The sequence below is a fragment of the Thermobia domestica genome, chromosome 13 (assembly GCF_964235325.1).
Source record: "Thermobia domestica chromosome 13, izTheDome1.hap1.1, whole genome shotgun sequence".
Lineage (NCBI taxonomy): Eukaryota > Metazoa > Arthropoda > Insecta > Zygentoma > Lepismatidae > Thermobia > Thermobia domestica.
In genome coordinates this window covers 94,974,855-95,119,033 of record NC_137466.1, presented here as the reverse complement: position 1 = coordinate 95,119,033, position 144,179 = coordinate 94,974,855, and the positions used below count along the sequence as shown (strand labels likewise).

The 144,179-nt window shown below is 34.3% G+C and overlaps 2 protein-coding genes across 2 annotated transcripts; one reads left to right on the top strand and one right to left on the bottom strand.

Annotated features, from left to right (window-relative positions):
- Positions 1-36,343: 36,343 nt before the first annotated feature.
- Positions 36,344-94,250, bottom strand: LOC145668355 (trypsin-1-like). Its single transcript, XM_081736118.1, has 7 exons — positions 94,109-94,250; positions 76,883-76,959; positions 74,802-74,890; positions 67,428-67,554; positions 65,590-65,703; positions 40,383-40,532; positions 36,344-37,065 (listed from the first exon to the last, which is right to left on the bottom strand). The coding sequence occupies exons 1-7, from the start codon at positions 94,161-94,163 to the stop codon at positions 36,916-36,918; spliced, it is 762 nt and encodes a 253-aa protein (XP_081592244.1). The 5' UTR covers positions 94,164-94,250; the 3' UTR covers positions 36,344-36,915.
- A 6,162-nt stretch (positions 94,251-100,412) lies between these two features.
- Positions 100,413-140,202, top strand: LOC145669238 (trypsin-like). Its single transcript, XM_081737562.1, has 8 exons — positions 100,413-100,499; positions 107,766-107,900; positions 110,433-110,503; positions 113,622-113,710; positions 116,070-116,196; positions 123,695-123,811; positions 127,141-127,290; positions 139,739-140,202. Exons 2-8 carry the CDS (start codon positions 107,810-107,812, stop codon positions 139,886-139,888), a joined length of 795 nt encoding a protein of 264 aa, XP_081593688.1. The 5' UTR covers positions 100,413-100,499; positions 107,766-107,809; the 3' UTR covers positions 139,889-140,202.
- Positions 140,203-144,179: the final 3,977 nt, after the last annotated feature.

The following is a 144,179-nucleotide window of genomic DNA, read 5'->3' as shown; positions in this document are numbered from 1 at the left end:
GAAACATACAAGTATTTCAATATGTGATGTTGATATTTTATATTGCTGCTGTGTACACAATACAAATCAGCCGATAAGGTAATGCCGAAAAAGGAGTTGCGGTGTTGAAGGCTAAGACTTTTACTTAAGGGCTACTTAGCATACTGCAACGGTAATTACTGGAAATCCAAATGAGTTTTTGTAGTGCAATGACTTCATATTAAACCGAAGTACGTTTGTTTCGTGTTCGTTTCATTTGCAATGTTAAACGGCTTTCTTATAGGGATGGCCACATTTTCCGGAAAAACGGAAAACGGAAAATATTTTTTCCGGAAACCGGAAAATTGAAAACGGAAAACGGAAAATTTTCCGGAAAATCGGAAAACGGAAAATTTTCCGGAAAATCGGAAACGGAAAAATTTCCGGAAAATCGGAAGGCGGAAAATTTTCCGGAAAATCGGAAACGGAAAATTTTCCGGAAAATCGTAATGCGGAAAATTTTCCGGAAAAACGTAAACGGAAAATTTTCCGGAAAATCGGAAACGGAAAATTTTCCGGAAAAACGAAAACGGAAAATTTTCCGGAAAATCGGAAACGGAAAATTTTCCGGAAAATCGGAAGGCGGAAAATTTTCCGGAAAAACGGAAACGGAATTTTCGGAAAAACGGAAACGGAAATTTTCCGGAAAATGAAAATGTTCACTTGGAATAGTGACATTGGTCGTCTTACATTAAGAAATATAACGAAAAATGCTACGCGAAAACAACCTGTAAATGAGGCAATGCTCTTCACCATCTAGTGCTAAAGAAACGCAACTCAAACTTAACATTGGACAGGAGAGAAAAGGTCGAGTAAATCAGCGACGAAACATTCCTTCCTCCTACATCTATTTGTACACTTGCTTAATCATGTACTTTTTTTTTGTTGTTGTTTGCGTGAGGGCTTGCAGATCATTCGTTTGCACCGGGAAATTCCCATCATGCGTGTGTTTCGGGGAATCCCCGATTATGCGTGTACCTGAGGGCAGAACTCTGGCAGTAGAGCTGGCAGTGTGTTATTAACCCTTTATCGACGGAATTATTTTCCTGTTGAAGAAACAAATTGTTTTCGGTATCAAGCTGTGATCCACACTGAAGACGCCAGGCTTCGCTACTTGTCAAATAGAATCATCGAAACGTAACGGATATGAAACGTTCGTCGTTTCGAATAAAAAAAATGCTCAGGCTTGCAATACAACAATGCGTTGAAACGTTACAAATTTGTTTTCGTCGTCCATATCGGGTTAATACAACTGGTATGTTTATATTCCAACCATTTCTTCATTGCTTATCGTGATCACGGTGATCTGTCAAGGTCACAGATCCTGGGGGGCCGGGGGCAGCCCCCTCAAAGTTCATGTGGATCCCGCACTCTATTTATAAATATAGTCTACAATATTTTGCACAATTTGAATTCAGTTTGTCTTAAAACCCTCATATATACCTTCTGCATCTGAATGGATCCCCAAAGTTACAGAGAAATTGGCGCCCTAGATTGATTCTATAGAATCCACACGCAGTAGTATTGGCGGGAGTACACTACGTATTCCAACTGAGCTCAGGCGTTAGAACATCGGATTAACATTCAGAAGGCCGATGTTCGATTCGAGCACCCTATCGTCCCGATGTTTTTTTTTTCTGTAAGTTTCTTATACTCAGTTACATCCGACCTGTGCCATAGACTTTTTAACCCTAAGACAAATTCAATTCTACTGATGTAATTCAATTTTACACTTTACCCTAGTGTTACCATCTTGCAACTATAAGCGTCACAAATTCCAAATACCGGTACTATTGAGATAAATACCATAGTATGTAGCACTACTTGAAACTAGCGCCAGCTATTCATATAATGATCTATTCCACATAATTCTCTTCGTAACTTTTTCCGCTACTTTCTCTTAAACTGAAGGACGATACCACCTAGTTATCGATACATCAATTCAGTTCTCAATGCTGACTTATTATCTCTGATTCTGTATGCATTTGAAAGTTTTACTTATTATTAGAGCAACCCAAAAGCATAAAAAGCATAATAGCTATTTACACATATGGTTGGTACCTTGAACATGGTTGTGGCTGTCTAAGGGTCCAGAAGAAACTAATTTTAAAAGCATAATTTTAGAAAATAAAGCATAAAACATAATTTAAAAGATATAGCACAATTCTTTAAAAAATCTCTTTAACTTCAAGTTTAACATATTTTATTAATATGTTTAAGAAACAATATTTACAGTGCAAAATCATTGAGAACATACCAATGCAACAATGAAAAGCTTATTTTTATTTTTGTAAACTTTTTGGTCTAATCTTTTGACGTGGAGAAAAGAATAAAGGACAAAAAGAAGAAAACTTCCACCAACAATGAATATACACAAGAACTCCACACTATAATGTTATGTGTACCTCTTGAAGCTGAGCACTTTCTGTACTTATTGGTGGCATCTTTTACTTTCCCTTTCTGTATATATGCTCCTCTAAGTAGGGCTGTTCCGATAATCGAGTAATCGATAACAATTCGATAAAATTTCAAAACCGTTTCATCGATAAAGAATTTTAATTTTATCGAATTATCGAACTTTCGAGACTCCCGAAATGATCGAGACTCTCGAAATGATCGAGACTCCCGAAATGTTCGGGACTCTCGAAGTGTTTGAGGCACTCGAAATGTAAGAAACATTAGACAACTTCCAGACACTTGAACTGTTCGAAAATCTCGAATTGTTTGAAAGCAGAAAATACAGAAATATATCAATATGATCGCATTTGTCGAGTCGCTTGAATATTTACAAAAGTTTGGGATTCTCGGAGTGTTCGAAAGAAACGATGTATTCGAGGTTATCATAGTTGTATATAATATGTATTACATTATGCAGAGTGTTCATTTTAATCCTTCTCTCCTTAGCAATATAGTGCAGGAAAAGTTTTTTCCCCACAGATCTGTACAAGGTTTAAGCAGTCTGTCAGAAGAGAGAAAGAGGAAGAGAAAACATGCATCACCCGAATGGAATTGGAACCCAAGACAACATTAATCTACTAATAGTCACTTTGCCGATTGCGCCAATAACGGGGCAGGCAGAAAAATAATTTTACATGTGATTTCGACAAATACAACTTTGCAATAACTTATTAGATGAAAAAAGTTGTTTGACTAGTTTGGCTGCAAGAAGAAATCATTGGAGAGGTGAAGGAACCGAACTGTTCATCACTACTTTTGATAATACCCGAAACTTCGATAATACTCGAAATGTCGATAATACCCGAAACTTCGATAATACTCGAAATGTTGATAATACCCGAAACTTCGATAACACTCGAAATGTTGATAATACCCGAAACTTCGATAATACTCGAAATGTCGATAATACCCGAAATGTCGATAATACCCGAAATGTCGATAATACTCGAAATGTCGATAATACCCGAAACTTCGATAATACTCGAAATTTCGATAATACCCGAAACTTCGATAATTTCAAATACTCGAACAGTTTCGAGTAACCGATGACAACTCGATAAATTTTCACTCCCGAAGTTCGATAGGTCTTCAGCCTTATCGAACACCCCTACCTCTAAGGCGCACACAAGTGATTAAAGAAAAACTGACTCGAGTAAAGCCTCTCTTTACAGTGCATTAGGTAGAAAGTTCATTAAATATGAAAGAAACTGGTTGCATAAAATATTAATAAATAGATCAAGATATTTAGAATATTTAATGTATAGTAAATATTATACGTTATACACGATTGATGTAAAACAATGATTGAAATTAATAATAAAGCATAATAAAGCATAATTTGGAAAAAAATAAAGCATAATGTGGGTTGCTCTACTTATTATTCTACATTCATGTTTTGTTACTAAATTGTGAACTCCTAATGCAATCAAAGTGTTTTATTATTATTATTATTATTATTATTATTATTATTATTATTATTATTATTATTATTATTATTATTATTATTATTATTTCATAAACGTAGATGATAATCTAGGTGCTGCTACTTCTATATCTCAGATTATCGCTTCACCTGGCGCACGCTCAAATGCATCTAAAGTAACAGAAAGATCCCAGAAAAAATGTTTTACAAATAAGGGAACATAGTAGTACGTAAGAAACAGAAAAGAATTCTGTCTGATCTCAGAGACCCTAAACCTTGTTCTTCCGCAAGAGCAGAGGTGCTTGATAGTAAAATAAGTAATACGGTACCAAAGGATTCCTCCAAAGGATTCTTCTTCCTTTGTCTTTCGTTGAAGCAATTCGGTTTCTTGAATTTATGAATGAAGTAGAACCAAGTTACCACTCACCATCCAGGCAAACTGTAACTCGCCGTATTGAGGCCTTGTTTTCTAAGAAGTGTGGCTGCGGAATCGATTGATTTGACAACAGATAGCTGGGCTTCGCAGGCTACGGAAAGTTATATTACAATCACAACCCACTATATGCTTCCATCTGAGTACAATAAGTTCAGTCCTTCAAATAATTGAAATAGAAGTGAGGCACACAAGGGTAAACCTAACTCAGCACTTAGCCCATGTTGCAGAGTAGTGGAATATTTTAGATAAAATACATGCAATTGTCTATGACAATACTAGTAATATCACAAGTGCGGTACGAGAACTTCCGTATGCAAGCATATGTTGTTTTGCTCAGACCCTAAACTCTCTATAATTAAGGGACTTGCAATAGAGAAAATCGAGAAAATGTTAAGTGTTGTTAGTCGGATTATTTCCCACTTTAAATATAGTACGTTGGCAACGTTAGAACTGGAAAAACAGTAAAGGTTATTAGGATTGGAAGTACATTTCCTTATACAGCAAGTTAAAACTCGGTGGAACAGCATACATGAAATGCTTGAGAGATTGATAGAACAAAGAAGAGCTCTTAACAATGAATTATCAGATAGAAATGTAACAAAGACGTCAGATTGCAAGAAATTTAACCCTTTAAGGATGTCCAAAATTTTAGACTTTCACTCAAACAGCTACTGCTTCCTTACTATTTATCTTAGGATCATGGTTCATACCTCGTTTTTCTCACGATAGAGCATACTTACCAACGGTACCACGTGTCGGTATCATAAACCTTAATCGGAAAATCGAAAAAAACGGAATTTTTCTGAAAAAATCACCCCTTCGTAACACTTGCGCCCCTCGGGCCCGTCCCCGGTTTCACGTAGGGATCTAAAAAAATTGATAAGTACCCAAAGGTAGGTCTACACATAATCCTTATGCAAGTTTCAATCTGATATCTTGAAAACTAAAGGCGTGAAAAAGTTTTGAAATTTGCCTTAAGAAAAAAGTCACGTCCCTTCGCACCACTTGGCGCCGCCAAGTTGACTATCCGGTTCCAAAACGCATCTGCGGTGTTCTTTGGTCCATCCTTGACTTGAAAAATAAAAAAAATCCCGGCTTAAATACCTGTTATAGAACCTAAATAAGCGGTCAAAGACAATAGTATGCCATGGTATATAAATATACCAGAACTCTTTAAAAGGTTAAACTTCCTACAGACTAGGGATGACTACATCTTCAGGGAAAACGGAAAACGGAATATAATTCTTCCGGAAACTGGAAAATTAGAAAGACGGAAAATTTTCCGGAAAATCGGAAGACGGAAAATTTTCCGGAAAAACGGAAACGGAAAATTTTCCGGAAAAACGGAAACGGAAAATTTTCCGGAAAACGGAAGACGGAAAATTTTCCGGAAAAAACGGAAACGGAAAATTTTCCGGAAAATCGGAAAACGGAAAATTTTCCGGAAAAACGGAAACGGAAAATTTTCCGGAAAATCGGAAAAAGGAAAAGTTTCCGGAAAATCGGAAGACGGAAAATTTTCCGGAAAAACTGAAAACGGAAAATGTAATTTCCGGAAACCGGAAAAGTCTTTTTCCGGAAATGGCCATCCCTACTTTCTTACAACTGAATCAATCAATTTTCCAAAATTACACGCATCTTTACTAAAGTAGATGTGAATAACAGTGCTAATAACAGAACTGTTTCCTAGTCATTTTTCCGAAAACAGGTAGAATAAATCTAAATTTATGATGAAACTTGAAGATACAGTTATTCTTCCTACATAATCTGTTAGAATTACTAAACAGATTATTACGAAAGCAGGACAAAATTCAAGAGGACAAAACCCAAAGAAAATTCTGGCAAAACGGACAAACTTCAAGGAACATAATCTAACTGCAGCCTAATAAAAGGATGATTATTTTTTTCTTCAACTGTTATCCATCTAAAGTGTTATCTGTAATTCATCACTACATTGAAGTAACATTTGTTAAAATGCTAAAAAGCCAATGGAACAATAAAAGACTGTTATTTAAATGTATAATAAATAGGAGTATCCAGAATTTTTCATGTAGGTGTGCGAAAGAAATTAAAGCAAATCTGTCCTTTTATTATAATATTTTTACGTTTTATTGTTCTCTGTATTTTTAAAGAAAAAATATTATTTCAGTAAATTGAAAACTTGCAGATAACTATTTTATAATATATGACAATTGAAGGAAAAAATAAACATATAGGGTGTGCACTGGTACATCCAATATATAATCCTATGGTTCGTATGACTCAGTCCCTTTTATTTTGTGCGTCTCTTCAGAATTTTCCTTGGATTTTGTCCCCGCCTTCGTTATTACAGCCATTATATACATGATCCGATCTGCATTAAAACACGCTAGGAGTCAAGCATTTCGGTGCTGCATTTCCCTAAAAAAAATCCCTCCCTACATGAAATGCCCAGTCTCCAAAGATTAGGCAGAACGGGAATTCCCGTTCTGCCTAAAGATAAGATCACTTAAAATATTTTCTACAAAGTGCTGGCGGGTCTTTAGACAGAACGGGAATTATTCTAGAGGAGAATTCTGCGCATACTGTAGTTTACTCCCTACTGTAAATTTGTTCCTTCTCCAGTCTTGTTGATGTTGTACATTTTTTCGTTTCATTGTACGGACCCTATAATTTCTCAACTTTAGAGCCTCTTATTTGGCAACATTGATAACCCACATTTTGCTTATTTTCTCTCACATTTTATGCCAATTGTTTTTAATTCTGTAAAATGGTATAGGTTATATTTGAAAAACTATAAATTTGTGTTGGGATGGCAAGACTTGTCATGTTCTTGGTCACATGTTCCTGTCCCGTAGGTATGACGTTACCTGCACACATTTTTCAGTTTATGCATTTTTCCGGCGTTTCTGGGGTATAACTTGGCACAACCTCACCCGGTCACTTTTTGGTATATGTATTATACGTAACGGGTAAACAAGTTATTTCCACACCGAGTAACTATCACCACGATGATTAGCGATCCACAATTAGTCAGGGTACCATTTTTCATAAATATCTAGCTGTCACGGTTCGCATACGTCCCTTGTAAGTGGCAGAGGTAATATAAAGATATTAAATAATAATTTAAAAACAAAATGAATTTAGTCACATGGAGTTTGTTACTTCTTATATCAATAATAAAATCACAAAACAAGACAAAAGTTGTAACTCAACCATATTATAGTTAATAACTTCTGATTGTCTTACTTTTATTTTTTGTCGGAGGACCGTTGATTAATGTTGTTTTATCAATTTACAAGTTCTTATTGTAATTGTGTCTTGAGTTTCAAGTAAATGCAGACATCAGTCGTTTCCTAGTGTATACCCCAAGCTGTCCTATTTTAGAGTGGGTCTGTAACTATACCAGAGTTTAGTGTATAACGGTGCTGCAAATACATTACCTAATATTGCATATTTGTAGTAGAAACATCGGTCCACAATATACCTGAAAAATAATATTTTATTATATAATCGTGTATTTTCATTCTGATTGTAAACTGATTAAAATATATATATATATTATAAATTAAAACATGATATAATTAGTATCAGAACGAAGCTAATAAAATTATAAAATAATATGTCAATTTCTAGAGATTCGGTTATTATAATATAAATAAAATCCTTATTTTCATATATACATAAAATATTATTAGCTTATATTATACAATAAACGCTCACAGGAAATACAAATACACTGTTCAATTAATATACTATTTTGTCCTGTATGTAGTTCTTTGAGATTAAAATGTGATTGCTAGAGGTGGTAAGACGTTATTAGATACTCAGACTGATAGTACATTCATATATATTTTCTTTAACTTCTGTGAAGTATTCATTTCACATGTTTACAACTACTTGAAAAAATCATGAATTAATGCACTCACAGAACTCATTATAATGGAAAGAAAAGGTTTAATATAACTGGAATACTTCAAGTTGTTATTTTGTCACTTCTTTTTTAAAAAATCAAATATTAGGCCTACTATTGTATGAAGCAAACATAATTCGTTTGATTAATTTTACACACCTTTCATTGCATAATTGTTCATTTTTGTTCAGATTAACTGTAACTTTGAAGGGAAAATTAAACACGTTAGTCTTCAAGTATTACTTTGAGGCATTCTATTTGAAAACGTGAAGACTACATGAGATTTTGCACAATAAAAATGTTAAAGTTGACTTTAAATAATATTGTTTAACATAGTATTTATCTCTTGCACAGGTATTAATATATCGTAGAATACGAGACAAAATACTTATGAAGAACTCCACGAACAGAACTTATCTTGTGTTCCTATGACGCTTCTTGAAACGTTCATAGAATTTACACTGGTTTCTAAATATTTGTGCCATGAATATTCTATAAATATTCAAGTAGCTAATAATATTTGATGAAATTTGTTAGTTTGAGGGTAAAAATCATAATGTCTATTTCTGTTATTGAACACCAACAAAAAGAACTGTCATGATATTAGTACTTAATAGATCCACAATATGTCGTAATCATTAAGTCACTTAGATGTATGCTTGTGTTAGACTAGGACGTCTGCTGAACGTTAAACAGGACACACATACCTTTGCATCAACTTCATTCACTCAGAACACAAACAACTTAGGCTAATGTCCCAGTGTACACTATCGCTGACGTTCTGCCTGGAGACGGTCCGATTTTCGGAGAAGTTCCTCTTCAACCTGTACATAGCGATGACAACGTACATTAGACATCATAGTGGTCACCCAGGATTATATTGTTACACATCATAGTAGCTCAAAGGCAAGTGCGACATGGGCGCCCGAAGGGGAAGACAGGGTGGGGCCCGAACCCCCCTGGCTCACGAAAATGTATTAAATTGCTCAAGACTTTCTTAATACAAATAAAAAATACCAAACGTAATATAGCAACCAGGGATTTGAGCCCCCCCTAGAAAATTTTCTTCGGCCGCCCATGAAGTGCGATATGTAGTGCAGAAGCGTACATCGTACGGCTGCTGAACATTGAGAATAACATTACCAATGATTAACCATAACGCTACTTCAGGAAGTTCTAGAAGCGGAGATCACATCATTCATTCAAACAGCTACGGTCACCATATTTTAACAATACAATTGAATCGTTGAGTTCGAAAACCGGTTATCTCCATCGACGCTAATTTGAGAGGTGTGACAAACAAAACTAAATTAGTCAATACTCATTTGGCATATATGGCTGTTTTCATTTTCGGATCGTAAAACTGGCATTTTTCTCCTTTCCAAAAACGGCAAATTACGCTATATGTCAGATACATATTGATTAATATAGTTTTGTTTGTCACTCCTCTCAAATTAACTTCGATGGAGATGACCGGTTTTCGAACTCAACGATTCAATTTATGACTACATATATCCCGTAATCTGCAAGTGGAACGACAAGTACACCGATTCCTTGACCTCCACAGAAGAATGATAAGTCGTTCGTCTTCTTCAGGAAATAGTCTTGTGGCTTCGCACATAAGCAATGAGGCAAGTGGTTCCTCAGGGATATATCCAACATCTCTTTGATTCAATGCCACGATGTTTTCTCTGATTCATGTCATCTGGATCCTTCACGTCATCCATATTTACCAAGATTACGATGTTCTGTATTTCTGAAATTGAATTCAATTCTCTATATTCATATAATGAATATGTCCATTCGAATCATACGTGATTTTCTCCGTGTTCCAATTTTCATGAAGTATATATTACCTGTTAATTGCTTCTAGCTAGCCTAGGCATGGGCGGAGTCATTGGGACCATGGGAAACATTGCCCCCCAACTTTTTGACAAAAAATAAGAATGCTACCTATAAGATGGCCACCTACCAAACCTCCGAGACCGACCAAAAGTCTGCCCCTCCACTGCCCCCCCCCCCAGCAGACAATTCCTAGCTCCGCCTACGAGCGTAGGTCAAAATCTTCCTCAAGACACTTGTTTCTATTTCTGATCATTTTGGAATCAGTTTTGAACTTAAACACACAAACACAAAATATATATAGGCCTAATAGTGTTCTCTGTTTTAGTTTTTAGGAATCACTAAATGATTTCGTTTCAAGTTAGAATAGTTTGGTTTCAATACCTACAATCGTTATTGTTGTTCAGGCATTTAAGTTAAATTTATATAATTTTTGGTTAAAGTGATGTGTGAATTTTATGCGAGACCCGTTGAGAGTTTGATAATAAAACTTTGAAGTTTATTATAGAGCCTAGACTTTTCAATATATCTTCAGATCTTTCATAATGGAAAAGAACTTCTTCATTTTTATGAACGTTTCAGAGAATCTACTTTTATAATCTCTTGCACTGCACTTCATGATATCTTGTGCACTTCGCGACATTCAAATATTTTCCATCGTGAACCAACAAAGATCAAGTTTTATTTTTTTAGCTACTCTCGCTGTCTGAAGGTCGATATAGCACTTAGACCATTTGCAGCACCCGTTACGTTTCTACTTATTGTCGTTTATTTGGAGAATATTATAAGTTTCCTGCAATATCCAATCAAATTATCAAGACTGGGATTTTCTTGACAAAATACGTAAATAAAAGATAACTGCATAACACGTGTGCAAATTCAAGTAACTGAAACAATCTGTTGAAGGAAAGAGACCTCATTCTAATGTGATATGCAATAGAGAAAGTAAATAAATATCGCATATACGTGGATACAGAAAATTTTGGAGGATTTTCTCTTATAAATACTTATAGCTGAGAACGTCGAAAGCAATTAGGATTTTAAATATATCAATTCAATCATTGGATTTCATTAAAATATGTTTGTAATTTTATCAGTGTACAAAATTTCATTTTCAAAATTCGATCTGGACGTATAAAACTCAATATACTTTCGTGTTGTGTTATTTGTGTATTATAAATCTATGAGTTACCTATCTATTCGTCTACTTGCACATATGCACATTTATAACAATTTGATTTACCTACCTTGTGCAACACTATTAGGGCCACACGATTTTTATACTAGCGCCATTCCATTTTCAACCTTTATAACTGACACCTTTACACTTCTTCAGTTCATCCAGCAACGACTCGCACTTCACGATACCGCGCTTGTACGGGCGGAAGTACAGCCACTCTAAAAGATTCACACAGTATTTATGGTAAGACTAGGTGTATTCTTTTACAGAACTTCTTCTTTTTGTGATAAAATAAGTACGGTAAATAAATAATACCGTACAGTACGGTAAATAAAAAAGCACATATAAGAGGACATAGTCTAAAGTAGTGATTCACGACCTAATTCCTAACATGACCACCATTTCATCACATCCTCTTGCCAGCAACCCCTTATAAATTCTGGTTTGTAATAAGATTGTATGGGATTTTTAATATACCTATTGATGAGAACCAGAGACGAAGTGGGTCAGTGGGTCAAGTTTTCTGAGTGGGGCAATGGGTCCTGGGTCAATACCATGAGGAGCTAACTTCTGGTAAAATAATTTTTGAATCACTGTAATATATAAATTATTATATAAAAAATTGAATGTGAGTATGTGTGCCTGATCATCACGGCCAAATTGCAAAGTCAAATGAAATGACTTTTGGTCGACAGTTAATCCTTAATCCAAACTTGGATATTATATCGCTTTCATTTTAATATATATCCTAAGGAGGTAGTGAAGATCCGAATTTTTGAGAAATAAAATTGAGTATCTCGAAAGCCGTTACACTTACGGAGCTGAAATTCAGTGTATTAACTCTTTATTGAAAATAAACAGAATGTGTCCTAGCATTTTTTTTAAATTCTCCTTTATGGGGGGTATTTCTATATATTGAAAATTGGTAGGTGTTTGTTTTTAAAAATGATCGAAACGATCGGTATTAGTTAAGAAAAATATTCAGAAACAAAAAAAAAAAAAAAAAAAAAAATACAGTGCTTCGCTTCATACTTCCATTGCTTTCTACTACGTACTGAGGATTATGTTTATTATATGGAGCGCTTAGGGCACAGGGCAATCAAGCTATAAAGTTGTGAGAAAAATAGGCATAAAATTTGTACTGTAAGCTTAATTACAAGGACATTTTAACTTCGGACTCTACACATAATTATATGAAAAATTTTACACCTTGTTCTCCTTTACGTTGGTCTACTTACATTGATATGAGACTTTCAAATTCCATCCTTTTTTCCACTCCTTATTTCCATAATTATACTATGTTAATTAATTTGAAATTCATCGTAATTTGGTCCATGACAAACAGCAGTGTGGTAATTGAAAGGGAAGAAGGGAGAAAATTCCCAGGCATCTTTAAACACTTCCCCGGAACCTCGTTCCCTTTTGCTTTCTAGGGGTGGGGGAACTTGGTAATGACATCAAACCATGTGTAATTACAAAAATTAAATTTATAACCAAATAAGAAACATCAGTTTATCAGGCTTTAATTCATAATGCTCAAGATTCCCTATCGAAGATGTGGTAGGTGAAGTTTCTGTTCTCCATGAGTCAACATTGCCAACTGACATGGTCGACATGGAAAAGATGTTGTATGGTGATAGAGAAGTGATACTTCTTGTTGAGTATTTCAAAACTGACCGAGAATAATCGTTATCAGACATAAGTGTAACAAGCAGATTGTTGATGAGGAGTTGCAGAAATTTCTACGTCGGGTAGAAGTATTATCAATTTCCACGACAGAGTGTGAACGGGGATATCCCCTTATGAATTTACAGATGACTGATATTAAAAATAGACTAAGTGCTCAAACAATGTCTAACCTGTTGTTCATCAATGTTAATGGCCCACCGCTAGACAAGCTCAAAGTAGACGAGCTAGTTATTTCTTGGCTGAAGGATGAACATCATTCCGCTGCGGATGGTTTACCACGAAGAGAAGTAGAAGTAAAATAGTTACTTAAAGTAGAAGTAAAATCTTTAAAAAAAATGGTAGGTATATAAAATGTTAATATGAAATACAGAAGATATTTAAAAAGAGTATAAATAATTATAGATTCTAAATATTGACACATTTTTAAACAATACCTGGCTGTGTATGTAGATGAATCTCTTTCCAAACAGCATTATGACAACGTGATAAAATGCTTGCTATTGTAACATTTATGAAAACACAACTGTTATAAAAATAAAATTATGACACAATGATGAGTACAATGCTACTTTCATTTAAAGAAATTGAAATAACATCCTTCCTTGAATATAAATAAGTTTTAGAAACATTCTCCTGTTACGAATTGTGTTAATCTCATAATAATGGTGAAACTCATATAAAATATTTTGTTAAGACGTTAATTAACTCTTAGATACACTTTCAAATTAAATCTGAAGGACTTTTAACTAAAATTTTATTTGTCCTTGCAAGGAAAAATTATTTTAAAAAAAAGAAAAGGGAAAGGGGGTGCTATAATAATAAAAGATAACCGTACCTCGCTCGGGAGATAGTAATTATGTTAGGCAACCCGCCTTACAAACAATTTCAATTAATTAACTCAAAATCTCAAGAATAACTGCTCCAAATCCCTTGCATATATTTAAAAGGTGTATAATGAAGATATTATACAAATTCTAATATCCTATTAACCCAGAGGATATCAGTTTCTGGCTGTGTCTAGGGGTATAAAATTTGATCCAATGAAAATTACATACGGGAACATATCCTGTTAATAAAAGCCTTATATTCTTTCCTCTATGCTTTATTTATAAAAGAAAAATCTTTGGGCTTAACTTTGAATCAATCTAATTTTCAAAGAGTTATCGAGTCCACAAGTTGGCTCTCGGAAACTATATTCCAAACTATAGCCCGTATTCGAGATATAGTTCCTACTCTGCTATATCCTTAAGAACGTTAAATGAAACCTTAATTCAACTAAAGTTTCTCTAAATCTTTGGGCCTGCGGACTCACCTTCTTTGCATTCACTTACACGCCTTCCGGTGAGCCCTTAATTTTCAAAGGTTCCTTCGGCACTCGTTCAGAAACCTGGCCTAACACCTACTCGTAGTAAAACCTGTCAGAGGCAGTACTACTAAATCAAGGATTCTAATCTAATCAGTTTACAAGGAGTGGGTAAGGTTAAAGGTAAGGCATTATTTCCTCAAGTAGGAAATAATTATGTCCCTCACTTCGGAACAGGGTAAATTGTTGAATGTTTAACAAAAAGATATAGGCCCATAATCTCTATCGCTTAAGAGTAAGACCTATAAACTCTATCCAGCAGGCCGATCACGACACCTGCCTTCATAAGGGGAATCGAACCCAAAACCATAGGATCCGTAAATACCAAATTGCCCTGCTGCTGGCCCTCAAGTAGAAACCAGACTTAACTGAGAGCTTACAAAGCCTCAGAAAAACTCTAAGAAAAATCCAATTTCCAAAATAGGAGTAGGATTAAAATCACATATATTAAATTAATAACTTCTAACTAAATCTTTATAATTCAGTAAAGAAAGAAATTCCTAACCAGGGACTGCCCTACCAAACCTATCTTACCCAGGAGTACAGCCTCTCATTTGAAAAGCTGTGAAACTTCCTGTCTCAGAATCACTCATCTGAGTCTCGAAAAGTGCTAAACTTCTAAGGAACCTATCATAACCTATAATGCCATCACTAAGGCAAAAAAGCCAGCATAAAGCTGAAAAGTGATCTTCGAGGCGTCGAACGTAAAGTCTAGCCAAAAATGAAGATGAGGAGGACAGCTCCTCCTCGTATTTATAGGGAACTACCCAAAAGGGACACTTTGACCTCCCGTACAAACAATCCATTGATACTCCGAGAGAAAGCGGTCTCCCCCCTCTCGAAAAGCTGGCTGGCTAAATCCAGAAATAAACTGGTTTCTAAAACTAGCAATAGGAAAGAAAGAGTTTTGTCAATAATTTTAAGAATCTCTAAGGAAAAAAAAAAAATACATGGAATATACAAACATATATACAATAATAATATTGATAATAATTCTTACAGACTAATCAGAATATATGAATTAAATGCTACCCAGGCCTGGGATTCCCATCTTAATTTATCATAATTAAACATATAATAATACTAATAATATATATGTATACCTACGATATTAAAATTTTTAATATATACAAGCAAGAGGCATAAAGTGGCTCTTGCATCCTTTATCTATATTTTGTAAACTTATTCTCTTGTGACTCTATTAAAGGAATATTTACGCTTGTACGTAATGGTGTGAAATCATGATATTGTGTACAGATACTTCCTTGTGAAGTGATATTTAACGACAGCTCAATTCTTACTATATGGGTCTATTTGATCTTTACAGTTATTGAGGTCATTTTCCTTGCTTCAAAATTCAATAACTTCATTTTTTTTTACGTGAAAATAGTTTATCATGTTTGTAGTGAAGGTTTGGTAAATAAGTTAGTGTTTGCAGAAGAAAAGGATAGACATACTGCTTGTACAATTGTGCTTTCATATTTCTTATGTATACTAATACACGTTCTAGTCAGTAATCTCATTACTAGTTGAAAATATTATAAATGAACATATGAGTCAAACATGGTGAATAAAACGTGAAATACTTTGTTTGATTTATTCACCACAGTTAAAACAGAAAGTGATGAAGGCATTCCTTTTGCCACTTACTTTGTGAACCGTAAGGAGTCTCGATTGGATAAAGGTTATAATTATAGTTCTAAGGACGGTACTACTTGGAGCAAGAATCCATTTGAATGTTCCCAGATTCGTGCCTGTAATAGTGTAAGAAACGCTTCCAGTTCTGTTAGTAATGTTACATTTTTAAACATACTTCTACTTTTGGTATTTAGAAATGAATTATTCTTGTGAAAGAACTATTTTAAGATTCTCGATGAAACCAAGTTTTATAGCAACTATTAATAAATGCCTATTAATTCGATTTGATTAGAAGCGTACAAGCGCCGCAAGACATCAAACTCATAGCCTTGCACCTATTAATTATATTTGGAATATATTCATACAAACCTGCGCAAGGGCTATGGTACCAAATTATTTTCTTACTGTCTATAAATATTAAGTATGGCTTATTCAATGCATCATGTTGTTTCAATAGATCAGGGAAGCAATAATGAAAAACCTGAAATAGTTACCTTTTCAAAAACAAAACAACATTATTTCAACTATGGTGTTGATAATATAAGGAACGATGTTGAATATGGCAGCTGTAAATGCTGACATTTCGTTCGTTACAAAATGCTTTGGTTTCAAACCAAATGATTTGGATAGTCGCAGACTTTTCTTGAAAGAATTTGGAAATGAAATGATCAAGACTTTGATGGAAAACTGTGCCTACATTCCCAATTTAAGAACTATGACACATACTACTACAAAATGTGGAATCAACATGAAACAACGAACTACTGTTATAGGAACGAAGAGAAAGAAATGTTTCGTTTATCCATCTTCTAAGAGTAGGTACACTTCAACTATTGTCGCAAGTACATTTGCTTATCACGTACTGTTTCACTTTGTAAAGATTGTATGCAACGTGTCATCGAAAAGAGAAAATTATAATAGTTATTTCTATTTCAGATTTTACAGCCATTATCCGTTACAATTGTAAATAACATTTTATGGGTAAATCACACCAATAAAATGGTAACTTCTGCTTCAGATTTTATTGTGTTAGTAAACTGTAAGCCTCTTAGGCTGATAATTTAGTCAATGCATTCCATTCTAAGAATAATAAAACGATATCCTAAAATGAAATATAGTAAAATACAAGTAACATTTGTATAGGTATATACAAATGTTATTATGATGATGATATAGCGTTTTGCCCTGAGATGTCTCTTACTTTTCTCAGCAACAGGATATAAACCTAGTTTGTCTTATAATTCCATTTCCATGCGATTGTGATTTGATAATTTACCTTCTGTGGCCTTAAGATCATTTAAAGATAAGAGTTACAGTTTCAGATATGATTTGAACCATTCGTGCTCCGCTTGAAAATCGAACCCTTAACTGTTGATTACGTGACACGCACATTGGCAATAATTTATCACAAGAACACTAGAGAAAACTTGTCGAACATTACTACTTTCAAGTTTATTATCAAGTTAAATATATGTGGGTCGAAATGACGTTGATAGTGCAAAAATAGTGAATTATTCAAAATTGCATCTAAAAGTTTGTCAACTTTATTATTTTATCAAACTGTTCGATGTTTGTAATTTTTATGGAAGTATCAAATCTTATTAATAAAGATAAGTTGTTATATGTAGGTGTCGTGGCTTAATTTTATGAGTAGTTTGCGCCATAAACTAAAGTGGTAGAAAGCTCAATTTGGTATGGCCGTAGAAAGTAATTGTTTAAAGAAGACAAATGAAAATTGTTGATCCGTACTTGTATTATCAATGGCTACGGAGGTCGGTTAATTTATAAGAAGAGTTTTATGTTCTCATAGAGAAATCAGGAGCCTACTGAGACTGATTGAAAAATAGAATCAGAGATGAATTGTTGTAAATGTGATACTGTATCTATTAGAAGAGTAGGAAATATGAAGCTAACCAAGAAAGTTCTGTCTCTCTTTGTGGAGGCCTGTGTTCAATTCCATTGATCCTCACACCGTGAATTGAATGTGAATAGAGACAGTACGAAGGTCAGTTGTTGGTGTGGGTATATCCAACATACTACCTGGTTATGGCAGTTCAGTTACACCGTGAACTCGGATAAGGACAGACTGAACATGGCACTTTCACAAAGCATCATAAAAGCATGTATGTTGTACGAGTTCCAACTAAGGTCAAACGCCGCTCCAGCGGGGCGTAAATATAACAGGCCTTTGGTGAGGGCGTCGTGACTCCGCGGACAGTGCAGCGATGGTTTAACAAGTTTAATGACGGTGACGAAACACTCAAAGACGCATCACGTGCCGGAAGACCAAGACATGTACAAAATAAAAATCTTCAGGCAGCAATTGAGGCGAACAGTGGTCAGACATGTGAGGAATTGGGAGTACAATTCAGTGTGAATGCAGAAACTATTCGGCAGCTCCTCCAACTTGGGAAGCACTACAAGTTCGGTCGATGGGTCCTACATGATTTGACTCTAGTCCTGAAGGCAACACGAGGAAGTACCCATTTCTGGACAGGGTGTTAACATCTAATGAGAAATGGGTCCCGAACGAAGCTCCACGACGCCGTTATCATTGATAAGCACCTCATGAACCGGTTCCAAAACAGCCGAAACCAGAACTGCACCATGAGAAAGTCCTCCTTTGTATTTGATGGACTGCTCGAGGCATCGTGCATCACGAACTGCTACTAGCTGGTCGGAGCATCAATACAACTCTATACTGTCAGCAGGTGAGCCGTGTTCAAGAAAAACTCAAAACTCTGGAGCTAGCACTTCTGAATCTCAAAGGGATCCTCCTGTTACACGACAACATTAAGCCCCACGTGGCTAGGATGACTCGGGACACCATTCTACCCCTTGGATGGGAAACACTATTGCATCCGCCATACTCCCCAGAAATTGCACCGTCCGATTATCACATGTTCCATTTCTTGGACAATCACCTTAGAGAAGGCCAATTCAAATCCCTAGTAAAGGAGCAAAATGCACTTGATACCTTCTTCACTTCACGGTCCACCAAGTTCTACAGCCATGGCATTCCAGAACGTTAGTAAAAGGTCGTCGATGCTGATGGTGACTATTTTTATCTTCCAGGTTGGTGACATATTGATGTTCAAAGATGGTAGGTGAAAAAACGAAAGAATTTTCTTGGTTACCTTTATAAATATGTGACGTATCGATACTATGGTATCAGAAAAGTCGTATTGAATTTTGACGGTAAAGTATAAAGATTTTGAGAATTCTTAAGATAAACTTTGATGTAATCATGAGTTTCGTAGTGGTAGAATGTAAGAAATTGGTGAGGAATCATGAAATCATGACAGAAAATATATTAGTATCCTAGTTTGAACATTGATGATCCTGACGTTGGAAGATGCATAAAATGTTATGGACTTCATTATTCGGAAAATAATGTACCACCTCATAAAAAGTATGTATATTGCTTTCATTCATAGGGGCACCACTGTACAAAATATTAAAAGAATTACCGGCTTGAACAGAGTACCTGATGTAATTTACGAAACCATTAAAGATCTTCAAGTGAAATGCTTCCAACCAACATCTAATTTCATAATGTGAAAAAGGAACGAGGGTAATTGTACTAAAAATATATATTCCAATTAAAAAGAAACAAACGAACTGTTCTAGAAAAATAAACATACTGCTGAACAAGACTGCACTTATTTAATATAAAAAACACATTTACACTTGACGTTTCAATCTTCTAGCCAAGATCCTAATCAGACGTGAGTGTACGTCTGATGAGGATCTTAAATAGAAGATCGAAACGTCACGTGTAAATGTGTTTTTATATTAAATAAGTGCAAGTAGTGAATTATTTACTTGGGATGGATTTGACCTTTGACCTTTAGGCCTGGAGTGGGAAAGTTCCCTGGGGACCTAAACCGGCCTAAACCAGTATGTTGCTATGCTAGAATAACGAAGTATACTCTTAGACGCCTACCAGCTGTAAAAACAAGATGAAACATGCATTTTCCTCTTCTTCTTCGTGTTCTCGTCGTGTATTGGCTAGTTATTTGAACCCCCTGCTCCCCGCCCCTCTTGTGAAGCTAATCACGGAAGCTCCTCATAGCATTGGATAGCTATTTTGGACCCCTCAACTCCTCTGGTGAAGATCGTGATGGAAATGTTCTTAGTTGCTAAGGGGTCAGACCATGTACGAAGTATTCATCGTTCGAAGCTCCTCATTTTCGAATCACTATAATGCTTTTAAGTGTTCAATGGTCGTACCCCATCACTCTCGTGCCTCGAAAGCTTCTCATAGCATTGGGTAGTTATTTTGGACCCCCACCATTGTCCCTCATGCGAAGCTAAGAACGGAAGCAATGATCGAAGCTTCCTACCAGATTGTATGAAATTATTCTTAGTTGCTAAGGTAAATATTGTATTTCATGATTTTTTGAAAACGTGTGATGAGAAATGATATACGTAGATGCTCTCATAGGCTGGGCTCTGAGTGGTTAGTTTCGAAACACATTCCCATAGAAAAATGATGATTAGTAATCAAATCATGAAACATGCTGTTGCTAAGTGTTAGGACCCGCCTGTGGGAAACTTTTCGTCCTGGGAACGTTCCCAGGGTACTGGATTGCTGAGATGAATATCGTAGTTCATGATTGTTTTAAAACGTATTGGATTCCATTATTGTGCATGATCTAATAATGGAAGCTTCTCATAGCATTTCATAATGTTTTGACAACGTAGGAATAAAATTTGTATACTCAAGTTCCCCAGGGGGGCTTGTGTTGCACGTGATGAGATATGGCTTTGAAATACATTCCCATAGCACAAAGAACTGATAGAAATTAGATGTGGTTAACGCGTGTGTGAACTTGTTATGAGATGTTTTGTCGAAGGTAATCACGTGTGTGTGTGTGTGTGTGTGTGTGTGTGTGTGTGTGTGTGTGTGTGTGTGTGTGTGTGTGTGTGTAAGACGGAAAAGAATAATTGTAAGTGAGAGTTAACAGAGAACTGTGTTTAATACATCGTCTTTCTCATCAAACTTGTAATAGTGTGTGTGCTTGTTCCGCTGGATTTCGAGAGCTGTGAATAAGTGTTATCATCGGATGTTTTTATTAAAATAGGTAAGTAAAAAAAATATATTACTAAAATGTAATGGTCCATTATTATCCCTGAAAGAATAAAACAGTATGTTATGTCTTCATTTAACTATAAAGACACTCGAGACAACAAGGAATAAAGTGTATTTACTCATAGCGCTTCCGTATTTGATGAGAAGGACTTTTAACGTTAAGAAAACACATACACATCCATATAAGCAAATCTGAACTGAATGCTTCTTCTCCTCGTTGTATATTGAATTCCGTGAGCAAAAAAATAAGATAAAATGCCAGAGTGTTTTGGTGACTCGTATTGCAACTAGCTCACAGCTGTCATGAGATATGTCTGGAGTCTGGTATAAAGCAGATAGTGAACTTTGAACGATGAAGACGTATTACTTGTAGTTTAATGTTAAAATAATATTATAAAAGAAGAGGTATATTATGTATTTTAATTTTGATAATATCATGCCTACCTTTTGTGTGTCTGTCTATAGCATGTGCTCAGGGACCAGCAAACATTGACGGGTCCGTTATGTTCAGTAATGAAACTCCAAACTCATTAACATATCATCTAAGGGGGTTGAAGTATGGGGTCCCCAGGGGTGAATTATCGAAACAAAAAATAATGAAAATGATTGATATTGGTGTCAAATTCAGTTTTCGGGTCCGTTGTGTTCAGTAATGAAACTCCGAACTCATTAACATATCATCTAAGGGGGTTGAAGTATAGGGTCCCCAGGGGTGATATCGAAACACGTAAAAATAATTCAAAATGCTCGATATTAGTGTCAAATAGTTTTTGGGGCCGTTGTGTTCAATGATGATACTCCGAACTCATTAACACATCATCTAAGGGGGTTAAAGTAGGGGTACCCAGGGGTGATATCAAGACACGTAAAAATAATTTAAAATGATCGATATTAGTGTCAAATTCATACTTTTGGGAGCCGCTTTGTTCAATGATGATGCTCCAAGCTCATTAGCACACCATCTAAGGAGGTTGGAGTTGGGGGTCCCCAGGGGTGATATCAAGACGCGTAAAAATAATTTTAAATGGCCGACATTTGTGTCAAATTCATAGTTTTCGGGGCCACTGTGTTCAATGATGATACTTCAAAGCATTATAGTGATTCGAAAATGAGGAGCTTCGAACGACGAATACTTCGTACATGATCTGACCCCTTAGCAACTAAGAACATTTCCATCACGATCTTCACCAGATGGGTTGGGGGTCCAAAATAGGTATCCAAGACGAGAAGACGAAGATCAATCAATTGGGAAGCTTCGATTACTGATCGCTTACGCTCTTCGCAGGAGGGACGGGGGTCCAAAATAACTACCCAATGCTATGAGAAGCTTCCGTGATTAGCTTCACAAGAGAGACGGGGGGCAGGGGGTTCAAATAGCTAGGCAATACACGACAAGAACACGAAGAAGAGGAAAAGGCATGTTTCATCTTGTTTCTACAGCTGGTAGGCGTCTAAGAGTATACTTTCTTATTCTAGCATAGCAACATATTGGTTTATGGCGGTTTAGGGCCGGTTTAGGTTCCCAGGGAACTTTCCCACACCAGGCCTAAAGGTCAAAGGTCAAATCCATCCCAAGTAAATTATTCACTACTGTGCAGTCTTGTTCAGCAGTGTGTTTATTTTTCTCATTTTATTTGCGAAACGTATGGCTATGATTGTGTGCCAGTTTGAACTGTTCTAATATTGGACGATTTAGAGAAGACTAGTTAACGAGATCAGACTGTGTAGAGTAACAAGCGACATAGAGAGGAAGAAAATGCTATCAGTCGCATATTTAATGATTTTTCCGGCCATAGACATTGCAACTCAGATGGAGTTACTCTAGCGTGAAGTGACGGTTTTGTAAAATGAACGCTTGAGTTGAATGAGTACAAACAGCAACAGATCATCATTGTGAGATTAAGTTCGAATGACGGCAGATCTCTCCGAACCAAATGGCTAGAATACAGAAACATTTCCGCACGAAGACCCGTAAGACAAGATTATGATTGTGTAGCTTGGGAGAAACTACATTTGCAATATCAACATCTCACGAGAGTTGTGAAGTGTAGAAATTATATGCATCACTTCGCGAGGTAGATCTCCATCGAAAAGGTCGAATTAAGTTACGAATAAATGAAGAGTAAATGAAATACATGAGGAGGGACTTCAACAGGACGAGAGTAGGAGTACTTTTACCTTAGAGGATTTCTCGTATGCATTAGATGAATTGACTACCAATCTAGATGGTGAAAAGCACAACTTTAACCCCTTCGGGATCCTATGGTACAATTTGTACCATATGCACTTTTCATGGTACATTGCGTTATTTCTCTTCTATTTGAGCTTTTTCGTCCGTTTTTTTTTTTTTTGTTTTTTTTTCAAGTTCAGAGGCCTTGCAGAAGACATTACGTATGGTTTCAGACCGTCCTGCGTCCAGACATAGGAGGTGATGACGTCATAAGTCAAAAATTTCTTTTCTCATTTTCTAAGCGTATGTTCAATATTTTTTGGCGGGCTTATTTTTCTACGTAGAAGATTGAAATTTTGCACAAACATTCAGTCCACGGAGTAGTATGTACCAGATATTTTGTTCCGATGTCAGTGCTAAAACAGGGGGGAACCAGAGGGGCAAAGGGGTAAAAAAAAAAGATTTTCTTACCCCCAAAATCCCGTTTTTCGTCATTTTCCCGCCTTACATACATGATAGGACCACGTGAGTCATACCATCTGAAAGGCAGTTCCATTCTGAAGAGAACGACGGTCGAATTATTATCCTAGGGTAATTAGGGCCGTCTCGGTGAATTTTTATCCAAATATACTTCTGTATAGGGTAAAAGTGGGGCATGGTAGGGAATTTTTTTCTGGCGGGCCTATTTTTTCACGTAGAAGATTGAAAATTTGCACAAACATTCAGTCCACCGAGTAGTATTTACCAGAAGTTTTTTTCCGATTTCTGCGTAAAAACAGGGGGGTCCAGAGGGGCAAAAGTTGAAAAAAGGGAAATTTGCCCCCCAAAATCCCTTTTTTCAGGAATTTCCCGCCTTAGATACATGATGGAGACATGTGAATGGTACCGCCCGAAAGACAGTTCTATTCTGAAGAGAATGATTGGCGGATTATAGTCCTAGGGTAATTAGGGATGTCTCAGGAATTTTTTTCTCTGAGATCATAGTGTTTTATGGTACTTTGGGGCATTGTGGGAATTCTTGGAAAAAATTATCCCGCCCTTACTATTCAAGATAGAAACTTGAGATTTGGCACACACGTTCAGTATACCAAGTACTATTTATCAGATTTTTTTGATGGCTACGATCACACAGGAGGGGTCCAGGGGGGCCAAAGTTCGAGAAAAAATTTTTCCCTCCGAAATTTTCACTTTGACATTTTTTCCCGCTTCTGGTATATGGTATGAGCATGCAAGTGGTACCATTCGAAAGCCAGCTCTATTGTGAAGAGAATGAGGTATGAACCATCATCCTAGGATAAATAGTGACGATACAGTAGCTGCTTGACTGAAAGTCTAAAAAATAGCCCAAAAAGCCAGGATCCGGAAAGGGTTAATTCAGTTGAAGATTGTAGGATGAATAATTTTCAGGAAATTAAGATTATAACGCCCTCATCCGCCAGTAGTTCAAGGGAACCAAAAACAATCAAACAAAATTAAAATAAGCTCGATTGTCCCAGGTTCTACCCAAAAACTCACTACAGAAGGGACTACAGGAGATAAGATCAACCAAGATCAAAGTCTTGTTACACGCAAGACCTGATAATTCAATAACTCCTAAATTCGATTAAATAATTCTTAATGCATAAATTCGATGAAATAACAACTTTATTACAATGTTGGTGCGGATGTGAATATGTTATTATGCGTTAGATAATCGTATGTTCACATTAATCAAAGATAAATATAAAAAAGTAAGTCAAACTTCAAAAAAATTAATAACTCTTCTCTCAAAACTCCAAACGCTTTCCGAAAGACTCTAAAATTAGTTACTAATTTGCAAAGGTAATGAAAGTATTGAATTATTCCTGACAAAAATCTGAAGAAAGTACCTGAGTCGGCTATAATTTTAACAATTTAAATAAATTCGTAATATGTCAATATTTTTCAGCAAATTGTTCTGAGTTTCTGATGATGAGAATTAATACAAACAAATGGAGTTTAAAGTCACAAATTCTTAATGAAATCAAATTAAATCTAATTACAGACACCGGCGAGACTTTCTTTCAAGCAAGCTAGCTAATCGGTCCAATGTTTCTAAAGATTAGATCCTTGATAATCTCTGTAATCTATGACTTATTAATGAGGAGCAAAAAGTGCTGATATTGTGCAAATGTTCCGCCGCGACGTTGCCAACAACAGGATTCAGGAAATTGTGTGAAATTTTGCACCGAAATAAGATGTATAAACGCCATTCCTTTGTAAAATATACTTGTATTGCATTATAATATTTACAAAGCAAAATATGTATTTACAGAACATTTCACGTTTACAGCTTGAATCCTGGAATTTAAATCCTACAGCTTTTAAAAATTTTATACGTGCCCTCTCATGGTTTATCTGAAAATTCCTAAACCCTGCAAAATGACTTTTGCTGGTCTTTGAACGTTTGAAATTCCCTTCACTATCGACGTCATTTTCATGGCAGTTTCCGTTTGAATCTCTAGCAAAACAGAAATTACCCTATGAACATCAGGAGCAAAGAAGTAAAAGTGACTATTGTAGTGTCTGAATAGCTTCTGGTCCATTTGTTGTTCGACAAAGTGCGGATTGTGAAAGAACAGTTACTAAGATACGTGGTAGACAGTGATGAAAATTTTCCGATTCACAAACACATACTCCACTTATTTCTACATCGTTGTTTAGCAGTGATGTGAGGTGGAAAATTTTCTTCTATATTTTTCCGGAAAATATTCCGTTCTTAACAAATATCAGTAATCAAGTAACAATTCCTCAGTATTCATAAAATTGATTGAAATCATGTATATAAATGTTAAAAAGTGAAAGATCGTTTAAAGAATCTGAAAATTTTCATGGCTCAGGCAATATTCAGTACTATGTAGGAACAAGTGAAACAATTTTTCATGAATCGAAATATTTTCTGTCTTGTATAGAAAAATTGAAGAACTTTTTATGAATCGGAAAATTTTCACCATTTTGAAGCAAAAATTAAAACAACGGTGGTGGTCCTCAGCTGGTCTCTTCGTCTTGACGTAGCAATTTTCTGTTTTAATACCTTCCTTCAACTAGTCTGCTTCGCTCCCTCCCTCTCTTTCCTTCCACAATACTCTCTAGCACGTCTCTCATAATACAGTTCCTCCTCAGCCAATATCCTAACCAGTTCCTCTTCCTCCTCTTAACAATATCTAAAATTCTTCTTTTTTGCTCCTACTGCTAATATTTCTAACACCTTTTCATTTGTCTTTGTTCAACACAGCTAATTATCTCCTTTTTTCCTCCATGCCCATGTTTCGAAAGTCTGCAATTTTTGCATCGCTTTTGCGTAATGTGAATGTTTCTGCCCCATAGTGTACATATTGGAATCAGTAAAACAAAGTTTCAATATTTAATATCAAGTTTGTTTAATATAAGGATTAGCTAATCGTGGTTGAAAAGAAAAACATCTGACACCTTTTAGAGTATAAAAATAATTTTGCAATTCATGGTATTTCAATAATCTGTGCCGTCTGATTTTCTTTCATGCGTCTCAGGGGTAGCCTCCCCAGTTTGGGAACCAGTGGAGTGTTGGATCTGTTAAAAAATATAAACAGATTACGAAACGTTGTGATTTAGGCATATCTTATAAGTAGTGAAGTGTGGGCACCCATTAAAAAAATAAAAGGTCATCAGCTATGTTGTACACCATCATCATACTTACACGTCGATAAATTATATTACATTTAGAAACATTCATTATTTTTCCGTCACTATTGGCGTATTGTAGAGTTTATTATCCCTTATATCCATAGTAAAATTTGCCCATGAAAAACTTGAGATTTCTTAAATACAAAACTTGCAAGACTCTTGCATGCAAGACCAAGACAAAGACCAAGACTGGGTGTACAAGACCAAAACCAAGACCAAGGGTTCCAGTGCATGACCAAGACCAAGACTCGATGTGCTAGACAAGACCAAGACCAAGACCACCCCGCTCTTGGTCTTGGTCTTGCATTTGCTCATCACTAATCACGCCAGGCGAAACCTTGGCGACCTCTCCTGCACACTTATTTTGGAGCAAAAGGCTTAATCGTTTCACAATAAACTTACATGCTCATCTTGCAGGTTTATTGCTGCGGACTGTACATGTTCCTCCGTACCAACAGACGACATGACTTCCTCGGTTAAAATATTTCTCCTTAGCATAGCTCAAATATATTCACATTTCAAAAGCAATAATATATTTGGTCTAGGAATTAATTCGTGCGGGTGGACAAGAGATGGCGCAACGAACGGAGCGTCCCACAGTTCCGTGTATCCACACATGTGTTGCAAACCCCTGTCATCGCGTATCGTTCGTAGTATAGGGCAGTGGATTAAAGCGTCAACAACACCAGTTTGTAGTTAAGTAAACATGGCGCAATTTGTGCCTGATAAAGTGTTTTTGCGGGGTGTCCTGCTGCATTACTTTAACATGCAGAAAAGTGCGACTGAAAGTCATCGTATTTTGGTGGAAGTGTATGGTGACCATGCTCTAGCTGAGCGAACGTGTCAGAAGTGGTTTGCACGGTTTAGAAGTGGTGATTTCGGCTTGGCAGACCAAGAGCGAGCTGGACAGCCAAAAAAATTTCAAGACGAAGAATTGACAGCATTGCTCGAGCAGGATTCGTGTCAAATGCAGGAACAACTTGCAGCAGCATTAGGCGTTGATCAAACAACAGTCTCCAAACGCTTGAAAGCCATGGGAATGATTCAAAAGATATCACATTGGGTTCCACATGAATTGAAAGACAGAGACGTTGAAAGACGAAAAACCATTTGCGAATTGCTGCTTCAACGACAGAGCAGAAAGGGGTTTCTGCATCGAATTATTACGGGTGATGAGAAGTGGATCCATTACGAGAACCCTAAACGAAAAAAGGCCTGGGTGAAACCAGGTGAACCAGGTCCATCACAACCAAAACGAGATATTCACTCTGCAAAGGTTATGCTGTGCATATGGTGGGATATGAAAGGTGTGGTGTACTATGAGCTGCTGCAACCGGGTGAAACTAGGAATGGAGAACGTTATCGACGACAATTAATGCGTTTGAAGCAAGCTCTGGCCAGAACACGACCAGAATGGGAGAACAGACATGATAAACTTATTGTTCAACATGATAACGCTCGCCCACACGTCGCAAAACCGGTCAAAACCTATTTAGAAAATGTCGGATGGGAAGTTTTACCCCACCCGCCGTATTCACCAGACGTTGCTCCTTCGGACTACTACTTGTTCGATTGCATGAACAACGATTTGATTGGACAGCGGTTTACTTCTTCAGAAGATATCGAAACATGGGTCTCTGACTGGATTGCTTCCAAGGATGAGGACTTCTTTCGCCACGGAATCCGTACATTGCCTGACAGATGGGCGAAAGTGGTGGCTAGCGATGGACAATATTTTTCTTAAGGTATTTATGTATTTTGTGTTTGTACTACAGCTTCAATGTGTGCGTACCAACCGCACGAATTAATTCCTAGACAAAATATATATATATATGAAAGTGTTCCGGGGGTACACCACTTCCGTTATTGGAAATTATATATCGTTTACGCGGGAGCAGAATAGCGTCGTGTCTGTGTCTTGCAATATTTATTGTACCCCTCCCAACTTCCGACACCGTGCGCAAAAATTTCTGGGTGTGCGCCTGGTTATAGTTTATACCTTAAGAATCTTACCACAAACTTCAGTTTATAAATAATAATAATAATAATAATAATAATAATAATAATAATAATAATAATAATAATAATAAGGAAAAGCAACAAACGATATTGAATAGTGACTTTTGAATGGGTATTATATGAACGTTAGGTAGAAGGCAGCAATCGCTTGAGTGTAGCAGTTCAAGAATTCGGCTTCTTTCTTTCCTTACTGTTGTTTTTCAGTATACCTTAATAATGTGCTCTCAGAATCTTAACTATTCAAACATTACTATCCTATAAATAAAATAATAACAATAGGACTGGTTTGTCAAACATATTATATAAAAGAGAAAAACATTACTACATCAATAATGTTAATTACTTGAAACAATACAAAAATAATTTACATTAATGAAGCTATCAAATAAAAAAAAAAACGCATATAGCGCAAGTTGAGAGGTCGCTATACTGCCCACTATCAAATTGGTCCAGGAATTTTCCTACACCCTGACACCAGATCATATATATATATATATATATATATATATATATATATATATATATATATATATATATATAATGGATGGGCGGACGAGTATAGACACTATTAAATATGTCGAATGCAAACATCACTAAAATTGTAATGAGTAAATTGAGATAAATTAATAACATTATTTTCGTCCAGTAGAAAAATTCTGGGGAGGGCCATTTTTTTTCTTGGGGAACGGAACCCCTGGCCCCCTCTAGTTCCGCCTGTGACCACAAAAGATAAGCTAGAAGATAAACATAGTAAGAATTGTAGATGATAGAAAAATCCGGAGCAAACAGAGATAATAGAGAAAGTAGGAGAAAGAAACGAAATAGTAGTGGAAAAAGGAGAACACAAGGGAAGAAGAAAATACACAGTAAAGTGGATATGGGTAAACAGATAAAAATTGATGTCAAGAAAGTGATGCTCAGAATGGATAAGGATGAATTGAAGAACATTACGAAAGGTATGAATAAAATGAAGGGAGAGAAATGAAGTAAAAAAGAAAAGAGGGAAATGTTGTGTGTGGCTAAATTATATGATTAGTTGGTGCCATAAAATGAAATGGCAAAAATGGTCTTGTTTGGTGTGTGGTCATAAAAAGTAGTTTGTTTAAAAAAACAAAGTAGATTGTTGATTTGTAACTATGTTGTTAATGGTTACATAGGTAAGTTTTTGTAGAAAAAGTTCCATGGTCTTATAGTAAAAACCAGGAGCCTACCGAAGCTGAATGAACAATAAAATCAAAGTTGAATGGTTTTAGTTAAGATATATATTAGAAGAGTACTAAATGAATGTCTGATATATTGATAATGAGGTATCAGGATAATCATATTAGCCTTTATCGATAAAGTTCAAAAATTTGAGATTTAATAAGATAAAGTTTGATGTAATTACATACAGTTTCGCTATCCAGAGATATGCCGAGGAGCGCCAGGTACACGTGACATTAAAAGTAAATCTGCTATGAGTAGTTCAACGTAGACACTAGGAGAGAGAATGTTACAGTTCAATGAAGCAACAAATGAACTTAAGTTGCGAATTGAGGAAACGTACGAAATATTAGTACAAGAGTACCAGACGGAAGTCATGGGCAAAAGATACGATTTTGATTAGGTTGGGCGGTTTTGTAACGGATAGAAAGAAAATATCTGTATGTTTGACCTATGTTTGAGTCACCATTAACAAGTACAATGAGTGCTATAGATGCTAGTAAGAAATCGGTAATAGAATTTGTGAAGAAACGTTAGTACGTTAGTAAAAGCGTCACACGTAAAGATTTGGACAAACGGAAGATCGGTTTTAAGTTTGTGCCATACAAACTGATAGATAAGCAGAAAGTAAGAAGGATGGAAACTCTGGAGGTTCCATTATTATGTGTAACTAGGATGCAGATGTTTTGCTAACTATCGTCACAGGAGTGAGGTCTAGTCCTACAAATTCGAATCGGAATTCAAGTGCTAGTCAAGGAAATACCATTAGTCGAAGTTGAAGGCGATCTTGATTTTGGGAAGGATAATATCACTCATACGAAATCAATTTCTGAGTAAAACCGTGAACACCCCATTCTACGATAGTACACAGTGTTTCAAAAATAATATACGTATTTCGAATGTATATATTTAATAAACTTTAAGACATATGAAAATGAAATTTTATACACATATTTACGAACCTCTCAAGTTCAAATTACACTTCAAAGTTCAAATTACAGATGTTCAATATGTCCTCCATCAACGACACAAACAATATGACATCGATATTCAAATTCCTTCCATACTCGGGCAAGCATGTCCTGCGTCACTGATGTTCTTCAACTCTTCCAGGTTCTGTGGGAGTTTTGGTACATAAACGTTGTCTTTAACGAAACCACATAGGAAAAAGTCACAGTGTTTCAAATCCGGTGATCGTGGAGGCCAGCTGCGACATGCTAAGTTGCCAGCTCCTTGACGACCAATCCAACGGTTCGGCAGAATTTCATTCAGATATTCACGCACTTGGCGGCTCCAGTGAGGGGGTGCCCCGTCTTGTTGAAAAATGAAGTTGTCTTCGTGCAGCCTCGGAAACAACCAGTTCTGTAACATAGCGAGGTACTGCTGACTGTTAACTGTGTTTTCATTAAAGACGAATGGGGCGTAAACAGATGATCGGGATATCGCACAAAACACATTGACTTTGGGCGAATCTCGTACATGTTCAATGACTGCATGTGGGTTCGGGTAGGCCCCAAATTCGAACATTTTGTTTGTTTACCTGACCACTAACACGGAAAGTCGCTTTATCACTGAACACGATGCGTTGTGAAAAAGTGTTATCATTGTCAATAGCATCCAGAATCTCGTTACAAAATGCCACACGTTTGCGTTTGTCATTAGGATGCAGAGTCTGTAACAGCTGTAACTTGTACGGCTTCATAACCAACCGACGTCTCAAAACACGCCAAATTGTTGTTGTCGGCACTTGTAACTCCTGACTGGCACGACAAGTTGATTTTGAAGGACTACGTTGGAAAGCAGTTTGAATTCGTGCAACATGTTCTTCAGGAACATGAGGGCGGCCAGGACTCTTTCCTTTACATACACATCCTGTATCTACAAACTGTCAATACCACCTACGAATGTTCCACCCATTCGGAGGATCAATTTGGTACCTTAACCTGAAACGTCTTTGCACTGTAATCACGGAATTGCACTTCGCAAACTCGAGAACACAAAATGATTTCTGCTGCGGAGTAGTCATTTTGGACATATGACAGTTACCAATCAAAACAGAAGACAACTGACATCTAGCGGTTATTAATATAAACTAGACTATGCATTCGTTTCTCCAATAGCAGAGCCGAGGCGTAGCGATCGATAGTTTGGACAAAATAATTCTTCGTAATACGTATATTCTTTTTGAAACAGTGTATATTTTCAAACTGTTGCTACAACCATACGATGTTGTTGGCCAGAGTTACACAGGATTGGACAAATGATGTTAACGCACGATAATGTGAATGTATACTGAACGACCCTTGTGCGTCAGTTCATGATGCAGCTGATGTACCTGTTCTCTATCCTACCTATGTTCTGTTCCACCTGTTGCACATGTTCTGTTCCACCATATTTCCCTGAGCTCGGCTATAAAACTTTTTCTGTCATCTTGTAGAGTATGTATTAAATATGCACTTTTTGCAGACATCCAAGACATCGAAGACCTTGAGATTGCAATTCTTTAATTTACCACTAAAAAAATCTTTGCTGACACTTTTCAAAATCTTTATGAACCCTTCCAAAAAACTGTTGTGACGGGTGAGGTTGATTTTAAAGCTCAATATAAGTAACTTTTCTGTTTTCTGATCCATTTATCGAACTTTGCAGATACATTTTGTATTTTATTTCTTAGTGAATTTTAAATATTTCTCCTGGCTTTTGAAATTATTCAAATCTTTCGATTTTATCTGACTGGACATGGGAAATTTACGTTCCGCTCTCTAGAATAGCGTCGAGAACTTATTCCAAGAAGACGGAACTAAAACCAAAGAATATAGTTTATAAAGAAGATTTTTGAAACCTTTTTTCATGCAGTCTTATTTAGATTAATGTTTTACGTTTTTGTCGTGATGACAGATAGCTGGAGCAAGAGTGAATTACTGTGTGACGTTGATTGGAGCTTGAATTTGAGGCTATAATCTCCACTTGACTGAAATAAACTTCAGTCATAATTTAAGTACATAAAACCAGCATGCACTCAAAAATTATGCTATCAATGAGAGAACAGAAGTCTTTTAAATCCATGGAATTGACGATGAATTGAAAGCTTTTCAGAGGTATAGTCTATGTATGAATAGTATGTTTCGGAAATAAAAATCTACAAATTCTATATTAAAAAAATAGCAGCAAATCTAAGATTGTTGATCTAGAAATAAGTAGAACGCCGCGCACATATAATTCGTCGGGTCAGGTCTCATGTCAAAAAGCAGGAAATGTAGGAACCAGGAATTAGGTTAATAAATCATCTTAATAATAATATTTTATTACATAAAATTACATCAATGCTTTCAAGAAAGATAAATTCTCGTTCATTGCGTATGTCTTCTCGATGATAGAAAAGAAAGAAACAGAGGAGACAGAAGAATGTCCTCAGGTGATTAAATTCGACGATCATATCCGATTCTGGGATCGAATACTAGACAGGGTTTAAAATGATACAAGTGTCCTCTCAACAGAATGTAAAGGTATTTGTTTTTAGGCATATCTTAAAATAGAAGTACGATCTAAATTAAGTGTTGATTTTTAAATAATTGTAAAATGACTTAACTGTTATTAAGAAATCTTATTAAAATTAATCTCATTGATTATAAAAGAAAATTGACGAATGGTATTAACAATCATAGATTCAAAGTCTTAAAAATGTTTTAAATAATACCTCGGTGTTAATATGGACAAAGCTGATGAAAGTATGGTAACGAGAACTAGTCCCGAAATCTCAGCTTGTCATAACAGCACCTCAATTATGAGAATGAAAACAAATAAAATGCTAAACTTTCATTTTGGAAAACATGAAGAAGAAATATTCCACTTAAAAAGGTATAAAATGTCAGCTATTATGAATACAGTATAACTTTCGTTCAAAACAAGGCAATAATATTAATTCTTGATTATAATTAGTACTTATATTCTCATAACTCTCAAGCGTATTCATATCTCTAAAGTTCTTCAGAAAGTATTCAATGCCTACTATGAAGATATAACATTGCTTATTAAATGAAGGTAAGTTTTTACGTATTGTACATTGTTTTTATATATTGCATATATTGTAAGAACGTTAGCAAGACTATCCATGGCTTTCGATTGAGATTGATTAGTTTAACAAAAGAAACACTGACCAAAGCTTAAAACCCACTGTATTTTAAATTGTAATATGTAACGGTTTTGGATATCTAACATATCCTTCTTCAGACACTATCGAACATAAATGAAAATGCAGACACACACACACACACACACACACATATATATATATATATATATATATATATATATATATATATATATATATATATATATATATATTCTATTTGCTGAGGCCTTCAGCTAATCCTGTAAGTCTCCGTGTTCACTTTCCAACTGAAGGAGAAACTGAAGAATTTATTGAAGAAAGGAGGGGTCAGAACTTATAGAAAGAGTGGAGAAAGTTTATTAAGATCAATAAAGAAGAAGAATAGAAAAGGCACCAGAAAGATTGATGGAGAAGAAAAAGAGTCATCTAAGGGTATGGTGTGAGGACTGCGATATGTCACATATAGGAGATACATGAAATAGAATGAAAGAAAGGAAAAAACAATATAAAAATGATGTGAGGAGTAAGAAAGATACCAATGCCATATATAAACATGTTAAATGGAATAATCACGGAATTAATTTGGATAAGACGGAAGTATTGGAGATGGAGAAAAGAATGATAATAAGGAAGTGGAAAGAAGCAGATTGGATAAAGAAGGTAGGAAGACATAAACTGATGAACTGGACAGGGGGCTTACCTATTAATGAATTATGTCAAGGAAGATTGGATAGCGTAGACAAGAAGAAAATAAAAAAAAAGAGGCCCTTATAAGAACCAAAAATGGGGGAACGTTTTATTAGTAGGAGAGTAAACACGGAGATTTACAGGATTGGCTAAAGGCCTCAGCAAATAGAATACAATTATTTATAACAATGGCTATATATATGTTTGTTAAAAGAATTTAAACTTTTTCATAACAATTACTATATATATGTCTGTTAAAAGAATTTAAACTTTGTCATAACAATGACTATATATATGTCTGTATTTTCTTTTACGTTCGATAGTCTGAAGAAGGATATGTTAGATATCCGAAACCGTTATAGGTTATAATTTAAAATACAGTGGGTTTTAAGCTTTGGTCAGTGTTTATTTTGTTAAAACAATGTAAGAACGTTATTTGTCCTTATAATTAAAACAACGTTTTCTATTTGGAATTTTTTAATTGCAGCTTTGGAAAATTGTCTGAGGAAGGCTACGTTACATAGCCGAAACTGTAACGCAGATATATACTCTTAATATATATATATATATATATATATATATATATATATATATATATATATATATATATATATATATATATATATATATATATATATATATATATATATATACAGGGTGTTTCAAAACAACGCCGGCAACGTTTGGGAGGCGATTCCTGACACCAAGATAAGATAAAAACTATAGACCATTCTGGGTGCACAAATGCTTCCTTTCGGAATTATAGGCTGCCGAAAACATGAAAAATGAACTTTAAAGATCCATAGCTCCAAAACTATGGGACCTACCGTAGTTGGGTCAAGACTTCACTTAGAAACTAGTACATGCCCAATCCAAATATCCAAGTTTCAAAATCCTGCGGTACTTCCGCAACAACTTTTCTAGAGGTAATTGGAGAACACTTCAAATTTTATGCCGGTAGCCAAACTCCCTCTATAAAAATTGTTGTGTGAGTACTTCAAGATTCTGAAACATATATTTTTGGATAGTGCACATATTAGTTTCTAAGTGAAGTCTTGACCCGACTACGGTAGGTCCCATAGTTTTGGAGCTTTGGACCTTTAAAGTTCATTTTTTCATGTCTTCGGCAGCCTATAACTCCGAAAGGAAGCATTTGTGCACCCAGGTTGGTCTATACTTTTTGTCTTATCTTGGTGTCAGGAATCACTTCCCAAACGTTCAGTGTTGTTTTGAAACACCCTGTATACTGCTTTGGTCAGTTAGAGTTTTATTAGCAAACTGTTTTTGTGTTAAACTCTTTATTACCACTGATTTTCAAAAAAGTATAAGTTGATGGTCTACATGAGGCTGTTTGAGATTTGTGAATGCATTTAATTAATCAAATAAATTACTTTTGCTCCATGTAACACGAATCTCTGATTTAAAAAGAAACAGCAAAATAATAACCTGAAACATCTAAATTATATTAGGCCTCTTCTTTGCAATACTCATACACTAGGTTTCGTGAATGTATAAACTCGTAATTTCTCAGAACAAAGTGGTTGAGAACATGTCAAATAAATGCATTATTTGTGTGAAAATGCTATTATTGTATTGTCTATCAGTCTGTGATTGTTTCTAAAGAAAACTTCATTCCTCTCGTAGTTATTTTTAATAATGAGGAAATAATTGCTGACAATAATATATTTAACTTACACTATATTAATATGTTTCTTTCTTCATGAAGGTTATTATATATGTAACTTACAAACACTTTACTTACACATGACAATTGTAGCTTTAATTGCATTACAATAACCAAACTGTAGATACTGATGTTGTTTTTCTTTATAAAAAGTAGAAATCACACTGAAGTTTGTCGATTTAAAAAAAAAATCATATTTTACAATCAGAAAGTTACATGAAATTATAATAAAAATATAATTTTTCAATCAATTTATGGATGGCATTTCTAGTATACATATTTAATATATTATGTAATGAATTTGTAGCAACATCACGTATACAGGTACTAAACTCCGGTGTGGTCACGAATCCAATCTCTAAAGTATGATATCTTGGAGTATACGCCAGGAAAATTCGGACTTCCGCATATTTCATGACCCCAAGATACAAGTCCAACAACTTTTGTTCCAACAATTAATGGCCCTCCGGAATCAAACTAGGAAACATACAGAAACAGAAAAGTATAGAAGTCAGTAATTGTCACGTGTAGTATGCCTGACATAAAATCTTTATCTTGCTACTTTGTATTTGATATAAAAAGACAATGAGGTGTTCTGAGTGGAAAAGACGAACTCAACGAAAGTTACGTGCAATCTGAATGTCCGTTAACAAACCGCTCCGTGGCATCCATTTCTCATGTCTGTACGTATATTTTGTGGAAATCATTTCTCTTTTCCTTTGATAATACAGTTTCAAAATAAAGGGGACGTTTATTTTGACCAGTCGGAATGCATTTTCATAAAATAAACTTTTGATGAGTTTGCCCTTAGTTACTCGGAACTCCTCATATGAACTATATCCATGTATCAATTAAGATTCTTGTTCAATGATCAATTAATATCCTTGTGTTAATTAAAAAATAAACTAGAGGAGAAACTAGTTTATTTTCATAGATTTAATACGGAGGAAACATTGTCAGATTCCTACAACCCAGACTGTCTGTTTCCAACTCATAATAAAATGGTTATATCCTTGTGTTCTGCAAGGTCCCATTATTATTGAATATGAACAAGGAATAACGAGGCCTGTGAGTCCATTCTCTGTGACCACCTTCATCTAGAGGCACAAACGTTTGCTACAGGTAACGGTGACGGTGTTACATGTTGACTTAGCTCAAAGTACCACATCTAACAACGTCGAATGTTAGTTGGAGGAATGTAAAAAAGAATCTCGCACAACCTCCATTAGTTTCACAAACTTTGTATTTGCACATAATAGAGCCATTTCGTTTATCTTAAAAATAAAAAGAACGTAAAATCCCATTTCCCTCCATAATCAACGTCCCAACAACTAGAACATATTTTTCATGAAAAGTTATAGAACGCCCCATAAAATAAAATTAAGGATACGCATGTTTTAATTCATAGGTGGGTCCAGGATGTTTTGGATTAGAAGTGTGGTTCTACATCTCAAGCTACGGTGACATTCTCCGTTTTACATTATTTTCTCCATCCTTTTACATACGTATATATATATATATATATATATATATATATATATATATATATATATATATACTATCGATATAAATTATGAGCATACCCGTCACACGCTCGTCATCTGTGAGATTCGTAATAGGAAAGATAGCACAATGTTAATTTATGTTCATATTTGATATGAATAGACATATATCAATATAATGCCATACAGCACATTAAAACAGAGAAATTTGATAGTTGTTCTAATACCACAGCCTCATCAACATGTCCACACTTTACCTATATTGTAGTCTGACAATTGCTAGGCATTGTGTCGATTTTTTCAAGGTACAACATTGAATTTTATTCCCGAAACACCTCTGAAATCATCACTGCAGTAAGGAATTACGATTGAAAGTTTGTAAAAAGTGTAATTAGCCTATTGCTTAGAGCAGCGTTTCCCAACCGGTGTGCCGTGAATGGGCCGCTGGTGTGGCGCGAGGAATCGAAACAAAATTATTAATTTTATAGCAATCAAATTGTAAAACGTAGGGGAAAATGTATTATTTGTATTTCACATTACTAGGAACCTTTACTACGAATCTGCAATTTTAAGTTTCATACCGTGCTACTGTTCTGTACATTTCTAATGTTGAAAAAAGTATTTGTTGTCATTGTTATGACCATTATTGCTTCTTTATTGTTGCAGACTATTTCGTAACTTGAAAATTTAAAATATCATTCAATCTTTTTGACAAATTACCTACATTTGTGTTTTATGGTAAAAGTAAAAGAGATTTGTATGTTCGTTCGTTATTTAGTGATTTTTTTCTTAGTAAAAGGTTGGATACAGGTTTTTAAAAGAAAGCGTATTTTTGAAAACTTGAGTCCAATATTTCATTGCAATTGTTTTCTATTCTTAAATTAGAATGAAAAATAAGCATAATGATTTATCACGGGGAAAAACCAGTGTTCGAGCTTTTTTTTCCGTGAGAAGGAGATCAATAATCACAGATAAAATACCACTGTGTTTTATATTTACAAATAATATCTATAAGTGTGCCGCGAGAATCCAAGTAACACCCGTAGTGTGCCGCAAGTTGAAGAAGGTTGGGAAACGCTGGCTTAGAGGCATATTAATATTTGGATCTTTGGCATACTGCTATGTATAAGAATAATTGAAACTAACTTATAATGCTTTTAGTTTTGCATTCAGTCTTCATGAGAATATAAGAATTGTAAAATTAAGTGAGCTGGTTACTGTTTTGTACTTAATCATTAGTTGAACCTTTGAGTATAGAAATTTAACTAAGTAAAATTCACAATTTTATTTGTTCCTTACTTTACGAGTGGCCAGAAGGTATAGTAGTAAACTAAACAGTAGGAGGAATGGTCAAGTTTAACAGCTCGCAATTGCAACTCTGAGTGTCTATTATATAGATTTTCTCTGGGTGATCTAGGTTTTTTCTGTTTTTTTCTCTATTTCTATAGGTCTGTGTGCATTTTTATATAGGTCTCATCAAGGAAATCTGATGATTTATTTATCATCTTCCCTAAATCACAAACTTAAAGTTCAATATTTAAAAACGATTTTCAAATTTGCTTAAAAGTACCAAAAATTTACAGTTTAGAAAAGTATATAGTATCTTTCATATAGTATCTGAAAATATCATATTTTAGAAATAAATTTCATTAAAAACTTAGAACTTTATTATTATTAATATTATTACTATTTATATTTATATTTTAGTTATTTTTATTTATTTATTTATTTATTTTACTGTGTATTGTAATTTCCACTCATAGAAGCAAGATACAACAAATTTATTTGTATTTACGCTTACAGTAAGAATATGTATTTGATATAAGACATTGTTATAAGTATTTATGATTGGATATTAAAATATTAGAATTAATCTTTATTGTAGAGAACACGATTGCATAGTGAATAACATTTACCTACGTAGGGAGATTGCGAGGTTTAGTATAACTTTATTTGTTCTTTCGGAATTCAACATCGAGCACGGAACCGTGTGTCTTTGCAGAATCTTCATTCCACCGGCTTTTTTTTTTATCATTTTCTAGGATTTACCATGCATTTTTTGATAATTAACGTAATCGCATAATGTAATATTAAAAGTTATTATGTGTTTTAATTTCCGCTTGAGACCTCAATGTGGATTGACATTTCCATTGAATTGTGAATATTAACATAATCATTATTCCACATACAAAGATATCATTTAGGTTAAGTTTTATACCCATGCAATTATTCCCTTTTCTAGTAATAATAGAAAATTTTGGTATATTTAATTTATGTAGAAATATCACCTACATCACATGAATCCTTTTTCCCCTCTGGGTATCCAGCACATATGTGACTCTCAAAAACTTTCGCTCCTTCAAATTCCCACATTTCTTGACATGTTTTATAATTGATTATTGGAACATCAACCTTCCGTAAAATATGTGATCTAGAGCTGAACTGAAATAAGCAAATACAATAAAGGAAAAAACAAATACAATAAAGGAAAGTAATATATTTCTAATGACGGTATCAAATACATAAATATTGCTGTTGCTGTAACACAGAACATATAAAACTAATATTGGATGCGTCATAAATACATTCTTCCAAAAGATATATATAAACTAAATATCCAGGAATTACATGAATTATGTTTTAAATGTTTAATATATATGCATGTAAATACAGCAATGCTTTAATCTCGTAATTAACAGAATCATTTTGCGTATTTTAGGCATTTTGCGTTAGACATGTTTAGCATGCCTTCTTTATTAGCTAAAAGATAGAACTTAATATTTCAGTGGAAAGAAGATTTTGATTCATTTTGATTGGCAATAATTGCTAACGTCATATGTATTTAATATCCTCTCACCTTGCTTTCTCCTAATGTGTTTAGACAATTCCGAAGTCGTTGCTGGCCTTTTCCCATATAAATCGTGGATAACATATCGAACGTGTTTCTAAATATAGATGTTAGAACTACACTTTAGTCAAACTCTTCGTACAATCCTAATCACATTTAGAAACGTCTATGAATACGTGTGCATATGTTTAGGGGTGAACATTCAGGTGTTTAATTAATGAAACATTGTCTACTCGGTAAAGAGAGAAATACAAGCGGTGTTCGAGATTAGATTTGTTTTGTGAATTTTAAAACGTTTAGTTCATAAATTTCCTAGCCCCTAAAAAGTCGTTCATATTTTATATTTAAACTGACGGAAGTGATCGTAAAAATTGAGAAATGAAGTATTTTGTTGGGTTCAACTGTATTTACATTTTGAACTGAATTACTATCAAAAGTTTTCATAAATAAATAAATAAATTTGATTTAAATGTGGACTGCAAGTAATTTCCTACATAAGTTTCGAAACTAAGTGGGTTTCTGACAAAGTTATTTTATCCAAACTGATATTTGGTAAAATCGCAGTATAAATCTATATACTTCGTGTGGCTGTAGTAGATGTTTTGTTGTTGGAGTTTTCAACAAAGCTAACATATTGATTTTCCAAATCTGGACGAGCTTTGGTGATTGCTGTACATATACAAAAGAAAGATATATGCACATTAATTTCTAACTTGGAGGAATTTGTCTACAATAACTATGATAAAATAGTTTTTAATTTGGATGTTAATCTCGGAAAATTGTCTTCCTGATGTGTTGTGCAACCTGCTCTATTTATTGCTGCAATGATGCATTTAGTATGATGTAAGCTGAAAGTTCAATAGCTCTTTCAAAACAATTACCTGAGAACGTTGCATAATGTTTTAATCTAGGTTACTATTTTAACAAACTACCTAGGAATTAATTGTAACAAAAAATAATTACTGGCCGATGACATCAGATTTTGGTCAGCTTAATCTAAATTGCGAAAGGACAGTGAATAGTTTTAGTTTCGAAGATTCTTATTATTTTTTTATTTCGAATATTCTGGAAACTCATGCAGAAATAATATTACAATCGGCTGATACTTAGTCTTTTGCAATGATTTGTTCTCTTATGTTGAATTACAGTAATTACTCAAAAAAAGAATAACTTTTGCCGATCTCTTTTCTCCACGTCTGGCTTTTAATTAATGAACACAGATGTACTTTGGCCCTGATTTTGCCAGATAATATATATTTGTGGATATTAGTAGGTCTACATTTATTTATAGTAAGCGCATGTGATTGCATAGTTATTTCACATCTGCAATTGAAGGAATAATTAGTTTAATATGAGTGATGACATGCAGAGAAAGTATCAACCTTATATGATTTAATTATATAAGTCAGTGTTCCGGTAGAATAGTAAAATACTATATTTTAGTTCGTGAGAAATATTCATAATATGCATAAGTATTTCATGTACGTAGATTCATGTAGATCCATTTATTTATTTCATAATCAGTAAAATAATTACGGAATGAAGCAAGTTATTATTATTTTGAAATAACTGAACGTTCTCTAAAGGATAAATTTGGAAACTTAAATGTTATTTTTAAACAGAATATTTGGATTTCAAGAAAATTGTTAGTGACATTTTTGGGAGGAGATATAATTCATTTTATCAAGAAATTTGATGAACTAATTCTGCATCAAAGTAAATTGTCATGTTATTCAGCAAGTAACCTTTTGTATAAACTAATTAACTTGCATTGGAAAATTAGATTTTATTTAGTAAACGTAATGAATTACATATACTCAGAACTTAAAGTTTAAGAAATGATGTAAAGGACTCACTGAGATATGGACAAATTTTGATTAAATAATTATTTTGCAGATTGAAATAGAAAATGAGAAGGAATAGATGAAATGAGGAGAAACTGGTACTGTTTACAGACATTTGATAATTTGTTACAGGGTTCCAAAGAAATTAGTCAGAACGCGTTTGAATTCCAATATTATTATAGTAATATATGTCAATAAATAATTGGTAGATATGTTGTCCCTAGCTGCCACAGGCGATCGGTTATGGCCAATTTATTTACTTATTTATTTATTATTATTATTATTATTATAATTATTATTATTATTATTATTATTATTATTATTATCACTGCAATGAGTTGTGCGCAGTGACAGCATTAAGCCTGAACAGTTATCTTTTCTTATCAAATTCTTCACGATATTTCAGGAGAAAAAGGATAAGAAATTTATTTTCCTACATTCCTTATATATTCAATACAATTCTTATCATTTTTTTAAAAATGAAAACCAAAATATTAAATATATAGAAGGCAAGTAATCGAAAGAAGAGTTGTGACTTTTTAAAAATCTCAAACGTTAAGTTTTAATCAAAATTGGGAAAGCGGGGCTTTCAAGATGTTTGAACTTCTAAAAACTTCAGGTAATTACCAAATTGCAAAGAAATAAGAATCTACATACACGTGTATTTGTGTAAGGGACATTTTTTGTGTGAAAATAGCATAAGCCATTACACTTGATGAACAACGTTAGTAGTTAGTAATGCAGATTGATATTTATTATTATTATTATTATTATTATTATTATTATTATTATTATTATTATAATATTTTATTAGTTGTTATTGTAATTAGAGTAGAAAGTAGTAGTAGTTTTGATAGTAGTAGTTTAGTGATAGAAGTTAGGGTTACAATGGCTTAATAGATAGTAAATGTTGATACCATAGATATAATTAGCGCTGTTAGATCCTAGTAGCTAGCATTTATTTTCCATATTCACATATTTACTTCTCTATTTAAACTTAATTATGCATTTGTTATCATTTATTACTCTATTTCCATGCATCATCGATGATGACATTATATAGCATAAGATGTCATCTAGAATGTTTTCAGACTTCAAGATCCTGGGTGGGTATTTTATTTGTTATTGTTTATTATCGTGATTTACTTTATATCAAAAAATGTCTATTTCATCGTTTATTCAATATTCATTTTTATTATTTTACCATTCACTTCAATTGTTTCCATTATATCGGTTGAAACTACATTTTCTATTTTTAATTTACTATCATTGTCTTAATATAAAATAACCAATAATACATTATTCTTTATTAATCTGTATTCTTATCTTTTCAGATACAACCTCTACAATAGAAATCGGCGCTCCAGATCGAAAGTTATTCTAATCAGGTCATAAACACAGCTAACTATAAAATTAGCTTTTGTATGATACGCTTCATTTTCCACCTTATAAAAGCAAGGACTCTGTATATAATTATCACTGGTACACGTTTATTATGTTCTTTTGTACTATATAATGATAACATTAATAAAGTGCTAAATATTTCTATTATTAGTGTTTTCTTTTACATTTTCTACTTTTTTACAGTTAATAATGCTATACTTGAAGTAATCCTCTGTATATTCGATATCCAATTTAGCCTGATTCCTTTTCAATAGTTTAAGAGTTGAATATATCTATAACTTATACATTACGGCTTCAAGATTTACTTGTGCATAATATAATTATCAGGTAGCCTTGGAGGCAGGAAGGATAATCTCTCCTCAGATTAGAGTTCTATTAATGCGACATTATTTTGTGTCCTAGTAAACCATAATGCTTACTTTTAATTTGATGAATATAACCTTGTGTTCGTCTGCCACATCTGATATCCCGTTTATCTATGGATTAATATAAGCAGCTTTTATATTTCTCTAAGATTAATAATTTCGTATTAGTTATCTAGTTATGACTCTACATATAATATTTTCCAGCGCGAAGTTTTCAGAACAAGGTAGTCGAGTCCACTTTGGTCATTTCGAACACATTTCATTTTTATAATGTGAAAAATAGAGTTTACCTTTTCACGTACTTAAGCATACCGTGGAACCTCTGTATCTTTTTTCTCACAACTTTCGTAATGTGACGTCATTCCCTTGTCTACAATGCAATAAAACTTTTTGTTGATGTAAAGATTCTCATTTTTTATTTCTCTGTTCTTATTTTTACATTTAAAACAGCATTGTTCTAGGTATAGAAAATAAACATGGTCATCCTTTCCTGTAGACGAGCAGCAAGCTTCCACTACCACAGAAAAATAAATGAACATCGGGATTGAACGTGAACAACAAAAAATAGACGTATCATGTATAAGACATTAATAAAATAGGACTAAATAAAAAATAATGCGAATACCATAAAGTAGAGAATTACAACCCTATTCTATACTAACTATATCGCCTGCAGCTAAATTAAGTATATATGAGTAGTAAGAAGTTTTTTTTTTTTTGCGTCAGTTCGTTGCTTATTAGTTGAGTGGAGTCATGTGAAATTTTCTTCTTGGTTCTTAGGGTTCATATGATTTTTTGGTGAAAAAGTAAATTATGGCATCATTGAGGCAGGGATTTGAGTTAAAAAAACGCATGACCTCTGGTCTCCTACAGGGTTCACAGGTCCTGGTCTACTCCGCTTCATTTTGGCAAAGTTATCATGGTCTATCTTTTATTTGACCCTGGATCAAAGGAATATTTCTGGCATGAGATCATATTATGTTCTTTCTTATGCTGAAGTCTTATGAAAAGGGTATTAAATTGGTAGAAATTCAAATTTGCCCTCTATGATGAGATTCTTGAGAGGTGTGCACTTTTCTTTTCTACTTTTAAGCGTCAACGGTCAAGATTATATATTTTGGTAGAGGTATTTTCTTAAAATAATTGAACAGGTACGTATAGTACCCTAGACTGTTGCTAAATAATATTCTTAATGTATACTTCATATCTAATATTTAGGAGATTGACCCGAAATCATTTGAACTTTGAGATGTCACATTGTTTTCTGATGGTTGGAGATATTGGTAAATTGATTTGGTTGCGGTACATACCATCACCATTATGGAAGACCCAGGGTATACACTCTTTTAGCTTTAGGTTTATATCTTGATATGAAGACTTTTTCCAGTAGTGGGTGGATAGTCTAGGTCTTGATTCGATTCCCTGCGGAAACGAATATGATTGGAATCTTAGGCCCATGTTTCATATATGTTTGGATATAAAACTTGACCATTAACACGGGAGGGCATAGATCAATCCTCTGGTAGCTCTGCACACCCAGGTGTTGAAAGAAACATTCAATTCACATTTAACTAAAAAATAATGTTTTATGATTTTTCTTCAGGTTTTTGTTACTTTTATTACTCCTATTAAAGTATCAATACATTTTAGTGTTTTGCGCAGTTTTGTTGTACAACTTCCGTAGGAAGTATTTTCAAACCTTCTGCTCATTAACGTTGGACCTTGTACGAAAAGATTCACACTAGTGCTAGTTGTTGTATGATCACTTAAGTGCAACACCTTAGAATATGCTAAGCATTCTGTTGTGGACGAATAAGTCATTTGTACCTTAAAACACTTTAATAGTCTAAATCATAATATTGGTATGTTTTCTGATGTATTTTCATCCATCTTACTCTGGAACTAGTAGTTAAATAATTAATCTTTTTCTACCAGAGTATATATTTATTTATTAAAATTATAAGTCATGTGTTTCAATAACTTAATGAAATGTGGTTGTATAATTTCAATTGTTTCATTTTAAATTTTAGTATAACTGCTGTTTTATAATCATTATTTTTAAGTTTTCTCTTTTATTATTATTATTATTATTATTAATAATAATAATAATAATAATAATAATAATAATAATATTTAACAAATTATTCCAAATATCAGTTAATTTTGAAGCTTCTCAATTCAATGTTCTATTATGTAATTTTATTTTTATTGTTTCTCTTAAATAATCTTTCATATCCTTGATTTTGACCTTTAATTCGTTCTAACAACCTATCCCATAAATCATGTATTTGAAGTCCATTTGTCAAATTCATTAATCTTTCACTTCTTTCTCTCTTAGTCCTTCGAGCTTTTTTCCATTTCCTTATTATTGTTCTATTCTTTTTTTCTAGGCCTTGGACCCCTTCCCAAACTATATCGTCCTCTTTCTCGTACATGTTTGTGTATAGCGTTATTCTCTCTTTTAAGTCTCACATCGTCCCTATGTTGTTTTACCTTTTCTTTAAGCTTTTTCCCTGTTTCTCCAATGAATATCATACTACAATTTTTTACACTTCAATTCATATACTATTCCTTTATCTTCTTCATTTACATCTTCCTTCCTATTTCTTATTTTCTTAACCACTTCAAGAATTCTACGTCCCTCTTTTCTGTATATGTTCACCCTCCGTTTCTTAATAAGATTTTTAGTGTCTCTGTCTTTTTTCCAATGCTTTCTACCCGTACAACTTTCTCTTCTCCTCTTCCTTTTTCTCTTTTATCCTTCCTTTCCTTCTTTCCTCTTCTATTCTGATTTTCTTTATCTTATTTTTCTTGTACTTATTCTTTTCTAGTAGATTGTGAAATTTCTCTGTTTTGTTTCTTTCTCTCTTCTTCACTATCTATTTCTTCTATTCAGAAAAGCAGATGTCTCCTTTAGATCACTACGTATCTCTTGTATCGTGGTAGATTTATTATTCGCAGTATCGGATAGAATATTCTGTAAGTCTATTCTAAATTGAGAAATTTCCTTCATTATACACTGAAATATTTCCCCTATCATCATGTTAGTTGTATCAATTAAATCAATTCTCTTTTTATTTGTAAAGTTATCTTCTTCTTCGTCAAACTTCAATTTTGTGTCACAGTTCTCTTCAACACCAGTGTTAACTTTTGTCTTTCTATCACTTTTTTCTTCAAATTCAACTTCACTTTCTTTAACTTTGGTGCAAGATTTTTCATTATGGTCATTGCCTTGTTAATCAATTTCTTTCATAACTTCCTGGTTCTTCTGAGTTTGGCTCGAGCACACGATCACATCTTTCTCCGTTCCTCTCATTCTCAAATCTAGATTCGCATCGATTTGATCGACAGTTTGGTTCACTTTTCCACTCCCGGTTTCACATTCTTCTATAAGCGTCACTTCCGGGATCACATCTGTTTCAAACATTGGATCTTCCCCACTTTGTTCTTCTTTACTTTGTCTTTCACCATTCTGTCTTCTTTAATCTTGCTCTTTGCCAGTTTGTTTTCTAGAACAATTCACATAATGTCAACCAGTAGTGGACATACTTAAAATATCTTACCTATCGATCTAAACACACTTCCAATAGTACGATAAGTTACAACTGTCACACATAATGGAAACTACTATCCTTCTAGACGTTTCCATGGACACCATATAATCGCTACAACAACCATATCTATTAGTATTCATCACCTTATGGATAATATTCACAGTATTACTTTGTTTTGTATCATTTTCACTTTGAGTTCCAGTGTTCACTTCCTTTCTTTCTCTAGCCCCGGGGCATTTATCTTCTAAAGTTTTCTGTAAAATTATTTCACACAAACGTTGTTTCTCCTCGCATAACTTTGATCAATAATTAAGGTTTCCTCCACATACAACTATAAAATTCCGACGATGACATTAAATTTAAAACTGGTTGTGCTGAGAATTTCGTGCTTTCGTAGCAGTTTGCCGCGAGTCATAGTTTGAGAACCGTTTGAGAATTCAGAAAAATAATGTGATACCATATTGTCAGTGTACCTCCCAAATATAACGTTAAGAAAATTATTTGGTAACAGTCTAGGGTTTTATACGTACCTGTTCAATTATTTTGTTAAAAAAAAAATATCTACTAAATCATAGGACCTTGACCTTTGACACACAAAAATTATAAAAATATGCACACCTCTTAAGAATCTCGTCATAGAGAACAAATTTGACTTTTTAATCAATTAAGCGCACTTTTCATAAAACTTTAGCCTAAGAAAGAACAATATTACCACATGACGGTCGTAGTCCTTTGATCCAGAATCAAAATGAAAAAAGACGTATTATCTTTAGCAAAATCAAGAGGAGTAGTCCTTGATCTATAAACCCTAGAAGGGCCAACACCGAAGGTCATGAATTCTGACCTAAAATCATGTATCCTGTAATTCAAATTTCACATCTCAATGACTTCATACCATGTGTTAGTAGGGAGCGGGACTAATTCAATTTTCCCACCAAATTATTTTGGGACTCTTAACGTGAATAAAAAACAATCACAGATCCCAATCTACTAATCAGCAATGACTTGACTCAATCGACTCTTTACACTGTGCGACTGTATGTGGGCATGGGATATGAAGAGAAACTCAACTGATAGATATATGTTGGACAGTTTTTTCTTCTTTGGTCATTTTCGCAACAACTTCTTAAAGTAATGATATTATTAGATGAAACCCCCAACTACGTCACTCCTCCTACATTCTGGTTATAATTTGTTTTGTTGGTCGCCAAGGCAATTGTAATAAGCCTAACGGATTTAAATGATTTATGAAGGTATTAAAGTTTTAAAAGGCAATGGACTTCCGAAATTATATTTTATTTTATTTTAGTTATATGACCGTGTCCAGAACGGAGGATGAGGACGAGTGGTTTTCAATTTAAAAAGAATGACACGAAATTACCTTTTCTAAGGTAATTTCATGCTATTGTTTGCTTGTAGTATCAGAAATTTGAAGTTAACAGTAAATTGGAACTAGGCCGATTCATATTCAATTACGCCGAATAATTGAATATGAACCGAAACCCTCCTTGGTAAGCTGCGAATTGATATGAATGTACTAATCATATTTCAGAGTGAATTTCTAATTAAATGGTACCGTTAACTTAAATTACCGTATTCATTATTTTCTTCTATCATGATGATGCACCACCTCATGTTTTATTCATTAGGCTTTTGATGGTAACTCTGTTAAATGTTGATATTTATGGATTTCCAAGTTTAAAGTAATTCTGTTGACTTGTCATAGATTACTAGTATCACACCAAAACTATCTTATTACATATTCCTAAATTATACTAAACACTAAAGTCAAAAGTCAGGTACTACTCACTACTAATACATGTTGAATCAAATAATTCAATTCCACTAAACATTTTAATACATGAAATATTCATGTTAACATACAGAGAAAGGAAAAATAAATTGGAAGAAAAGAAAAAAAATTGTATAACAGAATATAATAAAATTCGAAAGCAAGATTTTAGAATTTTATCATTCGCAAAACAGATTTAACTAATAAGTTTTAAGAAAACGGTGTTACATTTGAGATTATTAAAGTATCCAACACATCGGTAACCAGATTATTAAAACATAAATGAAATTAATATACATAGATATATTACACATTTTAGAAAGTTTCGTAGCTTTTGCGTATATGAAATTTAATAAGCACGTCGAGAAAACAAAATCTGTTTCTTAGCTCCACTATCAGTGTGGCATTACGGTTGGTACTATACGAAGAATAGTTGATAATAAAACGTCCAATAGTGAACCACTTCCTTTAAGATACTTGAAAGGGTTTCAAGTTAGCAAAGTAACGAAAGATAATAAAAACAAAATTCTTGAAGAGGTTAGAAGTAATTAGAACGTTGAGTCTCTTCGCTCACATCCACTTAAAACTTAAATCGTTGGATAAAAAAAAAATCTATATCGGGTCCTATGTCGATTAGATTGTAGTTCAAAATTTCACTAAAAGTACACAGCACACTTTCATAAGTATATATATATATATATATTTCCTGCTTCTGATCAGCGCTCCAACTGATCTGCTTGGAGGAACCATATCGGTTTACTTATTTATACGTATCATACCTGAAGAAAATTAGATTTCCACACAGAAATCATAAGTCTCATCCGGGAATAGCATATTTAGTCATTATAAGAAATTTTAAATGATGGATTGTAGTCTAATATTTTACTGCTTCCACTTAACATAACGACCGCAAAACTTCTTAGATCAGGATATATATATTTTTGGGACAGCTTCTTAACTTTGATTTCACTAAGTTGGAAAGATATAATTTAGTATTCCTGAGTGCTTGGTTTAGACTGTTACTATATTACTTGCCACCACTGATTTTTGAAATCACTATTTCACTGAGAAGTTGATGCATAATTATGTCTCTCCACCCAATTTACAAAATTTTAACAGTATTGAATGTTACGTATACACAAATATCGTACTACGAAATGTATTAAAATCAGCAAATATATTTAAAAAAAAAAAAGTCAAACAAAATATGGCTAGCACCCCAGATGGCAATTCGAATAATGTACTGGTAGGTTGGGACTCGACGAAAATCATGTAGAATCGGTAAATACAGGGTTAACTTTACATTTCTTTACTTATTTCAAACATTTCGTAATGATTAATTATATATTTTTCATCGTAACATTACAATTCCCTGTAATCATATAATATATGCGTCACAATTCAATTTTATTTTCAACCCCATTTCCACTGCGTACAACATATTTATATAGAATGCTCTGTGGCGCTAGGAAGCTTTACTTCATTATATATGTTACAAAATGACTTTGGGTGAACAAAATTATTAAAACAAGGCTACTTCAAAGTTAGGTATATGAGTAAAAGAAAAAAAAAACATAGTATTTGTAAGATCAATAATTTTCTCTAAATGCATTCAAATGTATCGACAACTGTAATAAGTTTGAGGGGAGAGAACAAAATCAAGTTTTATATTGTGATTCTTCCTACACAGAATGGGTATTTGCACTCAGCTCGACGAGGAAATACGATGTCAGTTAAGTTATATCGCAAGAAACCGGAAAGAAAGAAAAAAAAAACACGTGTATTGAAATGTTAATCTGCCACTGAATAACTCAGCTCGCCATAATCCAGACACACGACCGAAGAAGGTAGCAGATAGGCCCAAAACGTAATCATTGAGTATAATATATATTCTGTGTACAATACAAACCAATGTAGAAACAGTTTAAAAAAAAAATGTTAACGACCACTACGAATTGACGCTCAAACTTTATATAGATATATTAACATGTTTAGGGAAAATAGGGGAATATTAAAATTAAGAGATAGGTTAGAACAAGAAAAAGTCAGGAGTCAAAAGAGATTCAGGCAAAGTTAGTTAGTTGAGAGTAAACGAAACTGCGAGTCGTTCTCTTTTTTCTCAAAAAAAAAACTTAGCAACTATTTTAAATGCCAAATATATTTTCCCCTACTCCAAAAATATCGCTAGCGTAAATTTAGACAATTTCCCAACTCGCAGTCCTCGTTAATCATCAACACATGCATAAGTTTCAGGGTATGAAGAAGAAGTAAGAAATGGACATTGTTAGTTTCCCACGCTAAAAAAAAAACATTTAAACATTCGCTAAATATCCAAACTATTTCATAAACTCCGAACGAATACCGCCCCCAAATATCGGGCGGATTGAAATGTCCCGACATGACCGCTGGAATTGCTGTGTCCTAGCATGGAAAACCAAGAGAAAACACCCTAGGCGTTACCCTTAGGTTCCCCGCGCTCTAGTCGCTGTAATCTGCCAGAAACGTCCATGTCGGTTACGGCCGACTGCATCGGAAGGTTGGGTTTGCCTGTTTAATTTTGGAATGTTCAAAAAAAAAAAAAAATCGTGGTAGTTTTAAATGTCCGTAGAAGACAGGAAAATAGTAAAGCACTGACTCCAATCTAAGAAAATAATAAGAAATAATAATGATAATAATTCAAAATTCCGACATTTTGGGAAGGAAAACTGCCAAAAATCCCAAAATGAGCTCACAAAGACATGCTCGCTACAGACATGCGCCGCGTTTCTAGAACGTAAGAGGAAAAGGGAGCGGCGTGTTATCTTATGGTAGTGGTAAGTCAATAATAAAGTTTGAACATCATCTCTATCGATTTTCTCCTTGCATGTAACAGATTCCAAAAGTACGAAAACGAAATCGCGGAAAAACAACAAATTTGCATCCTCCCAAATCAACACACACACATACATACAACACGTTGTCTACTGCACGCCAGAAGCACACCACGCAAGTCAGCCGCTTGGAATAATGTTTGAACGTCGGAATAAAATATTTCTTCGCCTTTCGTCAGAGTATAAAACTTAAGTGTAGACCATAACTTTCATAAAACAGTTTTAGTTGACCATCCACATTAGTGAAATGAATGTCATGCACTTGTGCCTAAAGGAAGTGGTAGGGTAAAAAAAAATCCATATACATGAAGTGTATATACCGATGAAACCTACTTTGACACTATATCTGAACAATTGGCAGTTGTTTCATTAAGAAAGTTCACTATTATGCTGTTGGTTCCTACCTTAAGTATAAATTTCCTTCACTGCAACTTCTTACCTAATTCAACCAAATAACCTTCCTTTCCCAACGCGTACCGAATTGTTCAATTTTGTCAGCAACAAATACAGTTAGAGCAAGACGCCGAAATATCACACGCACTCATCAATACACATGTACTTCCATTAACCGTGGCCTATACTCAAAATACCATGGGGTCTTTATCAATATTCTTATAAATTATCATTGGTGTTGGGCCCGAGAGTCTCTCACTTGTCAATAAAACATTTATATTTATATTTATTTATTTATATTATTATTACATTACGTTACGGCCACAACACGGTCAAACACATTTTGACTTTTTTTTTTTACACCTATAGACCGCCACGAAACTATACTCTTTTTTTTTTTTTTTTAATGTGAATAAATGTTAGCCAGGTAAGTGACATGGCTAGCATTTACAACACGAAAACACATTCTCACTTTTCTGCAGTCTTGAAATAACTGGATTTGCTTGCAATAATTGGGTAATACTCTTTCTTACCCTTTCTTAAATTAATAACGAATTTAAATTTCTACATGAAATTACCAACAGCATATCAAGATTAAAACTTCATATTTAAAATAACCCAAGACCACTTTTTTTTTTGTTGTTGAAGCGTATAACCATATTAGCAGCTACTTATCAAACTCGCCGCAGGAGTTTGGTGAAAATTGTTCTATTGAAACAAAACACTAACATTGAGCGAAGGGTAACAGATGGCACCCTAGTCGACACAGTAGACAACGATAATGCATCCCTTGCACCTGACAATAAAATTTGCACTTTCATACGTATATTTTCAATACATGGATGTCATGGACTAAATTAAATTTTACGAAAATTATCGAAAAACACTCGCGGCATAATTATTTTAGTCTTGAAATTATTTAAAAGAAATGAGGTTAAACAAAACAAATAAATAATAAGTAAATACTCTAATCAATACTACATATCATGGACCTGACCTTGACCTTTACTACGACTAAATCACACAATACATTAACTAAAATCAACAATTATATATTTCCGGTGTGATACTTAACTACGGTGGAACTCTTGCCTATTGTGGATTGTTAAATTTTATGTTTTGATATAGGTCGATTTGCAAAGCAATGGTCAATTTCTACACCGAGTGGAGGGGAATATTGATAATAATGGTTATAAAATTACATATTACAAGTTTAGGACATCTGCAGAGATCAGTCAAGGATCTCTGGCAGATGCCTCGCCGAAAGAACTACATTTTTGTACCCTGGTGGGCCACCCTTACTTAACTTGACATTATGTCAATGTTTACGACGGCACAGAAATTGCATGGGGCTGCCATGATAAAAAAAGCAACAATACCTATAAATGAAAGAAATGAGACACTGTTATTTTTATTGGATGAAGATACCTATAATAACGTTTCACTATTTATTTATTTTCTGTTGAAAATTCCAGTTAATGCAATATGGCTGCCCACATGACTATTGTTGTGTTCACTTTTGCCTATTACTTTCTGCTGTTAGTTTGTTCTTTTATTTTCAATTTCTGCTTATTTCACTATTTCATACCTCTGTTATTCGTGTCTGTCCAATCCTATTGAAACGGAGCACTAATGGTGTGTAAAGGTTTATTTATTTTTCCTCACATTAGTTGACCCTCCTATGCTCGCACACGTTCTTCAAGAAAAGACGCTAACATCACAGATTTAGCGGTCTTTGTACACTAGCATCCAATGGTTTAAAGGCAAAATGCCAATAGGACCTATAACAATCAAGTTAGAGATGCGGGCGATAGAAGAGAACTACGGGAAACCGTTCTAGCGCATCTCATTGGATGAGATGGTCCCGAATTATTACAAATTATTTTCCTTCCTTCCCGTGATTTATATTATTTGTTTATAGTCATTTATTTTACTTAAATAGAAATTTTAATGTCGAAACTAAAGAGATGAGAGTATAATAACGTGGTCATTAAAGAAGCAGTGGCGGAGAAAGAATTTAAACGGGGAATAAATATTTTTTAAATTAAAATTTAACAGGGATATAGAAAAATACATGTATAATTGTAATAATATTTTAGATTATTACAATTTCTCCACCTCGACGCGAGAAAAATTTGATTTTGATAAAAAGCAAATTTTTCTAAATTGACTACGATTATTTGAGCTCTAATAGGGAAATAACCATGCTCGTGAATTAAGATAATGTGAAGCATACTAAATTACTACTTAGTACTGGTAGGTCGTGGTCTTATGATAGCGTTAATTAGAGTAGTCTTTCAACAATTCTTCATATTTCTCCTGTGTGCAATTGAATAATTTTAAATTGTGGAAATTATGAGTGCCGATACTTACTCCTTTGAGTGTATGTAGAACAGCGCAATTTTTCAGTATTTTGTGGACTAGGTATGGGCCGGTATATACTAACATCCATTTAGCAGCTTCATGTTTTATGGCAGATGACAATGGGTGAGTTTTTTAGCATGACTAATTGTTTTTCTTTTAACGAGAATCCAGTGCAAATTTCATTGTTACTCTTATTTGTATCACTAGATACCAGAATTAACTTTCGACTATTTTCGATGGGTGCTAGGTCTTTTGGTCATTTTCCCGGGTCACTATTCGCAATTCATTCTCTGAACGACTATGGGTATTATTACTATCACTAGTGTTGTTCCTATGATCTATGGTATTAGTGTATCCACCTCTACCACGTCTACTATTACCGCGTCTGTTAACAGCTCCACGATACTCACTGTTATCAACATTTTGATTAGAATTTGGCCTGTGATACGGCTGATGAGAAATTGATCTATATCTGTTAAACCATCTCGGTCCACCATTCTGGTGTCCCGACTCAAACGCGCGAGGGTATCTATAACCTGTCTGAGTGTAACTCAGGAAGTCAGTCTGGCAGCTCGTGTTAACGTGTGTTCGTACAGGATTGTTCGCTTTCACGTGCCTAGCAAAGTACTTCCTTGGGGGAGGTCGAGCATCGTGTCCATATCGCGACGCTCCGGACAACGCACCGATTCGTGCGACGAGTTCATTCACATCCTGGCATAAGTGAGCTGCAATGGCTCTGGATTCTTCGGGCGGAAGACACCCAATTACAATGTCAATAATTTCGGCATTGCTTGGTTCATTAGTGATACTATAATAGCGTTCTATAATATTCCAGGAGAAATCGAGCAACGACGCATACTTTGTTTTATCGTATCGTGTAGATTGCAACGCTTTCTTCTGTGCGCGTTCAATCTGGTCATTGCAATAAGTTTCTTTAAACAGCACCAGAAAATCAGAGTACGTTTGCATTCTGTGCCGATTCGCCTGCATCCATGCAGCCGCATACGACGATAGACAACGCTCCGCAGTTTGTAATTTCTCGTAATCAGTGAACGGATACATATCCATACACTGTTGCAACCGTTTTAGAAAAGTTTTTGGAATACCAGATGAAGTGTTGCCATCGAACTTAGGAAATCGATCAATGTCTCCCATTTTTACTTTAGTACTCATGTACGTTTGCATGGGTGCATGCACATTCGGTACTGACGTGTAATTATTGAATATAGGCGTTGGAATAGGATACTGAGCCGAACGAGTAGTACTAATACCGCTCGTCCAGGGATACCCGGCAGAAACGACACAACCAACCCCAGAAGGATACGCCCCGCGATCCGATCCGACACCACCCACGGCCGAACCTCCGGACCACGAGGGAGCCAGACCACTCAGCGGCAAATTCAACTTAAATGGAGACGAATGAGGAATATTTAAACTGGGTACTGTGCTGGTTACAGTACTAAACTGTGGAAGTGTATTTACAACTGCATTCGTTATGGAAGAGCTTACCACTGGCATTGGTAATTTGATAGTTCCTTCGGAAGTAGACTCTTCCAAAATAGTGCTCAAAGGAATACGCGGACAAGCCGGTTCAGAAACTTGCTTAACGAAAGTGTCCGTTCCTACAGTAGGCTCTGGGTTTAGTGGCCTACTGATATTACTGATTGACTGTTCATCGCACTTATTCTGCAGCACGGTCAACTGACTCCGTATTTTCTCGTTGATCTCACTTACAGAGTCCATTTTTACTTTCAATTCTGTAAGAGCCTCTTTGTTCAAATTTACCTGCGAATCTAATTTTTGAATCTTACCTGGGACCGAGTGTGAAACTACTTCTACATCTCGTACACGTTTTTCCAATTGGGAAGTTTCATTTTTAACTTCCAGGATTACACTATCTAGTCTTTTTACCTCGCTCCTAAGTTCACCCTGTATTTCCAATTTCATGTTTCTCATGTCCTCAGTCAATCGGTTCACCGAATTACCCAATTCTTTTCTCAAATCCATCATTTCTACCTTATTTTCATCGAACCCTTTCTTCATTTCCTTATTCATCTTATTCATTTCGGATTTTAGCATTTCATTTATCGCTGCCAACATCGTTTGCATGTCGACAGGTGACTGGCTTGAATTTCCGACGGTGTCACCGTCTTCTGAATTCCCATTTCCGTCTTTACCGTTTACCAGCTCTATCTCATTTCGAGTAGATTCGGCAGTTACTTTACCCAATTCAAAGTCTGCGTCTACTTGTTCAGACGTTTTCATTAATTCTGAGCTATGATCAGGGAGCTTTTCCCTACATTTGGGACATGTCCAGTTGGAATCTTTTGCCAATTGTTCCTCCCTTTCCTCCGTATCGGAGTACTGTAAACATTGGAAGTGGTACCAATTGGGACATTTGGTACATTCTACTTTCCTTTGGGGTTCTTCATATGTTTGGTTGCACTGGCAACACAAAGTATTCGAGGAGTCTCCACCCCCCACTATATTATTCGAATTTGCCATGTTATCGTTAAACATTTACACACATAGAAAATAACTTACAAATAAACACAAAATATACACTCCAAATATAAATTAATTCTTTGCATAGGCCCTTCGGGTTAAATATAGTTCTTCGGCGTTATTTACTTACTTTTACTTCCTCCACTTTTAAATTATTGTTGCTTATTAACCACCCTTAAAACAAAACAATGAGGTGTTGCTAGCGGTTCTATCAACTTGAAGGTTTGCTTTCAAATCATGAACAATTCTGATGTAAGCAGATAATACGTGCTCAATGATATTTTCATCACTATAGCTACGAATCTTTAGACACGGAATAAAAGTTGAAATACATTATCTAGTCATTGACTTATCCGAAAACTGCCGTAGTGTTTTTAGTAACTTGGTTACTATGGTGACACTTGTCCTGTCATTTGGGCGCCAAAAATTGAAACCCCCAACTACGTCACTCCTCCTACATTCTGGTTATAATTTGTTTTGTTGGTCGCCAAGGCAATTGTAATAAGCCTAACGGATTTAAATGATTTATGAAGGTATTAAAGTTTTAAAAGGCAATGGACTTCCGAAATTATATTTTATTTTATTTTAGTTATATGACCGTGTCCAGAACGGAGGATGAGGACGAGTGGTTTTCAATTTAAAAAGAATGACACGAAATTACCTTTTCTAAGGTAATTTCATGCTATTGTTTGCTTGTAGTATCAGAAATTTGAAGTTAACAGTAAATTGGAACTAGGCCGATTCATATTCAATTACGCCGAATAATTGAATATGAACCGAAACCCTCCTTGGTAAGCTGCGAATTGATATGAATGTACTAATCATATTTCAGAGTGAATTTCTAATTAAATGGTACCGTTAACTTAAATTACCGTATTCATTATTTTCTTCTATCATGATGATGCACCACCTCATGTTTTACTCATTAGGCTTTTGATGGTAACTCTGTTAAATGTTGATATTTATGGATTTCCAAGTTTAAAGTAATTCTGTTGACTTGTCATAGATTACTAGTATCACACCAAAACTATCTTATTACATATTCCTAAATTATACTAAACACTAAAGTCAAAAGTCAGGTACTACTCACTACTAATACATGTTGAATCAAATAATTCAATTCCACTAAACATTTTAATACATGAAATATTCATGTTAACATACAGAGAAAGGAAAAATAAATTGGAAGAAAAGAAAAAAAATTGTATAACAGAATATAATAAAATTCGAAAGCAAGATTTTAGAATTTTATCATTCGCAAAACAGATTTAACTAATAAGTTTTAAGAAAACGGTGTTACATTTGAGATTATTAAAGTATCCAACACATCGGTAACCAGATTATTAAAACATAAATGAAATTAATATACATAGATATATTACACATTTTAGAAAGTTTCGTAGCTTTTGCGTATATGAAATTTAATAAGCACGTCGAGAAAACAAAATCTGTTTCTTAGCTCCACTATCAGTGTGGCATTACGGTTGGTACTATACGAAGAATAGTTGATAATAAAACGTCCAATAGTGAACCACTTCCTTTAAGATACTTGAAAGGGTTTCAAGTTAGCAAAGTAACGAAAGATAATAAAAACAAAATTCTTGAAGAGGTTAGAAGTAATTAGAACGTTGAGTCTCTTCGCTCACATCCACTTAAAACTTAAATCGTTGGATAAAAAAAAAATCTATATCGGGTCCTATGTCGATTAGATTGTAGTTCAAAATTTCACTAAAAGTACACAGCACACTTTCATAAGTATATATATATATATATATATATATATATATATATATATATATATATATATATATTTCCTGCTTCTGATCAGCGCTCCAACTGATCTGCTTGGAGGAACCATATCGGTTTACTTATTTATACGTATCATACCTGAAGAAAATTAGATTTCCACACAGAAATCATAAGTCTCATCCGGGAATAGCATATTTAGTCATTATAAGAAATTTTAAATGATGGATTGTAGTCTAATATTTTACTGCTTCCACTTAACATAACGACCGCAAAACTTCTTAGATCAGGATATATATATTTTTGGGACAGCTTCTTAACTTTGATTTCACTAAGTTGGAAAGATATAATTTAGTATTCCTGAGTGCTTGGTTTAGACTGTTACTATATTACTTGCCACCACTGATTTTTGAAATCACTATTTCACTGAGAAGTTGATGCATAATTATGTCTCTCCACCCAATTTACAAAATTTTAACAGTATTGAATGTTACGTATACACAAATATCGTACTACGAAATGTATTAAAATCAGCAAATATATTTTTAAAAAAAAAAGTCAAACAAAATATGGCTAGCACCCCAGATGGCAATTCGAATAATGTACTGGTAGGTTGGGACTCGACGAAAATCATGTAGAATCGGTAAATACAGGGTTAACTTTACATTTCTTTACTTATTTCAAACATTTCGTAATGATTAATTATATATTTTTCATCGTAACATTACAATTGCCTGTAATCATATAATATATGCGTCACAATTCAATTTTATTTTCAACCCCATTTCCACTGCGTACAACATATTTATATAGAATGCTCTGTGGCGCTAGGAAGCTTTACTTCATTATATATGTTACAAAATGACTTTGGGTGAACAAAATTATTAAAACAAGGCTACTTCAAAGTTAGGTATATGAGTAAAAGAAAAAAAAAACATAGTATTTGTAAGATCAATAATTTTCTCTAAATGCATTCAAATGTATCGACAACTGTAATAAGTTTGAGGGGAGAGAACAAAATCAAGTTTTATATTGTGATTCTTCCTACACAGAATGGGTATTTGCACTCAGCTCGACGAGGAAATACGATGTCAGTTAAGTTATATCGCAAGAAACCGGAAAGAAAGAAAAAAAAACACGTGTATTGAAATGTTAATCTGCCACTGAATAACTCAGCTCGCCATAATCCAGACACACGACCGAAGAAGGTAGCAGATAGGCCCAAAACGTAATCATTGAGTATAATATATATTCTGTGTACAATACAAACCAATGTAGAAACAGTTTAAAAAAAAAATGTTAACGACCACTACGAATTGACGCTCAAACTTTATATAGATATATTAACATGTTTAGGGAAAATAGGGGAATATTAAAATTAAGAGATAGGTTAGAACAAGAAAAAAGTCAGGAGTCAAAAGAGATTCAGGCAAAGTTAGTTAGTTGAGAGTAAACGAAACTGCGAGTCGTTCTCTTTTTTCTCAAAAAAAAAAAAACTTAGCAACTATTTTAAATGCCAAATATATTTTCCCCTACTCCAAAAATATCGCTAGCGTAAATTTAGACAATTTCCCAACTCGCAGTCCTCGTTAATCATCAACACATGCATAAGTTTCAGGGTATGAAGAAGAAGTAAGAAATGGACATTGTTAGTTTCCCACGCTAAAAAAAAAAAACATTTAAACATTCGCTAAATATCCAAACTATTTCATAAACTCCGAACGAATACCGCCCCCAAATATCGGGCGGATTGAAATGTCCCGACATGACCGCTGGAATTGCTGTGTCCTAGCATGGAAAACCAAGAGAAAACACCCTAGGCGTTACCCTTAGGTTCCCCGCGCTCTAGTCGCTGTAATCTGCCAGAAACGTCCATGTCGGTTACGGCCGACTGCATCGGAAGGTTGGGTTTGCCTGTTTAATTTTGGAATGTTCAAAAAAAAAAAAAAATCGTGGTAGTTTTAAATGTCCGTAGAAGACAGGAAAATAGTAAAGCACTGACTCCAATCTAAGAAAATAATAAGAAATAATAATGATAATAATTCAAAATTCCGACATTTTGGGAAGGAAAACTGCCAAAAATCCCAAAATGAGCTCACAAAGACATGCTCGCTACAGACATGCGCCGCGTTTCTAGAACGTAAGAGGAAAAGGGAGCGGCGTGTTATCTTATGGTAGTGGTAAGTCAATAATAAAGTTTGAACATCATCTCTATCGATTTTCTCCTTGCATGTAACAGATTCCAAAAGTACGAAAACGAAATCGCGGAAAAACAACAAATTTGCATCCTCCCAAATCAACACACACACATACATACAACACGTTGTCTACTGCACGCCAGAAGCACACCACGCAAGTCAGCCGCTTGGAATAATGTTTGAACGTCGGAATAAAATATTTCTTCGCCTTTCGTCAGAGTATAAAACTTAAGTGTAGACCATAACTTTCATAAAACAGTTTTAGTTGACCATCCACATTAGTGAAATGAATGTCATGCACTTGTGCCTAAAGGAAGTGGTAGGGTAAAAAAAAATCCATATACATGAAGTGTATATACCGATGAAACCTACTTTGACACTATATCTGAACAATTGGCAGTTGTTTCATTAAGAAAGTTCTCTATTATGCTGTTGGTTCCTACCTTAAGTATAAATTTCCTTCACTGCAACTTCTTACCTAATTCAACCAAATAACCTTCCTTTCCCAACGCGTACCGAATTGTTCAATTTTGTCAGCAACAAATACAGTTAGAGCAAGACGCCGAAATATCACACGCACTCATCAATACACATGTACTTCCATTAACCGTGGCCTATACTCAAAATACCATGGGGTCTTTATCAATATTCTTATAAATTATCATTGGTGTTGGGCCCGAGAGTCTCTCACTTGTCAATAAAACATTTATATTTATATTTATTTATTTATATTATTATTACATTACGTTACGGCCACAACACGGTCAAACACATTTTGACTTTTTTTTTTTTTTTTTTTTACACCTGTAGACCGCCACGAAACTATACTCTTATTTTTTTTTTTTTAATGTGAATAAATGTTAGCCAGGTAAGTGACATGGCTAGCATTTACAACACGAAAACACATTCTCACTTTTCTGCAGTCTTGAAATAACTGGATTTGCTTGCAATAATTGGGTAATACTCTTTCTTACCCTTTCTTAAATTAATAACGAATTTAAATTTCTACATGAAATTACCAACAGCATATCAAGATTAAAACTTCATATTTAAAATAACCCAAGACCACTTTTTTTTTTTTTGTTGTTGAAGCGTATAACCATATTAGCAGCTACTTATCAAACTCGCCGCAGGAGTTTGGTGAAAATTGTTCTATTGAAACAAAACACTAACATTGAGCGAAGGGTAACAGGTGGCACCCTAGTCGACACAGTAGACAACGATAATGCATCCCTTGCACCTGACAATAAAATTTGCACTTTCATACGTATATTTTCAATACATGGATGTCATGGACTAAATTAAATTTTACGAAAATTATCGAAAAACACTCGCGGCATAATTATTTTAGTCTTGAAATTATTTAAAAGAAATGAGGTTAAACAAAACAAATAAATAATAAGTAAATACTCTAATCAATACTACATATCATGGACCTGACCTTGACCTTTACTACGACTAAATCACACAATACATTAACTAAAATCAACAATTATATATTTCCGGTGTGATACTTAACTACGGTGGAACTCTTGCCTATTGTGGATTGTTAAATTTTATGTTTTGATATAGGTCGATTTGCAAAGCAATGGTCAATTTCTACACCGAGTGGAGGGGAATATTGATAATAATGGTTATAAAATTACATATTACAAGTTTAGGACATCTGCAGAGATCAGTCAAGGATCTCTGGCAGATGCCTCGCCGAAAGAACTACATTTTTGTACCCTGGTGGGCCACCCTTACTTAACTTGACATTATGTCAATGTTTACGACGGCACAGAAATTGCATGGGGCTGCCATGATAAAAAAAGCAACAATACCTATAAATGAAAGAAATGAGACACTGTTATTTTTATTGGATGAAGATACCTATAATAACGTTTCACTATTTATTTATTTTCTGTTGAAAATTCCAGTTAATGCAATATGGCTGCCCACATGACTATTGTTGTGTTCACTTTTGCCTATTACTTTCTGCTGTTAGTTTGTTCTTTTATTTTCAATTTCTGCTTATTTCACTATTTCATACCTCTGTTATTCGTGTCTGTCCAATCCTATTGAAACGGAGCACTAATGGTGTGTAAAGGTTTATTTATTTTTCCTCACATTAGTTGACCCTCCTATGCTCGCACACGTTCTTCAAGAAAAGACGCTAACATCACAGATTTAGCGGTCTTTGTACACTAGCATCCAATGGTTTAAAGGCAAAATGCCAATAGGACCTATAACAATCAAGTTAGAGATGCGGGCGATAGAAGAGAACTACGGGAAACCGTTCTAGCGCATCTCATTGGATAAGATGGTCCCGAATTATTACAAATTATTTTCCTTCCTTCCCGTGATTTATATTATTTGTTTATAGTCATTTATTTTACTTAAATAGAAATTTTAATGTCGAAACTAAAGAGATGAGAGTATAATAACGTGGTCATTAAAGAAGCAGTGGCGGAGAAAGAATTTAAACGGGGAATAAATATTTTTTTAAATTAAAATTTAACAGGGATATAGAAAAATACATGTATAATTGTAATAATATTTTAGATTATTACATAGATTGCAGGAAACCACTAATCAACACTTCATTTCGATTTCAAAATAGTGTAAACATACCTTAACTATTAAATGAAGGCATCTTTTTTTATTTTTATGAGCTATATAAGAGTTAATTTGCAGTTTGAACTTACGATGCTAAATACTGAGGACATTTCATTTTCAAGATCTCATCAATAAGACAGAAAGGATAAGGTACATCATTCTTAAAATTATCAAAATGTTATTGTTGTTCATTGCATGTAAAATCTGTTCCTTTATCTTGAGAAACTAAAATATATTATTAAAAGCAAGTGCAAAATAATCGATTTTAAGCTAATTATTCTTTACAAACAATATAACTTCTCAAAATATTGAAACATATGAAAAGCTGTTTCCCTTGTTACGAAATCTATACAAACTTGCCTCACGCATAATAGATCATAGAAGCTTTGCTTTACCGTATAGATCATGCGATTAAATAATTTATTGTATATTTTCGTGTTATTCTGTTATATTTGCTTTAATGGCTAACAACAATTGCCTCATCTAATTCATTATTAATAGTAATAGTGACATACTTATTAGTTTACTTTATAGGATTTTGATTTTATTGCAGCTTTCTTTTTATATACAAGTTAGAGTGCCCTGCGAAGCGTCGAGATGTTCCTTCAAAACCCTGATGTATATAAGAGCTTTTGGGAGTTATCACTGATAATCTACTTTGAACCTTTGCGTGAGTAACAAAGTGAGTTACGTGTTATTGTATAGAATAGCCAATAAACTAATCTTAAGATACTACTGTCATACAAACCGTTATTTCAAATAGTAAATCGTAAGGAAAACTAACTTGTGAGAGTATGAGGAAAACATTTCGAATATCATATTGTATCTTTTGCTTTCCTTAGCAAATACTATTTTATTTTAGTTTTGTGAACGTAATTTTCATATATTACAGATATCAACTGTCTACACACCTCCTCAACGATAGATGAATACAGAAAATTGCAAACGTAACGAAAGTATCTTCCTATAGCTTTTCACCAAGTGCAATACTACATAGAATCTTGTGTCAATCACTTACTTCAGTTTTTCCCCAACCAACTACAGTGGCCATTGTGCCGTCTCTGATTTCTTCTCCTGCACTTATTAAATTGGCTGGTTGGATTTCTCTCCCAAACTGAAAGCCTGGCCTGACCTGAAAATTCAATTCAATTATTACTTCAGTTTTATAAAACTAATATTTATACAATTCTATCAATTTAGTTATTTAGTTCTGAAGAAGACTATTATTTCCAAAAGAAAATTTCAAATAGAGAAAAAATCAAAGAGAGCTACTGGTTTATAATTAAAATAACATCAAAGTCACTTAGCCTTTTGGCCAGTTTTATTGTACAAAAATTCTAAATTTAAGAAAACTTGAGTCTAATATTACTACCTGAATAAGCAATATTTGTGAAATAAGTAAGCTAAACATTATTGTAAAGGAATGTAACCCATAAGCAATCTTTTCTCCTGGTTTCAAAAGCGAATTATCAGAATGTTAATCGTACTACAAAAGAAGTGGGAATAGTTTGATAATTCCTTTTGATTGATCGAGAACACTGATTATTATTTGAATTGGATTTTGATATATGTTTGGTATACCTCTGCTTTTACGTACAGATTAACAGATCGAAAAACTTTACATACATATTACGTACAGATTGAAAAACTTTAGTGAAGTTATCATATGATAGAAAATTCAAAGTTTTGTCCAATATGAACAACTTATAAGCTGAATTGCTTTTAATAAGAAAGAAAAATATAATTTAATTCATTGTTATGGCTGGCTAACAAAATATCATATTTAAAAAAATAGTATGACGTTTGTTAATCTTTACGGTATTCGTGATTCTGTTATGGTAGCATAGCCAATAAAGTTCATATATATCAAGAACATATAATATTTTACATTGCAAATACTTGTCACATTTCGAGGGGAGAATATGAAGACTTCAGTCATATATACTTGCATAAAATGAACCCTACAGAAACATATTATTTGTATGCTGTATTAGAATTCAGGTTTATAAAATTCTGATAGGATTTATTTTTACGTGTTAAAGTTTTGGATTCTTTACTAAATTTATGAGAGTTGCATCAGCAATGTTTTTACTTCATAAAAATAAATTTTGTACTTATTAACAACGAAAGTGTTAAATAAGTTTTGCGTACGTTTATTAAGATTAATTATAAATTTTAATGATTATAAGATATAAATCTGTAGTATTTGTACATGAAGCAATTATAATTTTGGTTTACCGAGCAAAATAATACTTAAAAAGCAATAATAGTTGATACTCTTTATAACTATGTAAGATAAATTTATAATTTAAAATGATTTAATATGAATATAATTTCGTAATAATATTACACCAATCTAAATAATTTTAATACGATGTTGGTTTGGGAGTAATTAAAGCATTATAACAAACTTCTGGAAATACTGTATAGTACTGTAATATATAGTAAATATTGTGTAGTACTGTAGAGTAAACGCAACGTGAAAAGCTCAGATTTCTTGAAATGTCAAACTATTTCTCTATTCTACACAAGAGTTGAATAAGTAACAAGAAAATGGTTGACACTAAATTGTTAGGAATTATATTTTTGTTATAGTATCTTACATTTCGAAACCTTAAATCGAAACAGACATTCTTCTTTGGTTTCTGAAAACATATTACTTAGAAATATGTGGGTTACAACTTTCTCGCTTCAGATATTAACTTTCTTACAATTTTTAAACAATATTTTGAAAATTGAACTGTTTAACTATGGGCTTATATTATTTAACTTTTGTAGCTTGTTAACGGGATTTGTTGGCGAGCTTATGAAACTTGCAAAGAGTATTAAAGGTAACTAATGAAATAAGAGACGTACCTTAATAACTGCAATATCATTATTATGATATCCACTTTCATTATACTTCTCGTGAATAATCTTCTTGACTGTTTTATGAATCGAACCTCCTTCAGTTTTTATTGAGCCAGCGCTGATAGTTGGCGTTCTTTAATGAAAAAAACGATATTGCATTTATTATTTTACTAACTTCATATATCTCAATTATGAAGTAACTTCATACACACACATACAAATAAATATATATGTATAAGATGAAACCACTTAAGCAAGAAATTTGAAATTTTAACAGTGCGTAGGATTTGTGACTAAGGAACCAGTAAGGAAGAATTTTTGGAAATTCGACCAGGAAGGGGAAAGTAGGGGTAGCTATTATTATAGTAAAATTTTCACATCTCCGAATCTCTGAAGAGTAGAAACATGAATTAGATGTATAAACTTCCCATTTAAAGTAATTTTACATGTTTTTCACTGTTATCTTACGTTTCCCCTAGAAGGAAAGAAAAATGGGCCAAGTTACAAATGTTAAAATGGGATAACCATAACTCGAAATCCTTTAAGAGTAGATACATAAAATATGATACTTAGACTTCTTATTTAAAATATTTAAAGATGTATTTCAGAGTTCTTGATATTTTCGGTGGAAGGGATGAAGAAAAGGTGGGAAGAATACAGAATGGGATTGTAATAAGGTGGCAACATCTCGCAAAACTTGAATATTAGAGATCAGAAATTTGGTATTTAAGCTTTCAATTTAAAATTACTGAAGATGTATTTTTGCGTTTTTAAATGCTTTCGTTAGAAGGGAAGAAAAAGGTAAGGATTCCAATTCTTATAATAAGATTGCCCCATCTCAAAATTCCTTAAAATTAGTAACATGTTAGGGATATAAGACTTAGTATATAAACTCCTTATTCAAAACAAGTTATCATTGGTTGAAATGTGTGTTTAAAGTTGTGCAAAAAATAATACAATAAATGTGTTCTTATCGTGCGCGGAACATAAGGAAAGGCTGAAACATGAGGTATGAGGCCATAGGCCCAGCAAACGCGAAGATCTTGTCCGAAGTCCCAGCTAGCCAAAGACTAATCTCTCTCCCTTTATATATAAATATATATATATATATATATATATATATATATATGCGGATCCAAGAGGGGCTATAACCGCCCCTTGACGCTCAGGTATACACTGGAAAAAATAGGCTTCAATCCTGCTTTACACTGGATAAAGCCACAAACTATGGATTAGCCCTTCTCTTGATCATATCCTGGATCCGCCACTATATATATATAAGAAGACCTAAGTGACTTACTGGTTGGCTGGTCAACGCCCAGTCCAAATCGCTTAAGTTAGAAACTTTAATTTTGTACTGTACCTAGGATTTGTAACATAAGGTACCACTAAGGAAGGATTTTTTCGAAAATCGGGGCGGTACGGAGGGCAGATATAGTGGTGGAAATTATTGTAATAACTGTTAAACTTTTTATCTTAAAAAGAGTATTATATTTACTTTACGTTCAGTTAACGATCCAACACATTTTTCTTTGAAACTAAATAAGTATTGTGATCATTAAACAATATAAGTCAACTAACCACAAACTTTTCCACATACTCTTTATTCCAACCGCAATTAATGTTGTTTTCTCCAATCTAATTACATACACTTCTCAAATTTTACATGTTTAAAACTCTCATAGAAACTCCAATAACTCTTGTTTTAAAACTTCAATGCATTTCGCAACATCCATAAGTTCACCACTTTCTCTTTAAGCCCTCTCTTGTATCTTCTTGTTAACTCTGACTTCTTATGGTACTTGTCCTTACAGTTCTGTGATTCTGGTTCTGCAATCAAATTATAATTGACATGACTTAAATTCGTAATATCTTCCTTTTCCTGAGGAAATTTATACCTTTTGTGCTCTTTTTTTGTAACTATTTCTTCTTCTGTTTCAAATAATAAACAGTAACTCTCAACATTTCCATGTTTCGCAACAGATGTAGTTCTTGGTGTGGATCTACGCTTAGACATTTTTTTTTCTTACGCTTGAGTGGAATTTGAGGCACTTCTACTTTAGGTGCCTCACTACCCTTAATTAATGATTTTGATGATGAATCTGAAAGTACTTCATTTTGAGACTGATAAAAGATAGTACAAATTTGGTACACATTTTGATAGCATTTGGTACAAATTCTGTACTTGACCTCTAAATAATAACGAAGAATTTTCAGCTTTTCTCTGTCGTAAATTTTCCTGATCATTGTCAAAAGGTTGATAATTTATTTTAAGCTCTTTGATATCCTCATTTAACTCTTGTTGAGTGTAAGCATAAGCTAAATGATGTACTCCATTACATTTAAAACACCTGTTACCGAACGCTAGACACTTGTTTCTTTCATGCCAGTGATAACAGTTCTTACACTTAATCACATGTTTCCTTTTCTCTTGAAAATCCCTTATGTATCGAATCTCTTAAAAATTGTTTTGTGCTATTAGGGTGAGTAATCTTCATTATATAAGTAGTCTGATCTCTGTATGCTAGATTTGCTTTTACATATCCTGTTTCGCATAAGATAAATGGGCTGAGTATTTTATGTATTAGAAGTACTGAATACAGACCTTTGATTCTCGGTGTCGTCCACAGCCGTTGCTATGCATATCACCTGCTGAAAATTAAGAGAAGTGGAAGTTAATATCTGTCTTCTGGCAACATTATTCTTCATCCCAAAAACGAACTGGTCGCGTAAGGAGTGATCTAAATAATTTTCAAAATTGCAGTAAGCTGCTTGATTTTTTAAAACTATAACGAACTGAGTCACCGTTTGATGCTCATGTTGCCTCAACTGATGAAACTTGAATCTTTCTGCAATTTCATATGTTTTGATAAAATAATGGCACAACATAAGCTTCTTCAATTCGTTGTACGATTTGGTTGCAGGTTTATCTGATGTTCACAAATTTCGTAATTCTTCATATGCTGAAGTACCCATAACAGCTAAAAAGGTAGCCACTTTCTTCTCTTCAGGCAAATCAAATTATACTGCAGCTTCCTCAAAGCACTCAATGTATATTTCAATTCGACCGGTTTCGACATTGAAACGCTCAAAATTGCTAAAGGATGCCATTTTCCAAACAAAATGTAATGCTGAAATTCTGTACCGACTGCGCCAATTCTTAAACTTTTTACCTTAAAAAGATTATTATATTTATTTGACGTTCAGTTAAGACAAAACACAACTTCCTTTCAAACTAAGTACATGGAAAAGGAAAACTCAATGAAATTCTGTAAATTACCCTCTTCAAAATTATTCACTAATCCGGGGCTAAAACAATCGATTTTCCAATCTGCACCTGTTCAACTGAGTTTGTGTAGCTGAATGAAATGTATATATATATTGTATATCCATAATAGTCTTTTTAAAGCTCTATATCCAACAGTTGAGAAGAAATTTATAATAGTAATTAATTAAATACATTTTCAACAATTCTGGAGTGAGACTTGCAACATTTGAGTGATTTGGGTATAGCATGCTCCTTCATAATTCTGCTCGTTCGATAACACCCGCTAACTCGATCTGCTCAGACAACTACCCAGAGATTGTTATGAGCAAACCAGCAAAGTAACGTAAGTATTTCCACTTCAATAATTACATATCATATGAAGTGGAGCGAACTGCTTATGTAAAACGTAAGTCACCAATTGCTTGTTCATGCAATCCCTCATGGGAGAATTTGTATTTTTTGTAGAAGACAGATGTATAGTTGATGTTTAATATGCTGAAACAAATTAAGAGGTTACCTAATGAAGCTTAACATCAAACGATATTATTCAACTTATTATGACAATGAGTATGTTAAATTTGAAGGAGACGAGAGAGTATAGGTAACTGATTAAATGAAAAACAAATATTATAAAAAATGTAAGTACAAAATATTATTACTATTAAAATCGTTACTGTTGTTTTTCTGATAGTTGAAGGATCAGTGGTTACATTGTATAACGTTCACTAATCTTCAAATTTTCTTTCAATATATAGAATTGTGTTTTCCAAGGAATAGGCCATGAGTCATCGATGATCCAGAACGTGGTTCTCAGTGAACGATGAGGAACATAATAATTTTCCAGTTACATCCAGATGTATAGAATGTACGCAATACTTCAGTAGTAATTTATTTTTTGCTCTAAATGGTGTTTAAATGAATCTTTTTTACTAAGATAGGAATGATTATTTTATCTGAAACAGAAAATAATTAGCTAGTAATATATATAATGTGTTTATTTTAGGTTATGAAACTATTTCAGAAAATAGTTGTCTCTTATATATATATATAAAATACTGGTAAGATGCATATTGAAAAATAATTAAAATATGTAATACAAAATCTTCAAGTTGCAGTATTAAGTGTTAAATACAAATATAAATAGACATTTTTTTCTTTATAACTATCCTCATGGCAAGCGAAAATCCACTGTGGCGTAGTCGGTAAGGCAACTCAGATAAGAACTTACTCAACCAAGATGAATGCTATTTAGGATCATATTCAACTGGATTCCAGATTTAACTAGATTACACAACGAAGATATTGTATTAAGTAAGTCTAGAATATATATATAACAGACATAAATATGCTAGAACAGATTATACTCATAGCTTTACATTTAATAGGAATTTAGTTTTTGAACTTTAATTTTGTTAACATATCACTAAGGATAAATTACAGGAATTGTTTATACTTCGGGAAAACAAAAGAATTAGATTCATTATCTGAGAAATTCCATCTTGCTTCTATACAAAAGAAAATACTGATTTTACCTTCAGTTGTAGTTCGGAGTATCAATTATTCTTCTTCGGAATATATACAGTTTATTCTTGAAGGAAAAATGTTATTTATTTTCAAGTTCGAAGAATTATGTATATCACTTTTATTTCTCGACAATGTGCGTTCTAAAAGAGTACATTTTCCATCTTTTGAAGTACAAGGGCGAATTATAAGTCTTGCAATATTCTGGTAGATGACGTACTTGTGTTTATTCCACTACAATGAAACCAGACCAGCATTCAAACTATGAATTAAAATCAAAGAAGTCAGTCACTTCTATTTCCTTCCCCTGCTAATTAGTGAGGCATCTTGATTTCAGGAAGTGTGCCGCAAACCGAAACAGGTGTTAATCCGAAAGAACAAGATCAGGACTATATGTTAGGTGTGGCTCATCATGTTCCTAAGTTTTTGGTGCGTTTCTTGAGCTGACTGTAGTTTTATGTACATGTTGCAGCGGACGCACCTCCGGTTCACCAATGCAGAATATTTTTGGTACAGTTCAGCATACATCCACTTTAACTATTCGGAATAGAGCTCGGCATTGATGGTACGACCGTTATTGACTAAATCGAAGTGCAGTACTCTCTCTTAGTTCCACCACACACAAATAGAGACTGTATGGTCGAAAACTGCTCGTTTTGGATATCACTTCTGGAAGCTGGATTTTGCTCAACACTGTTTCTGCATTTCCGGATTTCAAACATCCAATTTTGTTACGTGTAACATCACGCGGATTTTACAGCGATTATCGGCACATAGACACTTTTCTCTTGGCTTGAGCTGGGGTCAACTCATGTGCCACAATGCGGCAGCTTCTGGTGGTTTTCCCGAAAGTGACACTGCAGTGAACTGGGACATTCCAAGTTGTTTGACAATTGTCGTTTGCTGGTGGATGGACTTTGCTCAATGGTGTGGCATGTAACCTTAGAGTCTGTTGACTTGGGCTGCCGGTCCTTGGCTTCGACACTTTTACAACCTGCACGAAATTTCTGGAATCAACGGGTTGCAGCGCTGTGGTTCATTGTACATTTCCCTTTCTCCTGGCCAATGTTTAGTGTCGCTGTTGCAGCGTGATACCCAAGTTCAAACTTCTACAGTAACAGTTCACGTGCTAGACACTGTTGAACACTCATCGTCAGTCACTAAACACTGACTGGAGATACGAACGGAGTGGCGACTTCCGTCCAAATAGTCCGCTTCAGAAAACTGCTACTTTTTGACCAGTTTGACTTTGTACTCACAGACGATCACGGCATATACACGCACCTGCTGTTTGTGTTCAGAAATATTGCAAGACTTACGACTTCACCATGTATGTGGAGAATGTTTGTGTATTGTAATTTGTTATAATTGAAGACTTTAGAGTCAGTTTCCCACAAGTACTTTCGACATAAGGTTTGTATTATGTAAGAATCTCAGAGATATTAAATAATTAATATACCTAGGTAATGATAATCCAGACATTTTCTGAACATAACTAAGAAACTTTTAAATATCAACTCTGCAGAAAACAAATTAATAATAAATATTTAAATACTTGAAATAAATAAAACATAAAATTAACTATAAACCTTTACAAGGTGGAACGTTAAAACGTGATCAATTTGATTTTGTAGTTTTTCATCTGGTGAGATTCAACTATATTTATGAATGTCGTGCTGTGGAAATTCCGTACTCTTCACGATGAATCTAACGCCGTTGTCATTACTTTCCTTATGTAGACTTTCGTTCACTATAATCAGTTTGAAAATACTCTCTCGTCCTACCTTCGCATTGAAATCTCCTAATATAACTTTCATAGGGTTTCAAGGCAGTTGGTCAAATGCACGTTCAACTTCTTCGTAAAAACTGTTCTTCATATCATTATCCTTACTTTCTGTTTAGGCAAGCACATTTGGAATAATAATATCGCACCACCGATCCTTAAGAGTAATGAGAGAAAGTCTATCTTTAACAAATCCAACAGGTTTAATTATTATTCGTTTGTGAACAAAAATTCCTATTTCTAGTTGATTACGTTTTAATTATTCCCTCATAGGAAGAAGTAATTTTTACCGGGTCTGTACCTCTTCCTTTCCTTCCCACGAACCGTTATTAACTTCCTTAACTCCTACCGAACCGAACTTCCTTAACCGAACTTTCTTAACTCCTACTAAGTCTATTCTATTACTCTAACTTATTTGTTACCAATTTTAATGCACCTGCCCTATAAAGGCTTTTTGTACTCCGTGTTGATAATCTTATGTCTATTTTGATCATTTTACTTTAGTATGTCAAGTTATTAGTTTTGGTCCGAGGTTTCAGTGGATATTTCTAAAAATATATATATTTTTGTTTACAGATGAGGTTGTTAGATTCACGGTAAACACCCAATCTGGAGGACCACCCTTGTCGTCTGTCCGCGATTGCTTATTCAATATATTCGCAGGTAAGTTCTATATCTCGTATATAGAAGTCTTTTTCTCGATCCACAACTTGAGGACGCGCCATACCGTGATGACAGGAACTCACATTACATAGAATATTTTAAGGTCTAGAGAGAAAATAAACAGTAATTTAAAAGAAAATGTAACCTTTCTAAGCAATGAGCAGCAGTTAGAACCCATTCCTTGCTTAAAATTACACCTCCACAATCATGAGATCCATAAGTTTTTAATGATACCTAAAATAAAGAGAAAACATCAGGTAACTTTATCTTATATATTGCAAGAAATTAAAACAGACAGAAAAATAAAGTAATTGTAATAAAAATTACATTAGTATTCTCATTCTAAAGTTTAAAACTTCGATTCATTTGATATTTAGTTTTTTTTTCACAAAATTACTAATAATACATAATTTTTCACTAACGATGTAGCAACGAATAAACGTGTAGTTCAAGAACTAATTGAACATTCCGCAAATAATGTATTTATTTCTGTAAACCATTAGATACAGAGAACTGAATTGCACGATGGAATAAGGAAAGTTCCAGCTACTTAAGTATTTTTTTTACATAGTCATCACAATTCGTTATGTACTTTTGCCAACGATAAACAAGACCCTGCATGCCACATTCGTAAAAGTCAGAACCAGTAGAGACAAGTCACTTTTTACATCTGCAGGATGACAGTATTTTCAGGAAAATATTGCACATGTAGTCCATCTTATATAGAACCAAAGAGTTGAAAGTCGGAAGGCTCAAATCTAAATTGTGTGGCGAATGTGGTAGGACAGCCGAATTAAATTTCGCAATAAACTCCAAGGTAGCAACACTAGCATTGGCCTCGGGGTTATTGTTGCAGACGAAAGCCTTTCTCCTTCCCTGACCTGACTCCTGCAATTAGAACTTTCTACTTGGTCAGTGGCTTCTTGTAAAGTTCCAAATTCTCAGCTTTTCCAGACTTCAAACACCCACAAGAACCAGACTCTCCTTTTTTCTAAATTATGAAGTCTTTCAGTTTTTCTTCAGATGGCTGTCTTGAACTTCAATTTTGATGGAGAATGGCATATTGGCACTTCATGGACTCTCTCTTGGGTTCTGACTCATAGTGGTAACACCACGTATCGTCTCATGTGATGATGCTCCTAAGAACATTGTCACCTTCAACCTCGTACTGGTCCAGCAGCTCTCGATGCGTGTCGAGTCATTGAGTTTTGTAATCGTCTGTAAGGATTCTCAGGACCCATATCGCACAATCTTTTCTAGAACCCAGTTTATCCAACACCTTTTCCAAGACATTACAGCCAATATTCACCAGTACACACAATTCCTTTGTTGTAATCCACCGATTAACACAGATGAGTTGCACGAGGCGCTATTCATTGTGACGGATGTCAGCTGAGCAGGAACGCCTGGGTCATGGTATCTAGTGCAATCTTTTCACCACTTCTAAAACGCACTACCCATCATCTTACTTTACTCACATCCACTTTATCGTCTCTGTAGACCATTAGCAAGCGTTGATAAGTTTCAGGGGTACAATTTGTTCAACAATCAAGAACTCAATAACACCTCTCTGTTTCGTACGCACCTTTATGTCACACACCATTCTTGTTTACTGCTGTACTATTGCCATCTGACTGCGGAGAACGGAAATAACAGAAGGAAGATTCTGCCTTACTACAGCGCCAACAACATCCATCTCTTACATTAATAGAAACTTGTAAAATAAAAGAAATTACTTACGAAATGAGTTGCAGATTAAAGATTTCATTATAATTTTATTTTTAGTGCAAATTATAATATTAATTAAACAGATTTCAGGGTTTTGCTACATATTTTACCTAATTGTACTCTTCTTTACATCAATTTATTCAAGGAAATTAGTTGATAACAAACAAAACCTAGGAACGTATGTGCGAGTGCAAAGTTTTTGAAATGTGTAACTATACTATTGGCTATATATTTCATGCGTGTTCTATGCTGGCAATGTTACATAAATTATCAGTACATGTATTACTTAAGCTGTAACATAGAGTTAGTCTCCGGAAATATGAACATTCTATTGCACAGAAGTTTACGCCTTACAGGCAGGATTTTTAAATTTTACTACATATTCAGGCATATTGTCAGTCACTGGAGAGCGTAACATGCCTCCTCATTTGATTTGAATAGCACAATGGCACAATCGACTGCAGTAAATTAGATATTTAATTTATGATCTTTATTTACCTGAAATGGAAATTCTCCTTTCAATGCTGTGCTCCCACCCACTATTTTTTCTTCGTCTCCATCATGTATGTCTGAAACTTAAAGGCATAATAATTATGAATGATAATCATTGAAAGAAACAGTCAAACAAAAAGAGAAAACTGTATTTTTTCTCTTTGCTATTAGATTGTAATTTACATGTGTCTTCGGTATGAAATTCGCATATAATTAACATTATACTCCATACTAAGAAGCAAGATTTTTTAAAAGGAAAGTATTGGTGTAGGAAGGAGTTTACAACTTAATGGTAACCATTGTAATTACCTTCGAGCCTCACTGTTAGTTTATATTTAACACCATTAGTAAAAATTATGGAAGGAACTACAGCATGAGAAGCAGTGCCTAATACATTAGACGATAATTCATGTGAGGAGTCTATTATCCATTCGAGTTACAGCTAGGACGCGAATGTTCTAAATTTTTGCCATTCAGTGGTTAACCAGAAAATATACAAGTAGGTTAAGTCAAAATTAATAAGAAAGGGATGGAAATAGATATATAAATAAAGCAGCAAAGCTCCAGCTTTGATTTGAAGGGTTCCTGGTTATCCAAGGTTGTTGCACACAACATCGTATTTGATTTTCTCGGAGTTTCTTATGATCAATCCTAGTTTCTCGTTTCAATATCTTTTGTATTATCATCCACTTGTTATAATCCGAGTCGTTTCATACACAGAATGCTATAAGTTTTCTTCCACTTGCATTTTCATGCCATTTCTGTTGGCAAATGATTTCGCGCTCTTGCGTTTTGATAAGTCCTTTGTGACAAAATATAACTAGTTTATCTTCCTATTCCATGTAAGTATATACAGGTGTGGATATGATCAAGAAGGGGGCTAAACCATGCAGTTCCTCATTATGAAGTTTCCGCCATTCCCGTCCCTCTTGAGTCTGAATATTCGTTTCAGGATTTTATTCTCAAGTACTTTTAATCTACGTTCTTCCCTCAGAGTAAGCGACCATGTTCAGCAATCATGCAACACAACAAAAGACACGCCTCTCGTGTTATATATTTTAAGCTTTAAATTCCTCGACAGAATTCACTAAGAGAAAAGATTTTGAACGGAATAATAGCACGAATTTCCTACTTTGAGTCTTCATTTAATTTCTTCGTGAATATGGTTTTGATATCTTAATATTGATCCTAGGTATTTGAAGTATCCAATTTGTCGGAAGAATTATTTGATATTTTAACGAATCCATAATTTCCAGTATTGCAATTCCGAACTTCCATGTATTTAGTTTTCTTTGCATATACTTCTAAGCCCATGTGCTGAAATACAGTAGTGGGAACATGTTATCAACTAATTTGATGCTAGTGTTGGGGGTTGACAGCAAATTGCTCAATCTTTTGACCAATCACTTAAATCCATTCTTCTGGATTTCATTCTAGAAAAAAATATAATTTCTTCCACATCAACCTTTCTAACTTTACGAATAGTTGTTAAAGCAAGATCATTTAATCGTTCTTCGGACAATATACCATTCAAGTATATTTTCAATCATCGCAGCAGTTTAAACTGGTAAAGTAGTAAATACTTTTTTTTAGTAGTAGTTGGAGAAGAATTCTTATATTAGGATAGAATTTGTTGCAGAGTTGTAGTACATTCACCGCAGTATCATATATCTCCTGCTTCTACTCTTCTGCTTTGTTTTACATTTTCCTCCTCAAAGTAAGTTCAGCATGAAGTTCTAATTTATCTGGGTTTTATGCAAATCTTTTTCAGATACTAATGCAGCTTATAGCACAATAGTTATTATAACAGTGTCGATTTGCAGGAATTCAAGAGGTAAGATTTACACTAAAATATTATAAAATCTACTTTTTAGCTGTTGAATTTAAAAATCAAAGAAATTAGTAAATATTGTCGTTTAGAAATACCCAGCGTTTCTTGAGGTTTACCCATCCGTTGATCTATCACTGGTTCTTAGAACTTCAATTTCTTCCCCTATATCACTAACTCTTTTACACAGCGAATTACATATTGATGAGAATGTTACATCCACATTTTCTCCCAGTTCTTCGAATACTTGATGGACATGTCTTACATTCGTAATTTCAACTCGAATTTTGGATTTCTTTTTAGATTCTTACTTAAGTGACTGAGGAAGAAAAACAGTGACCTACAATATCCAGTGACAATAAAGTCGCTATATTATACCGTAGCACTGTAGCTCGAAGCATTGCTGGACACTTCATCATTGTGAGCATTTTCTAAGCATTTAAGTCAGGCCTGTCCATGAATTGGCTCCCGGAGCCGAAGCGCGAGCGAGCACGAGCGAAGAAAAGAGCAGGTGAACACAGATGGTGGTAGCTTCGCCCCTTCCACTGTATCCGATAAGTGTTGCCAACCACACATGATGGCAAAAAACCTACGGCCAAGCCTGGTCAGAAATTCGCACGATGTTGAAGCATTGAGCAGACGCAAGCGTGAAATGTGCAAGTGTGCTCTCCCCCTCCCCCTCCCCATTTCGAAAGCAGTGACGCGAAAACACTGCAGGAAATAAAATTGGTACGTTTTTTGGTCGAGGAAGACGCATGATAGAGGTTACAGTTAGCGTTGAAGTAACTAACAAATGAACAAGAAAGAAAGAAACTAATATTAAACATGTCAGCTTACAGACGTAAAAACGACTGCAAAAATCGGAAACGAACTGTTTCAGACCTTTCTAGCTTGCTTACACAATTCGTGACGTTGTATTACATTATCACTCGGTCTGTAAGTTGTCACTCGCTTTACGTTTGCTCAGTTGTAAACGCCTTTCGTTCCTAGATTGATAGCAGAACGACGGGAGATTGAAAATGATAATAATAATAATAATAATAATAATAATAATAATAATAATAATAATAATAATAATAATAATAATACGTATTATTATTATTATTATTATTATTATTATTATTAGTAGTAGTAGTAGTAGTAGTAGTAGTAGTAGTAGTAGTATTCGGACCAAAGAGGGATGAAAATGGGGATTGGAGGAAATTTATAATGAGGAATTGCATAGTTTATACCGCTCACCTAACATTGTTAGGGTCATTAGGTGTAGAAGGCTCAGGTGGGCAGGCCATGTAGCCAGAATGGAAGAAATTAGAAACGCTTTCATAATTTTAACTGAAAACCCAATTGGAAGAAGACCACTAGGAAGACCTAGGCGTAGATGGAAAGACAATATTAAGATGGATCTTGCAGAAATAAGAGTACAGAGTAGAAACTGGATCCAGTTGGCTTAGGACAGAAGTTAGTGGAAATATTTTGTAAACGCGGCATTGAACCTTCGGGTTCCATAGGGCATATAGTTACTTAGTTAGATGTTATTATTATCTAAAAGAAATGTTCAAATGTTGTTAAGAGACAATTACACAGAAGAACTGAGTTCCGACCAAACACTAATTTGCCGGAAGGAAATTCCAGTGCAGTCCAGCCCACTTTAAGCGTTATCCGTGCAACCCACGTTTCATGTTCAAGATATTGGGAATAATTGTTCGTATCATTCAGTTGGAACGTTTCCTTCCGATTTTACGCTGTTACAGTAGCCCTACAACATTGTGACTTTCAAAATCAATCAGTATCTATCGAAGAAAGACAAGCGTGTAGCTTCAGTCGTTGATATGATTTAACATTCTTTTTCACTTTTCACAAGCCACCGGCAAGCAACCAGCCAGGCACAACATGTTTTTCATTATTAAAAAGACACTACTTGTTAAAAAAAAACACTAATGGTAGTCACTAATGGTCACTCTTAAAAATGGAAAATCTCTTTGGCTCTCTTAATATTTTGTTTGATTCTTTGCGATCAAAGTAACTTTAAAAGTGGAGTAAGAAATATTATTCTTCCTATTGATGGTGTAATAGTGGCTTCTAATCTCCACAACCAACCCCTTGCTAAGCCTATTCGTACACACATACATTCATAAGCTAATTTTCTGGAGATAATACTTAGATAATTACAAACAAGTGCTACAGTATTTTTTTTTTTTGTATCAACAGATTCTCTCTTTTCCCAAAAAGCGAAACAACATAATATAACAAACCCTGAAAACCGGTTTTCCAAACTAGCAAATTTTTATAAATGTAGGCGTTGGTTTGATTCCACCACATCCTTCTTTAACAAAAGGAAAGAAAAAAGAAGAAAAGGAACGTACATAGTTTATCATTTGATTGCTGTTACAAGTTTGTGTTGTCTATAGTTAACGGTTACCACATTGTAAAAAACACTTTACACTAAATGACAATCAGTTACCATACATACTTTTTTTTTTTTTTTTATTTGGTGGGTTAGTGATTACCGCCAAGGTTGACAACACTTCCGCTCCTCGAAGGACGGAACCCGAAGATTCACGAAGCACGAACAATGGTATTTGCACGTAGAATGCTCGTGAGCGCTCACGAGGAGAGTTTCCACTATCTGCTCGCCGTGGCCAGGGCTGATTTAAGTGTTCTACAATATGAGGAAACAGTTCTATGGATGTATTTACTGATTCATGTCTTTCTACCCAACGTATCACACAAAGGTTTTTCAGTTTTTTTTTCGTGTGTGTGTGTGTGTGTGCTAGAAATAGCAGACACAAAATTGGCCGTTTTTAAGACGTTAGCACGTTTCCGTGATACCGAAAGGAAAGCTGATATCCTATCAACGTTAGTCATTATATTTCGAATGCGCTTACTTTGTATTACTTATCTACACATAGGCTTAAGAAGTGACTAAAACATTGAGTGTGTAAACTGCGAGTGGCTATTCTGCTAAAATACGAGTTTGAATACCGTTTATTTTCCTGCCATATTAACATCACCATAATAACCTTGACCATGAAGGTGCACCATACTTAAACTTAATCTCCCAATTCCTCTATTACAACTTGCTTAACTGTTATTGATCTCAGTTCTAAGAATCAGAGAAAATCTTCTTTGATTATAAAATCAGTCAAATCAACATACTTCACATGTTGCCATAACATTAGTTGTTTCTTTACAGATAACCGAATACATTTTGGATCTATTTACATTTTTCATAATTCAAGAACGTATAATCTCACCAACATACAATATTATTTTATTTTGAATAGATTTGCTTAGAAGAGTAGAGTTTTCCCCTGCTGTTTCTAAATGCTCTTACAGAATTTTGTCCACGACATCTAACCCGAATACTAACGTGCGTCTGCATATACAGTACCTTCTTTACCAACTAAACAATTACCTCGTGTTTGTACATATAAAAGACCTATCATCTCTGTGACCTCTTAATGATAACTTATTCCTGGCACAATATGGAATTGTCTTAATAATGGGTTTCAATCGATGTCTATTTGATGCTATTCTTTCCATCTTTTTTCTATCCAGAAAAACACTGAATAAACTGGTAGATATATGGTCTTCGAGATGGATAAGCAACAACCAGTAGTGATTCACGTCCTTTTTCTCCTTGTTGTTTGAAACGCGTGTGATATTTATGACTTTCCGGAAGTTGATAGTTTATTGTAAACACAATACACAACAGGATTTTAATTTTTCTTCCTTCTTACCTACGCGACAAACAATCGTACCGGAATGGAAAGATGGAAACGAAAGAGATTCAATACTTAAAAGAACATTACGCCAAAAATTCTTAAAAATATGATAAGTTTACTTTTAATATTACAAAATACATTGGTATGCATTCACATTGGCATTTTAATATTTACGAAAATGTATTTTGAGAGGCATTGGAAATTTTAAACTAAAAAAGTCCGTAAGGTACATCAGGTTTATTGATATTACTTGTACTGAGAAAAAATATAGGTGACGTACTTAAAAAGATAGGTTACATGTATAATTCCTGTAGTTTTGGGGCTTAACATACAGCAGACGTATAACTGAAAACGCATGTTTTATAATACTTTCTGTATAAGTCTTCCATCTATACGTACTTTCCGTATGAAACAACGTAGGCGGTCAGGATCTCCCATACAAATAGACGTATATAACATATAGCTGACGAAGGTAACATAAGTATATGCATGTAATATACGGAAAACTGTTAGATATCAGACATCCTGCAACGGCATGATGTAACATCTAAGGGTAGTGCGTATGTAGCATATGGATAACGTATTGTCCGTACTGATTTCTATAGTAGCAAGAAGATACCGTATATTTGTACAATATACCGCTCTCCGGAGAACGGATTTTTCTCTGTATGGCCTACTTGGCTTTGACAAACGCTAACATACAATTTTATTCAGTGAAAAGTTGAGACTCAGGAGGAAGGGAAGAAAAGTGCTATTTTCTCTCCCATCTAATCTATGTTTTCCATTAAAATATTGCTTCCTGATCGTGCTTTTTACGTAATAGCTATATTTTGCCTTTTTATATAGTATAAAGCACATCCACGTGTCATTTTATTCAGTGTAAATTACGATTAGTGGTCGTTTTATCCCCTGTAAACCCGGACGCCAATGGGGGCTATAGCACCTATAACCCCGTCCATAAATCCGCGCCTGAATAAAAGTAATGGACGTAATGCAATACCGCACCTAAAAAGTCGTATTCCGTCATTTTAAACTAATGGATTATGAGTAATAGGTGAGCGAACTTTTAACGTGCAGAAAATACTGTTTTCTGGCATGTATAATCGACATGGTATCTTATGTTAGAACCATATTTATTACTATATTTATTATCTTAGTATGCAAAACTGTACTAGATTTCCCTTAATCTGAATCATATGATAATAAATAAAACAAAAGTCAGGCTTAGGTCTACCAAGAAAATACCAAATAGAAGAAGGGTGTCCATATTTTTGTTGGCATTTTCTGTTCGTTTGTTGGAGTATAATATTGATTTTCTGCATCGATACTCAGTAGCAGCGGAAGGGCCGGGCGAGCCGGGCGACCGCCCGGGGCGCCAAATTCTAGGGGAGTTTGGGGGGCGCCAAAATCCTTGCTAAATTTATATTATTGTAAACGGTGAACTAAAAATTAACTTTTCATAAATTGTGTAGCAACATTGGTTACTACCTCATGCCATAGGCCTCCCTCTTTATAACAACCCCGGTTTCTTCTTGAATCTCCTATAAAGGAAATCCCTTCATCCCTTCACCTTATTTGTCTATAAAAAAAATTTCCGCTGACAAAGCTAAAGGTTATTGTTGAGAGTTGGGAGTTTTGAGCAACAATAACACGCTCTGACACTTACAACCGCCGCGGTGCCGACAATTGCACTCCTTGCGACAAAGCTATATCGGCCGCTCTAACAATACACTCAAACAATATTGAGTTATCGGCAACCAAAAACAAATTAGTCCTGTTTGTACTGTCAAATGTCTCGTGAAAGAAAATTATAAATCAGAAGTCATGTACATGTAGTGCAGGCTTCATGGTGTGAGTGTTCTTCTTTTGTCTCCTGAATTTCGACTCTTAGTAGAAGAATCGTTGCGTTAATGTGTTCTTTATCAACATGTCGGAAAAGAGAAGCCTTCTGGAAATGTATACAGAAAAAGAAGAGCACAATTAGCGGCTGAAAATGAGAAACAGGCAGCAGCATTACAGAAATTCTTTCGTACTCCTGAAACAGACAATAATGGAAATGAAAACGTAGAACCAGAGAATGAGGAAACCAGCAAGAAATCAACAAATATTCCAGAAGATAACAACACAGTACAGGTAAGTAGGCCTACATTACGTAACGTATTTTCGTTTTATTACGTTTAATAGAGAACAGGTGTTTACACACTTGCGTTTTAGCAGGCTGGGGTGGGTAGGGTGGCGGCCTCTCAGATAGGCGGCGAACTTCAGGCTCAAAGAAAGTTCTTTCCCCATTGATATAAGTAGCAATAATTACATTCTATACCAACACTGATGCTTGATACATGTACCAAAGCGATAAGTATTTTACTCGTTAGATGTGTATTAACCAACTTTAGCTGTATTTCAAGCATTCATCTATTAATTAAGTAGAGGGCCTCCATAGTCTAGAGGTTAAAGCGTTGGACTCATGTCTACGTGCTCCTGGGTTCAATCCCCGGACTTTCCGCTTTTCAACGGCAGGAAAACTGGGGAGTCACATAAATAAAGATATGACGGTCACTTGGCCTGCAAAGCTCCTAATACGCCTGTTGGTGGGTAGTGACACGACCGGCTGACCCGCGTTCTGTTACCCAGGTGGATGAATTTTTACCACTCGCTATCAGATGGCGTTGGAGCAGGCCCAGGATCTATTGGTCTGCCGTGCCAGTGATTATTATTATTACTATTATTATTATTATTATTATTATTATTATTATTATTAGTAGTAGTAGTAGTAGTAGTAGTAGTAGTAGTAGTAGTAGTAGAAGTAGTAGTAGTAGTATTGAAGTAGTATTGTAGTAGTAGTAGTGTCGTCTACTAACTAGAATTCTGAAGAGTTAAAATGTATAATTGTTACCGTTAACAGATCCCCGTGGAGTTTCGCTATCACAAATTTTGCAATAGACCCATTATTTCATAAACATATCGTAAATAAGTAACATGTACCAGTGTAAGATTATATAGATTATGTTTCTATCCAATACGATTAACGTGACTTTAAAAAAAAAGTGTTCGGGCTTCGGCAGCTAATTTGAATGCATTCGCATCTATTTTATGAATGCGCTGATTCTTGATGATTTTCATAACACAAAGTTGTTAATGAATACGGAGAGAATTTAATTTTTATGTACAGTTAGCAAAAGAAAAAATGAGGCCATTCTTACCTAGATTCTGTAAGAATCGCCCCATTTTTAGTTTTCCTAACTGTACATTTTCACAATGAACACGGAATATGTAGATTCAATATTTATACGCAGTTATTTTATCATTTATGCATTTTCTTCACCTTTAGAATACAAATTAAATATATTTTTTCTTTTAAGAAAAGAAACTTTATTTGTAACGTATTAGTTCTTTTCTTTTCCACAGGTGGATCGATCGATTACGAGCATTTCGCAGGAGGAAGAAGAACAATTGAAATCTGGAACAATTGATATACGAAACGAAGATGGATCAGCATTTCCACAGGAAATTGTAATAGACGTAAGTTAACCATTGCGTGATATTCAACCAACATGCAATTGTATGTTTATTCAAATAGCAAAATTACAGCATTGTGTAAAATATAACAGGGAATGCAGTGAAACATAATTACTTTTATTATTAGAGTACATTGCAATTCGACAGGCATAAATTATAAATTCGACAGACCGACAATTGTTTCTAAATATCTTGTACCAATATGTTCATGACGGCCTAGCTTCTCTCTCTCTCTCTCTCTCTCTCTCTCTCTCTCTCTCTCTCTATATATATATATATATATATATATATATATATATATATATATAGCTAGTGGGATTAATCTCTAGCTAGTGGGATTAAATTAACTATGTTTCACTTACTTTCCATGAAGCATATACAATATTATTGATTTTCTTTGGTTTAATTTGACGGGTGTTGTAGATGAATGGGTCATTTCGACCTGAACTCAGGATATAAATCGAATTATTATTTTTGTAACAAATAAGCAAGCAGTAGAACTGATTAGAGACTTTTCACTAACTGACATTTTTTTAAAAATCTTTTAACAGACTATAGTTTGGCCACATACATTTTACTGTAATTATTTTTTTTAATCTGTTGGAAAAATGAAAATACTGAGGTTCAAACTGTATATGCTTTTGTACTGTAATATAAGAAAGCTCATAATTTGCCTGCTATTAGTAATTAATTTATGATGATGATTGGTGTTCTTCCCGGAAGCATGTGTTTGACCCCGAAGGTCTCTCAGCAAGGTGAAACCGTGGTGGCTTTGCATTGCTTTCCATGGGATGATGATGACGTTCTAAGGGCGGGATCCGAACCACTTGGGTCCTCACCGAGAATCGAGCCCGAGCTCCCTTAGTTATAAGGCGATGAGCTTAACCAGTCGTTCTGCGGAGACACCAATTAAATTATAACATGCAAAATATATAAACAATCAATCAAAAACAACTTAAGGGTCACACTTACTCAATTTTTGGAATTCATTTCTTGTGTCTAGGTGCATAATATCACTGTATTCCGTTCAAGTTGCTTTGACGGGAGACATATGGGATAACATTTTTTTAAAAATAATAATATGTAATATTTATTGCCTTAGTGGTTGAATGACTAGCAGACTCACATTTGATGCAAGAGTTAGCGGATTCTATCCCCCAAGGCTTTTTATATTGAGCATCGCAAGGAAATCGGAAAGGTTTTCAAATAATATAAAGTACCAAACTCTAATCCAGAAAGCCCCAAAACATTACGATGCAAGTCAACTAACTTATCACATACCAACCCACCACATTTAAAGAGAAAGAAAAAAAAGGACACAGTCAGTGGTATTTCGGAGCTTAAAAAACAGAGTTTAGTTTTAATTAGTGTATAATAATGTGCATATTTTAAAGAAAATACAGATAGTAAGAAATACAAACTTGCTAAGAATAATGTTCAAAAAAATGTCTTCAAAGTTGCATATTTCTTAGGTTAAGTCAGCCACGAAGATGTTTGTATCCCGGTTGATCTGGTCGTTCATTACTGATTCAACTTCGTAAGAGGCATTTGTGGAGCCAATCAGGGTCAAGGCATTTAACCACATTACAGCACTTCAATGCTGAAACCGAGAATCCTGAGTAGGGCTTCAGAAATCCTGGGCACATTCTCCTATGTATACAAAAGAACATGACGTGGACGTCTTATATTCGCACGAAACCTGTATTTATTTACTTCAATTATTATTAAACTTTTCCTCTCCCCCTCTTTATTTATTTATATTTCACATCTATCGGAGGCTTATTGGTCATGCGTCATTCTAAGTTTTGTGTGTTTATCCCCGGACGATCTAGCTGCTTGAATATTCCCCCCCCCCCATCTTCGGTGCAAGCCTACCATCTTTAAAAATTATGAACACAATTTTAAAAATTCCATTCAAGTTTAGTCACTTATTCTTTGTTAGAAGACAATGTTTAAAATAAATTTAACATTATTTTCTACTGACTTTTTTTTCTTTTTTTTTTTTCAGCTGTTGGAATCACAATCAATCGATCTTGCTGATCCAGGAAATTGGCCAGAACATATTACGGACAGAATGCGTCAGATACTTGTTAGACGAGGTCCAGTTCAAGTCTCCAAACGAGAGTTCCCAGTAAACAGCGAGGGTCGGCGATTTACTACAAGTAACTACAAAAGACGTCTGCACAATGAAGAAGAAGTTGCTCGTAGTTGGTTTATTTATTCAGTAACTAAGGATGCAATATTTTGTTTCTGTTGCCGTCTTTTCGGTGGTACTACAATGTCACTCTCTTCTTGTGAAGGTTTTTCGGATTGGAAGCATATGTCCAGACTGTTATCAGAGCATGATAAATCTTTGACTCACATGAAGGCTTTCCAATCGTGGTTTGAACTTGCAAACCGATTACAGTCAGGTAAAACAGTTGACGCTGAAAACCAAGCAATTATTCGCAATGAAACTGAGCGTTGGAAAGAGGTTCTCAAACGACTGCTGTGTATAATTCAGTTTCTTGCTTCCCAGAACTTGGCATTTCGTGGTCAAAATGACACTATTTTCTCAAGAAACAACGGCAATTTTCTCAAACTAGTTGAGTGTATTGCACAGTTTGATGTTACTATGGCTGAGCATTTGCGACGAATAACATGTAAAGAGACACATGTACATTATTTGAGCAAGGACATTCAAAATGAAATAATTGAACTCCTTGTGTCAAAAATAATGGATAAAATTTTGACTGATCTAATGAAAGCGACATATTATTCCGTAATATTAGATTGTACACCAGACGTAAGTCATACAGAGCAAATGACACTAATTGTTCGTTTCGTGAAGGTAGAACTGGGTAAGGAACCATCCATTGAAGAACATTTTTTGGGATTTTTGTGCATAAATGATTCTTCAGGAGAAGGACTAACTACCACTATTTTGGAAGAATTAGAAAAACTGAAAATTCCTCTCTCAAACATGCTTGGCCAAGGGTATGATAACGATACCAATATGAAAGGAAAGCACTCAGGCGTTCAAAAAAGAATATTAGATCTAAATAGTCAAGCATTTTTTGTCCCTTGTAACTCCCATTCACTGAATTTGGTTGTGAATGAATCTGCAATGTGCTGTAGTGAGGCTGTAAAAAAAAAAAAAAAAAAAAAAAAATATATATATATATATATATATATATATATATATATATATATATATATATTGTTTTGCTTTATTGCAAGAAGTATACAATTATTTTTCTAGTTCCACATATCGTTGGTCTGTTCTGCAAAAACATATATCCAATTTCACTTTGAAACCTCCTAGTGATACTAGATGGGAGAGTTGTATTGATGCTGTCAAATCGTTTCGCTACCAGTTAGGAGAAATTTACGATGCTCTTTTCGAAGCATCAAAGGACTCAAAGATAAAAGTTATGGGCAAAAATAAGGCTTGTTCCCTGGCTAGGAAGCTCCTGAATTTTAAGTTCGTTTGTGTTGTGGTGTTTTGGTATGAAGTTCTTTCTTGTGTTAATGTGGTTAGCCATGTTTTCCAACAAGAATCAGTGGACATTCAGCAAGCAGTTGATCTGCTTAAGAAAACCAAGCGTCACCTTGAGAACATGCGAAGTGATGAAGGTTTCCAGAATATTTTGGTTGATGCCAAAGTAATTGCTGAAGAGCTCGGCATTCAACTACAATTTGAGACTGAACCAAAACTCCGACCTAAAAAAGTCAAACGACAATTTTTGTATGAATCTGAAGACGAACCGATTAATGATCCATACAGTGCGTTTAAATGTAACTTCTATTTTTGCACATTAGACACAATTATCTGTTTCCTGAATGAAAGATTTCAACAACTGAAGCAGCACAGCGAAATATTTGGGTTTTTGTATGACATCCATCCAATAACGGACAAATAGTATTTACTAAAGTGTTGCAAGGACTTACAACTATCTTTAACAGACAAAGATCACTGTGATATTGACGGATTTCAGTTATATCAAGAGCTCTTACTTTTACCTTCATTTCTCGGTTCTGAAAGTGGGAGCAACCCGTTGCAAGTACTTACATATATTTGCAAGAACTCCCTTATTGGGTTATTTCCAAATGCAACTATTGCTCTAAGAATCTTACTAACTATTCCTGTAAGTGTAGCTTCAGCAGAAAGAAGTTTCTCCAAGTTGAAACTTATAAAGAACTACCTACGATCAACGATGACGCAAGAGCGTCTTGTAGGCCTTTCTATGATGTCTATTGAATGTGATGTTCTGTGTGAGCTTGACACTGATACTTTAATTAAAGACTTTGCAGAGAAAAAGGCACGAAAAGTTAACTTTACTTAGCATTGTAAACAAGTCAAAGGACAATTTGCATTAAAACTGTATAAAGATATAAAATTATATTACTGGTTGTATTATTTGTATTGCGAAATCTTTGTACAATGCTGTTACAAAATATATTTGTATGTTCTTTTGTTCATAAATGTGTTCTCTTTCGCAGTTAACAAGGTTGTTTATGTATATATGTGTAAATAAATGCTGTATCGCATCATCAATCTTAATTTTATATAAATCGTTGTTTCTTGAATTGTTCTGTAAATTTCTAATCAGTGACGTAGAATATTTTGCATGCTCATGTGTAAATAATTGTTTCGTATATCGTTAACCAAAACTTACTCTGTGTATTTAACTGACAAAAGTTAAGATCTTACTCAATTTGATAATTGATTCTTATAGTTATAGTTATAGAGTTCAAGGAGTTATCCTTTAAAAGCAGCTATCTGTAAGGTAGCATAGCAAATTTAAACTCAGTAATACCAATGGGTTGTAGGGGGCGCCATATGGATTCTTTGCCCGGGTGATATTTTCCCCTTCCGCCGGCCCTGTCGATACTACATACAAGACATGTGACTACAATGTAAAGTTGTATTCGAACCTGAAATTTCACTAAGAATTGAATAAATTAGGTGACTTAGGTACTTATACGTCAAACGTATTGGATTCGATTCTTTTAGTTCTAATCCACAATAAAATGTACTTCAATCGAGTTCCAAGTATTAAGTTATATGTCTGAGTTAAAATTAGAACAAACCCATTTGTGTTGCTAAATTTTGATTAATCTTCCAAGTAGATGCGCGTAGTGTGTGTGTGTGTGTGTGTGTCACCGTTAGGAAAAGATAAACAGCAATAGAAAATTAGGTACTTATCAGTGTATTTTGCTATGTATATTGTATAAATAAGTAGTTTCTTCCAGCAAAATAAAAACTGTTAATATTGACCACTTTCTCGATTTCCTCGAGAGGTATTTCTATTTACCCTCAAGCATGTTATTTGTTCAACTTGATTTAATCTATCGACCAATACATGTTTTATATTTGGGCATTATTTTATTTAAACATAAATTAAAATACGATGAAAGTTAGTGATAATTTTCGGCTATATCTCATTAACCACATTTTGTATTGCGATCTTCCTAATACCATAATGAAAAGCTTAAGATATATACATATATACGTGGTGTGATTGAAAGTTGTAAGACAGTTGGCAACACTGTTCAGGAGGAGTAGATATAATCGCCTGTTAGCATGGAAGCGGTGGCTTGGTGTGTTTTTGAGACATGTTGAAACATGCACCGAGATATCTTTATTCAGTACGACGTAGCAACCAGTTGAGTGCGGGCGTGTGTGTGTGTGTCTTGGCGGATTTTTAAGTGCACAAAATGGATGAAAAATTGGAACAACGCGTTTGTGTGAAATTTTCTTTTAAAACTGGGAAATCTGCTTCGGAGACTTAGGAACTCTTAAAAACAGCTTTTGGAGACAAATGCCTGAGACGGTCAAGTGTGTTTATCTGGTTTCGCAGATTCAAAGATGGCCGCAAGTCAGTAGAGGATGACCCCCGGTCTTGCCAGCCTTCAACATCAAAAACTAACGAAAACATTGCGAAAGTTGGCGATTTAGTGCCCTCGAACCCTAGACTTACAATTAGGGGGAATGGCTGAAGACCTGAATTTAGGTTTTTATGCAGTTCAGTCAATTTTAACTAATGATTTGAACATGCGTCAAGTGTCCGCGAAATTCATTCCAAAAGTGTTGTCACACTAGCAGAAACAACACAGACTCGAAGTGTCCCAAGAACTGTTTAATCGAGCCGACATGGACTCAGATTTCTTGAATAGAATGACGAATCATGAGTTTATGGATATGACCCAGAACCAAAGACCCAATCTTCTCAGTGGAAGAGGCCAGATTCACCAAGACCAAAGAAAGCGGGACAAAATCGGTCGAATGTGAAGACAATGCTTTTTTTTTTTTTACGATTCTAAGGGTATTGTGCATCATGAATTTGCCCCTAGGGGGAAGACAGTCAACCAGGAATACTACAAAAGTGTCCTTCAACGTCTGCGCGAAAATGTGCGGCGGAAAAGGCCTGCCCTCTGCAAAGAAAAGAATTGGATTCTCCACCACAACAATGCACCAGCGCATTGTGCGTTCTCGATCCAGGAATTTTAGGGCAAATTCAACATTTCTGTGCTTCCGCAACCTTCATATTCTCCAGATTTGGCCCCGGCCGATTTCTACCTCTTTCCTAAATTAAAATTGTCATTGAAAGAAAAGTGATTTGACTGAATTAGGGACATTCAAGCAAATACGAAGAGAGTGCTTCACACCATCACGAAAAATAATTTTCAGGAATGCTTCCAGAAGTGGAAACACCGTTGGAATAGGTGTGTTCATTCAGCAGAGTCTAATTTTGAAGGAGATCCATCACAATAGCCTGTAAGTACTGCCATTTTTAAATTACAAGCCCAGTCTTAAAACTTTCTAATCACACCTCGTATATATATATATATATATATATATATATATATATATATATATATATATATATATATATTTCAATATCGTTCAATAAAGCTACGCATGAACTTCTACACTGATGCATACCATTTCACTCATTTCAATAAGATCTGTAGATAGCTAGACACTTTTTCTTTAGACGCTATTAATATTGTAAAGTTATAATATATATGGCAATTAGTTCTTAAAGCGCACAAAAACTAGTTGATAAATTATTATTGAATTATTTAACTTCTCAAGCTATGTTCTTTAGCCTATTTCTAGGAGGTACTGACAAAGACCCGCAAAAATTTTAACGATAGAAACTAAATGTCTCAGTTTGTGCAAACAGTAATATCTAATAATAAACAGTCTTGTCAGCGGCGGATCTAGAAGGTAAAAGCTAGGGTGGCGGAATAAGAAGACAGTAGTATAAATATGAGTTTATAGTAAAGTTTCAAAAATATATAAATAATAGCTTAAATTAGTTAGGTCACTTAAAAACTTGGGGGCCTAGGTCCTCGGTCCCGGACTACATCCGCCTTTGAGTCTCGCTGATACCTAGGTATATATCGCTACCTGCGCTACAATTGCACATAGTCTTGACTACAGCAGAGTTTCTTAATATGTACCTTGGTACAGTACCTTTAAATATAAGACGAACGTTTTTGTAAATATTTATGGACGCGGTGGCTCAGTGCTAGAGCGTTCACCTCTGGTGCTTGGGGTCCCGGGTTCGGTCCCAGCCCCCGCCAAGTGAACTTTGTGGTGGACAAACACCGTGTGCGTGGGTTTTCTCGGGGTTCTCCCGTTTCCTTCCACTTTCTTCATTCCACCATTTCATTCATCACTCATCATCACCGTCTCCTTTAGCCTAACCGACATAACCGTGGGACGTAAAACTTAAAAATTTCATTTCGTTTTATTTATGGAGGCTATAAATAGATAAGATGATGTAGTTGTGTGTACCTGGGTACATATTAAGCCCATTTGTACTGGGTGCATATTAACATTTGTGCATACGGTTTGATTTTGACATTGGATTCTATTCTTTCCATAGGAGAAAAGAAGAAATGACAGGACAAAATATCTGCCATTCCATGTCACCAACGTATTTCATAATTCGAATTCAATCATCTTATACATGATGCTCCAACGATAAATAAACATTAGCCTTTGTTTGCAGTACTACAATTACGAGCACTAAAATATTCTTCATGTTCTTTCGTAAGTAACATTCTAAACGATCTGATGAATTTTAGTTCAGTTTGTTTATGTAGTGTAAATATTTTCCGCTTACTTGGTAGAATATGCTTAGATATAACAAATAAGATTCCGCTTACCTGGCACAATATGCTTAGTTATACCAAATAAGATTCCGGTATACAAAAGGAGCATTGAAAAGATTTACTGAACGTTTCGTTCAAAGTTTCAAAGATTAATGATTCAATGTGCATTCTTTTAATATATGTGTTAATATATGTGTTTGGTAGGAGGGAGGATAATAAATATTCTATAAGTACTCGTGTATCGTCAATATACATTCTTTTGTACTCGTGTAAGGTCAATATTATTTTTAATTCCCATTGTGCTTAAAGTATGTAACGTAATCTGTCTATTTCATATTCTTAAAGAGGAAGAAACAGTGGTAATGTTAAACAATGAGTTGTTTCCGTTCTGATGTAAGTTAGATATAACTATTAATATTTTGTATTGTCTTTTCTTCTTGTTTAATTTCAAATGAAATTATGATTACAATACTAATACGTATAAGCTTTATATATATATACATATATGGCTTTATCATATAGTGAGAACTATGATAAGTTGCAGAAACTTATTCATTTTAATGTATATTTTGAATTTATGAATAATATTTAAAATATTGCATAATTTTAGAACCAATAGTTTCTACTTACGAATAAAATTAATTTGTAGAAATGAAATCTTCCGAATAAAGTTAGATAAATAAAAGTCACCTTACATCGCGATCTATAATCTACTATACAATCCATCCAGTATAATTAGTTTAGAATGCTCCAAGAGCATTTCAGAACGAAGTTTAAAAGAATTAATTTTTCTTACTAACTTCTACGGGCTTTATACCGATTGTTCTACGTACTTTATTATTATGCTTATTAAATAATTCTTGTGATATTCTATCCATCTATAATTTCCTTGAGTACTAAATTTTTTCCACATGTTTTGTTTAAGAGTTCTATTAAAACGTGTTACGATATGTTGTTTTACGAAAACACATGCTGAAAATGGAGAGCTCAAAATTGAAAAATTCGCAAAATATAATCTTTCTATGACTTAAGGTTCCCGAGATATAGCTCCTTAAATCTCCCGAAATCGGAACTTTTCCGCCCAATATCTCGGGAACGGTAAGAGTGACGCGAAAAATTCCATCACTTCTTTCAGACAGTTTTTTATGCTCTATCGAACGGAAGGTAAATTGAAAAATTAGCAAATAACAGACACACACACAGAGAGACAGACATAGAGAATTCAGCAACGAACTTGTCAAGTTCATTCAAAATGCAAATGCAAAATACAACTGAAAATCACTCATTTTCAGCTCCTAAGGAAGTTCAAAGGCGGTATACTAACTGTAAGAAGAATTTACAGGAGGCATGCAGGTGCCTAGTGAACTTTAAAGATGATCTTCCTGTTCTGATTTTCATAACTGACAATTGACATCCTTATAAATGTTATAACCGAATTACTTTTATACCCACATATTAGAATTATGAGTCTAATGCAAAATTTACAGAATTTATATCTAGATTAAGGTTCGTTATAAATATGTTGTACTATTCTATAACATTTTTCATGCCTTGAAATTTCTTCTTTCTTACTTTGACCTAGACAAGTTTTTTACTATTTCATCGAAGCTTAGATTCCTATCCAAGAACTGCTCGACAGAAAGAATGGTTAATCCATTCAATCATGGCCCATGCTGCTCATAGAAAGTTTATTATTATTATTGTTATTATTATTATTATTATTATTATTATTATTATTATTATTATTATTATTATTATTATTAGTAGTAGTAGTAGTAGTAGTAGTAGTAGTAGTAGTAGTAGTAGTAGTAGTAGTAGTAGTAGTAGTAGTAGTAGTGGTAGTAATAGTAGTAGTAGTAGTAGTAGTAAAAGTTTAGGAAATGAACGCACCACGTTGGTAGTTTTGAAGGAATGATCAGCAATAACATGAAAACTACACATTTCCGGGAAATTGAATAAAAAGAAATGCATCTTTTTCACTATAAGAGTTAACAATGGCGGATTAAGGCATCTTGCAGCCCTAAGCTATTTATGGCCGGAGGCCCTTCATTCGCAACTACACTAACCCCGTGATAAGCTGTCCACTATTGAAATCGTCTCAGCATATTTTCGACAATTGTGCTTTAGCCACAGACTGTTCTACACTACATCTACCTTTTAGTATATACAGGTATTTTTCTGATCATTCATGTAGTAGATGAGGTCATGCAACGCTTTCTTATCAGTATTGAGGGTGAACTGTGAAGTCGTGTTGACAGAAAATTTAGATTTGTTATTATAGCGTAATAATGAAATACCAAATCAAACAAAACGTTACTGAATGACTTGTTCTTTCGATTTTTTTTTTATTTTGTGATCCCTCTGAGTTCTGTGGACCTAGGCAGCTTGCTTGAATCAGACACTGAGAAGATAAGCTAATTCACTGGTTGTTGTCACTTTAGAGATCTCACTACTAAGTGACGACCAAATATTAAAATTTCTAGAAAAAAATCTTTTATATTTTTTAGTTTGTTAAGGTAAAAACTTAAGAATTCAGAATGAAACTCATCGGTATGATTATAGAAATGAATATCATGTACATACTTGTTGCTCGAATATATTGTTGCTTTACATCCAAGCTTACAATAGTGTCAATGTTGTAAGAGTGACAATTTTATAAACGATCATGGATCGGAAGTAATATTAGATATAATGTTACATTTTATTTTTAAAAGTTAAATTTGACAATTTATTATAGAATTTTATATATTAATTGTTCAAATGGTCCTATTGTAATATTGAAGAGAAATTACGATTTCTTTCTTCGTGTATATTTTTTTTCTGATATCAACATCATGTTTTAAAGATGTAGAGTTTCCAAAGTGAAATGTCACAATTTTCAAACATTTGTAACTCAGAAACAACGTTATTAAGATGGTAAAATTCTCCATCTAAAAATTCAATTTGACAAGCTAAATTAGTAATTCGAATGTCTCCTCATTTCAAACTAAAAGAGATTCTCTATTATTATTTTTTTCTGGAGAATACTCTTACGCAAGATCCATTTATTGAAGTATCCTTTTCAGTACATTATTAGATTTCATTACTTTGTGATTCATTGTCATTGATATGTGCCAAAAGTTGAAGATATATTATGGTAATTTCGTAAATGATTAACCAAAATATGAAGAGGTTTAATCTAGATGTCAGGAATCATCTGTAGTCTGTATATTTTAACACTGTTCACCGGACACTCGCTGTGATTATCTATATAGTTATTTGTGTGTTTGATTGTGTCTGTTACAAAGGAGAAGTAAATTCTTCGAATACATTATATGTCATTTATCGTGTTTTGACTGCCATCTCAAAAGTAGTTGTCTCAGCATTTGAGGAAATGATAATTGCATGATTTAAGAAGTAGCAAGATTCGTTATGCGAAGGATGGCACTTAGTTGCGAATATGGTACTTCTGAAATCCATGTTCTTTCATTTAATGTGATAAATTACCGAAGTCATTTTGACTTTAATTGGCAGACCACATGGTATACGCATGATTCAACTTGATTTTGAAACAATACAATTTCCACACTGTTGTTCGATTGTGAACAGATCTTTTGTAGAATGTTCGATTGTGTATGTTTTATAGAGAGTCTTCTTTTCACAAAATATCAGAATAACCTTTCTCTTTGTTGTTATGTAAGATAAACCAATAAATTACAGCCAAACAATCATCCATAAACTGTATTATAAGTATAAACCAATAAATTACGGCTAAGCAACCATCCGTAAAATACATTATAAGCATTCAAGAAGTGAGAACTTTATTCTTTTGTGAAGCAAACAAAAAATTCTTTGTCTAGATTTACAGTTCAGGTTTTTGATTAAAAGGTAAGGATTTCATGGTTATACTGGTGAGTGCGCAAGAGTTCTGTCGATGTTTTTGAAACTTACAACATTTTATAGTGTAGCATTTTTTTTCAAAATACGAATATCATTTTTCTAAATGTTATACAAATTATATCCATAAACTAATTTAGTATCAGTAGATGTAGAGTATTAATTTTCATATTCAATTCAATATAAGTTGAAACAAATAATTCTGTTTTGTGTATAATTAAGGAGTACCACAGAACTGTTATTCTGTGAAGAAAGACGGTTAAACACTTTACTTCAGGGATGCAAATAACCACTCGCCCACTCGTCAGGGCGAGTGGTTCATCAGTGCGGGCGAGTATTTAATATAATACCGAAGATAACTAAATGATTTCTATTGTGGAATGTGGGCTAGTAGCTTTTTTCTTGGGCTAGTAAACTTGTGTTGCTTATTTGCATCCCTGCTTTACTTATAATTAGGCTTAAATTAACTACAACTGATTCCCATCACAGACATCATTCATGGAATACTACTTCTACATTTAACAATTATTACCACAATTTTAAAAAGTTTTTCTCAAATATATATAAAAAACTTCCAGGCAACAGGCAGCGGTGGCTGAATGGTAGAGAGCTTACTTCTGATGCGTGAGGTTCCAAGTTTGATTTCAGCTTCCGCCAAGTGAGCCTTGTGGTAGATAAACACACGCAGATGTGCTTGTGTTTATTTCGGAGTTCTCTCGTTTCCTCCCACTTTTATTCATTCCATCATTATTATACATCTCATTATCCCACGGTGGATAATTCTGGCGTGTTAAACTAAAAGCAACTTCAAGTAACTTTCTAGTTTCTTCAAGATGGATAAACATTAAACCATTACACTTGTCTCTCACAAGGAGACTTACAGAAATGTCACTCACCGATTTGAATGAAACTTTGCATACTTCTAGAACATCGAAAAATAATCGACACATATTTTTTTATTTCGGTAATGGTGCGGATTTAAGGGTAGAAATCATTCTTTGGACGGTAGGAGTTGTCTCCAAGCAGAGCCAGAAAACAATCATTTAATGTAGAAGAAAATATACCGGCAAGGGAAGGGGTAGAACAGTTGATGCAGAATCTGACGTCAAAATTACAAATTTCAAAATGGCGGATCCAATATGGTGATTACAATTACAAAAATTTTTCTAGTTTGAAATGCTCTGTAGTTAGGCAGAATAATCATAGTTAGCTGGGGTTACTGCGAGAAGATTACTGAAAGATTTGAAACCTCTTTCTGTACGTACTTTAACGAGATGCTTGATCAGAGTGCGTCTCTGCGCCTCTCACTATTAGGAGTGATTATTTAAAGTGAGTTCTCTTGCCTCTCACTATCCAGGATGCTTATTGAAAGTGAGTCCTATCTCCTCTCTCTCTAGTCGCTGTGTTTATTTAAAGTGAGTCCCCTAGCCTCTCACGTCAGAACTTCATTTATCCTCAATTGTTATAATTATGAATTTATCGAGAAAACGTTTTACAGTAATGATATTCCGCAAAAAAAAAAAAAAAAAAAAAAGTGTGTGATGTATAAACATCGTTTACAACACTCACATTTATTACGGAAATAGCTGTAACGAAATCGCAAAATGCTTCAGAATCTTTGAAACAAAATGTTACGGGTCAAACGCAAGTGTTTTTTCTTCCAAATAACCGCTTTTGCACCACGCATACCTAATAAAATTTGCAAATATGGAAGAAGAAAACTGATTATGAATCAGTGATTGAATCTTATTAGGGAAATGTAAATTTATGTTATAATTATAGAGAAGGACAATGTCAGAAAAATGTCTCAAGAAGTTTTTCCACGGCCTAAAAAAGAACAAATCATGAGGCTGAATCCTACCAGTTGTTTCTGCAGTAAGGGTTTCTATTTTGAGGTACTCTTTTGTTCTTAAAATAGGTTCAAAAGTTGATAAATTGTGATCACCCCACGAATCAAATTACAAAGTGGACTTTGCATTAGACGCTGGGAGAAAAACCTCTTGAAACCATTATCTCATATGACTTGTTAATTTTCCCTAATTTGGTGCTTTCACAAGGACATTTTCAGATTTAAAGAGATTGTTTTGGACTATAATGAGAGACGAGGGGACTCACATTCAATAAGCACCCCGGATGTTCCTTCTACATGTATGTTTCTTCTACATTAAATGATTGTTTTCTATCTATGCTTGGAGATTACCCCTACTATTCAAACGGTAGTTTCTACCCTTAAACCCGCACCACTGCCGAAATTAAAAAAATAAGTTCGATTATTTTTCGATGTTCTACAAGTATGTAAAGTTTCATTCAAATCGGTGAGTGACACTTCCGTAAGTCTCCTTGTCAGTCCACTATAAACAAATTACAATGTATTCCAGTAATGATAATCTTTTTTCCCCTCTAATAATTATTGTATGTCTTTTTCTGATATTCTCATTTTTAAGATAAATGTTTCTCTTGTAAATTGCCAAAATATAATAATTCACTTATTTTAATCACAGTGTTGTTGATGCTGCAACAGAAGATAAACCCTTGGCATCCAGATCCCTTGCAGGTTTAGGGATGTGTGGTCAGTATATGAATGATTCTCCCTGTAATTTCTAGCTTTGAAAACATAAATTTTTAGAGCAAGTAATAGCAAATATCACTACTGCTTTTGATCAAGGAAGGAGTGTCTGTTTCATAGAACGAATGTTCAGGTGGTAGGAAAAATGATTATGTAATATTTTTTCTCCAAAATGTTACGAATAGTAAGCAATGATATACTAACGATTTATTATTTCTTTAGTTCTTATTACTCGAAAATGTGAATTCAAAAGTAAAATATGTAATCAAATTATCAGATTTTCAATGTTAGAGAGTTCTAGATCATAAAGAAGATTCCGAAATCTATTCATGGTTGTCTCTTGTGGTGTGTCGTATGTGTGGAGTGGGTGTACTCGAATTTTTCATCTGCTTTAACATTCCATGTTTTATTAAAATTCATTCACCTCCATTACTTATGTTGCAAAGTAACGCGATCTTCCAAGTTGCAAAGTACATTTGTAAGACATTTCCTTCTTCTATCATATTCATATGGTTAATTGGTGATTTTCTTAAAAAAAAAAAAAAAGTAATATAGTATCTCTCGTCTTGTTCAGTTGGACTAAAGTATAATCAACTTGTGGAGATTAATCTAAATCTATAAATTTTAATAGCCGATTGAATTTCGAAGAGAATCTGTTTCTGAATCAGTTTTCTCCAATGCGAATTTCGTTGTTGTTATTGAAATAATTCTACCACTTACCTAGTATATTTGGGGCGTTCGGTGCACAAGATATTCAAAAGTCCAATTTTTGAACATTTTGTGCGTATTGTATCTTTAAGATCTCTACCTGAAGCTCTTTTCAGTCCTTAAAATATTCATGTCTAGATATTGTAAATAAATCTTATAACATGAAAGACAGTGTTTACTTTCCTACGTATTGAGATGGAGTACAGACTTTGTTTTTTTCTCTCACATCTTTGGTAATTGAACTTGAATTTCTTGTGCTCTAAACGGTCTATTTCATGTATCAGCAAGAAAATTTCCATTTTCATTCTGAAAAACTTTTAACTCGCTAGTATTCGTTACCGAGTAACTTCTTTTCTCATGAAAATCTCTGATGTTTTTAATATTTTCGTTTTCATTCTTATTTTTGACATGTTATCTTTTGTTCATACCTAAAGTATAGTAAACTTAGTACTTAAATCTTACTTTTTGCGTTTTCACAGTTCTCTAATTCTAAACCTAACCTATTCCCTCTAACCTATATGTACTTGTTCAACTATTCACCTGTTTAAACTCTCCACCAAATCAGGTTCGCAAGTGTGAATTTTCGAAAATATTTAAAGGACATGAGCCTTTGCAACATTTGATTTGCATGTCCTTCTTTTATTGTGTTTTGCAGGGCTTATATAATAGGTGACAAAATAACGTTTTTCTGTGAAATCCATAGTTTCATCCAATTTACAAAAATGCAGAACCATATTATAATCAAACTAATTCTTAAAATTTTCCATCTTTTCTTTCCTAGAAAGGTTTACTTTAGCTATCTTCAAACAGTGAGATTTACCAATTATGTATTATTCTTTAAGTAATTAGCAAAAACTCGTACCAGGCTTTATTTTTCAAATTAAACATCGTTACATTTTTAACGCTCAAAATTCCAACAACTAAAGGTTTTCGGACCATGTCCTACCTGCACTTACCACGTTTCAACAGTAACTGACTGTAAAACGTTGTTTATCGTATTATCAGAAGTGTGATTTCTGATCAATACATCAATACAACAGAAGTGTGAGTAAGAGACCCTCAAGTTCTTCCATGCTATCCTGTACGGATTCTAAACTTGTACTCGATTGGCCTGAAGATATCACGAGACTGGCAAAATATGAAATTTATGGTAGAAAAATGTATGAAACAAGGGAGTGAACGAAATATTCCATCACGACGACAATGATAATGTTGGTTAAGAAATCGTATCCAGATAGATACGAAGACTACAGAAATGTTCGTCTCATATCGCATGCGGGAAAAATTATGCTTGAAATGCTGACCTAAAGGTGGATGAAAGAATAAATTAGGAAGTGCAGAAGAAACGGTTTGGATTCGGAAAGAGTAAGGAAATAAGTAATTATATTGGCTTATTAAAAGAAAACGACGAAAGTTTGATTGGAAACGGGAAGAGAGTGTGTTCTGAATATTTTGATGTGGAAAATGTTTTATATGGGTGAACTAGATATTGTTAATGGAGGCTCCAAAGAACGTGGGGTCAGAATAGAAGGATCAAAGACATATGAAATTTGATTGTTATTGTTAAAATAGAGAAAGAAAGGACAGGGAAGAACATAGCTGGGAAGACAGATTAACAGGGATGTTATGTCTCGTCATCCTCACTTAGTATATCACCTAGAAGAGATGGTGAAGAAAAGTCTATATCCAGAAAGATTGAAAGATAAAATTTGACTATGAGACAGAAACATCATATGTATACGGTTCGCAGATGCACGGCGCTTGTTGCGGATTCTAATAATAATAGTATGTTAGAAAAGTTGAGAAAAGGCAAGAAGAATGTAAGAGGAAAACAAATGCTAAATACAGAATCAACAGTAATTGGAACGAAGCAGTAGGTATCAAATATAGAAGTACAATATGAGAAAATAGAACAGATGACTAGTTTTTTTGGTATCTAGAGTATTACTAGTGAACATACGACGTGAGAACGTGAGTGGAATTAAAAAAGGAGGCATTTCAATAAAAAGTTAAGAAATATTCTTATAAAATATTTCATGTGGAATATTGTACTCTATGAGGAAGAAACACGGGCAAAAAAGCTGTGAAGCTGTGAAAAATACTGCAGGCTGTTAAAATGTGAGTGTGGAGAATAATGTTGAGCATTATCTGAATCGGAAGCAAAAGAAATAAGAAATTATTACGAAAAGTAGAGGAGAAAAGAATAATATTGGATGTAATTTTTAAAAAAGAAGCTTGTTAGGACATTGGTTGAGAAGGGACTTGATGACAAACATGATGCAAGGTATGGTGACAGGAAAAGAGAAAGATGTTGAAACAGGCTACAGTCGATACCTTGTATTAATACAGAAAATTACATGAAAGTTTTTCAACTTGAAGCAAGTGACCTACCAGTAATGACAGCATATGTATAGTTACGATTGTGTTGTCATGACTACTTTAAACACGTGAATTCTGTTGAACGAAAATAATAATAAATATATTCATGACCAGGATAAAATATGTTGCATTGATAGTTGGCTTCTATTCAAGTGGGATTTAATAGGGTATGTATTTGCGTGTACAGTACATGCTTACAAACATAATACATGCATTAAAAATATGAAATGGTGTAATTGCTGCAGAATACGTAATCTGCTTGTGAAGGTATGATTTTAACAATTTATCTATTATTTTTAGTTTTATTTCTTTCTAGTTATAACGCTATGTTTTATAATACTTCAAGTAGATCATGCTAATATTGAAAGCATAACTTTGTGAAATTTTCCGCGCTTCATTTTTCATGCTGGATACTATTAACATCCTAATTGTACATTGTTTTGAATACATATATGTGGAAATTTACAAATAATTAGAGATGCCACCAGCAATTAAGGACATTAGTACACAAATACGAAGATTTAGAAAAAACCCTCTTACCACGAAAGGATAAAGTAAACATTTTCATTAAATATTTTTCTTACACGAAAATACACGTATCAGTATCTGTGTAATCAAATCTTACGTTAATATGTGGTGAATTACAAACATGCCGATTTCACTGAAGTTTGATTTGCTTCATTTATATCCAGTTTTAGTAATTTGATAGTAACACACACTTTCCTTAAAATATACATTAATATCAAAAAAACTTATACTAAATTTACATTATCTCTTGTTACATTTTCTTTATCTTCAGCTCTCCTCCAATAAATACTAACCATCTAAAACTCAATGCTACAATTTTATACAAATTCATGTGCCAGAATGTCAATAGATTAATATACCAATAGAAATTAAGTATATTTTAATTTGTTGCTTGTTTAGGTTAGAGTTAGGAATTAAATTTCTAGGCTTCCGGCATCTATGATCATGTGAGCCCGTCAGATATGAGGGACGACGTCTCTCGGCGACCACACTACCTGAAAAATTCGGGAGGAAGAAAGGATTGGGGAAGAGAGCGATCTGAATCATCATGATATCCCTATATTTGCCATCCCGATATTTGACTTGTGTGTTTGAGGAAAATCTCACTCAGAATGCTTGGTCTGAAAAAAGATTGTTACACTTTTTCGATCGAGTGTCCCCATTAGGAGTTGAACCCAGTGCCACTGGCACCAAAGGCCATTTCTATTACTAGTGGTGCTGTACATTGTGAACACATCAAATCTTCTTTTAATTGCAAATTCTCATCGTCTTACTATTTACCAATTTCATCACGTTTAATAAAAATGGGAACATTGATTGATTTCAATCCCAAGCATAGAATTGAGTGAAAATCTCATTGAAGGTATACACCAGATGTATTCTATCAAAACCGCAATATTTTTACGAAAGCTATCTTGAGACATACCGTATATTCTAAATCGCGTGGAAGGAGTTAAATTCATTCCATCATTCCCGACTGATTCTAATCCAATAATTCTAACTAGGGATGACTAGAAAGGCTAAGAAAAATATAAGTCATATATTTCATCAAAACCAAATATTTGTTTACGAAACTTGTGGAACATGTTTTCTAATTTGTAAGATAAATACATCACTTATTTTTTTACTGATTTGAACTGCATTCAGGCTTATTCGAGAGCACAAATGAAATGTGTGCCATATTGCTTCAAAATTAAATATTTAGGTTTATTTTTAGGGAAAATGTCGTAGAACATGTTTTTTCTTCAGTTGGAGGATTCTCTTTATATTTTTGATAGATTTTAATCTCATACAGTGGGGCAATTTGGAGGACTAAAAGAAAGTTACGTCGTATTGCATCAAAATCGAATCATTTTTTTTCGAAATCTATAAAAGAAAATTCTTTTATGATATTTAAATAAGAAACGTTCGAAACTGGGAAGAACATACTTGTTTTAAAGTTTATTCTTGGTCGATTTCAACTGCAGAAACTGGCATTAGAATATCCTGAAGAAAGATTACACTACATTATGATTTATTGAAATCGAATATTTTTTACGTAGTTTACATTAAAAAACATAATGGATTTTATATATGTGAAAAAATGTGGAGTGGATTTAATTCTCGTTTCTGAGAGATTACGACTTTACGCAATAGCATTATTTCAAAAGATAGAAGGAAAGCATCACTAAGGTTAATTTAAATCGAATAAGTTTTACGAGAGTTCTAGTGGAACAGACAGACGGACGGACAGATAAATAAAAAATATCACGAATTTACACACACATATGCTGGTTAAGTAAAATGATATAATGCAATTATAATCATTACTGTTAAGGGTACACTTTGAGTACAATGAAAATCTTTTAGATTTAATATCGTAAAACTCATCTAATTTGTAATTTATAGAAAGAAAGCAAAAATAAATAAGAACGAGTAAAAGGAAATAATCGGAGAAAAACTCAACTATTCCAAATTAATTTTCATTGCATAGAAACAATTACTTTTCTTACTTCATTAAATCGGCCTTCAACATTAGCCGGGAAACAGACATGCAGACAGAGCAGAAGATTGAAAAAATCAACGAAACTGCAAACCTAAGATAGGAATGCATTGAAGAGACCGTTCCCATCGCCAGGAAATCAATTTGCTGAGATATGGACGCTTCATCGCTCAAAGAACGTCATACGAAGCTACAAATAGGACCAACGATTTGTAACATGATGACTTCTGCCTCTAAAATTCAGTCGCGCAAGATCTCCGTGTGCGAGCTCATCCTATTTGTTTAATTTAATCATCGAAAGACAAATTTAATATGAGGAAGAAGATATCCAATACGTAAAAAGACTGTTTTACAATTCTCTGGGTCCTTCAGAGTATTTAGAAGATACCCTCGACATCCTCCCAAAAAGAGGGAAGTCGCCGAAAAACATCGCCTTCACAGAAGAGAAGGGAAAAGACGATTGCTAGTCGCCCATGATGCTGGGACCCCGACTCCTTATTGATCACCGCACAGGATTTTCTAGCAATTTTGATGTCCAATGAACTAGAGGACTTTCCATTCACCTTTATGGACCAAATAAGTGCCACCGAACAACTTCTACAAACTGTGTAGTAGTGAAGTGTTTGTGTGAGTGTTGGTGCCGATTACGACGAACTGGAATGGAAAACTTTAAGTTCATAAGTAGTAAGCATTCGCTGACAAAAATCTGAATCTATTGCAGTTTCTTCACAAATGCCTATAACTCTGCTCTCCCGTCTGAATGTCTGTTGTGAGGCTAAGTGTTGTTTTTAGTCCGACACTAATCAAAATTTTTCCTAGAAATTAAATTCCAAATTAGATTCATTTTAGAGAACAAAGGTACTCTCATTGAGCTTCACACACTACCTTTGCTATTAATGAATGTTTCCTTTTGCTCACAATTTCCTCCACGAAATTTGTGTACCCTTTATTTACTCTCATAATCTCCTTCGTAGAATAAAAATGGGGATACGTTCTAGATTTGTAGGTATGGAAACCTCATCTGGAAAAGAGCTCTAGTATGCGCTGTGCCTCTGAGCCCAGGTAAGCCTCAGTAGCATAGGCACACAACGATATTGTTAATGTGAAGAAGTTTGATGTTCCTCAGGATATGCGATCTACCACATTCCCTTAAGAAAAAAAAAAGTTTGCTGACACAATAGCTCTCTTTCTAATTTTCAAGGTCCTATTCTTATAGACTCACACTTAAGTTTGAAAATTTCTATCACTTTCACTTTAGAAAGTTTGACTCTTTTTCGAATTGATTTCTTGTTTTAATTTTAATTTCTCGTGAGGCTAGTAAAGGATGCAAGTCGTCTCGTGCAAATTCCTACTTCGCAAAGTTGAAGCACTAAAACATTCAGGAAGTTTCTCAACTAGTTTTTTTAGTAAACATCACAATTACTTTTTTTAAAAAAATCTTTTGACAACCTTTAAACTATCACATATATGCTTTGAATTGAGATCACTAGGGCATGATCTTCATGTTTTAATGTTTGTTTACATTTTATATTTCAAACTAAAAAAATAGTGAAACTAATTAATGTTCAATTAATATATTTCATATTTGAAGTTCAATATTCAATCAACATTTTTAAAGTTCAGTTTTGTCGTTATAAAATGTGCTAATATCATAATATTCTTTATATTGATAGGTCATATTCACAAATATGTGTGGTTTAAGCTACTACAGTGACCAATGGCGCAGTTCCTGATGGACACATTCTGCAGCTATTTTGCACTTTTCACTTTAATAATATCATTCGAAATAATCAAGGCTGCAAGTGAAGGTAACAGGTTTATTCTATTCACTTTTACAAATAATGATATTAATAATTATAATGTATTTATTATTGTTGGTTACTTACAAAATTAACATAGGATTTCATTACCATTATGTGCAGAAAAAGTTACATATTCTGTAAATGACGCTTTTATCAAGAATATCTTGTTTTCCTCTATACAGGGTGTTTCAAAACAACACCGATAACGTTTGGCAGGTGATTCCTCACACCAAGATAAGACAAAAAGTAAATACTAAACCTGGGTGCACAAATGTTTCCTTTCGGACTTATAGGCTGCCGGAAGCATGAAAAAAAACTTTAAAAGCCCATAGCTCCAGAACTATGGCACTTAACATAGTCGGGCAAGAGTTCACTTAGGAACTAGTATGTGCCCTGTCCAAAAATACATATTTCAGAATATTAAGATACTCACGCAACAATTTTTATAGAGGAAGTTTTGCTAAGGGCATAAAATGTGAAGTACTCACCAACTACCTCTGTAAAAATTGTTGCGAAGTACTACAAGATTAGCGATTCTCTCTCCTTTGTTTTGACGTTTACAAATCCCATCTAGTAGTAAAAGCAATTAAATGTTATTAAAGAGGAAAATATGTAGAAACGGAAGCTAATCAGGCTATGTACGACGACCTCATGTTTATTTATTATTATTATTATTATTATTATTATTATTATTATTATTATTATTATTATTATTATTATTATTATTATTATTATTATTATTATTATTATTATTATTATTTTGTGAAGAAATGTCCACTTCATGAGACTGAAATGACGGGTTATCTCTCCAAGAAAAGAAAGCCGACTAGTCATAGAAAATTTATTTTACCAACCTACAAGCTTAAATTTCTGAAAAAAAAAAAGTGGAAGTTGTGTTTCCTCAACAGGTGGCAGCAGAATTGCCGGTCTAGCTACGCAATCCAGTTAGTGACAAGGGAGTAGAGATGGCAGATGGCATGGTTTAAGCTTTGAAGAGTGGAAGTAGGGTCTAATGTGCTACTGGAAGTTTGAGAACCTTGCTATGGTTCACAGACAGTGGAGAGTGAGTATGGAACTGATCCACTTTCTCGAGTGACAAGTACAGGTCTACGAAACAAAACTGAAGTTTATAGAAAAATATGTTTAATGTGGTAGACCAAGGCTGCCTCACACGCCTACAAGTGCTGAATCCTCATTCTCGGTGCTCGAACTGTTTCAACGTTCGTCGCAAAAATCAAGACAAAACATTACGAGAGCAGTGTAAGAGCTAGTAGTGTGCTTCGCTAACTAAAGAAAGGTAAGTTGCATCTGTACATTCCAATGCTTATGCAACAGCTAAGTGACGACAATCCAGATCCCAGAATGATTTTATGTATGGGTTGAGAAAATGGTTACACATGAACCGGAATTTATGGGTAGCATTCCGGTTTAGTTTGATGAAAGATAATTTGGAGTTGTCAGTACGTATAATTTTGTATACTGGGCTGAAGAGAATCCCCATATTACTGTTGAAACATATGTGAATTTGCCTGATGCGATTTGTTTCCTAAGGGACTTATTGGGTCTTTCCATTTTGATGGTATTGTAACTATATAAAAAGTACCTCACAGTGCTTGCCGATTTCATTTTCCCTGCCATTCGTGCAATGTATGGTAATGACAGGTTTTATTACCAACAAATGGTGCTCCGCCGTAATATAACAGGAATGTGCCGATATAGGACCTGGATCAAAATGTACCAGACCACTCAATAGGATGCAAGGGGCCAATAAAGGAAAATAGTTTTCTGCGCGCTGTCCAGACTTTACGCCAATCGATTTTTTTCTTAGGGGGCACAATGAAAAAAGAGGTGTTTCATCATAAACCACGTAAGCTTGACACATTTTGGGATGATTTTCAAACGGAACGCACAGAAATCCCTTTGGACACTTCGATGCGAAGTACGGAAGCGGTCTTGATTCGTATTCTGAAATGTATCAACGCTGAAACGCTACCATTTTGAACATTTACTTTATCATTATTTGGAAGAAAGTACATTTATTTTTTAAATTGGACTGTAGTCTTATTTTCCACAGAAATCTAACTTTGTGGGTTGGAAAATAATAATTTTCTATGACAGTTCAAAGTGTATATAACGCACAGTTTTTAACGCACTCAGTATGAAGGTAACAAAAAATAACTGCTGCAAGGAGGCTGAATAATAATAATAATAATAATAATAATAATAATAATAATAATAATAATAATAATAATAATAATAATAATAATAATAATAATAATAAAGAAACTGGATAATTACACGAGCTAAATTCTATGATCTTCGAAGTGTCACTGAACAGCATCAATGCATATGTCTTTGTAAATAATTACTAGATATTGAAGTATAAACATTTATTCTTATATGAAACATGACAGTGTGTGGATATGAAGGATTACTAAAATATTTGATTGGATTTTCAGTTGTTGATGTTCATTTTGTTGCTATTTAAAAGACATTGTTGTTGCTATTATAATTATATAAGAATTAAAATTGTTTCAGGGCCAATTATCAGTAATGAAGATACAATTATTAATGGAGAAAGAGCTCATGAAGGAGAATTTCCATTTCAGGTAAAAAGAAATATCTTGTATTGTTCTTCTCATGCCGGTAGTTCACAAGGAAAGTTAACACCCGATTTGATTAGTTGAGTATATCGAAAAATATATATTTTGGTATACTACATAACAGAAGACTAATCAGTATAAGCAATTTCATACGTGTAAACAACTACTGTTTCCCACTTGGAGATCTTTTTCAGTGGATAATCTATACAAGGAATAGGAAGTTGCCTTCAATGCAATATGCATTCCCATTCTTTGGGCTGTCTCCATGCATTCCGTGTATTCTATAGCCTAACTGAGCCATAGTACAATCTCTTGACTTCCCTAAATCCAAACTACACATTAGATTGCGTTTTAGTGAAATATATTAATTTCACTAAATCAAATCTCAAATTTTCTCCCACGGCCATCGAATTTGATTTTTAATGAAATCGGAGTAAGTCCGAATCCCAACTTTGATGGAAAATAAGTGAAAAATCAAAGTTGTACACACCATAATATAGACGCTGAGCTCTTCGAGTTTTGTCAATATACCAGGCTTGGTTGATATCGGGTGAGTTATATTGATAGCAAGCAACATACAGGGTATAGTTAACTATACGACAAACTGTAAGGCATGATTCCTCACCAAATAAGGAAAAAAATATACGGACCTGTAGGAAGACAAGCATAATTTCAGAGCTAGGATCTCCACAAAAGTGGAAAAAATAAATTGCAATACACGTTATTTCGAACGCCAGGAACGGTGGGCTGACGATATATATTAGTGTAAATGGATACTACTTCCAAATTCAACAATGGGCGACGGGTCCGCAAGGGCAAAAATAAGTGTTGACAGCAGTGAACATTGAATGTGTCGGCGTGAAATCGGAAGTGTCAGGAACTACCAACTTTACGGTTCCTCTTACTAGAAATAGCACATGCTGCAATGTAATTTTTCACGCTTTTGGACGGCCTAGCTCTGAAATAATGCACCTTTCCCCACACGCCAACAATACGTTTTATTAATTTTTATGCGAGGAATCATCTCTAGACTGACTAGTTCATTAATACTCTGTATAAAATCCTTTCACTAAGGCCAAACCTAAATTTAGTAGCCAGTAACTCTTGAATAAAATGTCTGATATATTAGTGTGTAATGTGTATACCAAAAACAGCAAGGCCTCCAACAATAGCAAATTAAAAATAAACTAATCACTGAGTAAAATAAACCAATTAATTATTATAAAACTAATAACTTGTGACAGTTTCGTCAAATAACCACTTCCCTTCATCAGACACTATCATTTCATCAGAGATAATGCCTGATGAAGCCAAGTGGTTAGTTGGCGAAACTGTCATAAGATATTAGTTTTACAATAATAAATTGGTTTGTTTTGTCCAACGATTAGTTTATTTTAAATTATAGTATATAATTCACAAAGCTGGTGTAAGAGAGAATATAACTATACCAGTTTGGTCACAATCATGAATCTCATCAATCGAGTTTTTGTGAAATTTCTTGATTGCACTGTCAAAAAAGAAAGAAAAAAAGCGATGACCAATTACTCGTAAACCAAACACCTGAACATCATAATATTTTGCAAGAGTACTAATCTTTTCAAGGTCAGTGGCGTATCACTGCTTTGATGGCTTGGGCTACCACTAACCTTTATAACATATATTGGAACATCTGTATATTGTTATTATTATTATTATTATTATTATTATTATTATTATTATTATTATTATTATTATTATTCGCATTGGATAAGTGGTAGCCCTACTCACCAGAGTAAATGGAAGTTGTTCGAGTAATAAAGAACGCCGAAATAGGCGATTAGTAACGAAGGAGCCTTACTGTAAGAACCTTCACAACGTAACGCAAATAATGAACCATGTATTTATAACAGCCAAACCAACTATCGCAAAATACTATAAAACACAAAATTTTCGCTGCTTTGACGTAAACCGCTACGGAACACTCAAGAAAACAATTTTTCTAGAGGTAACTGCTGTTATCTAGCAGCCCGTTTTACGATGTGGGCAGAGGTGAAGCAAATGAAAATACGCTGATACGATTCTTGCTGTAGTAGCTAGAGAGTGGTTTCTGCTGCGTTGTCAAATAGAAGACCTCTTAAGTTAGCGAGGCAGACTGCGCGCAAAGAAGTTAGTGGATCTTTCTAAATATATACAGTTCTCAGAAACTTGTATCATTGAAAGAAGACAGTAAAGTATAAAATTATCAATATGATTTAGTGTCTATTATAATAACTTTATTTCGTAATATAATAGGGCTACCGCCGGTAAGGCCGGAAGCCCACAAAATAAGCCACTGATGAAGGGATACTACCATACCAGGTTTGGTAAAAATTGGATGAGTTTTGTCGATAGTACGCGATGATTTAATAATCCTTTGATTGATCTTTATCTTTTTAGGAAACTCAAATGAACGCTGGAAATTTTAGTGTTCAGATTTAAAATAGATTAGAATTAGTTTTGAGTAGTAATTTGTTTTAGAAATAATACTTAGTTGTGACTGAAAATATATTACCACAAAATAGTAAATACTGGCACTTACATAAAAAACTTTCTTTGTTCAGTTCTAACTCCTATTTATATGTTAATAAATTCTGTCCTAAAAATATTAAATAGAATCAGCGTTAGTTGTTGCATGAAGTATTTTCCCTTGAGATCATGTAACTAAGACTGAGTAATAAAGCGAGGGAGAGTTATTGTAGATTTGCCATTCCTTCCACATTTTATCCCATTAGTTTTTTCTCATGACTTTTTTCATCTTCTTTAAAATAAATCTTACATTAAGCTAAGATTTCATCTCATTTTTACCTGTCTGATCGTTTATCTTTATTTATTAATGACTGATTAGGGTTGTTTCAAATTACAGATATTTTAATGTGGTCTCTGCAAAGATCTATTTATTCATACTATGTGAGAATTAGATTACACAGAAGAGTTGAATTATATTCAGCTAAGTGTATATTTTAAAAATAAATTATAATGGTTGAAATGTTCATCAATTTAAATATTTTTTTTAAAAAATAATAAGCACTTGAAACTCGTCTTGAAATTGAAGAACTATGTGACTGGAACGTAGCACAGAAAACTTAAATATTCCCTTATTTTTCAGGTGTCTCTCCAAGTGTATGGAACACATAACTGTGGAGGCGTTATTTTAAATGAGGAATGGGTTCTAACAGCCGCTCACTGTATGATAGGGTAATTTACTAATGTAATGTACAAATTGTATTAAACACTACAAAAATTCAAACATAGTATTTTTTAAAAATCTTTATACAAACAGTGTAGTTATTCTAACCAAGATAATGTGAATATTATTTAAGGTAACTTAAATGTATCATCTGAATAAGTACATCCATAGACTAGACCAGGTTTTCTCAACCTGGAGGCTCGCGAGAGGTTTTATGGGGTTGAGAAGATAAACGGAAGAGAGAAATATAATTCTCTACTAAACAGACAAAGATAGGTCTACCAAACATTTTCAACAGGTGCAGAGCTGTTTAAAAATCAATTTAAATGACAGAGGTACGATATAAAGCTAATGAGAACTGCATATTGAAACCACCAGAAAAACGCAAATGGAACAAAACCTGCATATTGAAATACAATTAAAATTGAAAGCTATTGAGATAACTGAGCATGGTGCGATTTCACTACTGCGGCAATGTCCGATTTAATCTTCGTGAAGCACATTATCAAGTCATTTAAAATACTCAATAACTTTTTCAACAACTGTCCAAGTTTTTAAAACCGAAATTAGAAATTACTTTACTTTTTTATCATATGACCCAAAATTAAAGGAGTTATGAAGTTTTAAAATTTTGAAACAGTATGACGGATCGGATTCGATATTTGTAATATGAATGAACTGACCAAATTTGGTTTTAATCCATTCGCTTTCAGGGAAGTTACTGTATTCACTACACAAGAAATGGATTCAACTATTACAGAAATAAATGAATATCTTGAGATCTCCGCAATATGTATATTAAAAATCGCACACAAGCTTATTGCAATAAAATGGGGGTCGTGATAGAAATTAGGTTGAACACTACTGGACTAGATGAAGAACAAATCTCGAAGAATATATATAAATCTACGATAACTCCTTTACTAGCATTCTAAATCCAAAATTGATGGTCGCACAAGTTCTATTTGGAACCATATTAGTCTCTGGATTTCAAGTTTATCTTATATGCACCCATGAAATTACGCACCGAAAAGTTCTTAAAACTTTTAACATTACTCAAATTAAGAACAAGTTAGGTAGAATACTATACGTTTCATGTTTTTTCTTGTATCTAGGCAAATAATAACATATTTAATAACAAAGTTAGAATGAAGCCTTTTTGGCTTATTTGTTTGAGGATATAGGTAGGTACGGTAACAACGATGTAAAATGTGATATTTAAAAATATATATATATATATTTTGTTTTGAAATTCCAAGTTTGAGCCGATGAGTCAAGAAAACTACAAAACATTACTCATGAACATTCATTTTTTATTTAATGTTCTGGATGCGATCATTATACGTATTCAACTAATCGTAGCCCAATGGATATAGATCCTATATATTTCTATCGCTATTGAATGTTTTCAGTACATCTTTTATCAAATTGAGGAAGAACATTGTTTTAAGGTATGCAAGCATAAAACTGAAATCATCGTAAAAATTAGCATTTTTTGAAAGATTACAAGCACAAATTCGTTAGATTAAGATTTATTAGTTTAGAACTACAGGTTAGAAAATTTACAGATCTCTATTTTGAAATTTTAGAATCTATCATTTAATATAATTTAGTATAAGTATTTTGGTGATATTATTACAGTTAACATCTAACCATGTATAATAATGACATTGCTTGATTACGTGTAATGCGGATGGAAAATAAGTCCTTTATTTATTTCTACAGATACGTTTGATGAAGTAGTCATTATTATTATTTTTTTTTCGTGCTACTATTACTTATTCTGACTTGAGCATTCAAGATTACCACAAAAACAATGATTTTAAATATAATTGTTTAGATCATATGATGGGAATGATTCTGCGATTTTTTTTCCCTTACGATCCTTGTGTATCACTGATATTATGAGGGAGCAACATTATTAAATGTGGTTCGAACTATCTCCCACCAGTATTTGATCTTACTTATTATTTAAATATTTCTAGACTTTCCTATCGCAACTTTAGTATTCGTCAACTCAGTAGTTATACGAGTAAATAATTACTCTTTATCGATATGCTATTATTATTATTGATCATTAATCTAATAATTAGCAGATTTATTAGAACAGTATTATAACTATTTTTGAAGCAAATTGTGGGAATAACTTCTGCAATAATTCTTGATTATGTAGTCATGAGAGCACATATGTCATTTTTTAATGAAAATTTTGTAATTTAGATTATCTCTGAAATGTATTAGGTGACAGCATATCAAATGTGAAATCTTCAAATAAAGTTATTAATCTATCTTACTATTGCAATTCCTTGTATACATTGTAAATATAATTAATATTCGCATTGAATGATATTACACTTTCTATTTTAGAAAATACACTATCAGAGCTGGATCACTGAGGCACGATAGAGGAGGATCTCTTCATGAATCAGTGGATTACATTACGCATGAAAATTATGACTTTGAAACCTCAATAAATGATATAGCTCTTATTAAGGTGAGTATGAAATAAATTATTTTCCAAATATTAGATTTGGTGGTCATTGATGAAAACAGAGTGAATGAGGAATTATGACAATTGGACAAGAATGTTTTAAAGATAATATACATAATCAAATAACATCTACAATAATATACTAAATAGTTCTTGATGACCTGCTGACTGAACAAATTGGTCATGATTTAATTTTATGTTGATATACACTTCTTTCTGTCAGAAGATTTATGTTTATTATGTACAGAAAAAAGAGCTAATATCATCATAAGAAATTAAGATTCGTATCATTGTTATTATAAAATAGGATACGTTTACTATTTCATATTGTAACTAGCAGCGTTCACCCCGCTTCGCTGCGGTCACCCCGGAACGCAATAAACTTTGTTACTTAGATAATTTTTACTTTTTCGCTTTCAAGTGATATGATAAAAACCATAGAAGATTGCAGTAAATGTTAACATTATATCGCCTGTCATTTATGTTAACCCGCCCCGCTTCGCTGCGGTCACCCCCGAACGCAATAAACTTTGTTACTTAGATAATTTTTACTTTTTCGCTTTCAAGTGATATGATAAAAACCATTATAACGCCTGTCATTTATGTTAACCCGCCGAGTGACACGGTCATGCGGGTTGCATATACATACGTTTATTTTTATACCTATGATGAACTAACAAAGGATTTGTACGTAATGGACACCTGAATGGTCAATTATCTCAAGACACTGGTAATTGAAAATTAAAGTGATATGATAAAAACCATCTAGGGTCCAAATCCTAATAACCCCCCCCCCCAAAAATAAAAAAAATTGGTTCAGCCGTATTAGCGTGATGAGCGGACAAAGGATTTGTACGTTCTCTTTTATATATATAGATAGATAGATAAAGTGTTACATTTTAAATTGCCATAACAACTAATTACTACAGACAAGTGTAAATTTTCGTTATGTGGAAATTGTAAATTTATTAAGCGATAGAGCATCTATACCAACTTAATAATAAAACCCTTACGAGCGGGATACATATGCACGTACGTTTCACCTTCAATGGCTCAAAACGTAATGATCCAGTTTTCATAAAATATTCAGTAGCTCCTTAATTCACATCTGAGTATAGCTACAGGTTGCAATATATATATATATATATATATGCCACAGACTTGACCTGTAGCGTAGAAGGTGAAGTAAAACATATAAGAAATGTACTATTACATGTACTTTCCAACCGCGTTACGAATTTTATTGTATGAGAACATGTCTGCACATGTTGTCACATATTATGTATTATCCATTTGTAACAGTTAAATATGCTAATGAAGCAAGGAAAGTTTTCTTTCTTTTTAAATTCCACCTCGAACAATCTCTTTCCATGTAATTAATATCTTCCTGAACAATTTGAATTATATTGTTTTCAATGGAATTATGAGCTTTATGTCTATTGGATCATCTACACGGCTGAATATGGGAGCTATCTAACAAATTTTTAAAAAAATTGAAAAAGTCAACATTTCAAATCTCTTATAACTCTCTTCCTAATTATTCGAAATATGTCAAATACAAAGGAATAAAGGATTCAACACTAAGAAGCTTTCAATGTGTGTTATCTTGTATGTCTCGCTTGTGTTCTTCCTGTTGCAGAGACTTTCATAATTGAATGCTTGTGATATTGTAACATCTCTAACTGAAATACTGAAAAATATATTTCGTGTTGTGAGGTGTCGTTCAACATATAATTAAAATTTAGAATTTGTAATAAGCTGGTGTAATGTCAACTAAAAAAAAATACAACTTTATGTTGAGTTTTCAACACCGTTAATCTGGTGGAACTGCAGAATATGTCAGACAATGGTCTCTCGACATTTGTATCAGTCCAAATTTCAGCGTTTTTTTTATCTATTATTTTAGCAGTTTCACGGACGTTTCAAGATGGCCCATCCCGTTTAAATGAAGTTGTTTCTAAATAACATCGACACTGTTTGGTAGGTGATTTCTGATATCAAGAAAAGATCAACTTAAGTATATAAATTCTTCCTTGTGCAGCTATGACCAGTAGAAAAATTTTCGGAAGAATTCAGAAACAACTATAACTTGGAAACAAAATGACGGATCGAAATCGTGAAAAATAGAATAAACTAGCATTCCGTTTAAGGATATTTCTGTTAAAAATCCACATGTTTGTTTCATGTATTACTGTGGTATTGGACTTCCCAATCGGCGCCTATCATTTGCCGGGTTTGTACTGTAAGTGGACTCTCAGAAGCCTGGAAGCAGGAGTCGAACAATATATCCTTTCTAAAGTGTAGTCTCAGTATTTCACGTTTGGTAAGTAAGGGCAATCCTTTGACAACAAAGAAATGACACATAATGACTAGATTGAACTTCACTCGACTGAACTTGAAGTCTTCTGAAACCAAGTTTGTATTTATTATCGTCCTCCTACCAATCTCATGAAGGTACAATCACAAATTGGGAAGGCTCATTCACACGACTCGTCTCGTTCTAAAAGAAGTGAATAGCTCTCGCAATAAAACATATGTTGCATGTTTTTTAAAATTGCTATACCTCTGGTCACTAAACTGATAACAAAGCTCGAACTAATTACACAGGCCGACGTTTTTAAACTTTTGAAAAGTTAGAGAAACAAAACTCACTGATTCTAACTAATTTTAGGTCCTTGAATATGAATATGATATCCATTTTACTACATTAGCTCACATTTTTGTGTAACGTATAGTTGCCAGATTTACCATAATAGGGAAAATGAGCTGTTTGCGTGCCGAAAGGGAATCAACTTCATTTCGACTGTTGGTCAAGAACGACATTCAGTTTTAAAAATTCTTAAAATTAATTTATTGCATCAAACCAGTTAAAAAAAACTATATATTCTGTTTGTGTATTAGCACTAAAAAGCTATATATATTCTGTTAGTATAGGCCTATTAGCATTTACATACACAGAGTAATTTATAAAATCTAATATTTAGAGCTGCAAATAACACCATCTGCTTTACTTTTTTTCTTTTATGAAATGTTGGGTCCTCTCTCTTCACCGACCAGCAATAGTCCCCCATCATTGCAGGGTCCCAACGTAATTGATATCCAGTTTCCATCATTCTTATATCCTGGTGAAACCGTTCTCCCATTTCGTAGCTTACATCTGCAAGATTTTCTGGAAAGAAGTTGAGGTGGGAGTGCAGAAAGTGGATTTCAAAGACATGCAACATCCCAGAGCTTCATATGCGATCAGAAGTTGCTGCACCAGAGCCTCGTAATTTTGAGCTTTAGTTTTGCCCAAAAAACCTTTTACAACTTGAACAAAAGCACGCCAGGCATTTAACTCTTTGTCTTTTAAACTCTGTTCAAACAATTCGTAATGGATAAGTTTGCGAATATCAGGTCCTGTGAAAACTTCTTCTTTTAGTTTACCATCACTTAGTTTTGGAAAACACTGTCTAAGATACTTAAATCCTTCACCTTCTTTGTTCATAGCTTTTACGAAATTCTTCATGAGGCCCAACTGAATATGAAGAGGTGGAAGCAGGACCTTGGCTGGATCGATGAGAGGCTCATACTTGACATTGTTGGTACCGGGCTTAAATGTCACTCAGGGGGGCCACACTTTTTGTGAAAAATGTTTTCCTGTGGCTCTTGAGTCCCAAAGACACAAAAAGCAACAGTACTTTGTAAATCCACCCTGCAGATCAAGTAATATTGCAATAACTTTCAAATCTCTTCAAATTTGCCAACCATATTCTTTGTAGTTAATACGATTTAAAATGAGTGCGAGATTCTCGTAAGTCTGTTTCATCGAAACAGAGTGTGCCACAGGAATAGACGGTAGCTTATTTCCATTATGAAATAAAAATGCTTTCACACTACTTAAACGAATCTATGAAAATACGCCAATCGGATGGATCATGTTGAATTTCTAATTCATTCATCAGACCATTGATGTCCGTGCATACGCAAAGGGAACCTTCCATTCTGTAGTATTCTGAAAAGGCTCGTTCCTTTACTTGTAGTGAGTGTAAGTAGTTCCAGGAGCCAGTAAATTCCACTCTTTGAGTCTAGCACCCAAAGTTGAGCTTTCTTTTTCGAAAGTTGTAACTCTCTCACTAAATCATTCAACTCATGTTGTAGGATGAAGTGAGGCTTATCTTTTACGTGGAAGGAACTGTCTCTCGGATCTTCATCTGCAGATATTGAGTTGGTGTTCTCATCGCTTCCTGTAGGCGCTGTAATATCGATAGTTTCCCAATCACTAAAAGATACTGAAAACACAGGCAAACAGTTCTAAAAATACGGTAAAATAAAACTGAAGTTACTGACGTAAAAATTCCAAGTTAATTCTCCCGACAAAATACTTATACACTTGAGAGATTACTTACTGCAATACATAAGAGCAAGACTGAGCCACGCAATAACGGCTCAGTCGGCGCATTTTTCGCCCGCGTCATCGTGCCGCTCATTGTTGCCACATAGACCCTATTTTTTTAAACCGGTTTCAGTGGTCTAAAAACAAATAAACAAAGGAGGGGGAGGAACACAAGTGTCAAGCATTTTAATCATCCCCGTCCTTCTGTTATTCATTGTTATATATATATATATATATATATATATATATATATATATATATATATATATATATATATATATATATATATATATATGCCAACAACAAGGGGGGGTCCTATCTGTCGCCAACTGAGTGAAATCTAATTTATTTCTTACTCAAATAGCATTGTCAAACCGGTTACTTCGATGACAACTAAAGCCGTCCCTACAAAATGGCAAAATTGGCAACAATGTATAAAGCCAAAATACGAGCTATTGTAGTAAAACGGCTATCAATTTCGAATTCAGCATCCTGAAATTAGTCAGAATCAGAGGTTTTCCTTTCTGTAACTAAACTGATGCCGGCCAGTGTTATTATTCACGGAAATTAATATTAAAAATTATCTGGTTTAGTTAACGTTTTTAGAAATTTGTTGCAAATGCATTCTTATCTCGTTTCGAGGCCTTAACGCCAACATCACTTTCAATCTCGTGTGATGAGCGATGTTATTCGTTTTCCTTTTTCCCTTTTTTTTCGATCACAGTGCCATTTAAGAAGATAACGAAAAAGTGTTTCAAGTAAATGCTACATATTTTCTGTGAAAAATTCGAATCTGCATTAACATTTTAAAGCTACTTCTATTTGAAATTTTATAGCTGTCTCTGCATCCCCGTAGGGGTCGCGGGTAACTTCGTTCCAGCATAGATGATTAGAGCTTCTAAAAGTATTGGCTACTTCGTGATTTTTTAAATTACAATTGTATTTCTCTACACATATTCCATCCTCCAGAAATTTTTGTGAGACTCTGTGTACATATAACGATTACTAAGCTGGATATCTGCAAAGATAAATTTCAGTGAAATGTAAAATTTTGCGGAAACTAAATTTGCTACAGTTAGTTATAACATTGAAGCACATAAAACTGCAAGTTAATGAACTTTTTTCAATACTTGGTTAATATTATCTGTGGGAGTTATTCAAATGTTTATCAGACAAATTATTAATCTATATTATAAAAGAGAACGCACAAATCCTTTGTTAGCTCATCACGCTAATACGGCTGAACCAATTTCTTTTATTTTTGGGGGGTTATTAGGATTTGGACCCTAGATGGTTTTTATCATATCACTTTAATTTTTAATTACCAGTGTCTTGAGATAATTGACCATTCAAGTGTCCATATGTACAAATCCTTTGTTATTAGTTCATCATAGGTAAAAATAAACGTATTTATATGCAACCCGCATGACCGTGTCACTCGGCGGGTTAACATAAATGACAGGCGCTATAATGTTAACATTTACTGCAATTTGAAAGCGAAAAAGTAAAAATTATCTAAGTAACAAAGTTTATTGCGTTCCGGGGTGACCGCAGCGAAGCGGGGTGAACGCTGCTAGTAATTTATAAGACTAACATTAAGAACAGAAATCCAATACTCAGTTCTGTCGCCGCGTATTTTTATCTGCTGTATGTATTTTAAATATTTATAAAATTGTACTCTCATTAATCTTGAGAATGACACTGAATCATGTGACGTGCTTCCAGGTAGGAAGAAAAACATATACTCTGGTGGAATTTATGATCTTCCCTCTGGCTTAAGCATATCTGCTCAGCATAGTAAATCTACTATTGGCAACACCACTCATATCCAAATGACCTTCTCTGTCCTCCCTCTCTTGCCAATCGCAGAAATTATACATAGGCTTCGAATTGTACGCAGGAATTATAAACAGAACACAAAGAGAAGATTAAGAAGTGAAGAGTGTTTTAAGGCATAAGTAGTTTTAAAACTTGTTAAAGGCCATTTTCTGCCTGAGAACAACACATAAAGTGGTACTCAAGCAGAAGTGCGAAGAGAGGAAAGAACAGTTTTTGTTATTTATATCTATATCTGTATATCTATCTATATCTCTATCTATCTATCTATCTATCTATCTATATATATATATATATATATATATATATATATATATATATATATATATATATATATATATATAACTATATAAAAGAATAAAGAATACTGCTATAAACATTTTTTTCTTTTCTATAATTGTTAGAATTATTAGATAATGATACGAATCTTGCGTATCAGTGGGTATTTTAATTATTATATTACTTCAACAATTTCACACATTTCTCATGTCAGTGACCAATATTCCTAATGAAATCGAGACAAAAATGCATGTGTCTATAGCAATTTGGAGGACATATTCTTTCTACAAATGCGGTTTGAGGTTTGGCTCCAATTAAGGTAATAATCTTTTGATGGAAACCCTAATATGCTTGTAATCATCTTAGAGAAATCTACTGAGTAATGATGAAAGAATTATTCAAATTGGGTAATTTCGAAGTTACTTTTTGAAAAATCAAGCAGCTCTCTTCGTAATAAACCATGAGAAGTTAGGTTGTGAGATAAGGAGAAAAATTAACTAAACTTATTTATCCTCTTTCATACTCATAAACTACAATCTGTACATCAGCATTATGTTATTTATAAGTTGAGTTATTTATAGAATCTATTAATAAAATTTTATTGGATCTACTAGCCAGGACTTCTTTTTCCAATTTGGAAATTAACTTCTTTCGCGTTTACCCTATTCTTTCAGGAGAGTTCAAACACGAGGTAATAAGAAGCAAGTGCTAACGATTTCATATGAGAGAGTAATTGAGAGAAATTGAGTCTCAACGTTAAGCTGTTGCCGTCAATGACAAAATACAATCACAAAGAAACCTTTCAAAAAAATCACTGTATTGATTTTGTCCCTATAAATTCAATGTTAATTTTATTTCAAGTTATGATACCACATTGTAGGTATACATAACCTTTTAATATCTTAAAATCATTGTGGGTACAAGAAATGTATAAATAGTACAATGTATTTCATTTGTGTTGATAAGTACAACGTTGATATACTCAATTAAATTTGTTCTTTAAATTTTAAGGTTTACCCACCATTTGAGCTAAACCAATTCACTGTTTCTGCTGCTATATTACCCAATGAAGATCTAGTAATCCCTGATAATACTATGGCGACAGTGATAGGTTGGGGAAAGACAGAGGTAGGTATGGTGACTCATTTTAACAATTTTGTACTAGGTATCAGATACTAGGCAAATATTAGAAATTTCCATACTTACAAAATTGTATTTCTGGCTCAGCTCTAATTTAGTAAGCAGCAAAGAATTATAGGAGCATATTAGAGCATATTCATTTTCAGCAAATTCTAAGTATGTGGTTTTATTATTATCGAATTAGCAGGTAGTATTTACGTATATCTATATATCTACATAAAATGAAAGTCACTATGTTTGTCACTTGAAGCACTCGACAGATCTCGATCAAATACGCAAATGATCGAAAACAACCGATATTAGTGCCCAATTCATAGTTTTCAGAGTCGCTGACATGAACAATAACACCTCCGATGTTAAATCCAAATTCAGCTCTTTATGTCTAAAATGAAACTATTCTGCTCGTGCAAAGAACGGGTATTCTGCTAGTAGTATCTAAATGAAAATGAAATGAAATCTTTAAGTTTAACGTCCCACGGTATGCCGGTTAGGCTAAAGCAGACGGTGATAATGAAAGATGAGTGAACTGGTGGAATGAAGAAAGTGGGAGGAAACGGGAGAACCCCGAGAAAACCAATGAGCACGGTGTTTGTCCACCACAAAGTCCACACGGCGCCAAATGGGATCGAACCAGGGACCCGAAGCACCGGAGGTGAACGCTCTACCACTGAGCCACCGCGCCCCCAGTAATATCTAAATGTATGATACAAAAGTAATTCCTTATATTCCAAGAATATAATTTTTTATCGTATTATAGAAATTCTTTTGTGAAACGAAACATCAATTCATTATCTGTTACGCTAGTCAACAAGATTTTGGCACCATTTTCCCGTGACACCCACGTGACTTTGAAAAATGGGTTATTTTCAGAAATATGTTATTTACGTACAGATAATCACATGCAACTTCCACAGTAATTACAATATCAGGATGACTTATACCTCATTGGATTTGCAATGAAACATACTTTACAATGATGTATATAACGTGTCGTCATTTTTTTATATGAGAGAAATTCTAGAGGGACTTTGTGGAAAATTCCCTTCAAAAAGAATTTATAAGATTTTTTGTTTCATGTCAATATTCATATAGTAATACAGAAACTCGAATTGTACCTAAACATAGATTTATGTCTACTCAATAAATTGTGTTATTTTCATGTGAATCGCGTTATTCTATCTAGAAATATAAATAATTGTTTCCATTTACAGGTTTAAATGCAAGGCGTTCAGCAAAGACAGAAACTAACGTTGACGTATTGTTGTCGGCACATACATGGGACACGCAGGTACAAGCACACACAATGCACGCATATTTTCTGTGGAAAATTAAATGATTTTTACGATTTTGACCCGCCAACAATGAATAAAAAAATCTTGAAAGAACAGCGAAAACGTTAATTCGCCCAATCCCATTATCACATTCAAGACAAGACATTTAGTATTGCGTGGTGGTGCATTGAGTTAGACCACATTGCCACGTTACATGAATCTTGTAGCTGTCGTTAAAAAAATCTTAAAACCCTACCATATTTCACCATGTAAACATAGTCTTGAAAGGGATATTCAACATGTTTTTCATCTTACAAGGAGTTGAACCATGTGCAACTTTTTGGGACGTCTTACTTGCTACCTGCTATCACCCTCCCGCTGACATAAAGGAAAAACCAGTTTCGCCGCTTCTTTTGGACAGGGAGGGGAAGTACGCGAAATACACGTTTTTAATGAGGAGGTTCACTATTTGTCCACTAGAGTGCAGTGCTGCATGGGTGGAGATACCTTTCTTGCTTTCAGGAAGTTGTAACATGTAAACAGTAAATAGAAAGATTAGGTTGCAAGTTTTTTTTTTTAATGACAGCTACAAGATTCATGTAAAATGGAAACGTGGTCTTAGATTGCGTGCTGTGCTGCTTTGTGATTTATGAAGTGTAATATCGTATATGTATGTATGTGATACCATAAAGGATACAAGATGCTGAGGAAGTGTGTAAATCACCCGGACAATTTCTGTTATGTATGTGGGGAGCTGATATTTAAATCGTAGAGTTGATTTTTCACACCACTTGCTGAGGAAGTGTTATTAGTTATATTTTAGTTGCAGCGTAGGAAACGAAGATAAGAACTGGACTACTCACTATATTTATTGTACTTGCGTGAAATGTCTGACTGGGTGGGCAAATGTGACCGGAACATGAACTTTGGAGTACCCATGATCTGGAAGAAACCAAAAGATCATTCTTCAGACTGCTACTGTTGTATGGCACAGATAAAAGGAATAAAATTAAGTACTCTAATTTGCTATCCCCAATTAGGCCAGTTTCACATAATGCAGTACCACAACCTCCAGCTCATCTTACTGCAGATGAAGATTATGTACTTGAAGCAACTACTGAAGTACAACATGAAGAGGAAAGTGATCCTACATATGTAGGAAGCACATCTATATGCGAGTTCCATCTGATAACTCAGGGTGAACTAAATGACCTCGTTCGGGATTTAAAACTCTCCCAAATACAGGCAGAACTTCTTGCTTCTCTGCTCCATCGTGACACTAAAGTGTGTGTTTTTCGAAACCGTCATGCAGAGCTTCAGAACTATTATTCTAAAGAAAATAATTTAATTTATTGTAACAATGTTTGTGTTGTCATGGATCCACACGGACATGAACATTTAAGTATAGAGTGGAGATTGTTTATTGACTCTTCAAAAACTAGTTTGAAGGCAGTCCTTTTGGCACAATAGCAATGAATTTCCTTCAGTGCCTGTGATTTAAGCAACTAATTCGCGTTCCTGTATCACTATATGAAGAGTGACATGAAACAAAAAATCTTATAAATGCTTTTGGAAAGGAATTTACTACAAAATCCCTCTAGAATTTCTCTCATATAAAATGGTGACACGGTGCGTTTCATTGCAAATCCAATGAGGTATAAACCGTGTTTATATTGTAATTACTGTGGAAGTTACATGTGATTATCTGCACGTAAATAATAAATTTATAAAAAATAACCCATTTTTTAAGGTCACATGCGTGTCACGGGAAAATGGTGCATGATGGAGAAAAACTGATTACATATTTGAATTGTTTGTGAAATGTTCTATTAGAATCAGGCATTTTCTCCTGTGTGCCAGGGAAAAAGTTTATTTCGACTAGTGTTATTGTACTATTCTTAGGATTTCATAAAAGGTGTTTCATATATTCTTATGAAATTAAAATTAAAATTTTTAGGTGATCAATAGTTTAGAAATTTAGTTGAATAACACAGCTTTTGCAGTAATAAATACATTATTTTTTATTCTTAACGTTCTCTGTTTCAGAGTGGACAATTTTCAACACATTTACTTAAAATTGATCTTCCAATAATTAATCTCAAACAATGCCGTTCGCTCTGGAGATCACACACTCTTAACGAACTTGTCAAAAGTCAAATTTGTTTAGCACCACAAGATGGAAAGGACTCTTGTGATGTGAGTACCTTATGTATTTACTAAAATATTATTTGTAAAGTTGTTGTGGTTAATACATCTAACTACTAATGCTCTAACAAGACATAGCACGGGTTAGTTTCTCATCCGACTCTACTCTTTGAGACGTGAAAACATACCATCGCCACCAGTACTCAAGAGTATGGATTCTTGATATACGTGTGATGTTGGAAGAAACATATGTCTTCTGTACATTTAGATTACTAGAGATGGGCTTGAAAAATTTAGGAAAACATGCAGGGTTTAACTTACATTGTAAAGCAGGCCGAAGCACAATTAGTAACTAATTCAACAACTAATGTGTACTAAATATAAACTAATAACATAATTCAAGAAAAGTAACTTTGATGCCTTATTTTAAGGCGCTGTTTATGAAACTATTACGGACTTTGACTTATAAAATTACATTAGATAGACTGCATCAGCTGCAGTTCCTTAAATCCATTGAATTTATGAAATTTTTGTACGCGTTGTACTGACTTAAAGACGAAGCTTCTAGAATCGTATTTTGGTACATTTATAAGGCGTACACACTGAAGGCAAGTAGAAGCCCTATTTTTGAATTTATAAGAAGAGCATGTGTAGGTTATTTTATTGTCCAAATTGGAGATCAAGGTAGATCATGGGCTCTTTATATACTAATTTTATACAGAATGTTCGCGGCAGTAAACAAAAGAAAAAAGAAAGAATCTACCTGAGATTTTCAGTAGCAATGTTAATGTTTTGGAGGGAAACAAAAAGAAAAAAAAAACAGTTCAAAAATGTTATTATGTTCTGTTAATATCGTTGACACCAACCGAGATAATCGTAAATAATTGCCTTATTCTGATTCACCTTTATCAGGAGGAATTTTCCACACTCGCGTCTTGTAGTATTTAATTATTCTGTCAGCTATCATACCTCTCAGAGGATGTCTTGCATATATAATACCGCACAAGGTAAAGAAGATCGGGGCAGTGACAGTAATTTCCAAGCAACTTCGCACAGTCACTTAGATTTCTTTCCAGAGAATATCGGTAACTGAAGCAAAGAACAAAGACATTTCTTTCACGGAAGTATAATGAACATAATATTTCGTAAGCGTGAATATATTTCACGAACAATAATCTATCACAAATAAGTATTTCACGAATAGTAATCATTATCTAGATAGATATCTATAAATAGAAATATGAAATGCGTACATGACGGCTGATTATTCTTGGAGTCTTATACGAATTGTCCCAGACGATAACATCTCGAAAATCTCGTTGGTCTAGTGGATACCTCGCACGCCTTTGCAGCACCCGTTCTGGGTTCGATTCCCGGTGGGAAAAAATTACTTCCACATTCATTAATTTCCATTAATCATCCGTCTCCTTTAGCCTAAAGGATATATATATTCGTGGGACCTTAAACTAAAAGAAGAAAGATCATTTTATATTTTCTATTCCTGGAAATCTTACAAAAGCAGTTTGTTAAATCTGGAGTGACTAGAAAGTGTAAAATTATTTTCTACCTAGGTACTTTTGTTACTTAAGTAGATTTATAGGGATGAGCACGAGCGAGTTCGAGCGAGTTTTCTTTGAAACTCGACTCGACTCGAAACAGACTTCTTTCAGCTTGACTCGAGAACTCGGCTCGAAAAATTTCCTCCAACTTGACATGAATTCAGGTCGAGTTTCGAGTCGAGTCAAGCCAAAACGAGCCAAATCGTGCTAAATCCTGTATGTAGTTTCAAGTACTATTTTCAAGTATCCTACATAGTCAATATAATTTTATCAATGATACTATTTTTTTCTACTACTACTGATTATTATTATTATTGAAATGAAATGAAATCTTTGAGTTTTACGTCCCATGGTTATGCCGGTTAGGCTAAAAGAGACGGTGATGATGAGTAATGAATGAAATGGTGGAATGAAGAAAGTGGGAGGAAACGTGAGAACCCCGAGAAAACCCACGCACACGGTGTTTGTCCACCACAAAGTTCACTTGACGGAGGCTGGGATCGAACCCGGAACCCCAAGCACCAGAGGTGAACGCTCTACTACTGAGCCGCTCGGCCCCTACTACTACTACTACTTTATTATTATTATTATTATTATTATTATTATTATTATTATTATTATTATTATTATTATTATTATTATTATTATTATTATTATTATTATTACAACACCATGTATAACCATGAAAGGTAGGCGGTTTGTCTCTGAACACTAAAAACTAGTCAACTGCAGATCTCTGTCGTCGAAGTTTTCAGGAGGCAAGGACGATGTTAACGAGGTTCTGGATTTGAGCTCCGGAAAAGGAAGTATTCGGACTCGAGCCAAAAATTGTTAAAAGTTAGGTCTCAGGCCAAACATGTTCAAAACTGCTCAACCCGGGTTTAGGGTTGTCAACGGCTCGAATGGCTCGGCTCACAGCTCATTCACTATCGAGCCGAGCCAAGAGCTCATCCAACCGAGCCGGCTTGAGATGATATCTCACCTGAGCCGAGTCGGTGGCTCATCGAAACCGCGCCGGCTCGAGCTGTTTGCTCAGTTTAATCGAGCTGAGCCGGTTGACGTCACTACCCGGATTGGGCTTCTCCTTAGATTCACAACTTCGACCGTGCAAATCCCAGCCTTGATGTAAGAACTACAGTATATACTTATATTGGTGCACGCGACATTTTAGGCTATCTAGTTATAAAAATCCATTGTCGTCTCGTTAATCGGGACGAGATGTGAGCAGTGTCTCATCTCGTAAGCAACACTTAAAATATTCCACATTGCTCAGTGTCGTATACTGGTTTGACGGCTTGGGCTACCGCTATCCTTTATAACACCTGCACATTAATAATAATAATAATAATAATAATAATAATAATAATAATAATAATAATAATAATAATAATAATAATAATAATAATAATAATAATAATAATACGAGCTATCTCTCTTTGGAGTCATTAGTTATTGCTTTGGGCCTAGTTACGCTTACGTCCTCCCTAGTGGTCTAGTCGCGCCCTTGCTGCATATGGTCCCGGATTGAATTCTCGGTGGGAGAGTCTATCTACCTTAGCCTGTCGGTCCATGTCTCATGTAGCCTCGGTGCTGTAAAGGGACATTTCTATCAAACAAACAAATAAGAATAACAATAATAGTAATTTGCAAATAATATTGCTGTAAATCAATTACTTACCTATTTTCATTGTTGAATAACAAATACAACCAACAAAATATTTTAGACAACTTAGAGCTACCACACCTACAATTAAACTTGTCATACGAACTTTGTGTACTCACAGTGTTCTTCTCTTACATCTTTACATAAATTTAAGTCAAGAGTTGGTCTTGCCATTTTCACAATTTCTAGTTTTTCGTTATAATTATGAACAAGTGTATATTTAATAAACTTTCTATAATAGAGTAATTGTCAATAGAAACCCCTCCTGAAACTTGCTCTGCTATTCTTCCCCCAGAATGTCACAATAGACGTGAACAATTTATTAACTTGGTTTCAGTTTTTACACTTAAACAGAACCCTACTTCAAAACACAAAGTACAAATTTAATTGCCTGCTCTGGCGCTATTTTGCACCACTTTTTATTTATTTTTATTTTTATTTATTTTACACACTGATTACTACACTCGAAAAAAATGATTTTCAGATTTTCTTATTTCAAAATTACCTTCACAGTCTTTCATTCACTTTTAAGCTTTCTTCTGTTGTAATCACTCATGGATGTTCGGGCTGCCATTTATGTGTAATCAATTGGTGTTCGGGTCGCTGTCGTGGTTCGTGTTCCTAACAAGTATTCTCCTGAAACCTGAACTTACCTGGATAGGACGATGAAGCACCTCTCCAAGAAGGGGTTCCAAATTGTTTCCAAATCGCTCGTCGGTCTCAATGATGAGGTGAGCATTAGGCGCCGAGAGGTTCGGATGTCTCGTCTCGAAAACCTCACGGACGATCAGACCATGGTGGAAAGACTACAAGGTGGATGCAATGTAGTGCTACATTCTTGTCGCTCTGGCGCATGACGTCATCCTGGTCGCAGACGTGGCAAGCGAGAGTCAGATGAACTTTTAACAAGCGCTTGCTCGCTGGTATCTTATATGCAAACTTCTCTTCTATTTATAGTGATCTTCAACGAAGTAAAAATTTTAGTACAAACAATAATTGTATAAACGTAATGTAATCAATGCTTAAGCTAAGTGAATTCAAAGAAAGATATTTACAATAGCAAAAGAAACAGCAATACCAGTTCATATTAAACAATTTTGAAGCTTGAACAAGCAAATATTAATCACTACATTTTCTGCTTTTTCTTTCTTTTCTTTTCTTTTCTTTTCTTTTCTTTTCTTTTCTTTTCTTTTCTTTCTTTCTTTTCTTTCTTTCTTTCTTTTCTTTTTTTATATATCTGAAGTAATACACTCGAGTATGTATAGGCCTGAATATAATCTATAACAAAGTGTGTCGTTAATGCATTTCATTATTATATATTTATGTATGCTCAAGTATATTTTCGTAACACATTGATCGGTTTTGATTTGCTATTATTATTTTGCTTGAAAGAGAATTCTTTACTGATGACCCCATATAAATTTTGAGAATATCTCAAGGAAGACTTCATGGTTTTCGTAAACAGAAATGCACGTACGGATATTTTCGTTATGCTTGGACAGTTTTTTTTTTTTTTTTTTTTAAGAGGTTGCTCCCACGTAAGATTCATCAGAATCTCAGGGGAGGTTAAAAACTTTATTGAGCAGGAACGCACGTATTTAATATTTTAAACATCGTTTTTATTTTTGATTTATAAAGAAATAATCTTATTTGAAGTCGCTGATCGCTTATTTATAGAATTTGTATTTAAACAAAAGGTTTGGTGAAACTGACAGTTCTCTGAATATTAGTGTCAAAATTTACGCCATAACAAACTGTATTATTAAACATTTGTACGAAACAAAACGTTACATATACTATTGCGTTCTAAAAATATACAGAAATAAATATGTATATACAAAGCACCTCAAACAAAAAAATTGCAACTTGACTATTTCAAGCAAGAAACAAAGTACTAGGCGTAGGTGAAGGCGATGTAGGGGTGTTACAGCTAGAATAGAAAACATATAAACCATAATATTACATAATTTTCTTAATTTTCTTGATAAGTTTTCTCTTTTCTATCCTGTGGACTAAAGAAGGCAAAAGATAAATGCAAGTGAATGATTATGTGGAATTTGGTGGAATGAGAATGCGGGAGTACCCCGAGAAACTCACGGACACGATGTGATGCACCACAAATTCACTTGACCGAGAAGCGGACCAGTATCCCTTGCACCAGAGGTGAGCCTTCTGCCACTGAGCCACCGTGCTTCCTTGATTGGTTGAGAATCTACCATATTTTTAAATTTACTGCAGTCATTCTTCATCTTGTAATTCTGGAGGGGTCCCCTAAATATGTATATGTAATTATCCAAAGTTATGATTAAAATGAACAAAAATTTCAAAATCTGAGTGTAAAAATGTCCCGACAATGTCGCCCTGATATGGTAGGTGGATACTTTATTCTCTTGATCTAATGCATTGTTATATATCTTTGTAACCGTTAATCGTTATTACGAACCTTCCATTCGTTAGTTAATTTGAAGTGCAACGTCCCGTTTTAGCATCGAGGCTACAGGGAATGCAAACCTCCAGAATGAAATGGGACCTGAACTACTTGAACGCGTTCAATGCTCTCCATTTGCGTAACTCGAGGGAGGTAAGCCTCCTAGATCATCGTGCCTCCCTTCTGGAGTTACATGCCTGCATCTATGGGGAAAATTTTGTCTCAATATCTTATGTAGAAGGAAATGATGATAGAAATGATCACCTCTGTCGGTTCCCCTCCCTCATGATTTCGAATCCGAGTCTTGCCTCAAAGTTCGTCTTTTTAAATCGTACTATTGGATTTTTGTATGCAGAATTAACACAAGCTACTGTAGCCCTATATACTATTATTACATACTATTAATACTAAAAAGAAACTACATAATGAAATCGCTTTTTTATAATTTCATTTAACGTTGCATTTATTTATTACTTTTATGTAAAACTTACCATATTTTAAGATTATTTTGTCCTATCGCCTGCAAGCTAAAATCCATTTCTGGAGACATTCCCCCTCTTTTTGTATTATATTTTATGTATTGTATTATATTTTGTATTTTATATTAGTTCCCTTAGTTTTTCTATAATAATTATTACAGCCGTACGCTGCACAGTTAGGCATCCTCGATATCATTTAAAAGAAGAAAGTAACAAAGCATTTCCACTTGTCACTCAAAGCCGCGCCTTTTCCCGTTGTCTCTTGCAAACTAGATGACGTCACAGCCACGACAGCGCTCCAGGCGACATGCGCATGCAACCACCTTGTAGTCTTTCCACCATGGATCAGACGGTCATCCAGACCATAACGCACCCAAACATCAATCACACACACAACAAAAACACACTGGATTAAATAACACTATACTTATTTATTAGAATACTAATATATAAAAAATAACGAAGAGAAATGAACAAAACACTTAACGCAAAATATGTATAATAATCTTCATTACTAAAATCACACTTTGCCCTTTTAATGCAATGTAGCCCTTTTTATCACTTTTATGTAGAAAATTATAATTCAGATTTCACTGTAAATGCTTCTCTCACACCATTGACGCACTTGGGAGATTAGCACTAGGGAAAAAGTTGCCTGGATAATCCCACGTAGAAATCCAGTTGCTGTGCCAAACAATCCTGAAGAGTTAAGATGAGTCTTCAGTAAAATATCACAGTTTCCAAAGTGGAATGCTGATGTTGGAGGGCGCGTTTAAAACTTTTTTGGCGCACAAGGTTTATGAACCTGGGACTTATTGATTGGGGCTAGCCGTAAGAAAACGTCTTTCACCGGCTAATAGCTTGTGCCCCTTAACACAAAGTCAGACTTAATTCCCGATGCAACGTGCGTGGTAGCTGCACACAATTCCGGAGTCAAACTCCCCGAGCTCAAAAGTTCAAGATGAGAGCTTCAATGGTTGACTGAAGAGTGTTGGCAGTTCACTCTAAAAACCACTCAGTTAACTCACCTGTATGCACATACAAACAGAATACGGAAAATAATTTATGTTAATTTTAGTTTACTGGCCACGATGCACGAGACATTGCGATAACTCGGGCGTGTGAAAGTACAGATAAGGAATTGCAAAAGCAATGTGACTGGCGTCACTCTGGTCATTCGAATATCTGGTCTGGTCTAGTCTGCTCTAAACTACTGCAATATTTCCATAAGCGATTAAAGAAAGCACTTAATTCAGTTCCAAATAACAGTAGAATATATACGGTGCATATTAATAAGTCAGGGAGAAACACTGAGAAGATTCGGCACTTACAGAAATGTTCTCACCAAAAAGCAATGTTTTAAATATATATATATATATGAATAAACAATGAGAGAATTCTTTGTCCAGTTGCGTGGGAAGGAAGCAATTCCCACCGAAAAAAAACTTACTTGTGCCGCAGAATAAAGTATAAATCGTAAATAATAATCACTGTCTTTACGAAATATACAGAGCGTCCACAAAAAATACTTCTATAACCTGGTAGCGGTTATACTGTAACCACTCTATTGCACGACAAAAATAAAAACAGTAACTTTGTTTCTTTAATTTATTCGTAACCCTTTCATTTCCCTACAAGAGGTACCATCACTCACCAGCGTTCCGATTTTGTCGAGACAACCCCGACTTCGGAGAAAACGAGCCGGTCACGAAGTGGTTCTGTCGCGACTTTAAAATATCCCGACTTTCATAATTATTGGTGAAGTTGTTGACATTATTATTATTATTATTATTATTATTATTATTATTATTATTATTATTATTATTAGTAATAATAATAATAATAATAATAATGACGTTTATTTTTCACGTAATTATACAATCTTCAAAACAAGAGAAAACGTTACAACATATTTTCCTTTTATCAAGTAAATAAACATAATGCTGCATGAAGTGTCCCTACATTTTGCTTTGAATAGGTTGTAACCCTACTCGCTAGAGTAAGTGGAAGTTATGCTGGTAATAAAGAACATTAAAATAGGTGATTAGCCAATGAGGGAGCCTTAGTCTATAAGAGCCTTCGCAAAGTAACGCAAATAATGAAACAAGTATATATAACAGTATGCCGACTATCGTAAAATACTGTAAAACACAAAATTTGCATTGAGTTGAACGCTACGGAACGAGGTTTAAAATGTCGGGGCAATTCCCGGAGTCCTTCCAAAATGCACTGTAATTACTCGTATAACTTCCCTTTAACCCTCCGCTCACGCCCAAGAAACCGATTTTTCTAGAGGAAACTGGGAGTCCGTTCGTACGCTCTGCAAGGAATTGGAGGCATGGAGCGAGAGGAATGCGCTGATAACGACGATTCTTGCTGGAGTAACTAGAGAGAGGTTTCTGCTAGCTTGTCATGTCGATCTCTTAAGAAGCGAAACAGACTGCGTGCAAAGAAACTAATGGACGTTTTTAAATTCAAGTTCTCAAACTTGTATCATTTAAAATTAGCAATATAAATTAGTTTATATTATAATAGCTTTATTCTGTAATATTCTAGGGCTGCCGCCGGTAGGCCCGGTAGCCCACAAAATACGCCACTGACATTAATGTTTACATTTCTCATTGCTTTCGCTTTCCAGTATAATCAGGCAATGATCTCAAAACGAGTTAAAACGAGCCGAACAAGCGAGCAATTTATCAAACTCGACCTCAAAACAGTGACTCGGCTCGGATCTCGACTCGAGAAAATTACCTATAACTCGACTCGAAATATTCTTTTTAATTTCAAATACTTTTCCTTCATCCTTAAAAAATAGAAATTTAAACACTACTTTAAATAATAATAATAATAATAATAATAATAATAATAATAATAATAATAATAATAATTATTATTATTATTATTATTATTATTATTATTATTATTATTATTATTATTATTATTATTATTATTATTATTATTATTATTATTATTGTGTGTTAAAGCAGAGTAGCATAGTATATGGCTATATTTTGTATTCCAAATCTAGGGCTCACATGACAGAATTGGTGCCACTTTTGGACTTATCAGCCCAAATATGCCCACAAACAGCTCAAACATTTGATGTATCAAAATGTTTGTACCAGTGTAATATATAAACCGTAGGTTGACCGTCATGAGACTCAAAAATGGGTTAACTAACACTCTTCATGAAGCCGCGATACCTTGTTTGGGTCCCCTACAACAAGAGGTTGAGGCTATGACACCTTTTACGTGGGTTTCACGTGATATTTGTTAACGTGTACCAAACAGTTGTTTACGCTCCTGAATGTTGTCTGGTACTTGTAGCCTGGTCTCGGAAAGTAATAGTTGTTCATACGTCATAAAAATGGATGAACGACCTAATGATTATATTCAACCATATCTGGTCTCACTATGTCGCACACACATTTTTGGCCGTCAATGTGTAAAGTTGAACTTTTCAGATATTTGAAATGTATCACTTAATTGTAACCTAATGTTTTGGATAGATCCAATTAACTTGTTATTTCATTAGTTATATAAAAACAATAATAACACACAAAAATAACTCTTCAATTTAAAACATATCTATAGTATTGTTTTCCTTGCTAATCAAACTTTGTGTTTCTGAATTATTAAACTTCCAAACTATGCTACGAATAAGTGTCGGAAGTCATAAAACAGATTTGTCTGTCTGTTGACAGGTATCAGAGGAAAAACGGTAAGGAATATCGAGATATGGTGTTTTGCAATCGATTCAGTATCCAAAGAATAGGTTCCATCTCATCCGGTTAGCCTCTATTCAAACCGAAAGTGGTTCAAATTACTCGTTGCCGATTTCAACATTTATGGCCAGAGAACAAAACCGATGACAAATAGCGAGAAGCAGTTTTCTGCATACGATTTAGCGTCTCAAGGCAACGTACCATGACTATCCTGAACACTCTACCAAAATCGAAAGTTGTTAAAATTTAATATTACTTCCAGTTTCAATACTGATTTCTACAGAGCAAAAACGGTAAGCGATATCGAGATGTGGTTTTCTGTAATTGATTCATTGTCGCAAGAATAGGTTCCATATATTTCATTAATACTCTACTCAAACCAAAAGAGGTTCAAATTAGCCATTTCTAGTTTCAACCCTTATCGTCATAGAACAAAAATGGTAATAGATAGCGGCAAGTGATCCTCTGTAATCGAGTCAGTGCCTCAAGGGAGCGTATCGTTACAACCCACAGTACTCTACCAACAGTGACAGTAGTTGAAATTTCATACTACTTCCGGTTTCAATACCGTTTTTCATAGAGCAAAAACAGTAAGAGATATGGAAATGCAGTTTTGCACTTGATTCAGCATCCCAAAAATAGGTTTCATATCCTTCTTTAACCCTTCATTCAAACGGGAAATGGTTCAAATTAATGATTCCAGTTTCAACATTTATCGTAATAGAACAAAAATGGTAATATAAAGAGCGTTCAAAAAGTCTCTATACACCTGAATCTTGGCAAGTCAAAGTCGCATTCAAAGTCACATGAAATAAAATTTTATGCGAAGGTTTGCAACACTGCTATATTATCGCCTTGCGTGAAGTTCCTTTCTTAGATTCCAGTCGGCAAAGTGACGTTGAAGTGATTGTTGCATCTAGTTAGCGGTCTTTGGAACAACGAATATTCCTGGTTGAACATGTGTTCCGTGAACAAGGTGAGTAAAAACAGACAGTCAAAGATAAGTTTGCAGCTAGGTTTCCGGATACACCTGTTCCGAATCGTCACACTGTAAGGGCACTGATCGATAAATTTAGAGACATTGGAACGGTAATGGACTATGATCGAAGTGGTAGACCGTCAGTGCTCGATGAAGAAAAAATGTTACACATATCGAATGCAATGCAACGTAGCCCCCATAAACCACTTCGAAAACTTGCCCAGGAAGAAGCAATAAGTGTTGGTACGGCACAAAAGGCGGTTCGTAAGAAACTGCGTCTTATCCCGTATAAGGTGAGAGCGGTGCAGCAGTTACTTCCTCCCGACAGTGTAAAACGAGTGCAGTATTGTGAATGGTTTACACGATAGTGTGACGATGTTTTGAATATATTTTTTTTTTTTTTTTTTTTTACTGATGAGGCCTGGTTCCATTTATCAGGTTACGTCAATGCCCAGAACTCACGTTTGTGGTGTGCAGAAAACCCACATGTCATACATGAAGTTCCTCTGCATGACCAGAAGGTAGGGTGTGGATTGTAATATCGAGAAGAAGAATAGTCGGCCCCATATTTTTCAGACAAACAATAGATTCAACTCGTTATTGTGAAATTATTCACCAGTTCATGGGAGAACTAACGGAAGACGCAATTCGTAATGCTTGGGTACAACAAGATGGCGCTACAGCACATACAGCTCGCCAATCCATGAGATTACTGCAAGAGGTTTTTGGAGATCGAATAATTTCAAAGGGATTGTGGCCACCTCGGTCTCCTAACTTGTCTCCTCCGGATTTTTACTTCTGGGGTTATGCAAAGAATTCTGTTTATAAAGGGAACCCCCACACCTACAAGAACTTGAAACAGCTATTCGAGATTTTCCTCATAGAATTCCACATGAACAACTTGTGAGAGTATTTGAGAACAAGAAGAAATGTGTGCAAGCATGTTTGGAGGCTCATGGGGGACATTTCTAACATTTGCTGTGAAAATGTGTGTGTATATGCTACGCCCTGTACATAGTGCTTTTATGCCATAAAATATAACAAATTTTGAGTGAAATAATTTTCTTGTTGCTTTGAATATGTGACAATTCAGGTGTATATAGACTTTTTGAACGCTTTGTATAACGACAAGCTGTTTTCTGCAATAGATCCAGAGTGTCAAGAGAACATACCATCACAACCAACAACACTCTACTAAAATTGAATGTGGTTGAAATTTACTACTACTTTCGATTCCAATACTTATTTCTGCAGGGTAAGAACAGTAAAATATCAAAATACAGCTTTCGCAATCGATTCAGTTTCCCAAGAGTAGGTCCTATCTTCTTCCTTAACCTCCAATCAATCCGGAAATGGTTCAAATTAACAATTTCCGATTTCAATCTTTTATCACCATGGAATAAAAACAGTAAGCCATAACGAGTAACGAACTATTGATATGGAATTAGCGTCCGAGAAACAGATTCTATGTTTGATCTTATTTATCTATTGCAACCTGTAGCTATAGATGTACTACTTGAAGTTTGAGTATTGTTCCCATGGTTTGGAAGTCTACCACAATTTCACACTGTAAAATGAAATTTACTTGTTATGTGTTATAATATAAGAACCTATTCTGTGTTTATAGGAGTTGATAAGGCTTAATATTTTGGTGTGTCTTCTATAGGCCGATTCTGGCGGACCTATGATTGTTGGCAAATACGTTGTTGGTATTTCATCTTGGGGAGCCGAAATGTGTGGAGATTCTTCTAAGCCAGCTGTATATACGAGTATACCATACTTCAGAAACTGGATACGTCATCACACAGGAATCTAATATCTATTATGCTACAAGTAAAGTATTGTATGAGAACGACAATCTATTCCGAAAATATTTTCTTTCAACTCTATGCAACATTAGTGACAACTTTAGTGTCTGCATGAAATCGATATCAGTAGAAATAAGGTACTTTGCATACGATATGGGCTTCAAATCTAAGAAAATATCTTACTCCTTTTGTGTAAAATTTCAATATCAGTATGTTATTATTAACTCGAGCAAATGTTTAATATTGTGTTAAATATTTATTTCTGACTTTATGCTTGCATATAGTGTATTCTAATTTGATAAACGAATTAATAAAATCATGTAACACGTAAAACCAAATTAAGAGTTTTTTTTTTTTATTTCTTCAATAGGACTGCTATAATAGGCAATCCAGCTGAGAATGTATATATGTTGAAGCGCTTGCATATTTGTGATCATACATACAATTAATTATAGGCCTACGTATGTGAAGTCACAGAAGTCAACAGTTAATTCAAGTTACAAATAAAAATTTGGAAAACGTTTTGCAATTGGAAATTGTTATTTAAGTATATGAAAGTGATATCCAGGGATGTAATGGAGGGTATACGCGAGTATACGGCGTATGCCCACCTCTAATTTTTGGAAACTATCGTATATCCACCTAAAATTTAGGAAGTACGCGGGTATACACTACATTCGTTTAATAGTATACTCACTTCATGAGAACAAACAACTGCTTTTCATGTACTTTATTTCAAACCAAAAAATCTCACTAAACAGCTTGTCGTCAGGCTGTTACCGCGAATGTCTAAATTCTTTTAAAATGTTTGCGTTTTCGGGGTGTGGGAATCAAACTTTCCGAGAATCTCTTCTATAATGGAAAACAGCGCTCTGAATGTGCAATGATTTTTCCTCAAGATGTCACATACGTTGTCCTTACCTTCCATATTTCAAATTCAATTCAAAGTCTGTCGATTGGATACAATTTGAGCAAGGCAATATGGGATGGAACCAGTTTCTTTCTAATCGCGAAAGGAGGTTCCGAAAAAATGTGGTCTTTACTATAAGAGTTAAGAGGAAATTAAATGAATATATATGCGCCAAGAAAACTTTCGCCTCCACAAAAATAACAAAACATATGACCTATCGTTTGTCTATTTCGAAGTATTCACCGTCGTTCCCAATACCACCAAATACAACAGCGAACCCCGGATTAGTACTGCTCATTTGTAGCCGCAATTGACATCAAAGAAAGGAGCAATTAATTTCCAAAAAGTACTCAGCATCTAGTACTAGTAGTAGTTCTTCATCAACCTACTGAACAAAAAAAAAAAAAAAAAAAAAAGAACGGGGTAAAAATAAACATTTTTCTTCATTGTTTCATTTTCTTTCAGATAAAAAAGAAAATTGAAGAAAATATGTTGACAGGAAAGGGTAAAAACACAAAAGTCAGGAAACAATTGTAGCGTATGAGCATGTCACAGCAATCTTTGATCATTTCGATAGAGCCGTCACTTCGAAAATATTTGCTTAGTAGTGTTTAACCCTTTGGGAATTTATGGTACAAATCGTTACCATGGAATAGTGTTGTGTTTAAACGCTTATTAAGCTCATATAATACGTATTGAACCCGGTCTTTTTAATTAGTCAAGTCAAGTATGGACCGAAGAGCACTCCAGATGCGTTTCGAAACCGGGTGGTAAACTTGGCGGTGCCAAATAGGGGCGGGGGTATGTGTCTTTTCTTATTTTCTTAAGAGAAATTAAAATAAAACTTACAAGTAAGGGACCATATGGTTGTCGCGCAAATCAGATGCAGACATACGCCATCTGATTGAGCATGAAAAGATATGGAGAACACAGAAATTTAAGGTGCTAAGGGCCATCGGGAGCGGAGTGAGGGAAGAGGAAACATTGAATGTCGGCAAAATTGAAGAAAGTCAGGAATGACGGGAAAAGTTAATTTCTTGCAAACAGGGAAAGAAAGTCAACCAAAAGAAAGAAACTAAACATAACAAGGTCATCAAGGACGAAGAAAGATCATAATCAGGGTTGCCATCCGGACCACAGTGTTGCCAGCGTTGCATAACATTGATATGGAAAATATAGCACAGTATAGCAATTCATGCATTAGGAAAAGTATTAGTAACACAAAAGACAATTGAAAAGACTCTGTACACGTGCGTAAAAAGCTTTAACGCAGTCGTGAGTGAATATTACACCCGCGTGAATACAAATGGAGGAAAATAGAGAACAGTACGCACCATTTGTAGTTTAATTGCAGTTGACGTGAAGATCACGAATGAATGCGTGGTCAACACACAAACATTTCTCGCAGTGAGCACAGCGGATGAAAGCAAGCTGGTCACACGCGTCTCTGCAGCATTCCTCTGTGAGTCCTTTTTCAAAGCAATATGCGGAAGGTGTTTCAAACTGTCCAGGATGTTCATTGGAGTAGCCACATTTGAAAAACGCAAAGCGTATCATCTTTTTTTAATCGCCTAGAGGAAAACTGGCAATGAACAAATGACTGATGGCGGAGGAAGTTCTCACGTTGCCACACATTAATAGTGGGAAACACTAGGTATGTGTGATGAACGATCATCATCATCATCATGGAACGATGCTCCCAAACACTTTCGTTTCTGTGTTATCATGTGTACCCCCTTCACTTTCATATCTATATTTGTTCTCCCTTATGTACATTATTCACTCACGACTATCGTTAAACCTTTTTACGCACGTGTACAGAGTGTTTTCAATTCTCTTTTGTGTTACTAATATTTTTCCTAGTGCATGAATTGCTATACTGTGCTATATTTTCCATATCAATGTTATGCAACGCTGGCAACACTGTGGTCCGGATGGCAACCCTGATTATGATCTTTCTTCGTCCTTGATGACCTTGTTATGTTTAGTTTCTTTCTTTTGGTTGACTTTCTTTCCCTGTTTGCAAGAAATTAACTTTTCCCGTCATTCCTGACTTTCTTCAATTTTGCCGACATTCAATGTTTCCTCTTCCCTCACTCCGCTCCCGATGGCCCTTAGCACCTTAAATTTCTGTGTTCTCCATATCTTTTCATGCTCAATCAGATGGCGTATGTCTCCATCTGATTTGCGCGACAACCATATGGTCCCTTACTTGTTAGTTTTCAAGATATCAAGATTAGTATTTCTCTCTTTCTCTCTCTCTTTTATTTTTGTTTGTTTGATACCTACCTGGACCCGATTCTTTTAGGAAATACTTTTAGGAGGAGAGCGTTTTTTGTCTTTATTTATTTTTCCAGGGTGCGTATTTACTTTATTTATTTAACAATCACCAGATACAGCTCAGAGGCAATTTTATACTGTATATCTAACAACAACAGTAATAATAGAAATGATTTGGGAAGGTATCGGCCAGGGCCTGTTTAGTAGGTACTATCCCGGGATTTCCCTGGTAGGACTGAAGAAAACCAGTCAGAATAGTTGGCAGCGGGAGTCGAACCCACGACCTACCGAATGCGAAGCCAAGCTCTACCACTTGACCTACTTCTCTCGGAAAGATTGTCGTTTGTGATTCTTAAAAAATCGCTCCTGACGGGAAACCTAAACCTCGAATCGAAAGAAATTATTGGACTAAAGTTTTAGATGTTTATACCGGTGCTACCCGACTCTAACTTCGGCGCTGGTATCAGGGCTTAATTCAACCATAAATTGCCCTCGAAAATGTTCTCCAAAGTGTCTATTTGCTGTTTGGTCGAAGGGGCTTTTTGAATCGCTTCTGATAAAAATAAATAAATAAATAAAAACGTTTAATTGAAAAAAATATCGGACTAAGTTGCAAACACGAAAAATATTCAATTATAACGCCACCGCTAGCGTCATATGTTTAATTCGGTTTAAATTTGTCTTGAAATTGACATATACTTAATTCGGTTTATATTTGTCTTGAAACTGGCATAGACCCTATGTGACCCCTTTATACGAATTCGTTGAAGTTTAGCGTCAGTTCATATATATGACTGTATGATATTGTTCTACATTTTTAGGTGGAATACCGGAACCATCGTAATGCATTGAAAGCAGAGTAAGCTTCGTGTCTGAAGATCGCAACGAAGACTAAATTTGAACTTATAACAGTGGTATAATTTAAGTTTCTTTCTGCCTTTCCGAAACATCTAAAACTCAAAGTTCTAGTTGTGGTAGTTCATGGAAACAACTTCTCTTGGTATTATTGTATTGTTTATTTGTCTATTCTTTATACTTAGCTATTAACGCTTCAAGTCATTAATTATTTACTCATTGGGACATAGCTGTCATTGTTCTAATTGAATAGT

Bases quoted from the DNA above. Each gene is read 5' to 3' on its own strand.
- LOC145668355 (XM_081736118.1), bottom strand. From the start codon at position 94,163: ATGCTCCTTTTGTATACCGGAATCTTATTTGGTATAACTAAGCATATT. The intron at 40,533-65,589 runs GTAAGTGATTGA...TGCTTATTTCAG, and splicing joins TTGGTTGGGGAAAAACTGAA to TTCAGCTCTAGATCACATAT. The intron at 37,066-40,382 runs GTAGGTGATATT...TATGTTTCCTAG, and splicing joins GGAAAAAGGATTCATGTGAT to TTTGATTCCGGAGGGCCATT.
- LOC145669238 (XM_081737562.1), top strand. From the start codon at position 107,810: ATGGCGCAGTTCCTGATGGACACATTCTGCAGCTATTTTGCACTTTTC. The intron at 113,711-116,069 runs GTAATTTACTAA...TTTCTATTTTAG, and splicing joins GCCGCTCACTGTATGATAGG to AAAATACACTATCAGAGCTG. The intron at 123,812-127,140 runs GTAGGTATGGTG...TCTCTGTTTCAG, and splicing joins TAGGTTGGGGAAAGACAGAG to AGTGGACAATTTTCAACACA.